This window comes from Mytilus trossulus, chromosome 9 (genome assembly GCF_036588685.1).
Source record: "Mytilus trossulus isolate FHL-02 chromosome 9, PNRI_Mtr1.1.1.hap1, whole genome shotgun sequence".
Taxonomy (NCBI): domain Eukaryota; kingdom Metazoa; phylum Mollusca; class Bivalvia; order Mytilida; family Mytilidae; genus Mytilus; species Mytilus trossulus.
This window is the reverse complement of record NC_086381.1, coordinates 50,545,440-50,689,618: the sequence shown is the minus strand read 5'-3', so window position 1 is coordinate 50,689,618 and position 144,179 is coordinate 50,545,440. Positions and strand designations below refer to the sequence as shown.

Sequence of the window (144,179 nt, the reverse complement as noted above, 5' to 3'; positions counted from 1 at the left end):
AAAGACAAGACCCACCCCGTACAAACAAAATGTTTTTATATCTGCGTGCTTTCATCTTTCAACAAACAATCTCAATTGCGGGCTAAAGGGCAAGTTTTCGTCTTAAATTTGAAGCACTTTTCCTTAGATGTTATATCAATATTTGTAAAATAGGATGTATCCAATGCAATTATCATGTGCACTACGAAAGATAAATGTGTATGTTGCTATGCAGGTTGCATGCATTTTGGTATTTCAGTTGAAAAACATTTGCTACATTTGTAAGTCTTTAGTTTTATGCGTAGTGACTGTTGTCTGTCCTTTATTCGTTTTTTTTAATTTTTTTGGGCCAAGATATATTATTTGTTTTTTCGACTTATTTTCTAAATTATGTATTGTTCCCTTGGTATTTTCTTTCTCAATCATACAAAAATCTAATGTCTTTCTAAAAAAAACAACGACAAAAATTTAGCACCATTATACATTTATCTTATAAGGAAAACAAAAAAAAGAAAACTGTGTTTGTTTGTTTGTTTTTCATTAGGGAGCTACCATTTGATTTTAAGGGGAGGCTAGAATGAAATTTGGAAAAAAGGGACAGGAGTTTATTTTTTGTTTTAAAAAGGCAAGATGAGCAACTTGGCAAATAAAGTCAGGATGACATTCATGTAAAACAAGTCAGGTTAAACTAATAAAAAAGACAGGACCGAATAGACTGCAAATTAAAATGGAAGGACAGAGATTACACCTAAAAATGCAGTACAAAATGTTTCATCCTACCCCCTCCCACATAAGAAGAAATTGGTAGCTCCCTTAGTTTTCTTTGTCGATTCATACCATATTGCTTGTAACGCGAGATAAAAAAAAAAAGTCATGTACGTTTATTTCGTTTGTCACGAAAGACAACAGAATTATCAATTTCATTTGCATCATAGATCAAAGAGAGCTAGTGCCTTCCGGTTGCTTTTGTAATCTTTAAAATCTGAACACGAGGCTTGTCATGTTATACAAAATGATGCACCTCATTTGTTGATTGTATCATTACGGTTCATATGGTATAAGGTATATATTAAGTTTATACTGAAAAAGACGTACCTAAGAAATCTATATGCATTTGTTCTTGAATTTTATGGTGGTTTTCTAAATTAGAAAAAAAATCTATATTTAAAAGGAAGAAAAATGCCATTTTGTTTTCACAGCAGAGATTTGCTCGGTGTCTTTTAACAAAAAACAGGTATCAATAGATAGTCTTACATTTACAAATGAAGTTCCATCACATACAAATGCACAAAAGATAAATAGGTGCAAAGTTTTATTAAACATGTAGAGAGAGATACAAATCCAGCTACATCGAAAAGAAATTACAGTACCAGAGACCGTATATATGAATATGTAAAGTATATATCAATTATTTGATTATTTGGTTGGTAACACCACACAAACACATTTTGCAGTCCAGGTTTTGTCACGGCGAGCCGACACAACATTTCAACAAAAAAGAAATTCCATGAATATTCAAGTCGAAAGACGAGGGGGAAAGGGACAAATTGAAGTACACACATAAAACTCGTATAAGATGTGGTATGATTACCAATGAGAAAACTCTTCACCATGGTACTAATGTGCCGCCATAATCTATATCATAAACTTAAGTCAAACGTTATGCCTTGATGGCAAAACTTGATACAAGAACAACTATGAACCAAATGAGCTGGCAGTAACTAACTACATATATATATATTATATAAACGAGTCTAAATTGAAAACTACGTTCAAACCTATATATATATATATATAACTCGTCTAAACATCAACCCAACAATGTTAGATCTGTAAATTTGCTTATATATACGTCTGAGTCAGAGACAACCCTACAACAGATGTATCCATCGGATCGCCATCAATGATGGTGATACATGGCTGTGTACATAATGTACTACCTAGTATATACAACTCGTCTAAACATCAACCCAACAATGTTAATTTACAGATCTAACATTGTTGGGTTGATGTTTAGACGAGTTGTATATATATATATATATATATATATACGAGTCTAAATTGAAAACTACGTTCAAACCTATGACTGCGTTGGATAAAAACCGCAGTTTTTATACGTGTGCATGTCAAACAAATTTCGTTGTAGAAGGGTCTAAAAACAGCACAAACAACATTTTCCAAAAGACCAAAAGAGTGAAAAAGTATATTTAAACAAAACGCATTTGACTAACAGGTCGAACAACTGATGTTCTTTAACCCTGCTGACTGCAATTGGCGATTGCCAAATAAAATTGATCACAAGATGTAACAAAATGGATCCTAATATAAATTTAATACGTCACAGAAAAAAAAAATTTGTTAACTTGTGGACAGGATGTTGTGCCACAAACATTCGGTGTCAATATTTCTTAAGTACACCATATCCGGATTTCGACAATAAATGTCTCTTCAGTGATGTTAAGGATCGAAACGGTATTTGGAAGGCCATATAAAAAGTACCCTAATTTTTAGAGAAAGTACCCTCATTTTTAGATTAACTCTTGAATTTTAGGAGTCAATATATAGGATGAACGGATCATATAAACCGGAGGGAAAATAAGATACATGCCCAAACAAAAAATATAAACGAGTCTAAATTGAAAACTACGTTCAAACCTATGACTGCGTTGGATAAAAACCGCAGTTTTTATACGTGTGCATGTCAAACAAATTTCGTTGTAGAAGGGTCTAAAAACAGCACAAACAACATTTTCCAAAAGACCAAAAGAGTGAAAAAGTATATTTAAACAAAACGCATTTGACTAACAGGTCGAACAACTGATGTTCTTTAACCCATATATAGCGCCTTTCAAAAAAGAGTAAAACCAATTCCGCACTCAACAAAGCATACTATAGTTACAAGTGAAGATACAGTGACTATCGGTTGGGAGATACCCTTGGTTAGTGGTAAACATGTATCGACCATATTTGCGATTGATTTATATTCAAACAGTCTCATTTTTGTGAAACAGGAACCCTAATGCTCAGTACTCGGAGTGCAAATCCAGTATTTTGATTGGCTGAACTCCGACGGCCTGGGTTCAATAATCGTACTCAAAACTTACATAAGCGCAAGGCCAATTCATTGTTTCTAAAAGGTCTTACTGGTAAGCCTTCTTCCGCCTTCATTTGGTTAAGAAAACCCTGATGAAGCATATTAGTTAAATGTTATATGCACTTTTGGATTATGTCATTATCCTTGTACTTTGGTTATGAAATTGAACTACAGTGCATTATAGGTAAATGTTCCCTCCAAGCAAAATTCCTAGATACACTCCCAATAGTTAAAGGCATGTGAATCTCGTCTTTGAACATCTTTTAACCATTTCATAAATCTTTTTTTTCAAACACACAACAAAATCAAAGTATATTATTCGGTCGAATGAAGTACAATTTGATTTATAAAAGCTTAATTGCTATGGGGTAATTTCTTGTTCTACAAACATACTCGCGACGCCAGTAGATGCACGCAGACGACAAAAAATGTTAATTTTTACATCTAAATGTGTATATTAATATTAAATAATATTTACGATTTATATCTAAAATGAGTGAAATTTAGAATATTCTTTTGAAATTGTAAAGAGACCGGAAAAAAATTAAAGCCTCGGGTGAATTGTTTCACTTCTCGTGTGGAAAATTACACAATGATACAACAAATAACCACATTAATAATCAAACACACTCACGGCCAATTGAAACTTCAAAAATATTTTACGCACAAAATTTTTATGTTAACAATTTCCTTTAAAAATAACTTGAAACGATATTTAATAATGACCGAATGCTTCAGAATGAATGAAATTTAGAGGAAAAAAATTATAAGCGTGCTAGCCTTGAATGTGATAGGTCGACCAGATAACAAAAATAGGCTTTTAGGAGTAAATACATAGGCCGGACGATTCGGAGTCAGAATAATATGTATTGATAGGTCTAATTTATCGTCCCGCAGACTGATACAAACTACATGTAGCACGTTAACAATCTGACCCCATGACTGTCAAGTACAAACTGTATGTTCTTATATCATTCTGACATATTCTTGTCCTGATATCGTGAAATATTGACCACTGGACAAACAATATCATCACCATAATTGCAAGTTGAATGCGTTTTTAAATTATCAAATATGTACCCTTACATGCTAATGTAAACGGATGTATACACGCGTCATTCTTATATGAACTTGCATATATATCTACCAATGAACTAGGCCACTTTCTCGATTTTTTTATGTGATCACTAAATATGCAGTATTTTAAAACAGGAATGCGAATAATGTCGCTTTTCAAAACAGATATAGGTTATAATTGCGATTAAAATGATAACGAGTTTTAAAGGTTTTAAAATATTTTAGTGATAAATTTCAAATTTGTGGTAATTTCCAAATTGTGCAATAAACAACGTTTTTAAATTTTATCTGATCTTTAGAATTATCTCGTTATGCGCATATTTATATACACAAGAAATGATTTAAATGAACATTATTTCAGTACTTATAAACGGATGGGTGAAATTATATAATTGTATATCGTTTCGAAATGGCTTTTGTTGTTTGTTCTATATACCCGGCACTGTGGCTTTAACGCCGCATGCTGAGTAAGAATTTGTATCTCCATCCTGCAACTAAAACAAGTAAATTTTTAATCCGCAACAAAATAGTACACAGAAACTTAAGATTGGGCAACACGAATCCATCACATCAGGTAAACAAGGGTATAATATTATGGAACTCTAATTCGTGATCAGTCTGGAAGATAGAAGTAAATATTCCAAGCAAAGTAGTTCCTATGCATATATACAGCTTCAAGTTTCAATTGTTTTTAAACTATGTGAGTAATCTAGGAACTAAATTGAAGCATTAGGACATGAGTTCACTTTTTTAACCATTTTACATGCTAGGTTTAAAAAGATAAATATTGGTTTTTACAATTCGAATAGCAGAAAGGCATAGTTTACCTAATTCTCAGGCCAGGAATTACCGGTTTTTGCAATATACCGAACTTCATAAAACCAGTACGCTCTTGTAAGTAGTTTTTTTAGTATTGGGGCTTTACTTTTCAGCATATGCCATTCTTTTAACTTTTATGCTGCTTAGTGACTATATATCTAACATTGCACATTGCCATCCACCCCCATTATATATATACATATCTGCAATATTACAGAGCAACGGATTAAACATTTGGCTGTATAGCAAAGTCAAGTAGAATATGAAGTTTATTTGACTTAACTCCACGAAAAAAACCTTAATTTTTGTATATTTGTTATGCCCCCGTCGTGTGCAACAGGGAGAAGAGTTCAGTTTTACCCTTGACTGTTTATTATTAACTAAGTCTGTAAATTTATGAATTTGTGACCACGCAGAGAGAGCAGTGTCTTTTTTGGTATTGCGGCAAGCGATATTTTTATAAAACAAAATTAGTACTCAATACTAAAATAGAAAATCATATATCATTATTTTGTTATTTGAGATATTAAATGTCCAACGCATCAATTTAATGCTTTAAGTCGGACGAAATTGGATATAAATACAGCATCATTTCAAGCATCGACATCGCAGTGGTTCTTTGTATGCATGCATGTGCATATTTTAATAAGTGGTCTTTGGATTGTTCTTTTTGATGCGTTTACAATTAAACAGAAAATGTATACTACTATGAGGAATTACTGGCTTTATCAAATTTATAATTTGGGAGTTAATCAGTTTTATTAAATTTTCTACATCGCTCGATACTTTCAGAGTTTTACACTAATATTTTAAATGTATCAATATTCTGAAGATCAAAGAGATTTCATGCATGTGAAATTCCATGTTAAAATGCTCGTGAATATAACGGTAATTATCTAACACGGATCTTTTGAATTTCCTTGGTTATTAATGTAAAAACGAGAAATAAAGGGAAAAAGATTTTGATCATGAAGTTGTAATGAATTAATTTTGTTTAATTGTTCATTGACCATCTGCCGGACATCTGAATAAAGCCATTTCAATGATTTTCAGAAACAATCAATATATTCAATCAACTTAAAATTTAAGAAACAAGCTGACATTTTTTTTTAATTCATTTTCAGTTTTGAATTTAAATTTTAGCCATTTTGTCATTGTTTATTGCAAGAAGTGTTTGAATATTAGTTTCTTATTTTTTTTAAACACAAATAAAATTGAGAATGGAAATGGGGAATGTGTCAAAGAGACAACAAGAGACCATAGAAAAAACAACAACAGAAGGTCACCAACAGGTCTTCAATGTAGCGAGGAAGCCCGAATGAAGTACTAGCATATGTTTGGTGGGCTGGTCTAATAAAAAAGAGCATGTTCATGTTGAAACTTAAAAAAATATATAGTTTTATAAATCTTTGCCGTATAAATAACTATCATATATACTTTAATTAAATATGCACATTTCAACTGAAGAAACGTTTATATCAATGATTTATATAATTTCTCTAAACTGTTATTGTGACAGAAAAAAGAGGCAAAATCAAACAAAATTTTCAAATTTTAGGGAGTTAATTTCCTATCAACAAAAACACTGAGGTTGTTAGTTCGAACCTCGCTCGTGCGGATTCACTCTTTCTCAATCTCAATTGAATAAGATTGCAAGTTTTACTATTATATATCGAAGGTTGATGGTTTTCTCCATGCAGGCGCTCCGGCCTCCTCCACCATTAAAGGCTGACTACCACGAAATCGCCCAAAAGTGGCGCTTAAAAGTGGCGTTAGATCAACAACCATAAACCATCCTATTAACAAAAAGTACAATATTACATTAGCAGAATACCAGCTGTGTGTGATCTATGAAGGATAAAACATTTCATAAATTATACAATAAGATCTATGCTCTAAATCTTTAAGATATCTAAATTCTAAGTTAATCTGTTAATATGTATCATTAACCTGGAACATAATAAAAAAAGTTATAATGTTGCGAAACCATTACTCTCCAGTTTGAATGTTATCGTAAATTTTAATCAAAATATCAACAAAAATTGCGAAGTCACTGAATTATTTTGAATACCAAATGATGGGCTTTAATTTACAAAGGTTGGCTATAAACTAATATCAGTATTGTCTAGTTTTTATATCGAATAAATAGAAGATTAAAGACCTTGCGAGCTTAGATACCCAACTAAATGGTTAGTTTTATGTATTTCGAACCAAAACTAGCAATTTTGAAGAATACAGGTGAAAGTTGAAAGAGTTTTTTATTGTACAAATTAGAAAACAGACAATGTGTGTGGTATAAAAGAATTAGTGGCGGGAGAGTTGTACTTATTCAAAACATCTAACTTCTTAAAAGAATGCTTTCAAAAATTGGGTAGGACACAACTTCTGTATTTAAAACACAGTTTGCACACATTTTTTGTCATGTAAGTATACTATTTTGCATGTAATGCCTTTTTTCTTTTCTTTCCCAAGCAGGCGTAGATTCAGACGGGGGCGCAACCGGTCCGCATCCCTCTCAATACAGAAAAAAATGTTATGTATAGGTAAATTTAAAGCCAATGTTTTGTCAAACCATAGTCCTGTATTCTCAATTTCTGAAAAGCGCACCCTAACATCAAATCCTGGATCCGCGCCTGTGGAAAATCTTTTACGGTTGCTTGATGGTTGTTTTAATGCTCTTTGGGTGTGTTTGGATTTGTGTATGGTTTTTGGTTGTTATTTCGATACAGGATAGTTGAAAGTTAAATGTTATTTTTGAAAAAATCTTCTTTAAACCAATTTCGACTTTGATAAATTCATTCTGAATTAAATAACAGAAGTAACCGGCCAATGATCTTGATTTATTCTCTTAGAATTCTCATGCATTCCAAAATTATTTAATAATAAGCAAACTTTGAGTCATTTTAAAAGATTTTCGAAAGTTTGAGTTTGTTTGCTATTCTGTTCGTTGATCACAAACTGTAAATTTATGCTACAAATATTTCCCACTGGACCGTTATGTAGCAATTTGTCAATCATTTGACGTCTATTAGGTTAAAAACTGTTAAAACTATAAATATATGATATCGTGTAATTTAAAAAGAAGACTTTTTCTATTGTAGTAAAAATGCCAACTTTTTTTTATACATTCGTCGTCTGCGATACGCTATATGTAAACATGGGCTTGCAAGTCCCGTCTTCTTCTAAAGTAGTCGGTTGGCTCCAACCTCCTGTGTTTATAAGGCGGCTTGGACAAGTTAGATAATCTTTGTTCTAATAAATCAAATAAAAGATGTCGTTTCCCAACATAAAGTTGCAGAATATTGTCGTGTCAGTGATGTAAAATGTGAGCAAACCTTTTTTGAGATATGTTTGCAGAACTGTATATTCATTCAAAATTATGATATATAGTAAGGCTATAGTTGCATTTGACGTTTTCAATCTCCATTCACATATTAATAAATCATGCCTTGGACCACTATATCTAGTGATAGTGTAAGAAGAAAAACAAAGTAGTTTAGAACCGATGGTCAAGTGGTCTTTGTAACTCATTTACAATTCAGTAGCTTGTCAACAACGAGGAACCGGCCGTGCGAGGGTTACAAGCCAGTCAAGTTCACTGGAAACATTAACACTAAAGTTGTGAGTTTGGACACAAATCGTGGTTTTTGTGATTGACACCGATCATAATGAATTATAAATGCCAGTTTATATGCCGAATTTCGTTGGTTTCAATCCGAGATTTCCTGTTTCTTCGTTAATAAATAATCCGTTTACTGTATGTTGGTGTTTATTTTTTCAAGTGTAGCAGTGCAGTGTTTCTGTTGTTCCGTTGTTTTCCTCGTAAAATTGGTGTTTTCACCCTTATTTTTATGTGCAGAAATTGGCATTAAACACCCCAATCAATCCATCAAATCGTGTCCGCGAAACTTCACAATCGGTATCAATGACGTTATCGATGTTTCGCTCAATTTTCCTATTCACTGTATCGTCTGCTTACAAAGGGACATTTGCATGCTAAAGCAATCACCGATTTTACAAAAAAAAAGGCACTTTAAAAAGTACAATAATTTGTTCTAAATGCACATTCAATTATTTTAATGATACATGTAATTAACCAAATAATAAATGTTTCTCCAATTTCTTTGAATTTCATAGGTTGCATATTTTTAATACTCTACCATTAATGTGTGCATTTGATCTTAAATACTTGGCATGCTGCTTTTAATTAAGCGCAATTATTCCAAAATATAACAAAAATAAAAACAGTCTTGTTTACCATTAGAAAATGGCAACAACTTGCGTACGTTAGAACAATAATTATTGATTGTTTATTTTTTTTTAGTATTTGTGGCTTTAGAAATTAAATGCTAATAATTTCGCTCTTTATGTACCAATCAAGCTGGCAAGCAGCTGAGAATCTCAAAACACGCATATTTCATTTTGAAAGCGCCTGGTTTTAATTATACCGCTATGCAAGATCTTTGAAAAATGTCTTAAAATCAAGACGCTTTTCGTAATTTGTTATAACTTATAATGTGTTTAGGTGAAATCTATAACTTTTTATCTATTTACAAAAAAATATGCAAGGCAGAGTATTATAACATACATATGTCATATATTCTAAACACTTTCCTCACCATCATTGTAAGTCAAAGGTTTACCATCGATCTTAAAAACAACTTACATAAGTAGTAATTGCATATTTTGATAATTGCACTTGCATATCACAAAGTTTTAGAATTATCTTCATTTTTTTTAATTTTCAAAGTAGTTAACAGTTGTAGAACGAGATACGAGATCAGAAAAAAGATATTGTTGTTGAATTGTATTTTTTTCACAGACCACCGTCAATGCATAAATCATCGATTGATTGACGATCAATCGATAAATCGATAGAGCGGCACGTTAATAAAATCTGGACCAATGTATGGTGCTTTAGTGAAAAAAAAAGAGAACTTTCTTCAACCCAAATTTAATCAAAAATATATATAGATTGTTTTAACAGTCATGGCTGAACCAAAGAAGATGTTGGGTACATATGTTGATGAGACAGCAATCCAACGTCAAACATAATCAAAAAGACTTTTAGACATAAGTTTTCAACAAACGACATCTGTCTTTACTTCACGACAAGATCTGAATCGCATTGAATCTGTTAAAAAAAACCCACATATTTAACAAAGACAGTCAAACATCTGATAATTCTATAAATAACAAAAAGCATTTAGCCAAACCGCCGAAACAACACTAAAGTAACCTTTAAAACTACTGCACGAAAAAGGTAGATGAATATCATGGATTTTAAAAACAAATGTAAGTAAAGTTAAATCTGTTCTGAATCATAGGATACCATACTATCCTATAATGAGTATCTTACTAGAAAACAGACAAAAAACCCACTAACCACAAGTTATAATTTTCCCAATGTTTAAATAACGAGTTCTTTCTTCGGTTTTAATCTAGCAGTCATGTTAAACTATATTCGTTTCACACATTTCACCTCAAACAACAAGTTGCTATAAGTCGCCAGTAAAACTGCATTTGCGACAGTAAAATCGCAAATTGACGGAGACAATGCAAGTCGTTAAATACAGTACTGTAATTTCTTAACTTTATTGTAATAGCAACAACAATAGAACATCAAAGGAAAAAGACAGTCGCTAAACACCTGATAATTGGCTCCTTATTACATGTAATGGTTTACCATTGGGTGTGTGTTGTGTTTATGCTTTACAATTATTGTCTTTCTGATCATGTAAAATATGCTTATTTCAACTCAAAGTCGAACCAGCTAAACCGTATTCCTTTTATAACATACCAATAACAACAAAGATATATGCTTACGTTTTAATCAGAAGTCTTGAATGTGAAGATAAAAGGATATGATACAGCTGCAAATACGATTCATTTGGAAACAAGGAACAAGATTAATGTGTTATGAATATCAAACTGGGTGTTTGTCAGAAACTGATACTGGGTCACTGCAATTGTTCTTTGTTGTTAGCATCTTATATGAAAACATCTGAGAATATCATAATAAACCAAGACAAGGCAAAAGTTATGTTTTTCTTGGGTTTTCGTCCGCTTGCTGATTAACCCGGATAATTCAGTCCCTCACGTGATCGATTCTCCCACTCGCGAGGGTTAATGCTCCTTTATCGACAGAAGGGAAAAAACGCCTGAGGCATTCGAGTCTTAGGTCAAAATCAAGCATGAAGATTTTTTCAGAAAATCTTTTGAAAATTCGAATTATAATCAATTTTTGGTCCTTTATATTTCAAAAAAAATTATATACTGGTATATACAATTTGCTGTATACAGGTTATAGAACAGTATTTTTTTGTTTGTTTGCCTGGTAAGTCGCAAACTAAATAGAAAACAACAATCATGGTTTGATCGTCCTTATTACTAATTTCTATCAAGATTTATAACCACTTTAATACGGTGGCAGAATGCGGCCATGAAAGAAAAAAAAATATGTCGTTCCCTCAAGGTACTATGTCGTTCCCTCAAGATGCTATGTCGTTCCCACAAGATAGCTATCTCGTTCCCTCAAGATGCTATGTCGTTCCCTCCAGATACAATGTCGTTCCCTCAAGATGCTATGTCGTTCCCACAAGATAGCTATCTCGTTCCCTCAAGATGCTATGTCGTTCCCACAAGATAGTTATCTCGTTCCCTCAAGATAATATGTCGTTCCCACAAGATGATTATCTCGTTCCCTCAAGATAGTTATCTCGTTCCCTCAAGATAATATGTCGTTCACTCAAGATACAATGTCGTTCAATCAAGATACTTTGTCGTTCCCACAAGATAGTTATCTCGTTCCCTCAAGATAGTTATCTCGTTCCCTCAAGATAGTTATCTCGTTCCCTCAAGATAGTTATATCGTTCCCTCAAGATAGTTATCTCGTTCCCTCAAGATAATATGTCGTTCCCTCAAGATGTTATGTTGTTCCCTCAAGATGATATGTCGTTCCCTCAAGATACTATGTTGTTCCCTCAAGATGTTATGTCGTTCCCTCAAGATACTTTGTGGATCCCTCAACATAGTTTCAAAATTGCATTGATATTGCTATGTTGAGGGAACAAGATAACTATCTTGAGGGAACAACATAGCATCTTGAGGGAACGACATATCATCTTGAGGGGGAAACATAGTATCTCGAGGGAACGACATAATATCTTGAGGGAACGACACAATATCTTGAGGAAACGACATATCATCTTGAGGGAACGAGATAGCTATCTTGTGGGAACGACATAGTATCTTGAGGGAACAACATACCATCTTGAGGGAACGACATAGTATTTTGAGGAAACGACATATCATCTTTGTATTGAAATTGGTCTGTTGAGGGAACGAGATAACTATCTTGTGGGAACGACATAGTATCTTGAGGGAACAAGATAGCTATCTTGTGGGAACGACATAGCATCTTGAGGGAACGACATAGTACCTTGAGGGAACGACATATTTTTTTTTCTTTCATGGCCGCATTCTGCCACCGTACTTTAAGGAGGTAATCATAAAATATGTATTACCCGTCAGTCTGAGTTAGTCTCGTTTTCGTTTTAAGTAGTACGTACGTTACGGAAACTTTGGTTTGCCTTTTGACTTTGTATTAACATAATTAACTTCTATCAAAATCATTTATAGATAGCAACTAAATATCATACGCTACTTATCATGGCGTGAAAAGGTGTTTTTGCCGTATAGGTTACATACATTTATTTGTTTTACCATTTTTCTTTCTAAAAGTTCTTTGGTGATATTTTACTAATAATCTTGCAGTCTCAGCACAATTCACAACCACATGCTTATGTATAAACAATCGGAGATTCGGGACATACTATAAAAAGGCAGCACACTTACAACAAAGTACAAACAAAATATCACGTGTCTGTTTCATATCTGAAATCTTGTCAGTGTCTCGTCAGGTTCTGCTGGATTTTTTACCAGTAATCGTTGGTCAGGTATTTGACCACGTCTGTTAAATTTCTATTACAAATGGTGTAAAGTTAAGGCGATTCAAAGTAAAAAGCTAGTTCGTAGTTTGGGCACATATTATATTTGCCTATATGTAGATGCAATTTTGGTACCAACATTTTTTTATTCTCATTTGAAGTTTCATAAACCCTAAGCATTGCTCGTTTTGATCATGAACAAAAGATGGACACGTGTATAGACAAGATGCACATTTATACATATAACAGTTAATATGCTCGGTCACATATAATAACTGTAATACGGAAATCCTGACATTTTCAATTGTTCTTTCATTTTTGGCATTGGCAACCATTTTGTCATGCGCAAGAACACGAGGAATAAAAAATGGTTCTTCGATTCATAATTATCAATTAAAACGGGGGAAAATAACGACCTGTTGTCATGATGATCCACAAATTGGTTTGCTAAATGTCTGTAATGTGTATTATAAATCAGTACCGGAAGATTTCCTGAATGGTGCATGTATCTAAACAACCGTGAAATGCATTTTGAAGAGAACTTTTCTTTGATGCGATAGTGATGCTCTGCATTTAAACGATTTGACAGACATTTACACTGCTAATGAGGCATATTTTGAGAAAAAAGGCTTTTAAAAAACGTGTCTCTGTTACTGTTAGTAATTTTCCTTCTTAAAATAAACAAATAATTCACCGTCTGTCTATCAATTAGAATATATGATGAGTTCAGAATTAAAAAAAAACCATTTAGTTTCTATTTTCGATTTTGGTTATGTAATAACAAGAATAAAGAAGAACATTTTGATGAAATATTTGATAATGTATAAAGTAGCATTGCCCGTATTATATTTTCTGGGCACTATTCCATATTGCAGACATGCATTCATTTATAGGCTTTGATTAAATACTCCAAAAATAAAAGCAATTTAACTTGGCAGAATTTGAAAAAAATGGAGATGAAATAGTTTTCTATTGTCATCGATTTATTATGATTTGTACACTTTTTATTTATCTACAACTATAGACTCTAGGGCCAGAGTGTTCAACGTCAGTGCTGGACTATATACAGCGCTTGACTATACATCTCCAGCGCTTGACTTTTAATTTACAGAGCTAAATTTCATATCTTCAGCGCTAGACCTCATATCTACAGTGCTTGACATTAAATCTATAGCGCTATACTTCATATCTCCACCGCTTGACTTTAAATCTCCATCGCTTGACTTTATATCTTCAGTGCTCGATCTTAAATCTACGTCGCTTGACTTCATGTCTTCAGCGCTTGATCTTAAATCTACATCGCTTGACTTTATATCTTCAGTGCTTAATCTTAAATCTACATCGCTTGACTTTATATCTTCAGCGCTTGATCTTAAATCTACATCGCTTGACTTTATATCTTCAGCGCTTGATCTTAAATCTACATCGCTTGACTTCATATCTTCAGTGCTTGATCTTATATCTACATCGCTTGACTTTATATCTTCAGTTCTTGATCTTATATCTACATCGCTTGACTTTATATCTTCAGCGCTTGATCTTAAATCTACATCGCTTGACGACTTTATATCTTCAGTGCTTGACTTTAAATCTCCATCGCAAGACTTTAAATCTCCATCGGTTGTCTTTTAATCTCCATATCTCGACTTTAAATCTTCATCGCTTGACTTTAAATCTCCATATCTCGACTTATATCTTCAGTGCTTGACTTTAAATCTCCATCGCATGACTTTAAATCTCCATCAATTGACTTTAAATCTCCTTCGCTTGACTTTATATTTTCAGTGCTTGACTTTAAATCTTCATCGCTCGACTTTATATCTTCAGTGCTTGAATTTAAATATTCATCGCATGACTCAAAATCTCCATCGGTAGACTTTAAATCTTCATCGCTTGGCTTAAATCTTCATCGCTTGGCTTAAATCTCCATCGCTTAACTTTATATCTCAGCGCTTGATTTTATATCTCCAGCGCTTAACTTTTTATCGTCAGCGCTTAACTTTTTACCGTCAGCGCTTGAATTTGAATCTACAGCGCTTGACTTTACATCTACAGCGCTAGACTTCAAATCTACAGTGCTAGACTTTATATCTACAGCGCTTGACTTTAAATCTACAGCGCTTGACTTAACATATACTGTGCTTGACTTCAAATCTAAGTGCTATATTTTATATCTACTGTGATTGACTTCAAATATACAGTTCTAGACTTTACATCTACAGCGCTATACTTTAAATCTACAGCGCTTGACTTTATATCTTTAGCGCGTGACTTTTTTTATTTTTAGAGCTTGACTTTATATCTGCAGCGCTAGACTCAATACTTTCAGAACCTGATTGTATATCTACAGTACTAGACTCTATATCTACAGCGCTAGACTTTATATCTGCAGCGCTATACTCAATATTTTCAGAACCTGATTGTATATCTACAGTACTAGACTCTATATCTACAGCGCTAGACTTTAAATCTACAGCACTAGACTTTATATATATCACCAGTGCTTGCCTTTACATACCACAACTCTTTATAGGTATATGTGATACCAATTTACAGTTCTCTTGTACTCACTTTTGATAGGGGATCTCTTTAGAGATTTTGATTTTATAAGTCTTATTCTACGCGTTATTCTCCCGGTCTTACATAAAACAAAATAATTATCACCTAAAATGAACCATTAAATGCCATTTAGTATAAATATGTCAATTACCATATTAATCATCCTTTCGACAACGCCTCTTAGAGTTTCCTTTCCTTAATTAGAAGATATCAATAAAAACTTAACAAGATCTAAGTATAAATAAGGTCACATTAATTTGTTAACCTGTTAACTAATGTCGGCCAGTTCAATAAAAGATTTCCGGTCCAATAAAATAAGATTTTTTTGTTTGTACAGAAATTAAGCAAATATTGAAAGTTGATAATGAATAAATGGTCACGGAAACTTGGATGTTTTATTCCAATCCTCTACGATTAGTCTCCTAAAGACTGAATTCTTCAGTCATCTTTGAAAATTCAAGCCTGATCATATACATTGAGATGCATCGATAGAGTCGACTATATATGCAAATGATTATCATTACATCCTTCAACTTATTTCGGTTTAAAAAATGTAAGAACGACTGTAACTGTTTGAAAATTGAGTTGATAAAAGAAATTTACAAAACAAACCAAAATTAATTTTGTATTTTGTACTTTTGTATCAGGACATGTATACATGCATTTGCGAAAGGTCGATTTCTATCCGACGGAGCTCAACTAATTTAAATGTTCCATGACGGAAACGTCCGTATGAAATTGTGACATGCCATTTATAAATTTCAAGAAACTGGAAATTACAATGTCTATCTTTGGCGTTTCCTTATTGATTTTTGGTCTGATGAATTTATTATAACATCTTTTAGTTTTCAAAACATTGCAGGTTATTATCATTTTCAGGTAAAGAAACAATATCCTTGACCTTAGGTATGCTTGAGAATAAATTTTCCCTTTAGTGATGCTTGAAAATACAGTTTTTGTTGAGCCTGCGACTTTTGTCGATGAAAGCTCGACATATGAATAATGGTCCGGCGCGGTGTTATCTAACTTCTCAAAAGCTTAATATTTTAATTAGAAGGTGGAAGACCTGGCTGCTTCATACTTTGTATATAGATGCCTCATGTTACGAAGTTTCTCAGTCACATGTCCAATGTCCTTGACCTCATTTTCATGGTTCAGTGACTACTTGAAAAAAAAAGTAAAGATTATTTTTAAATGTTTTAAATTTCTCTCTTATTATAAGTAATAGGATAACTATATTTTATATGTGCGTACCTTGCAAGGTCCTCATGTTTGTCAGACAGTTTTCACTTGACCTCGATCTCATTTCATGGATCAGTGAACAAGGTTAAGTTTTGGTGGTCAAGTCCATATCTCAGATACTATAAGCAATAGGTCTAGTATATTTGGTGTATGGAAGGACTGTAAGGTGTACATGTCCAACTGACAAGTGTCATCTGACCTTGACCTCATTTTCATGGTTCATTGGTTATAGTTGAACTTTTGTGTCTTGGTCTGTTTTTCTTATACTGTATGCAATAGGTGTACTATATTTGCTATATGGAATGATTGTAAGGAATACATGTCTAGCTGGCAGGTGCCATGTGACCTTGACCTTATTTTCATGGCTAAGTGGTCAAACTTTTTGAGTTTTCGTCTTTTTTTCTAAAACTATATGCAATAGTTCAACTATATTTGGTGTATGGAAATATTTTATGATCTATATGTCAGTTGCGCAGATTTTATTGGATCTTTATTTTCATGGTTCATTGCTCTGTTAGGTTTTTGTATTTTTGATCGTTTTTTTCTTAAACTATAAGCAATAGGTAAACTATATTTGTTGTATGAAGTAATTGTTAGCTGTACATGTCTGCCTGGCATGCTTCATCTGTCATTGACCCCATTGTCATGGTTCATTGGTCAATATTTAGATTTCTTGGTTAATGTTAAGTTTATGTGACAATTGTACTTAAGCTTTATATTTTGGACTATCAACATACTATCAATGAACAGTAAAGAAGGCGAGACATTTCAATGTGTGCACTCTTGTTACTTAAGCTATGCTTGAAAATGCAGCTTTTACGTTCGTTAAGCTTGAAAATACAATGTTTACTTTAGTTATTTTTGAAAAAAACAGTTTTTACATTAGTAATGCTTCAAAAATACAGTTTTTACCTTGGCTATGCTTGAAAATACAGTTTTTACTTTTACAATGCTTGAAAATACAGTTTTAATTTTATAGTCACGCTTTACAGTTTCCTTATTGAGTGTTTGTCAGATGCATTTCATGTAATATCAGTCTTTATATGAAATCTTGCATTTTTTAAAAACCTTTCAGGCTATTAATATTTTCAGGAAAAGAAACAATTTCCTTGACTCTGGGCATGCTTGAAAATAAAGTTTGTCCTTTAGTAATGCTTAAAAAGACATTATTTACTTTAGCAATGCTTGAAATTACATGTTTTACTTATATAGCAATGCTTGAAAAAACGGTTTTTACTTTACGCAAGTTTGAACATGTAGTTTTGCTAGAACAAGGTGGAAAAAGTTGGAACAGAGCTCTGTCGAAACCAGGTCTTAGTGACCCATATAAATTAGATTTTTAATGTTTATTTCATTAATCTGATAAGTACACTTGCCATGTTTGCTTTAAATTACAGCAGGAACAAAATCGTAAACTAACATATTTTCAGTCAACGGTTCCAATAATTGGCCTAATTTTCTGTTATATTGATATAGTAATTTTGTAAATTCTGTCAAGGATAATGACTCTGAAAGAAGTGGCGGTAAAATATATATAAATAACACGTTTTCCCAATCACATGAGTCAATATGAATTTATCAATAAATTTTGTGACCTTTCGAGAGCAGAAGCAATAAGAAATTCAGGCAAAAACTAAATAAGGTTTAACTTAATTGATTCGTGATACGTGATTAATTATGAAGAATAAATTGATATTTGGTTAGCAAACAATATAGTCATGTGCTTTTTTAGTTTTTCAATACAACTATATGTAGAGTGACTTTATGTATGATGTATATGGTATGTGTTACATGTATTGATTTATACTAATTTGCTTGTCTCGTCTTTTAAAACTTCATGTCCAAATCGTAGAGACAACACGATCGGATTATGTAGGTCAATATGAACTGAGACTCAGTGCAGACATACTAAGAGGCTTTTTATGCATTCTTAAAAAAAGTCTCGTTTACTGAAAAGATCATTTAAAAAAATGGAATATGCATATTGGAAATTTATGACAACTTCTTGAGCAGAAATGCTGACCATTCCCTTGAACCTGAGTTTACTTTCAGTTTGATGATGCTAGATTGCTTGTTAACGTCCAGCGGCATATTAGTTGCCTATTGAGATCGAGAACATGTTAGGCAACAACCATTTGATTTTTGGGTCGGGGTGGGGGTGGGGGGGCTATGATTTTATTTTGGAAAAAAAAAGTTTGTTTCCAGTTTTTGGAGAAAAAAAATTTGTTTTTGACACTGAGAGAAAAAATTTGTTTGTTTCACCCTCAGCTGTCACTATATGTAATGCTAAAATTAAAAGAAAAAAAATGTTTTCGACTTGTCGCCAAAAAAAAAGTTTGTCCGGGAAAAAAATCCATAGCCCCTCCCCACCCCCAGAAAATCAAGTGGTTGCTGCCTTAATCATTATAAATATTGACCTTGTTTTACACTAGACTGACTCGCTGAGCCAAATTTATAACTTGCAAGGTAATACTCAATAGACGAGTGTAAATCTACCAACATTATCCTGACTCCAAGTGTGATCAAACTAATATATGCCGCGTGTCTAATGGAGAAGCAGTAAATACCACTTGCATTTTTGTCTTTGGGTTGACCAGACTGGGTTCAAACCCACGACCTGCCGCACTAGATGCCGCGATTCAGTTTTATGTGTTCGTGTTGCTTAACCTTTTGATTTCTATATAATGATTCATTAACATATGTTTGTTTTTCTTTAACTTTTGGTTAAGGTATTGCCCGTCTTCTGTTGTTTTTTATAACTTTTTATTGTCTCCCATTAATAGTCTATTCTCCTAGCTGTTATATTAAATGTTCTTTAGTGTTGCAAACATATGCTGATTGTGCTATTTGTATAAAGTTATTAGCAATAAAGGCAAAGAAAGCAGACGTAGATCTTAGAAACATTTTTTGTTTTAATTCCTTTACGTCAAAATGCATGTCGATCTGTAAAATTAATGACGCAAGGTAACGAGTTATTTTGGTAAAACAGGCGTTTCCGGAATTTTCTCTTGATGTTCTGAATTTCTATAAAAATTGCATGTCTTTTTAAATGAAAATAGACGCTTACTGCTTATCGGAACTTGTTCTCCTTATTTTCGAATGTTTGGCTTTGATCAACTTAGATTAAAATAGAAATTGTGCATGAACAGAGTCACAGACGTTAAATTAGAATATTCATAATTAAATGTTTTCTTTATTTTCAGTTGTTTTACTTTGATCAATTTAAATCAAATAGAAACTGTTCATCAACAGAGTCAAAGACGCGAAATTATGAGGTCCATAATTGATCACTATAAGACCACCCATTTCATACATGTACGATACTCAGTCACTCCCGCCAGTTTTTTCTTCTTCAAATTTTAAAAAATCAATGTTCCTCGTTTATATTATGGATGTGTTCTTATCAAGAGGATGAAATTCTGAGAAGTTAAACTCTCTGTCATTTAAACATAAAGCATAAAATGCCTATAACTGCTCACATCCATGCACTTCATATCAATTTTGGTGGATATTTGTCTCATTAACAATCATACCACACATCCTTATTTTTGTATAGTCTGTAAATTGTGAGAACACGATTTATTTATAAATTTGTTATTAGGGAGCTACCATTTCATTTTTATGGGGGGCTAGGATGAAAAATTTTCTGCATTTTTATTTAGCTGTAATCTCTGTCCTGCCTATTTATTTTTCACTCTGTTCTGTCCTGCTTTTTTTTTTAGTTTATCCTGACTTTTTTTTACCTAAATTGTCGTCCTGACTTTTTTTTTTTGCAAATGTCTCATCCTGCCTTTTTTTTTTACTCAAAACTCCTGTCCTGCCTATTTTTTTCAAATTTCATCCTAGCCCCCCCTCCCCCCCAAAAAAATCAAATGGTAGCTCCCTTACTCTGGGCTTTAATTGCGAATGCTCTTAGTTTTGTCCTCATCGCAGCAACTCTTCAACGGGGTGGCCAGCTGCAATGCAAAATGAAAAATGTCGCTATCCAGTAAATCCTCGTTTTCAAATGGTAGTCCAAATTCCCCCGATCGACCTTCACTCTTCACGGTTTTTACTACAGGGACCCCCTTTTGTATGATTTTTGTTAAATTGTTCTAGTTTTGAACATGCGTTAAATACTTGACACTAGCAGCAAACAATCAATTGCAATACGCCTATATTACAAGTGACAGAAGGTATATATATATGTATATATGAACAAGAATATATGGGAAGGATGAAAATGGTCGAGAACTTCTAAAAAAACAAGACCCGATATAACGGTTTATGCAGTTACATGCACTTGATTTTAAGTATGTATTACTCAGTGTTTACGGTGGTTACTTTTTTAACTGATCTTTCAAAAAAGATAGTGAAAAGTACTGGAATTACTATAGAAAATAAGATGTATAAGTGCATAAGTGCATATAATAGATATATTATTTTTAGATTCTTATATATTTTAATAAACTAAAGGTAAACTTTGCTTTATGTAAACACTTTTGTATCTTTTCTTTCAGGAATAATAAAACAGGGTTGCAAGAGTTTAATACATTGTGATAACTAAGAACGAATATATAAACCACAGAATTTCACCTTTTATACAATTCTAGATTTAATTTCTATACCACGTTCTATAATATGATTGATAATATATAGTTATAATATTGTAATAAATAGTTCCCAGGAACTTTGTCATGAATTTTAAAGGTCGACGCCCCCGTCACGTGTACGCCTATTTCTCAAGTTGTTCAATTATTGGTATTTCCTATTTTATCAGTAAGGTATATTGACACAAGATGTGAAATTTCATACTGCGCTAATTGTGCATTAGGCGATCCATAATTGGATGTAATTTAAAACATCAAATGTTTAAGTTAGTTACACGTCATGATGCATATTACGTTTCTGTCAATTAAATGACGCCATGTTGATTATCAAATTGTTCTATTTTTGTCTAGTACCATTAGTGGACACTCACAATCTTTTAATCAATAAATCCAATTATATTTTTTTAGGACGATACCAGTAAACTAAACTAAGAGATCGATTGGTTTAGACATAATTTGACCTTCAAATTTTCAAGTTATTTAAGGTTAACTGTATATATCAGATATTTATTAAAGTAATACATAAACATATAAATGTTTTTTTCTTTGGATTCTAAATGCTCTTCAACTTCGTATTTTTTTTTTATTCGAGCGTCCCTCGTAAGTCTTTGATTTCGAATTTTAAGTTAGCGTGGCGAACACAACCTATGGTGAGTGTTTATACATGTGTGCCTATATAATTAATAATAGACAACTTTCCAGTTCGATGCATTTCCGTCAAAAACTTTTGTTTTAGTGAACGTCACTCGTGCGTTTAGGTGCGTCGTGACTTCCGTTTCAATGCTGAGCGGGTGGTTGAACAACTATAAAGCTATATTGCACGAATTATTTGGCAAATTTAATTTTCATTATCAACCAATCAATCAATCAATCTATCTATCTGCACCGCTGTCAATAGGGGATTGTGGTTAAGTAACTGAACAAACTTTATTCCTAGTTTATCCTGCAGAATGACAATCACTAAGACGCTTGATGAACGCTTATAGCGCAGGGACACAGGCGAGTCCCTCTGTCTGGTATATGACGTCACAAAGGCGCGTATAATTGACAAGTTTTTTTTCCGGTGACGGATGAACTCGAAAGTGGTCTATACTAACAAGATAGAGTCGGTGCTTTATTAGCAGAGATTGTATTGTATATGATCATAAGTACATTTTTTGCATTTCACGGAAAAGAACACAAGTGGTTGGAGTTTACTAACCCCATTGCAGCCATGTTATCAAAATTAATATAACTTTTGCAGAATCATTCTTAGTTTGTAATCTAATATTTTGTCTTTTAATTACATGATTTTGTAACAATGGCAGATATTTGGTAGTTACGGTCAAAGGAGTAGGTCCGGTAAGGATCGATTTTGGCCTCAATTTTCAAGTTCATCAAACGAAAGATTTATGAAACTTTTTAAACACTTAAGTGTCTATTTCAATTGATTCGACTAGTTTATGTGATAGATTTTAACTGATTTAGTCATTAAAAGTGCTTAGATTCAAGCTTAAATATGAAAAATCTATCAAATATGCCAAAAGATCATGTCACTTACAACTTACGTTTCAATATTACGAATGAACACGAATGCGGCCACAAAAATGCTAAAATTTTGAAGATTTCAGTAATTTCGCATGACTTAATGGTGCTAGTACCCGAAATCAGTGTATTGTATTGTCAAAAACAGCCCATATTTATGTAGCAGAAACATTCTACTTTCCAATAGATAGCTTAAAGATTACATATTCACAATTTTGTAAAACTGCCATGTTTTGGGCCCCAAAAAGGGTCTTACTGAACCTACTCCTTTATTCATGTCTAGACTCAGTGTGATTGTTTTTTTTGTCACTGCGCTTTAACGTTTCTGTTGTTCCGCTGTTTTCCTCGGTTTAAGTTTGTAATCCAGATTATTTTTCACTGAATCGATTTATGACTTTTGAACAGCAGTGTACTACTGTTGCCTTTATTTTTGGGCTTAAATATTAAGGTTACATTGACATGCTCTTGGTTTTTGTTTGAGACGTTATCTTGACCTTTTGTAATCTTTCTAGTACTATGATATTGTTGTTTTGCTCCATTATAGCCGTTTACCATGCAAACATCTCCTTTAATTCGTTTAAAGTAGAAGAAAGATATAGGAAATGTTACCCATTCACGAAAAGCAATGTCAAAGACACATCTGTTTAAAAATTTGAGAGACATTGTTTATGTTTGTTTGGGCAGCAACCCATGATTTGATTTTCTGGGGGGGGGGGGGGGGGGGGGGTATGGATTTTTTTTTTTGGGGGAAAAAAATTGTTTGTTTCACCCTCAGCTGCCACTATATGTAATGCTAAAATTGAAAGAAAAAAATTGTTTTCGACTTGTCGCTAAAAAATAAATTGTTTTGCCGAAGGCGAAAAAAAAGTTTGTCCGGAAAAAAATCCCCCCCCCCCCGAAAATCAATGGTTGCTGCCTTAAAAGAACAATCATTTTGATAGCGCCATGAATTGGAAGAATTTTCATTGTATAATTAGAGATATGAAGAGTTAACACATAACTAATGCAAAAGCCTGTAGCAATTTGGACTCCGGACCATAGCACTAAATACTTCAAGAATAATATCCTGTAATTTGAATATCAATATCTTCAATGCACTGACACATTGTACGTAAATGGGAAGTTGAACAGAATGCAATTTAGGATGATCAAAGTATCAGAAAATGCATTTATCTATCCTGAATTCCACAATTACACGACATGTATTCCGAGGAACCAGTCCGAGGACAGATATATCATTTTCATATTTTGTTTCATACTTATAATGTTATAATTGGACATATTTAAAGATTTTATCCAAAGTTAATGCACAAAAAATTAAAGCAAATTATTTGTAGCAGAATGAGTTTTAGAAATGGGTTTTACAAAATACATTGTGTACGTAAACAGACAATCCGGTACCGTTGAAGTGTAGATTTCATTTTAACAATTGTTAATCATTTATTACATATGTCAAAAAACTGTTTGAAATAGTATCACGTGTTACAACTAATCCGACTAATGATAGATAACTAGAAAATATTCACAAATAAGACATTTTACGTATATATCTATCAAAGATCAAACAATTTGAAAGAAAAAAATGTGAAATACTCTGGTTCGCTTTTTAACCCGTCTATCGCAAATCAACACTTTAAAGATGAAAATATGTTTTGTAACACGATACAAAATTTCAAGGATTTATTTTTGCATTCCTTTTTGTGTTTATGTCAACAAATAGTATTTCGTAGTGTCATTCTCCTCATTTACGAACTTTCGTCTGTGACGTCACTTGGAAATTTGTTTTTTTTTTTAAATACGAGAATCAAATGTAAATCAACCCCACTATTCTAGTTGTCACAGTGCTAACTGCGGTTCTGTGAATAAACTCATCATATATAGATACCAGGATTGAAATTTTATATTTGTGCCAGACGCGCGTTTCGTCTACAAAAGATTCATCAGTGACGCTCGAATCAAAAAGATTTAATAAGCTAAATAAAGTACGAAGTTGAAGAGCATTGAGGACCAAAAATTCCTAAACGTTTTGCCAAATACAGGTTCACAGACATCCTTGGCGATACAGTTAACATGTGTGTCTGCTTTTTTGCTCCGTCTTGATCTCCGAAACTCCTTGAGCTAAATAAAAGAAATAAAACATAACAGTGAATTATTTATAGAGTTAATTTTGAAAAACAAATATTTGAAAATTACTCCTCTCCTCCCCTCTAAATGTTTTTTCCTGTATATATCACCAATACGTATATTGCAGCTATAAATTTCCTTTTTTCTACTATAGATGTAATATTACGCATGATGTTTCTATACTAAGACCCGTTTGTAAATTGTCGATCAATAAGATTTATTACAATAATAACAATTTAAGGGCTGTATAATTTACAAATTAGGATTAGAAGCCAAATGTATACGAAATCAGCGGGAATAAATTGAAATGTTACAATAGGTAATTGATCCTATTTACCTTATATTGATATGTATCATTGACGCCATATCATCTGCAGGGCATGTAAGCGGTGTTACTTATCCGAATGTCACAATCTATGTATTCCATTAGACAGTACAAACGACAAAGGGATTCCAATCACACCTTCCGAAATATCCCGCGGGAATCTTCGTCACCCCTTTGACATCATCGGTATCTTCTTGCATAACAAATTTCACAACAATAGTTTGTCATCAATCAGATAAAAAGTAAAGGTCGAATAGGGTGAGTACGAACCTTCCATGGTGGTTTATAAGTGCGAATTCTATTTACAATCTACCAAGTTGAAGGTTCTTTCTTATCCATAACCTTCAGAAAAGTATTTGATGGACTATATGTCCCTATATTGCTGCGATATAGCCTTTTTGTATTAATACGGCGTAAATCAATCAATCAATCTATGTCCCTATGGAATCAACCACAGTTAAGATGGGTTTATACTTCGGTTGCGACGAGCGATGCGACGAATATTTCTGTCGCCAGGTAAAACGCAGCGACTGTCCGAGACAACGCGAATCTCGCGCAGCATCGCTTCTATTTCTCCGGTGTGTCCGTTTTTAGCATTTGTATACGATTGAAAGATGGCTTTTGTATCTGTTTGGTTGATTTGTGTTTAATTGTATATGTCTATTGCTTACAAAAACCATTAAACCAAGGTCAATCGCAAAGTTATTTCAACTTCATAGCGAGTATCGCAAGTTTTTATGTAAATTAAATAGGTGAAAAGGTTAGAGTAGCAAGTGTTACGACAGTTGGCATATATTAAATGCATGCTGCTGAATATATAGCACGGTTTGATATTTCGGATATTGCTCCCTAAAAAGTAAAACAAATACAAACTAAAATTGTGTAATAAGTTATGAATTACCATTAAATATAAATGACTAAATAATGAATCTCCTGTGCCCCCCCTTTTTTTTTTTTTTACATCTGGGCCTTGTAACGACCGCATGGTATGGTCAGTTGTAGACTCGTCAGTTTCTGGTTGTATCATGAAACTATTACGAGTAAATGGTGTTTTGTCCCTTTGACGATTAAACTCTGCACATATACATTTTCAACATATTCGATTTAGTTATAATTGTTCGCTGCTTCATGTACAATTAAACACAAATCAACCAAACAGATACAAAAGCCATCTTTCAATCGTATACAAATGCTAAAAACGGACACACCGGAGAAACTAGGAGAATGGACCGCTATTGCCAAATGGCATCAAGGCCCGATATCACAATTGGTTACGGATGGGAAATAACATATTGACTATAGTTGGTTTAAATAATATTTCAAGGGAAAGGCCTAAATATTTTGTCTAATATCAGGTCACTTTTAATGGGATACTTCTTGAGTTCTTACGAGGTATAAGGATTGTAAGACAAAACAAAAGGAAGTGTTGCTCTTCCTTTTATATCGTAAACATTGTGTCGCTTATTATACATGATATATATATATATATATAGACCTGTTTGTGATATCACAAGATAGAATTATAAATGTATAGCACCAAAGACGGCTTTCTCTGTAAGTATTAACACATACATTCGTTATGTTTTGTGCTAAAATTGTTTGATGGATATTAGATGTGATTTGAGTGCCAATGAAACAACTCTCCTACCAAATCACAAAGTACGGTCTTCCACGCGGAGTCTTGGCTCACACCGAACAGCAAGTTTTAAAAATTGTAAAACCATTCAAACGGGAAAGCCAATGGTCTAATCTTATGCCTCGTTCACACGGACATTTAATTCGAATTGAATTCGAATCGAATTTGCTTATCGCGTTCACACACTCTTCTTTTTTTATTCGAAATGATTCGAATTAACTAATTCGAATTAGTTAATTCGCATTAGAAATACGCTTTAGTTAATACGAATTAAAAATTAACGTCGTTTGGACAGTAAAGCGAAGTGACGCGCATTGTAATTCGAATTATAATTGACGTTAGGACATAAAACGTTTCGAATTCGAATTAAACTGAACTAATTCGAATTAGTTAATGCGATTCGAATTCGAATTACGTGTGAACTCAGCATGAATGAAAAATGAGAAAGGAGAAACACTGAATGGTTCTTTTTCTCCTTTGACAAGTAACACATTAAACTTTTAAATAACTACCAGTGGTCAGCTTACTTTATAAGTGTAATTTGTCTACTTAAGTGTCCTACTCAGATCACATTACACCTCGAGGGTGCTTTTCTTTAAATGACCAATGGGCGTATGTTTGCCGAAGATCAGAACAATAACTATCAACTAAACATTCACCGTAGCACTCCAAATGTCTATTAAAATTCCAGAATGCGCCATTCTTTCCAATCAAGCATCACCAAACAGAGCACAATCAACGATCAATCATTTACTGCGACATTAATTTAAGTTGATTGAAATTTAATTTGTGTATTAAAGCGAATTTAATTGACCAGAGCAAATAACGCGACTATAATCCTTCTGAGATAAATAAACTTTACTACAAATTAACAGCAGTATGTTAAATGAAACGAAAGCGATATTTACTTAAACTTTAAAGCGCGACAGTTTAAAAATATTTATTATTAATAATTTCAAAGAGAAATAAGCGATGATTTTAATTAAAGGGCATATAACTTAAAAAGACAAATTAAGCGTTGAAATCTATAGAAAAGATCTGAAAACCTGTCGAGTATTTATCTTGTATATGTCACGAACGAACCCAAATGACAGTTTCACAGAGTACATGTCATGAGGTAAAGACTAATCGGCAGGCTAATATACTAATACAATAATACGTTTCCTAATTTTTAAGATTTTATACGATCATCATTGAAAACTTTTGTTTTTTTCAGTTGGTTCAATATAATTTGTACACTTTAGTTTCGAATTATTACCATTGGAAATCAGCATGGTCGGTTTGGTATTTTCTTTGCTGCAATACCGGTACAGCGTGTAAGCCGTAAAAAACGTCAGTGTGGCACTTCCTCAATTCAATACACTGCGAATGCCGCCGTGAATGTCGGTGTCGTTTACAATTCTTCGCTACAATACAAGTTGTAAGCCTCACGATCAGAGTGCCACATTATTTGCTTTCATAAAATACGCATGCCTCAAGGTCAGTGTGGGATGTTCCTAATTTCATAACAAGTCGTTAGCCGCAAGATCAATGTGCCACATTATTCGCTAAATTACAAAGATTATCATTTAGTCTTAAGGTGTAATATCAGTAGGGTTTAATATATGTATCTCATTCATTTACTTTAGTCAATAATTTATATTCATTTATCGACACTTTAAAAAGTTGAATTTTAAAAATAGTTACAATAACTTTATTACTTATGTTTTCATTTTGATTCAAATTGAATAAATAAAACATAAAGGTCATTATTCTTGTAGTGTGACCTTGGAATTTTAATGCTGACCTATACATTTCTATGGGCTTCTATTAATAAGGTATCATACAAAAATAACAAAAGATTTTCTCTATAAATGTCACATTTTAGGCCAGTTGGTGACCATTGTGGAACGTATGAAAATATTTATTTCGATATCATTTCATCTTGCTTATCACGCGGGGATTTGAGGTGTATAATTATATTGTGAGTGTTCTTAAATCCTTTGTTAATGCGCATACCGGAAGGCGGAACAATACTAATCGCAGCAGGTGACAAGGCCATCCATGACCAAGCATAATTTATTGAACTGCATTTTTGTTCATTTCATTAACATTTGAATGCAGACTTCATATGGACAGTAATTTTTCAATCATATAAAATGTACCAAAACAAATTAACGGTTCATTTAAGAAAATTAATATGCCAAATCATTTATTTATTCTAAATGCATATTTGACAAATCGATTGATATATATTTAACGTCCAGAACAGCCACACATATGATCTGCAATCTGATGAGTTTTGAAAGATAACAAACAGCGTTGCACATGAAACAAAAGTATCATCGATAAATAATGAAACTTAAGTGCCATGCAGCAAAAATTTCTTGTTTTAGTTTGTTAAATTGTCTGCACGTTAATATAACCGAATCTTCCATTTTAACTACAGTATTTTAGTGTTGTAGCTCAGTTGCGGAATAAGGGAGAGAAAGAGAGGACACATGCCTCTGATAGCAAAATATATATTTAAGCATAAATCGACCAAATGTTGTTCGCCACTTCATGGTCGTTGGTATTCCTTCAGTTTTATGGATTTAGCCCCTTTTAAAATTTATGGATCAGCCCCTGTATCTCTATGTATAATTGGTCTTTCTGATATTGTGCTAAAGCATTTGAAAGCGGGCATGAAATCATACCGTTTCACGTATTCATGAGATCATCACTATGGACCTAATTTTTCTGTCATTAAAGCAAATCAAACAAGAATGCTAGATGTATAAATAAGAAGATGTGGTATGATTGCCAAGGAGACAACATTCCACAAGAACCGAAAATGACACAGACGTTAACAAGGTTACCTTAGAAGTTGGTATTTTTGTTCACACCCTAAACTTGATACCAAGATACTGAATGCGCCGGGTATTGTAGAGAACTTTTGTATTTTTTTTTATTTCAGGTGTAGGTTTGTCCTTCTTAACGATGTCAAAAAGTCTGACCAACGACCAACGCAACTCAGACTATCCATAACATCGTAGCAACATACCTTAAATTCAATTGTGAAACTCAACACTGAATAAGATACAAAATATAAAGGACGACAAAGAGATATTAGGTATTAAAGGTGTGAGAACGAAGTTCAAAAGTTCATTTAAATTTATTTACTGAATTGAATGACCATTTATTTCTGTGTAAACTGGGTGTAAGATTTCATGGGGTGCTCAAAGGGACCTACCATGATTATTCATTAGAAATCGTAAGCACATTTACTGTGTCGTAAAATTTAGTTTAAAGTGAAAAAAGTTGCGATTTCTTTCATCATCATGTGGCAGATAAAATTGCCAGAATGGTTCGGTAATTTCTACCATTTCCCATTTTTGCCTTGTTCTAAAGATGTCTCGACGGTGTAATACCTTACTAATTTTATAGAATTTATCAAAATGACAAGTTTAAAAGACATTTGTATCTTAATGGAGTATTCATACACTAACTACGTTTAAGTATAGCAAATTTGATAAATTTTCTTTCACATTTTGAATAAAGTATTGAATAAGCAATGATAAAAGAGACTGAAGAATGTCCAGTTTTAATTATGTAGACAGTTCTCTTATGACACCACAGAGATCAAATTAATTGTGGTACATATATCACCGTCCTTGAATTTCACAGATAGTTGAATATATTCATATATATCTGTTATATTTTGTAAGTAATTGTTTTATAGATCAAAGCTGACCGACCGTTAAATATAAAAATGGTGTGATAATACTAAGCAATCCAATTAGGGTTATATATGTTGAGAACGTGCAGCCTGTATTGCTGTGGAGGTCTGTCACGTTTCTTTGGTCCTGTTTATATTGCTTTGAAAAAATGTAAAAAAGTCAATGAAATGACAAACAATTATTATAATATTATTATAAACTGTTTAAAGAAATCAATGTTTAATAGAACATACTTTGTGGTCAATAAAAGAGGGACAACAGATACCAAAGGGACAGTCAAACTCATTAATCTAAAACAAACTGACAACGCCATGGCTAAAAATGAAAAAGACAAAAACACGAACTATAGTACACATGACACAACGTAGAAAATTAAAGAATAAACAACACGAACCCCACCAAAAACTAGGGGTGATCTCAGGTGCTCCGGAAGGGTAAGCAGATCCTGCTCCACATGTGGTACCCGTCGTGTTGCTTATGTGATAACAAATCCGGTAAATAGTCTAATTCGGTAGGTCACACTCATGAAAGGGAAGGGGATTGTTGTTACGACGTAAGGAACATATCCAATATCATTTGTGAAACGGTTATTCCATAACGGTCAACCAACTCGTGATGGCGTCCGTAAAATTTACAAAGGGATGATTTCAACTTCACCATTTAGAACTCTTGGTTAAATAGCTTCCTTGTGAGCAGCAACCCTCTATCAAGAAAATCATGATAGGAAATACTAGCACGGGAATATCGTATCAATTGGGAGATATATACCCGTATGCAGGTGCTGCTGGAATGTTTGTACAAGTAAATGTTTGTAAAAGTACAGTGCATGAATGAGTTTAACTACTTCTACATTTATATGCGGTGAAAAAACTAAGGTTGAAATGAACAATATAATGGTTTTGGCGAAATCTGAAAAAGCATCAGTCATCATAATCAACACTACTCTGAAAATGGAAAGATTACGTAGCATGAATGTCACTTAAAACTGCACTATGAATACAATTTATAAGTACATACAATGTACCATATACATTAATGCTGTTTGCTTCATGGTCAAAACCTATATTACTTGTTTACACAACCTCCGTCCTCGACATTTTCAATTCCCACCCACCCAATTGCTTTTGTTTTCTTCAAAACGCTGTTTGTACGACAAATTACTAGATAAAGAGCATTAAAACCCCAACAACTTTAAACACTGTTGTATTTTTATTGTTTTTCAAGGACTTGTAACATTCTAATTGAATACCTCAATAGTCTAGAGGTCATAAATCGGGCAGAGGACCATAAAACATCGTATGAAGATGTAATAGTATAAACGGACGGGGAAATATAATACCAATAATTGTTCTATTAGCAGAATAATCAAGGCACCTTTTCCTTTGATCTCTGGTTTACAAGACAATGTACGCACACCTTTAAATCAGTGTAAAAATCAGGATGGTAAATAGTCAACGTCATCTTTCCTGAGTTATTTAGTACAACATTGGTATTTGTTTATGATATAAACCTTTATAATAGTAGATCATAGTAAATAGTGGTGAGGGTGTCTATGAGAGAACAACATAGAAGAACGACAGAACATGATCAACTAAATGTACAAAAATGATTATGCCTTTCCTATACAATGTTATATACATGGATCTTGAAAACGACAATAAAATCATTAACGTATATTGCAGTTAAGCAAGTGTATAGATTCAACAATTTCATTTTGTTATTTTGCAAAATTTTTACAAATCTATAAAAGGAAAGCCCGGAGCATGTGCACCGATGATGAGGCTTTCGTTAAGTACAATGTACATCAATGAAACGTTCGCCTATCACATTTGCAATTCTAACGCGCATGGAATATAATATCGTATATTAGCTCAAAACACTTTGCCTGTTTCAAATCATTTTCCTTCTATTGACATGTTAAGGGTTCCTCAATTGGGGTCTCATTGGGGGAAAAGGGGGGGGGGCTGATCCCGGATCTCGCTTATTGTTTTGTCAGATTCCCGTATCCCGCTTACACTATGTACGTAAGCAATTCTATTTGATTGTAATTTCCCGTGTCCCGCTAGACTTCATTTCCCGTTTTCACGGCACAATAATTTGACTTTCACGTGTCACGCTTACAAAAAATCGGCAATCCCGCGTCAAGTTTACACCCCGATGATACCAACCTCAATCCTATAAGTGGAAATTATAGGGCTTCGATTTTTCCTGCTTCTTCAAAGTATTTTGATAAAATCATCATGTGTCCTAGCTTAAAACTGTGTATGCCTGACGCAAAAGACTCATCAGTGACGCTCGAATATAGAAAAAAGGAAAGTCTTAATAATATTAAGTCCAAGAGCAAATATACAGTACATATGCACGCATGTTTTAATCTTATTATACAAAGGAAAATAAAATTTTGTGTTTACAAAAACACGCAAATTAAAGTTTCTTGACAGACAATTAATCGTCTCTAATAATCAAATCAAAATTAAATCAATTTTCTACTCCGGTGTTCAAAAAAGATGGAAGACAAAAGTGCAAATGTTTTCAAAAAGAGCAGTTGAAACTAGAACATCAATTTGTATGTAACAAGATAACTGAAACATTTTTAAAGATTAACTGCAATAACCACTGTTTATTATGTAAGTTATATCATTTAAACTTAATATATAAATTGAAATTACTTAACTGCCGCGGTGTTCCATAGATAGGAGACAAAAGAACAAATATATCTAATAGAAAAAACAGTGAAAACTGGAAGTCATGCACGTATATATATATAAACATCAAATTGTTAGCTAAAATAGCACATAAAAGACTTATAAAGATCAAGTGCAACAACCACTGTTTCTATAGTATTTACCTACAATAATGTTCCACAAATAATAAATTGAAACAAACGGTTCTCACAGACAACTCCTATTTTATATCCACCTATAAAAATGGACTCAGCTTGATTTCAGTGCTAACCTATACCAATGTAAGTACACCATAACCTAAATATTTGTTTTAATAATAATTCCTCACTAGAAATAAAAGATTATTTTACTTAATACTCCGTATAATTGTCTTTACTGAGGATGAAAAAACAGCAAGCGCTCTTTGCAAAAAAGATGAAAGTGTTAATCTTTCTAAATATATGTCTAGTCGCGTTTTCCATTTCTTGTTGCTTCGAACCTCATGATATAGACTTACTTGACTTTTCAACATTATCTTAGCTTAACAAAATGTCAAAATGCTTCATTATAAATAATGACTTTACTTCACATCTATTGTGATTTGAATAGTGCATTCTTCGTGCAAAATTCAGCAAGTCAGTCAGTCCCTAAAAAGAGATACACTGAACTTCTTGTTTTCTCATTACACCGGGAAAAAATGTGATAGATTAGTGTTCACCTCTAGTAGGAAATGTACAGAAAAAAGGAAGCTTATATACAGTTGTTGGTAGCCTGGGCTTATCCAACCCAGTAGGTTGTTCTTACGGGATGTTTGAATACACTGCCACGTTTAATGTTATATCTGGAGGCTAATGTGATATATGTCCTGTGTTAGGAGGGTCTTCAGTATTTGTAAGAATCCTCTCAACTTCTTTTCTATTTGGTAAATTGAGAGACGTATTTTTGCGGTCTTACTTTTAAAATTTAGTAAAAGGAATCGATGTCTAATCTTTTAATATCCCAATTGCATGTGCCCTATATTAATGATATCCTAACTTGTGACATTTTGTCTGGAGATGTCACAGTCTTACGATTCAGTGCCAACAAGATAACAAAAATATGGAGTTACTCACCATACGACCTTCAACTAATGCCTTAAAGTAAGTTATAACATTTTTCTCGTGTCATTCATAATATGCATGTAATATTTGCCACTGTATGGGCGTTAAAACCAATCTAGCATCTTCATTTTTCATACAAACTAGTGTTTCTATTTGTTTTTCTCCAGATTCTGGTATTCTTGGCCTCCATGTGAAGTTGACCAAAGATGGAATTGGCTAGTTGCGTTTAGGTCATTGTGGTTATATAGCTCTTTGGTTGCGTCGGCTCCTATACAACATTAGCATTCAAGTATTCCCTACAGAACGTTTCTGATGAAGAGAAACCCAGAAAGCGCTTCGGGCGCATTAAATGTATCAAGTGTTGTTTTCACTTTTTTTTGTTAAGTGCGCACATGTTGAAATAATAAAAGATTGCACTTAATACCAACAACAAAGCGAACAAAAACGAACGCAATCAAGAGTAAGTTAGGTGTTGATTACCTAATCATTATATAACTTACACGGTGCAGTCTTCAGGTACTTTATCAAAGCCTATATACCTACAGGTACAACTTTGATCACCTGTGTTAAGCGATCTGGAAATCCAAATATAAAGGTTATATACATCATTAAGGAATATTTCTCTTTCATCCTTAACTTAAGATGAAAGTAGCATGTTTTTTTTCACAAAATCTATCTGCAAAAACTTTTCACCATGTAAAATTTTCTGTTGGAAATTGTTTTCTAATATGTTTAAATTTATTTCCGTATTTTAATTATACTTTAAAAAATTAATTTCAATTGATATGTGAATAATTCAATTAAAATAACAGGTGATAGCATGTCGAACAGTCTTCCTGGTAACATTTATTTATATAGAAAATTACATATTTGAAGAAAACCTGTAAGAAGTTTAGAAACACGAAATTATTTCTTTTTATTATTTGATTAAAAAAGAAACAATATCGTGTTTCTATATATACATACCTGTTAAAACTTTAGTTATGCAATGAAGCTCAGAATGGAAAATTGAAAGTGCATTATGTAAAAGAAATAAATGAGTTTTAGCAAGTCGAAATCAAAATATCATAATCGTTAAATTTCAAGATATTAAAATTCAAAATTGTTGGAAATAAAATTTGTTTCAAAATTGAAAAATTCTTCATGTAGAAATTTGTATTTAAGAAAAGATAAAAATCAAATATGCTATACCTTTTTTCTAGGTCCCAAACAGGCTTCCGTATGTGCAAGTAATGGAGCAAGATTTCTTTTGTTGGTTTCGTGCTGCTCACTCCTATTTTTTTAGTTAAACAATTCGTGGACAATTGTTGGGTTGTCGATATTTTTCTATTTGGTTATTCGCTGTCCTTGCTTTTTATTTCAAAATCTATTAGATTTCTCATTTTATACTTGTAAGAGAGGGACGAAAGATACCAGAGTGACAGTCAAAGTCATAAATCGAAAATAAACTGACAACGCCTGGCTAAAAATGAAAAAGACAAACAGACAAACAATAGAACACATGACACAACATAAAAAACTAAAAAATAAAAAACACGAACCCAAACAAAAAATAAAGGTGTTCTTCGGTGCTTCGGAAGGGAAAGCAGATCCTGATCCACGCGTGGCACCCGTCGTGGTGATTATGTTAGAACAAAAACAAATCCGGTTAATAGTCTAATTCGGTAGGTCAAATTCATGAAAAGGAAGAGGATTGTAAATTGTAATTGTTCCAGTTGATACAATATTCCAAACCTATATTTGGTTAGAGGATTGTTGAGTACGAGGAGGCTTAGGGTTCTAAGTTGTAAAGTTGTATTATACAATTTATATTTCTAAGAGGAACCTTTGCCGAAAAAAAAAGAATGACAAACAACAGTGTACAAAAATCAACATAGAAAACTTAAGACTATAAGCAATACGAACAACATATAAAATCTCCGTCATGATGAGAGTGGCGAAAGATGACCACGGATATGTTACAAAAGTCGTCGCAACAATCACGGCCTCGTTTCAGCGATTATGACTTCACTGATTTAACCTTATGACATAATTTGTATTGATTCCCATGAGCAACACGACGGGTGCCACACATGTGGAGCAAGATGTGGTCACCTTTGCTAAAGACTTATATCACTCTCTGTTTTGGTTGGGTTCATGTTGCTTAGAATTAAGCTTTTTCAGCAGTGTTTTATGGACTAATGTTTGTCTTTTCAACTTTTTTTCTTTTTGTGCCAGTAATTTGTCGGTTTTTGATCGATTTTTCATTTTAGTAGTTCTATTAACATCTCTTTCAAACTTGGCTAGACGAAGTAAATAGGCCAATATGATAAAGCATATTTCAATACCGTTTAGATTTAAGAAAAATCTTTAAATATTCGTAGTTTGAAAGTACAAAACTGTTAGAGAAAAATTCATTGCATATTCAAAAAATAAAAATAAAAACAAGTTTTCATTTCTTTTTAGCACAGATATCAACCAATAGAGTAGCTGGTTCCCAAATAATAAACTTGGCAGTAAAACGAAAAGTTATAAAGCCTTTTAACATACAAAAGAAGTGTAGAAAATTTAAGATTCTCATTGATTTTTAATCCTATATCTTTTGCAAGAGAACATTGTGCAAACACTGCAGATACCGATGCATTAGTCTTGGTGATTCAGTATATTTATATGCTATATAAACAACATACTCGACGCCCTTTTCAGTAACATGATTTAGTATAATTTTTGTCACAATATTCCATTATTTAAAATTTTATAGTCTTTAAGAAATATCTCTTGAAATGAATAACGTTATTTTATCATATCCCCATGACACTTTCAATCTCTTGTCGCCTGGTTTAACAGGAATAAAGAAACAAAATTCAAACATATTAGCAATATTCTGACAAAATGATTCAAATTCAAAAACTAGACAGATTAAAAATTTTGTCTAATCTTATTTATTATAAAATATTTAAATTTTAACCTTTAATGAATGCGGAAAATTTTAACACTACACTACTGTGACCAGAATAAAACATGGAGAGCCATTTTGTTCGATAATTTGCACGGTATAATCGTACTTTGGAGTTTCGTGCATTAATATTCTGTCTTTCATGCTCCGTTACAGAAGAACGATAGCCCGGATGAGCCTCTTGCCTGCTAAATAGACATATCATTTACGTATAGTTATCTAGGTGGTCTGAATGTTTGATTGATGCAGATTAAATTCAATAGATTCAAGCTATCAACGAAAAACTTAGAATATTATGAGTTTTATATGGCCAAACAGCTGGAAATATTGTGTTTTCTGTACAACATACTAAATTTACGCGGACTAGTTCTTTACATAAGTAAATATACTATAACGGTTTTAAATGGACAATCGTCGTGGCCGGAAATAAAATGGAGAATGGAAATGGAGAATGTGTAAAGGAGAGTACAACACCGACCAAAGAGCGGAAAACAGCCGAAGGCCACCAACAGGTCTTCAATACAGCGAGAAAATGCCGCATCCGGAGGAGTGCTTCAGCTGACCCCTGAACAAAAATTTGTATTACTAATGCCTCGTTCACACGGACATTTAATTCGAATCGAATGCGAGTCGAATTCGCTAATCGCGTTTACACACTCTTCTTTTTTAATTCGAATTGCATAAGTAGTTCAGTGATAATGGACGTCATACTAAACTCCCAAATGTATAAAAGAAACTAAAACTAAAAATCATAAGACTAACAAAGGCCAGGAAGGCTAGCAAAGAATGTAAATTAACCCATCATAGATATCAGGATTGACATTTTATATTTTTATAAGCTATGCATCATGTCAGCACTGAAGCATCGACTATTCGGCTGATGATGCCCTATTAGGTGTGGGTTTGGGTGGGGGGGACCCACCTGACGTGGTATCAAATTCTTTATACATGTCACGATATGGTGTACAATTTTTCCATACATGTACATGTATGCCTGGAAATTTGAGACAACTTTTTTTTGGACCACCGGAACCCTCCCCCCTCTGGACCCGCCAATGGTGTAGTCAATTATTACACATCAACGATAAACAATGAAAAATATTCACAAATTATTTTTACTAAAAAGGGGAAAACCTAAATATAGAACAAAGAATAGTTACCCCGAAACGAAATGCATCGCGTTTTCTTTATCTTTAGTATATTTTTTTTTTTTTAAGAGTCCATGATTAAATACTGATTACGCAGCACAAACATGACAAATAAGCTCTACTTAGTGACACGGGGCAATACATATTAATAAATAAAAAACAAATTTGAATTGGGGACTTATATAAACAAATTTAACGCTTGTTAATGTATTATATGATGAGCAAATAAGATAGTTAAGGTTTTAACTATATCCCTATTTGGGATATAGGATTGTGATGATTTCAATGCAAAATAATTTACAATTTAAATACATCTTGATATTTGAATTTCTGTGTATTGATAGTGAGACCAAAGCGATGATTTCTTTTTCATTAGGGGATACTTGGGTAAACACACGTTAGATAATCTGCATATATTTTGAGAAGAATTAAAATCCTACTTTTAGTTCTTGGAGATGTGGTTATTTTCTCCTTCTCCGAACGAACACCCAGTTCGAGTTTAGATTTATTGGTATGTTTGAAAATGTCCACCTTAATTTTTTACACGTATTTTGAACATTAATATTGTTTACATGTTAAGACATTAAAAGTCAAAAGTTCTGAAAGAAATGAAAGTATATAAATTAATGAACTCGTTATTATAGTAAATCGAAATGCACTTTACAGGATGAATTATACATCGAAATAATTGTAAATCTAAAGCTGATAATTTGATATGCAGTAAACGTCACAGTAACCACATACATTACAGTAATAGTGTAGCCGAAAGATGTGCAGTACGAAATTTAGTACGACTTGTATGTTTGGCAATATAAAAACCTCAGTAACCACAACACGTGTAAATCTAGTACGTTCAGTTAACAGTTGTAATGTGAGATAATTTGAATGTACTATAAGACAAGTCAATTTCAAATTCCTATTGTCAATTAAGAAATTACATTTTGTAATTACTTTTCAGTGTAAAAAAAAGTAAGTTAACATTTTCCGTCAGGTCCAATCGCTTTATTTTGATGTCATGAACCAATTGCACTATTCTTATCCCATACGGAACGTTGTGGTGCGTTGTTGTTTGACAATTTTATACAGTTGGATTTAATAGTGTTTAGGACCATTTCGATTTTATAAAGGCTCATTGTGTTGCATGGTTTGTTTGGGTATGTTGTTGGTTTAAGCAAGGAGGTTATATTAGTAACCTCCTTGGTTTAAGTTAAAACTCTCCTGACCACGTGCTTTAATAGGCAACGTTAATATTGTATAATTCAGAATCCGGCGATGACGGGACGGGAATGAATTCACCACGAAGGTGACTTAACAGGTTTGTAATAAAATGAGAAACACGACAGGTCCCACACTAGTGTGGAGCAGGATCTGCTTACCGGCCCTTCCGGAACACCTGAGATCAGCCGCAGCTTTGGTGTAACATGTGTTACGTAAAAACAGAAAAAAATTACCAGAATTTAAACCCAAATCAAACATAAGCATACATAACTTTATTGAGAAAGTGGTTGGACAGTATTCTAACAAGCAAGTCACAGTATACAACGTTATTCAACAAAAATAGAATAGGCACATATCATAGAAAATAATAAGAACATATATTCCATTCTCAATTTGATTACATATGCAGTTGGTGGCCTTCGGTTGTTGTCTGCTTTTTGGTCTGGTTGTTGTCGCTTTGACATATTCCCTATTTCCATTCTCAGTTCTATTTACCGTGATTGTTACGTTCAAAATACTAGGAAAGTTTGAAAATAAAACTAAAGTTTACGTCATATCATTGACCTCTTTTAAAGAAGAATGTGTGCCAGTTTATTTCCCTTCAGATGCTTATTATGAAAGAAAGGCATGTAGGAACGTATCTCTTTAAATATGTTAATTCATGCTCTATAATTTGACTAAAATTCTTTCTCTGAGGGTATATACTCTTCCCATTGTACAGGGACAATAATTAAAACTATCCATGTTTTCTATAAAGATGTCTAAATAACAAGAAAAACATCGGAGAACGTTGTAAAGCATTTAATATAACCGAAGTGGAGGCGTACCTATAACTGAATGGTTCACTGGGTCATAATCACACAAAATGTACCATGATATTGTTTGTAACTCTGTGATACCGTAGATAAGAAAAAGGTGTGAAAATTATCATTTTTCGTTGAGGATAGAGTAACGGGAGGTCTAACATTTGATACCCCTTGTCTTTTATTCAAAGAATGACTAAAGTGATTCCATATTGTATCCCAGATGACTTTCAATTAATTTGCGATCGCCAGAAATGCTAAGGTAACGTATTTAGTTTCTTTTTATTGCTATTAAAGGTTAGAGACTGAAGTCTTATGTTTCGCTTAATGTTTTAAAGTCAAAGCATTAAATCACTTCTGCTATTTTTATCATAGTGTCGCCGAGAAAACAGTAACGGAATGTCTCCTCAAAAGATCAAATATAAAACTGCAACAATGCGCATGAGCATGATCAAAGACCAAGTTCATTTCTACGCTTTATTGAATTTGATTCAATTAGTACAGGAAAACATTTAGTAACAGTGTTTTTGCAATCTTGAAGTGATAATGTATTCGTGAAAAAGACTAAATTATTAATTATCAACGAACTGTTAATTTCTGCCATGATAAAAACCTCATCAAAGATACCAGACTAATAATACTCAGGGACACTTAGTCCGGTGTCAGGTCGCATCAGTAATGGTCAATTAGATTAATGTACAAAAAATATATACCGTGAGTCTGTCTGATTTGAGCTTATAGATTTGCGCGGTATCAACTTAAAATCAGCCAATGAAGAAGTTTGGTACTTACAATGATTCATAATATATATTTTGTAAAACTTTACAAATAGTGGTTCCTATATGTATCTTGTTCATACATTTAAGGTTTTTCTTACCTTGTTCTCAGGCCGTTTCTGATATTGGGTAAGAGGCACTAAAAACAAAGAAGAATTTGCATTCCTAAATTTTAATTTACATGTGATATTATACATGTAGGCAAATTATGGTAGGTACATAGCCATGAACATGAACATATATTTAGATGACCGTGATTTTCAAAACGTGCAAATCTTGTCACTCACTGAATTGAACAAATCCATGGAACGGTGTCTACTGGCTATTCAATGAATAAATTAATACCAATACAGAAAGACAATTGCGAAGGCCTTACGTTGGCCTATACTTGGGTATCTCCACTTTGTTTGAACTCTGACCTCTGATGGATAATTATCTTATAGGCAGTCTTACATCACCTCCTTAATATCAACCACTACAAATATAAAATTAAAACCCAAAGGATGTATTGCCCAGGAGATACCCAAGAGCGAAAATGTAGTACTTACTACAATCTGTATGTGGCTATAAATAGTAAAACAGAAAATATCAAATAAAACATAGTGAAAAAAAACCATTCACATATTTCGTGATATAGGGCCAAATATGGCCTTGAATTTCAACTTTATCATTAAATTTCAAAACTGCTATAACTTGGTTCTTAAAAAGATCTATTTCAAAATCTTTACTTCTTTTTTTTTAAATTATTTATAAAACTCTTTATAAGATTTCATTATCTGTAAAAAAAAAATGTAACAAAATTTCAGATATCCTTATGATATAGTTTCTGAGAAAGATGTGACGAAAAATATTTTAGAGACGGATGGACGGACAGACAGACAGAGGTAATACAGTATACCCCGTTTTTTTTAAAGCGGAGTTATAGAAATATAATCTCCAATAAAACTTGTTTAATAATCATACAGTTACACATTACCAAAGCAACAATCGAAGTTGGAAAACATACTTAATTTCATTTTTTTTATATATAAATTAGGCCGTTAGTTTTCTCGTTTGAATTGTTATAGGTTACAATACACCATTAGATTTATGAGCGCGTGGTATTCAGAATTAAGAGTATGGCGAATCCTGATTGGTCGATATGTGCGCCCGTTATTTTTTATTATTAGAGACTTCGTGCACTCTGCTTTATACAAAAGGCAAAATAAAAATTATTCCGTAGCCCTAAAGGCACTGAGATGACTTTTCAACGCTAGGACAAGACACGTATTTTTAAGGGCAAAATTGATAGGCATGGGAGATAAGTACAAAATACGCTAGGAACAGCAACGCGAACCTATATTTTTTGGACCAAAACATACTGTCCTAATAACTTTTCTTTGATTCTAGCAAGGTTTCGTTAAGAAAATCAACTTTCTAAAGTCTGTATCTCGAAAAAGGCTACCATTGACGCCTATGGGGAAATTAATTGTTTATTTCAATCTTTACATTGTCTTATCGGGGCCATTTATAGCTGACTATGCGGTATGGGCTTTGCTCATTGTTAAAGGCCGTACGGTGACCTATAGTTGTTAATGTCTGTGTCATTTTTGATCCACTGTGGGCAATTGTCTCATTGGCAATCATACCACATCTTCTTTTTTTTTTATATTAAGGAATATTGTACTATAGGCTCAATTTCAAATTCCTCAAATGGTACGGTGTTCTATTTATAAGCAAACAAAGCACAATAACTTATACTTTTAAAACCACTTGTACCTGAAGGGCTTCTTGTAGTGCATATTTCATTTAAAACTTGGGCATTCCAGTCTTGTCGATCTGGTTTGTTTTGATCTTAAGAATGTACCGTTTTTGTGTGTTTGATTGACACATTAAAAGGGTGAAATTCACATGCAACGTGGTTGTATTTGAGTAACATAGATAAATGATAAAGATTTTATCACACATATTTTCTATCTTTCTTTTAAAACGCACAGGAGACAAACAAAAGCGGCTTTCAATTCAAACAATAAGCAGCCGACATCGAACTTTTTAAATTCAAAGGACAAAATGGGTGGTAGCTGTTTAATCTCATATTTCATAAACAGTTAAGTAAACTTCGTTTAAAATACAATACCTTGAGTATGATCCTTGTCAAGTTTTAAATAAATTTATTTTAAAATGTTGTCATATATAAGTAAAAAAACCGCAAATACGCTGAAGTTACTTTCACCGGAAATCAGAACACAAAGACCGGGCGTCGACTTTGCGAAAGATTACCAAATCCCCTGACCATATTTACTTAATTTTGAAAGTGGGCCAATTAAGTTTGATAATTAACATTTAGCCGGTATGTCACCATACACAATAATACAACTGTGTACTAAGAAAAGAAGTACCTTGGTTTTTTTCAGTCTAAACCTATCACTGTACACTTTTACTGCGACGAGAATATAGCAATAACTGTAAATCACATAGTGCGTTCATATATATATATATACACTTGATATATATGTGGTCAATTCATACCTTCTGCTTTCAAATTTATTTTAAACGTTTATGCTTACAAAAATACACCACAAACCAAAAGGGAATAGATGAAGAAAGGTCAAATAGCAAATCATGTACCTATAGGTAACCTGATCTCAATGTCTTTTACAATAACTAAATATTATTCTCCTTGCTCTTTTGGAATAAGTTAACTTTAAATTTAAATAAATGAATTTCAAATTATTTCTATTTTTGTTTTCATTGGAATGTGCAAAGGTGACCCATATCTACCAATTCCAAATGTGTACTGCTTCGAAACGGATACATGTACTTACACCACGTAGTGTTGTCGCGCATCTTTTTTTCATCTCGAGGCTGTTTTTCAAATTTATTTGAATTAGCCTAACTACGCAATTTTTACGTATTGTTTTCTTACGTTAAAATCCGTTCCTATTATATCTGAATGAAATAAAAGTATAAGGTGGACCTCGCTGTCAGCAGGGGAAAATAATGCCCCAATTTGTCAAATTTATTTGATTCTCTTCACCGCGGTTGAAATAGAATATACCTTAATTTATACTTATTTACGACAAAAATATAACCCTTCCCTAAAATTTTATGCATTTTAATATGTAATTTGAAACAATGAAAGAAGTATGAAAGAACTCCCTACCATAAAAGAGTCGGTGACACGTAATTGTTATGTGAACCACACACAAAAGATTCAAAGCAAACGTAAGGCAGGGGTCATATACAATTTTACACCTTACTCCTAAGTTGATAAATCTAAAGTTCGTTAGATTAATGTATAATGCACACTACATTAGGTGTAAAATGCATAAGACGCCTCGAGATAATGTTAAATGATAAAGAAGTATTTCAAGGCCGGATAGGTTTCAAATGATGCAGAAAATCTGTTGGTCGTATCCGCTTGCACAAATGCAAGCATTGTACCAAACTATATCACCATATTTCATCATTAGTATTTGAAATGTAACATGAGGGGATTCGTGTATAAGCTCGCGATCTTTATTTGTTTAATTATATATAGACCATATGGATGTTCTCCTTTGAAGGAGGATACAAAGGATGACACATAATACAAATAATCTACCAGTGATAGTTTCAATCTTAGACTCTAGATGGAATTACTATAAATGAAGTATGAAAAATCTAAAAAACAATCAATTTAAACTTTTTGGTTCTAGCTTTTTGCGTGATATACATTGTAAGAGAATGCAGACTTAACAGACTCAAACTAGCGACTATTTTTTTAAAGTTTTGAGCATAAAGCAAGTTTGTGGTTTTCAGACATACCGCCATGTTGTTTTCTAGCCTGCTGATTCCTATTGTTTTCGTTTTAATGGTCGCTACTTTTAGTTTTGGTAGCAGATTCTACACGCAGTGTTGGTGAGAAAAAAAATGTTAAACTTTGAAAATAAATGTATACTACTCTTCTCTGCATTAGATTGAATATACATGGATTAATAATGGTTGCATAAACGAAACAATGACAATAAACTATCCCTTTTTATAGTTGTACCATTTATAAATTCTGACATTTTACATTTGCAGAATAACTATTTAGAGTTCTATCTCAGAGTTCTATATGGTCTCTTATAGGAGACACTTCAAAACGTTTCGTCTTAAAATCTGCACACGATTCTGCATGCCCATGTATTTTATTTTTTGCAGATATCTATGATAGAAATGAAATTTTCCTAGTTTAAAATTTCAGCATCTAGATATATAATCCCGGTATGCACTTTAATCGAACTATAATACAAAAATTAAATAAAACCTACTATTTTAACAAAGAAATGTTTGACAACCGAGTTGTCTCATTGGCACTCACACCACATCTTCCTATATCTATATAGAATATTTTTCAATATCTATCATAACTTTTTAACTAAAACCACGCAAAGAATATATATGAATGAGATTGACCTCTATCGACTGTAATAAAGGCTAATACACTTTTCACCTGTCCCGAGGACCATATTAGGTTTGTATGTGGCTAAGGCACATCAAACAGTTGTCCTCTTCATGATTAGATATATCACTTTTCATTTCTTAAATAGAGGTGATTGTCCATGAAAATTATGTGTATTTTATCTGTCGCGTTATTTTTTTGACATTAAAAATAATAAATAAAAATATTTCTTTTTAATTTTATTTTAAGTTAAAAAAATTATTTTAGAAACCATAGTTTCGTCTATTCTTTAAATATTTTGTATATTTATTTTTTTAATTATAAGCATGCACACATGTTTATATCAAGCTTCATAAATTTATAGGTCTTTCAGGGCGGTCCTAACCCAGGACAAAGGAGGGGGGGGGTCCAATTACATGTCCCCATTCAAATGCATTGATCGTCCAAAAAAGGGGGGTTCCAACCCCCGGACCCCCCCCCCCCTCTGGATCCGCGCCTGTATTTAATCTCACTGTAAATGGTAGTTCCTGATTTACTCATCAAGCGCATGACTCATTACATGTCGCTTGCCGATTGTGAACTTTCGCTTTATATGTGGTTTGAGGAAAAAGCATTGGGGCTTGCCATTAATGAGGCAATTGGCAAATACAAAACTTTTAAAAGTTAACTGTTAGTTATTACAACATCGTATAACGTATTGACCAGATATTCGAAGAAAAAACACAAAAAAAACCCCAAAAAGGCTTCAAATTATGCATATACTTTCATGTATTTTATAGGATTGATTATATATAAACTGCTCAAGCCAAAAAATGGGTCTTATGTCATATTTTCCTTTCAATATAAAAACGATAAATAATATGTGAACTTGAATCTTTCTTTCGCTGATAGAATATGTAAGTAGTAGTTGGTTGTCACTCTATAGTAAACTTACTTTTTAGCCTTTAAAACTGAAGAACTCGGTGTCTTTTCAAATATATATATTCATGTTCTTTTCAAATTATATAAAAAGAAGAAAATCTTATTACGAATATTTTATGTATACACGATGCATATAAGTACAAAAGGTCTCAAAGTATAACAGTATTTATCGAGTGTGTCTAGAATTAATATCTATATTTGTTTATTAGAAAACCTTTTATTAGCTGTTTGAAAGAGAAAAACATAATAAATTTGGGTTTTTACAACCATCGTTTTTACAATAAATACTCAAAATTAGCATTTCAATGGTGTATTCACGATCCACCATGACTATGCAATGTCAACAAATTAGTATGTTCTTTCGGTTAAATGAAATTTATATATATGTAAATGAAAAATGATAAACCCCAAATTTTGGGAAGTATTGTCAGCGATGTGGACAAAAATCGGTTCATTTTTATTACTGAATGCATTTTATAGGATTACGCAAGCTACTTTGACTTCTGTTTCACTTAGACTGAAACCTTTCAATTCAGTCGACCACAAAGGGAGTATTGACATTATAACGAGGCTTGTTTTCTATCAGAGACATAAAATACTTCTCTATCTCTATGTTTGGGTTTTCTAAACTTTGTTTTAATGCGTGTGTCGGATGAGGAGAAAACAAGAAGAGAATGCAACGCTGTATCTATTTTATATTTCGATACGGTTAATTCATTTTTCTTGTATAGCTATAAGCTGATGTCTTTAAGCAGGAACATAAATATTGTTAGATAAACTGTTCCCAGCTTTAAATGGGTCTCACCGGGGTCTAAGTGTGATGCGGGATTGCCGATTTTTTGTAAGGCGTGACACGTGAAAGTCAAATTACTGTGTCGTGAAAACGAGAAAGACGGGAAATGTAGTCTAGCGTGACACTGGAAATTCAAGACAAAAAAATGAGAATTGCTTACCAAGTCTTATTTGTGTAAGCGGGATACGGGAATCTGACAAAACAGTAAGCAGGATCCGGGATCAGAACCCCAAAAGAGACCCCCTTTTAAGGTAAAAAGTATGTAAAAAATACACAGTCAATGTCCAAACCAGATAAATTCTTTCCTATTAAAAGGTGACGAGTTTGAGAGTAGTGATTTGTAAATTTCATTTTGTAGCAAATCTTCATACAAATAGTCCAGTGTTTACTGTTCAAATATGTATATAGTTTCAAATTTACAAGGTTAGACACAAATGAGAAAAAGTAAATAGGAATTTAATTGCATTCGGAATTCGAGAGTATTGAACCGCCGAACGAAGGAATTTGGCACAAAACGACTAAAAACCTGATAAATAAACATGCAAGGAACGTAAATCAAAATTTTTACATATATTTCCTATATCTTGTTGTCAGATAAGTACATCAAAATGTAAACCTTACTAATGGATAATTATTTATCACATTTAAAATGACAGCAAATAGCGAAAATGTAAATATTGTAGATTAAATTGAATTTATATGTATGGATTTTTATTGGAACGATGATGTTTCTCACACTTTAACAGACTGTTTACCGTAAATTGGCTTTACAGTAAGTGGGATTTATGATATAAACATGCTTTCGTCTGATATATGGTAGGCATGTTTATAAATTCTGTTTTTGTGGAATAGTATTTGTTATTTTGAAGTTAAAAGGTGATTTATAACCTAAATTAAAAAAAATCTACACTCATGATGATTTTAATTCGGGTTTTACATATATATAGTAGTAACGGCGTTGTTGCCAAAATTCCCTGTATTCCAAAATCGATTTCGGTAATTAATAAGAGCAGACACACAAGGACGAAACAGTTCGACATAATAAAAGGACAACAAAATAACAAACAATTGTATAATAAAACATGCATATTACATTCAAAATGTCATACTGTAACGAGTAACATGGACATGTGTGGGTGCACTCAAAAGATCACTTAAGAAGGCAGGTATCGTTTGTCGTTTCGTCGTAAATACTATACGTTGTATTAGTTTGTTACATGTTATTGCAAATGCTATTGAAATTTTTATCGGATAATAGTGAGACAGATTCATGCTTTGAACTTGCTGTTTATTGGCAGTTACTACAGTTGAAGAAATTTTGATTATTGTTCGATTCACACTTTGCTAACTGTGTTGATAATCACACCGAAGGAAAAACAAAAGACATAAAAAAAAATGGGAGACCTTTAGTTATTATATTGATATTAAGATTTAACAGAGATTGAATCTTATATCATGATTACTTTGTGAGCCCGAGGTTGCTACGAGGAATCCGCTGAACAAAAAAATGTTTATTTTTTCATATTCAAAATATCAGATTTCATTATTTCACTTATATTCCTCAAAAACTGCATGTATTGACACATTCAAAAATTTGAGACAATACATTTTGTTTTCAAAAGCGTGTATTTAAGAAATTATTGCACTCATCTCTCTAATGTTGATATATAATTTATTGTCTCTCGAAAAAGGCTTTGCTCATTGTTGAAGGCCGTACGGTGACGTATGGTTGTTAATTTTTGTGTCATTTAAACTCTTGTGGAGAGTTGTTTCATTGGCAAACATACCACATCTTTTTATTTTTATATTCAATTTAAGAAAAGCTGATTACACATTATTTGTATTTTGAATTGCAGTTACGAACTTTCACAATATTAAAACTATTTCCAGCAAGGTATAAATTGTCAGATTTGGGAAGGCTACAGCTGTAAATCGACCACACTTTGACATATAAAGTAATACATTTGACCATTTAATGCACGTTTGAATAAATATAAATTCTTTCGGTTTCCATATTTGAATAATGGATTGTCCACGTGTTACTTCAAATGTATAAATAACATAGAGATCGTAAACAAATTTCATGGTCCAGCTTAAACATGAATTTTGTCAAATATTAAAGGAAATAAAATCAACATATTTGAATTGATGTGGTTAATAGTTAGAAATCAAAGGTCTGAGGGAGGGGTTCGTGTATGGACACTACTGTAATCAAAATCAACAACAACAAATGTTTTCGTACTTAGTAACCTTCCGGAACAACTGAGTTCATCCATCTTGTTTTTGTGTTTTTCGTGGTGCTCAGGCTTTTTATTGTTTTATTTTGATTTGTTTAGTCAGTGTTGTTTGTCTATTCATCGTTTTCGGTGTTCTCCCATGATTTTGTCGATTAAATTCGAGTTTTGTTTCTCCTTTTTTTCCCCTGATTCTTAAAAGCATGACATGTTATTTTGGTATAGTCTCATCAAATACTGATTATTTGACTCCATTGGAAAAATGCATGTAGAAATGTATAAAGATAGAGTTGGCTTTCATGCTGTACGTACGGTGAACAGCAATATTAAATTTAAAATGAAAAAAACTTTGTGAATTAAAAAATTATTCCGGGTACAAAAAACCCAAAGCTTTGTAGAATTCGTTTGAGCGGTTCTTTTTTCAATTTGCATAATTTGTTAAGACAAAAAAGATAAAAAGCAATCGATGATTTCGGTCAGATTTCGGAAAATAGACGAAAGGTTAGACTTCACCTGTCCATTTAGACCTTAAAGGGGATGTAGAATGAAAACGCACCAAAGGGCATGTCCGGACATTCATCTTTGGAAACCATACATTTACCTCTAGATGTCGGATTGTATTTACTTTTGTTTGTCGGAATGTAAGATTTGTAATTTTCCGTTTATTATATAGCAAGTATTGTAATATGAATAGCAAGAGATGTTAAGAATTCGACAATGAGTCAGCACTTTTGTTGAAGATTTTATGTTTAAATTTTGTATATGCACTCAGACTCTCATGTTGTTTGATTTTGAAAATGATTATTTCTCAGTAAACATTTACACATTTGCTTTTTTTTTTTTAACATAAAATGACCTTTGAATATATTGAAATTATATTAAGGGTGTGTGAACATTGTCGGTTAATTCTTTCTGACATTTTCAAAACGATAGGATTTTAAATGCGGACCACCTAAAACTTACTATTTATATCAGGTTTAACAAAACACGTATAGTAGGGCACAATATGTCAAAAATGTGGGGTAAACTGTTGTTTATGTTATGTTGTACATTATAGATCTCCAGAAAGAAGTTCAGAATACTAGATCATAGCGTGCCTGGTGGCCATTTTGTTTAATTGTGAATCAAGATATACAAAAACTTCTGAAAATTTACATATGTTCAGTAATAATTAATTGGATAAAATATAATAAAAATACCATGTTTTACATCTTTTTAGTTGTTGTTTACAACTCTTTTTATGTCAAATGAAAAATTCCTTAAGGAAATAATGCGAAATGGTAATTTGTCTTTTTTGTCTTGTGGTGTTTAATTAATTCTTTTTCGTCTCTGTCTGTTTCAAAATTTGTTCACGGAAATTTGCATTTCTGTTTGGGGCCATGCTCTTGGCATTTTTGCCGAAAAATTCCACATAAATGTCACTTGAATAAGTCAATGAAAGTCTTCATACCTTTTTACTTAACTTAAAAGTCAGGGCACTTTGACCCAAATGAAAAGAACAAGTTTCTTGTCTTTTCTTTAAAAAATGGTTCGTCAAAATTTAGAAAAAAACATGATACATTGGTTTCTGCACCAACCATGTATTATTATTATAAAACCTTTTGTAAAAAAATGGACAAAAGGTAAATTTACAAATTCATAAACAAGATATATCATGGATGTAACTACTATTTAAAGACTTTGTAAGAACAATATACATGCGACGAGCATCAAAACTGTCAGCTTTAATTAAGTCGTTAAATCCGATGTCTCGTGTAAAAAGACTGCCACGCTCTTTGGACATTGAAGAACACTTGCTTGTTTCACTCTTTGAATGACCCGTAACTGGCCAGTTGTACTAGGCAAAATGGCTGTCCGTGTCATTTACACACTAAAGAACCCTTGCAACAACTCTTCGACGAGTCTGTTACTGGCATGATGTATTAGCAAAGTCTCTGTCCGTATCATTATGCCATTCGTTATAAAACAGAATGTCGACCTGATTAAGATATCCAAGGCAGATCCAGCCATTTTTAAAAGGTGTTCCTAACACATGTCTCTATTCAAATGTATTGTTCGTAAAATTCAAAATGTATTGTTCGTTAAAAAAAAAAAGGGTTGCGGCACTCTAATTTACCCTTCATCCCCGACCTTCTGATATTCCACGTCGTCGAGTTGTTTTTGCGTTGACGTGTTCCTATATATAGTCCCTTTTTTTAAAACTTGTATTGCATAGGTTTTTTTTTATGTTGAATATCTTGAATTATTCAAAATACTGCAAAGAATATACAACTTGCAGAACTACCATTATGATTTTTTATTTTTGTCTAGGGATATTCTTTCTTTTTCTTTTTTGTCAAGCAAGCAACACATTACTATTATTTTACCATTTTTCTTTAACTTTAAACATTTAATTGCAATAAAAATCTACCATGAAAATTTTCTTCAGTATCGCGGATCAAATATTATTTTTCTTTGAGTTTAGGACTTATGATAGTGTTTATAGAGAAAGATCACAACCTCCGGTCGTTCCATTAATTGTTTTGAGACAAACACTCCCCCACACAGACTTCTTTACTATTTTTCTTCTTAAGTTCGAAATAAAATTCCCACAAAGCACGTTTAATCACTAAGATTAAAGTTTGGACAAATACTTTGGCCTCACAAGTGTTGATTTTCTAATCCATTGCATTTTCAAATTGTGAAATTCAAACATCTTTAAATTGTCATTAGAGTAAACCCTGTATACATACGAAAACTAAAATTAATTTTCTGTTTGATCCCTAATTTAACAGATAAAAATTCATAATATGAGAGAAGCATGTTTAAAGTACAATATAAGAGCTTATGTTCACAAGTTCTAAAAAAAAGGCCAATAAAAATCGGGCATAAAATTGAACTTTCAATGATGTACCTTTTGTACATAAAATAAGCAGCCGAAGATCAAAGAAAATCTGTCCTTTTATAGTTTAAAATGAAATTTTTGACATTTTACAAGTTAAAGATGGAAACCAGAGCAAAAGCTAAACATCTGTATACTTTCATCCTTAATGTGTATATTTTTGTCAACCTACCAATTATCGATTTTGACTCGTGGTTTTTATTAGCTTCTATCCCAGTATTTACATAATTTGTGGTTGGACCCCATAACCTATCAACTCAGATTTCTCCCTCAGTATGTATGATTTGAGGTTTGTATAAATACCAAATTGCTTGTCTTATTTTTGCCAAAAAAATGGTTTAAACTATACATTCGTTTTCCAAAATAAAAGGGAAAGGAACGGAAAGTTTTGGTTTGGATCTCGAAATAAAGTCAACATTTTTTTGGCAACTATACTTATGAATTTATGTGGTGTCAATTTAAGAACGATCGGTAATTCACAATTGATTCGAATCAAGGAAAAGTAACAATTCTGGTCCGAGGTTCTTTTACGTAGATCATGTAATCATAATGGCTACTAGCTATCGAAGCATCAAAGCAACAAAGCAACAAATGATTGTGACGAAATTGAATTTGTAGTCACGTTAAAATACTGAAAGCATTTTTGCGGTCATTGCAGTACAAAATGACCTTGCACGGTACCCATGCTTTCCCTGCCCTAATTACGTTCTCTCAAACGTTGTATATATTGCTTTTCAAGCTTACATGATGATTTTTCGCCGCAAAAAAAAAAAACCTCGTGCGAGAATCAAAATCATACAATTATATCCCAAAATTTGAATAAAAAACCCTTTCAAGGAATATATACAGGCCCGTAACATGATGTCTCTGAAAAGAGGGGGAGTGTACTTTGGGTCATAAAACTCTTACATTTACACGGCCAAACTTCAATCGGAATCTCGTTGTAGTATTCTCTCGAGTGGGAACTCCTCCCCTGATCTCGTTATGACATAATAAACATTTCACCAAAGTCGTACTTGTAGAATTTGGTAAGGGATCATAAATTCCTACCAATCTGGATTTTTCAGTTCTACCCTCGTTGTCATTTCGCCACAGGTGTTTCTAGTTACGCCATTTTACAGATTGCCCTTTAAAATGACAAAAACTGTACCATGAGATAAATAACACTCTAATCCGACTGTTTAAAATATGGACCGTTAACCAATGTTCGCAGTCGACTCCCACGCCACATTTTCACTATACTTCAAAGTGATGTAATCGCCCTGAAAAATTATTCATGTAGTAAGTTGTTCCCTATTTCCATAAGACCAACGCATACTGGAAAATGACAGCCGAATTATAAATTGTTATATATAGAAGTTTTATATTGTTACCGATGACAATTTCAGTATTGTGTATTCAAATGTAGTTGAAATCTTTTGAAGAAAAAAATTCAAACAAAAAAATAAAAGAAAAAGGAATTGAAATTAATAATTGTACATACCGTTGTTATTCTAAGACGAAAAACTTCGTTTCTATATATACAAATTATTACTACTTTTTACCATAATATATGTCTGTATAGCTTAAATAGATACCTGACAAACTCATTACATATATATGTCGAGTGCACCTTGTTTATACATGACAACAACGACCTGAGAAAGGTTGGAACATCTATACCATAATGTAAATATACCAAACTTTGTGATCTCTTCATATAAATTATGTACTCGCGTAGACCATCCTGTCACCGCGGGCTCTACACTTGTGATATACTGAAAAAAATGATGACCGCAATACCAAATGCTAAAGATATTAAAAAAAGATTTTGACAATTTACTCTATGTATTGGTGCATGGAGATTGTTCTTGTTCTGTTTGTGCAGTATTGAAAACATTTTCATATATGTTCCATGTCGCGTAACTTTACAGTGCCTCAATTTTGATTTCCCATGCCGTATTCATGAATCTGTGAAAAGATATCAGTTTGTGCAATTCGATATACTGTGTGCTTTTTCAAAAATTCATTTCTACATTTGCGCAGTAAGGAGAAGGACTATTTCAAAATGTATATATATCTTCTGATCACGCTGTTTGTAAGTCGATAAATTGTTTTAGAAAAAGAAGTAAAAATCGCATCATATTACTTATTAACATGACAGAAACATTAGTCTCGATAACCCAGACGCATATTTAAATATAGCGTCTGGGGTGATTAACCGGACTGGTCAGATATTTATAGGGGGCGTTACAAATAATTAAATATAGAATATATCTATAAATAGCACTTCTGTTATCCTATTATGTTTAAAAACAATTAATACAAACGTAAGTTAACGTTACATGTATAAAAATTATGTGATTATTAAAACTGACATTTTGTTTGACCCTTTTTTGCCCAACTTGCAGATGGGCAATTTGAAAAGAACGATCAAAAACTGTAACAGGTCTTTTTTCCTGATTTTTTTGACACATGTAAACAAAAAAAAATAAAGAATTAAGACAGGATTTTTTTCGTGGGAAAAACTTGGTTGATTAAATAGGGAAACAATGTAACATGACTGTAGAGCGCCCTTCTTATAACAAGGTCTGGATCAGCCACTGTTTGTGTATAGGGATCTATAGGGGATACCACTCTCCGCTGTGCGCTAAGAGAGCCCAGGGATCCGTATAGGTGGACCGTTGTACATAAAGCCATACAATATACCCTAATTTTCTGGTGAGTTATAGTTTCTTCGACATGTATCCCGAACGGCCTATAATCTTGGACCTCATCTTTACATTTATTGTTATTTTTTTCGGTCCTGAATATTACCATTATTTACCACAAGACGATAACCAAGCAACCCAAAATCAATCTATTTGTATAGTATAACCAAGGATTTGTAAAGTTAGAAAACTATACAAATCCTTGTTATAACACACCACGTGTAATAGTCTATTATCTTCATACTATAAAATGCCATTTTTTTATATTTTTGTATTAAAGCATAGGTATACATGGTACACTCTCTATTCTATGAAATATTTGCCACTTCAGGTTTAGCAACCAACAGTCGGTATATTGATCTATTTTGTATCCACATTAGTCTGTATTCTTTATTTTTCCCTTTTTTCTTAGTTTTGTCTCGTTTTTCTTATTTCTATAAATTCTTGTAATAATTTATGCTTTCCTTTTTATATAATCTTTCAGATATCTGACGCACTTATCTTACTCGAAGAGCACACATCAAGTTATGTTTATGGAAAGAAAAAAACAAATCATACAAATACTAAGATTTCAATGTAGAAAAACCTCCATAACAACTTATTACTGGCAGATCAATGAGATCATACAATGAGCCAACTCAATTTTTATTTACAAAATTAACTGATCTTAAAATTGCAAACGACAGAATAGTCTGAATGTTTCACAATAATCTATATCTGCTTAACCTTTTGGGAAGAAAACATTTAGGGACCAATCTTCACACAATACCACTTTGCCAGTCTCCGTGTCAATGAAGAAATACATATTAAGTTAACCAGTTATTTGTGAAACCCAATACTCTTTGAATCAATCACATCGAACAGATGGAATGGGATTTATCCCATACTGCATGATAACTTGTAAAAAAAATTAACTGAAAAGTGTATTCTACTACTACAAACTATTATGCTGAGTTCACACGTAATACGAATTCGATTCCAATCTCCGGATTCTTCATTTATTAAAGGGCAGCTTCACAAAGATTATCCTGTACATGTGAACCTTTATATAAAATAAGGAGATTGGTATGATTGCTGATGAGGCAACAACCTAGCAGAGTTCAAATGACATGACTTACTTGACTTAATCCACTTCGTCCCAAGGGAGACATAGGGCGACTCAAATGACATGGATGTTCGCAAATATAATCACTGCTCGGCCTTCAATATTAAGAAAACTCCATACCAAATAAATAACTGAGAAGGGCCAGACATGTAAATGAGATACAATTCAAACGTGAAAACTGTTAAATTTCTTATTTGATTTTTAATTTGTTTAATTCTCTGACATATCTGACAACAATGTGATTCTTGATTTTTTTTTATTAATTTACTTAATAAATGTCTGTGTACCTTTTTTCGCTTCATGGTTACTGTCAGATAATGTTTGTACTGTGATTATAATGATTGCTGGCTGCTGCAGTAATTAAAAACAAATCTATGAATCTTTTTTTCTAATAAAATTGGAGCTGTTTATGATACAATGAAAATTCAAGTATTATAGATTTTTTTTAATTCTTCACATTTTACACATAATATCTATGCCCAGAAATCTTCATTGGTTTGTCTACAAAAGAAAGTAAATGTTAAAATCATATTAATTTTTGGTCACCAGCATAGCATATATAAAAAACAAAATGTTTGGAAAAAACATCAAATATATAAATATACATTTTAAAATGTCTTGGTGCAAGCTGAATCCTGCTACGGCATGCGAGATTATCTCGCTGTGTTGATGACACAACCCATTGGTGCCATGGCATTGGGTTGTTTCCTGTTCTTTTGTCGGGTTGATGTCTCTTTGACACATTCCCTGTTTGTATTCTCCATCAAAATCATGCATGAATTTTTATCATTATTGAAGGCCATACAGTTGCCTATAATTGCTCACATCCACCTCGTTTGAACTTGGGGTGGATAACTGTCTCATTGGAATTCATACCGCATCTTTGTATTTGTATAATGTTGACCTTTTGGTACTTTTATTCTCAATTTTTGTTTTAGTCTTCAGTTTGTCCTCTTAATCATGTTGATGTCTACTTTTGGTAATGTATATCACTGGGATCACCGGTTGTTGCCTCATTGACACCTCCTTTCATTGATGCTGGATCTATTGTTTTACATAAAATCGAATTTTCAGTGTTTTCCTCATGCCATGGTTTTATTTCAAGGTTTAGAAAGCCAATTGGTATATATTCACCGACAACATTGCATGTATTCTTTTATGATTTTTTTCAGTGTGGAAAAAATGCCTTTTAAAAGTGCAAAAAAAGTATTGTCCAGTTGACCTGTCCAGACTGTGTTTACTAACAGTATATTTTAATTACTTTTTATAACAAAGTGTCCCAATTCTTATATGTTTGTATAAGCTAAATGCATTTGTTTTAACAAAAAATCGAGCATAAATCGTTTTGACCGTTTGGTGTATGTTAAAATTGGCATCTTCTAGATATACTTTGTTTGGTTTTCTTCTGCTAATGGATTTGGATTGCGTTCCCTCCTTTAAATGTGTACAAAATTGCCACAGGCACATTAGCGTACACACGACTGTTCGAGTGGTCCCAATCAATACAAAAATTGCCATACATTGTATATAATTATTAACTTGCTTGCGTAGCACGGACATGCATGAAATAATATAACTGCTCGAAGTTTCAGGTTGTATTAAAATGTATGTAACAGTTTGTGTTGTTATATCATCTTACCAAAGTTTGATGTGCTGTTATTTTTCTTCGCGGTGATGGAAACCATGCTGTCTGGTGTTTTCCACCAGTTGTATGTCGTCACAAAAAAATATAAATAGCTTTAAACAACAATCGGTACACTCGGGCTTTTCAATAGTATTATCGTAATACAATTTCTTCCGAAGTCAATAACCAACTTCTTGGTTATTCGTCTTGGATGTTATCTTTAAATACAAGCTAAAAAATCCGATACTATTCCGAATGTCATAAATTACCATTTTTATATCACTTGTCATCCAGACGCTCTACTTTGAAAAATAAAGCGGCTGGATGATCGAGACTACAGAAACATTGGCTTGTTAATAACAAGAATAAGTGCCATCTTGTTTGTCATGTGACCACACGTATCTGAAGTATAAATGTGTACGAACACACCGAATTTGAATTTATCAACTACTAAGTATATAAAGACGAAAAGTGACAATGCGTTATCAGTGCGCATATTTTAACTTAAATATCTAAAATGCATTGTGTCAAAAACTGAGAAAGAGTTCTTATGGAAGTGAGACAACGCAGAAATCAATGATTAGACATAGGCGAATTTAACCGACTATATATAGGTGGTCCCGTTGTTCTATTTGATTGCGACCTGTCGTCGAATCGATTCTGGTCAGGTTAAAATCGAGATCTTCATGCGATAGGTGCTAAAATCCCTGAAGATTTGTAGACCCATATGTGCGCGACTGTATTCTGCTCTTTGGTTGGGTTGTTGTCTCTTTTGACACATTCACCATTTGCATTCTCAATTGTAAAGGCGATTACTAAGAAAACACCCAAATAGCGCTTATTCAAAGTTATGTTGCAACTCTCACTTTCTTTCACCATGATACCCTTTTACGTTCCTTTTTATAATATATGTCCCATGGTTTTTTTTTAATCATCTTTGAATCTCACTATACTATACTCAATATTTCTGCTTACAGTGACTTGTTGAAGCTACCAAACACGGGAATAATAAGTCATTTTCTTTGTTTTACAAATTTAGTGTCATATCAGTAACATCAATAATCAAAAATTTTGCAACATACAACCAAAATTATACAGGCTAATATATTTAATTTCCTTTTCACACATATGAAACTTCCACACTCCTTAATAATCATGCCACAGAATAAAAACAAATATTGTTGCGTTGCTGTGTTGGCGTTTTTGAGAATTTCATCTTAATTATGCCTTGTCACTTTATGCACTAGTATTCAACGATGTTAACTACCTCGATCAATTTTTCATGCAATGACTAAAATGTAAAGTTTCAATGTATCTGAGTAAAATTAAATTATATTTAATAAAATATTGAAAGTTGTATTGACTATGTGCTTGTTTCGAGAAACATAACATATATAATCCACTCCCACAAATTGGACCTAAGTTCGATTTACCACCCATTCCTTTCAGAATCTGTAAATTAAAATTAATTATAGCTACATAGTTAATCCAAAATTGATTTGCTGATGTGTATTTCCTTTGTGATGATTCTGCATGAAATCAATTTCAGTTCTGTTTTATACGGATGACAGAAAATGTATTTTTGGTATCAAAATTTGATTTAACCTTGAAATTTAATATGAACAGGTGTAACCTGCGAAAAAGTACAAAGCCAGATTGCAGTGTTAAGTACAGGGCCATTAATAGAAATTTATTGATGTTGTATTTTGTTGTTAAAATGGGGGCCTATGTTATTTTCCTTTTTTGCAGGACACTTGTAGCTTTGGTTACTATGATAAACATAGACACATAGACATTACAGGATGTGCAAAATGCACACGAATTGCTTTAGGGAGCTACCATTTGATTTTTATAGGAGGGGGGGGGGGCTAGGATGAAAAAAATCTGTGCTGCATATCATGACTTTTATTTACCTAAATTGTCGTCCTGACTTTTTTTTTTTGCAAGTGTCTCATCCTGCCTTTTTTTCCCTCAAAACTCCTGTCCTGCCTTTTTTTTAAATTTCATCCTAGCCCCCCCCCCCCCCCCCCCCCTAAAAATCAAATGGTAGATCCCTTAGTAGGAGGCTTTTACATTCTTGGTTCCTCATTGATTGATATATTTAGCATCTATTTTTCTTACGACGATTATCTGAATAGAGAATACCTTTGAATTTCTATTTTATGTTGTATGTATGTTTGCTATAGATCCTTGCACAATAATTTAATTTTGGATGTAACGCGTCGTCTGATTGGCTGACGTTATTTTGTTATGAGTCCATAGACATAATTTAGTCATGTGACCGTCACGTCATCAACGTATTTTCGTGGTTTTCTATGATTTAAAAAGGAATCTAGAATTAAATTATAATTTAAGAAATGACTAATATTTTTTCTGTCTATTCGAAATTACATAAAAAAAAATGGTGCACACTGTTAAATAACCCGCTACGCGCGTTATTCAGTGTGCACCAAATTTTTTATGTTATTTCTTCATAGACAGAAAAAATACTACAGCCATTGCTTAATTGTACATCGTCTAGATAGGGAATCAGGTATACACATTTTGGAGAAAAAATGCATCGAAAAACTGAGATACATTTGCTAAAGGACAAACTATAGTTCTGGTCATAAAACTGAAAATGAAATGCTGTAGAAAACATAAGACCTGTTTGACTGGCGAACATATGGATATGGCTGATTATGCGGTGTGGGTTTGTGCATGGCCGTATGGGGATCTATAGTTGCTAAATTTTGCATTTGGTCCCTGTTGGAGATTTATTCTCATTGGCAATATCATATCTTCTTATTTGTATATGATACATGATAGCCATGGAATATAGGGATCATATTCCATTTCACGTTCTCATATGCCCTTCGTCGTATATATTTTCGCCGAACTAGTATACATTTTTGTTTAGAAGACAGATGAAGGCTGCCTGCGGGTTTGGGATTTTCTTCCTGTGTTGAAGAATAGTTGGTGCAAAGATGGAACAAAATCGTTATACAAATAAGTGTCATTCGTTTCCCGACAAAATACAGTCCTTTTTATACTTCAGTCGATCTAAATCTGAATTACTATTTATTTGGAAACACATTTTTTTTTTCATGAACTTTCAAAAAGATCCATGCAAAACCATTTATCTCGATAACTATTCGCTCTTAAAACTACCGTTCCACGTCGAGCATTTTGATCATCTACATGAAGTATATTAAAGTATATGTTAATGTTCCCTTCACGGAAGAAAGGTTCTGTCTTGTTGTCACAAAAGAGCAGTATATTTTTATCGTAAATCATGGATGTAAATTACTATCATTGGCCAAATTTGACCCAAATAAACGCCACCATGAAAATGTTACATTTTATTTATTTCAAGTTTCTTGTAAAAGTTCGACCTTTTTATATACAAATACACAAATGTACCTAACAAAACGGATGTCAGTCACCCTTGTTAATTCTGTTTATTTATCATTTTGACTTACATCTTTTTAAAATTAAAACTGCATGTGTATTATAATATAATTTGTTGGTTGTATATTGCTTCGTTATTACAATCCTTGCTATGCTTGATAGTATGAAACTCCACAGTAGTATAAATTTTAAACTAAATATGATTTTGATCTATATAAAAAAGAAGATGTGGTATGTTGCCAATGAGACAACTCTCAACAAGAGACCAAAATGACACAGAAATTAACAACTATTATAGGTCACCGTACGGTCTTCAACAATGAGAAAACCCATTCCGCATAGTCAGCTATAAAAGACCCCGAAATGACTATGTAAAACAATTTAAACGAGAAAACTAACGGCCTTACTTTTATGTACAAAAAAAGGGCGAAAAACAAATATGTAACACTTAAACAAACGACAACCACTGAATTACAGGCTCCTCACTTTGGACAGGCAAATACATAACATGTCTGTTTTGGAAAAGAGAGGCGAATGATACCAACGGACATTCAAACACAAAAGTTGAGAATAACACGACGGGTGCCGTGTGTGGAATAGGAGCTTACTATCCGTCAGGATCACCTGACATTACCCCAATGTTTTGAAGGGTTTGTGTTCTTCACTTCCGTGTTATATATTGTGTTTTGTTTACTGTTCTTTGTCTTAGCTTTTTGCGTTTTTGCCATGCGCTATTACTAGTAATTTGTTTTCGACTTACGAGTTGCAATGTACATTTGGTATATGTTGCCTGTCTTTTCCTGCTTTATCCCTAATAGAAATGTAATTATGTCAAAAAGAAGAAATTTGTATAAACCTGTTAACGTGGATGCAGTGACACTGGTTGTAATTGTATTTTTATCAATGCACTTAATTCGTTTTCGTTTATAACCTTGAATGGTTATTCATATAACAAAAACAAAATGTCATTTTAATGAATGAACGTAACCACCTTGAAGCAATGACAACTGCCAATTAAGGATAATTATTTTTCCAACGCCTCGCCCGTTTTAGTTATCTATAATATATACATACATATAGTGCACTGATAAAATGCTGCACACATGTGAATTAAAAGAGTACTGACAGTTTCTCTAGTTGACCAGGAAAAGACGCGTTATATAACTATCACTTACGGTAAACGTGCTTGTTTCATGGTAGAAATAGCTAAGGCAGCTAGAGGTCTTGGTCATAAAACTTTGTTTAGTACTCGAACAAAATTTGTGCTGGAAACACCACATCTTTTTGTTTGATTGGTTGATTTCTGAATCTTGAGTACAATAATCGTGCTCGAAATTTTTATGACCGCAAAATTTATAACATATAGATATAGGAAGATGTTGTGTGAGTGCCAATGAGACAACTCTCCATCCAAATAACAATTTAAAAAGTAAACCTGATTGATTGTTATTTGCGTAACGTCCATACAGTGGCAAATATTTTATGTATGTTCGATTCAGGACGACAAGTTACCAATCCGGAAAACAAAAAGGAAATCTGATATACCACTGAAAAAAAGGAATATATTGGATAGGGACAGAAAATTAGTCTTGCAACATACACCTTTGGACACATCAGACAGTTGTTGTGTGTTACGGTTCCGGAAAGCTTGATCGTATTTCAATATTAAGATTTATCCATACCTTAATTATATGTTTATTAAAGAGGTATATAATTTACTAATACGTAGGAATGATAGACATAGAAATTTCAAGCTCTTTCAAATTTCTTAAGCACGTTTGGTCCCTCTTATAATACAAGGTGAATCGTTCAAACAATTTGTTGCATCAACGTCTCTTCTTTTCACCTTCATGTGTTCTTACAACAACAAAACATTCAGTAATGACATTTATCATAATTAAAGTAACATACGATAGTGTCATTAAGCGTAAATACCACATAATAACCAATTATTATTTAATCGACATAACACTTCGCGTGCCAGTCTGCTAATTAGCAATTTGGCGGGAAATTGTGTCGTTTGTCGACTTATTTCAGTAGCGGAAACAACCGCACTGATTTGTGGTCTGCATTTCATTAGTGTCGTGTGCCATGTTAACAAACATGATTTGTCAATCTTTAAGGAAACTTGTCGTCATACTGTCCTTAATATGGAATATTTTGATATCTTATGGAGTATTTATTCAGTAAATATGTCTGATGACATTGCAAATTGAACACAAATGACACTTGGTACAGACTGGTCATTATCTAACTTGAATAATCCAGACATAAAATTTATGTCACGTTATCAAATGCTTTATTTAATTCGATAGCCCAAGACCATAAGTACATACAGGTTACTAAAATGTTTCCTTTAACTTGACCTGATCGGGTATTTAAATGGCTTACACAGAATTTATGGGTTTTTAAATAAAACAGCAAAAACAGTACCGATTTCTCAGATTATTTATTTTAAATTTTACCATACGATCGCTCGATCACTACTTTTAATAACCATAGTTTTACGATGGCCCGATCACTTCTATTTATCATACAATCATCCAACCTGTCACCACAATTCACCACACCATCGCCCGATCACTTCTTTTTACCACACGATCACACATTGCTACTTTTTTACGACACCATCACCCGATCACTTTTTTTTACCATGCGATCACTCCATCACTACGTTTTACCACACTACCGCCCGATCACTTCTTTTTACCACACGATCACCCATCACTACTTTTTACCACACGATCACCCATCACTACTTTTTACCACACGATCACCCATCACTACTTTTTACCACAACATCACCCGAATACTTCTTTTTACCATGCGATAGCCGGTTCATACTGGTCCAAATTATAGTCTAGAATTTTACTTAGCCGAATATGTAAATAATCTTGCTAGGAAAAACAAGAACTATATATTTAGATAAATAATTTGAAGATGTTGTGTAAAGCTATTTATCGATTTAATTCTGTATCCACTGCAATTAAAATAAATATGACATTTATCATGCATATATAAGTATTATAGCTTAATAGCATATTAATCATTTAAGATTAAATTACCGCCATTGCCGTCTTTAGTTTGGTACTTCCGGTATGGGGAATTTATCTTTTACTACGTTCAATAATTCCCTTTAATATTCGTGACAAAACTTAAATGTACAACTGGACATATTAATCAATTACATAAAACATGAACATAAAGTATAATGATATTTTCGTGAAGACTATTTTTCATGTAAGTCAAAGATCAAACATTGTATACATATTTATTCTCTTTCTCATAAATTTTACAGTTACATATTATTATTTCATCACAATAACTTCTGTGCGTAAAAGAAGTATTTCAAACAATCAAAGGGTTGTATGTATCGGCTTGTTCCTACTGGGCAGGAGCCTGTATTTCAGTGGTTGTCGTTTGTGGCTGTGTTACATTTTTTCGTTATTTTTTTTGTGTACATAAATTAGGCTCTTAGTTTTATCGTTTGAATTGTTTTGCATTTGTGATTTCAGGATCTTTTATAGCTGACTATTCGTCTTTGCTCACTTTGATGGTGACCTGCAGTTTTTAATTTTTATACCATTTTGGTCTCTTGTGAAAAGTTGCCTGATTGGCAATCATACCGCAACTTCTTATTTTCCATAATAAGGTTCTCAGAAGGAATTATTATAGTTTATAAACAGGCTGAGAACATCTATAGTTAAACTGGTCCGCCAGTCCATCTCTATCTCTGTACCGAAGGTTAGTGATAAATGAACACAACAGGGGTCCAGCTAGTCTGTAGAAGGAAAGGATAGGTAACCCGAATAATTCAGGCCCTCCCCGTAATCGATCTCTCCTACTCACATATTCGAGTTAAACGATAGCTGGTTATTAGACCATTCTATCGCCTCTAGGCCATCTTGTCATATTTGAAGATGTTTATAAAACCATAGTCATTATTACGAGTACATGTTATAAATTTGAAGGGCAAATCATATTTCATTTGACGTCTTCATTATACGATTTAAAAAGCAATGAAAAAGTTACCATCTTTTCAAAATCATATCGATTTAATTAATTTATGAGAGTCTCCGTGTATAAATAAATCGTATTTATGTGAATTAATGAACCTTGGTAATATAAGAAGGATGAGAAAACACTACTGTTAATGCAAAAAATGTCAACTGATTGGAGTGCATTCAACCAACTATAGTTTGGACTTATTTTGTATTGGACTTTAGAACTTCCCAGATGTCTACACTTAATAACCCTTAAGTTTATTTGATTTTATTTTTTAAACACTGTACTTCGCATAGACCTACGGAGGTAGAGTATGGGAGTTTAACTCTTAAAACATGGGTTAAATAAACATTCTTTGAAATACACTGTTTTAGATACCCTTGTTTGGAGATATACAAAGCAATGTTTTACATTGGTCCATTGACATACTTTAAAACTGTACAAATAAAAGGTCAAAAGTCTGTAACTCCCACTTTAACCTTTGATTGACAGAAACATCGAAAATCTTTGAGTAAGTTTGACCTTTACAATACGAGGGTATTTGTTAATGCTCCCGTTCTCAGTGGGGTTTGGTGTTTTAAATTCTATTTGCAAATTTGGCCTCTTATGAAATTTAAATAATTCAAGCTATTTCAACAGCGATTAGTTAGGTCAAACAAATATTGATTTTTGAATTTCACAAAATATATTATGACGTAAACGTGCAAAGGTCCACATCACTCTAGCGTTTGTAAGACATATAAAAGTGCTTTATCATTACAACTCTGATTGGAACGGTAGAAGATTGTCACTTACGCATGAACGATGCATACTCTTATAGAAATATGTATGTAATAAAGTGCGTGAGACTATTTGCATTTGATATATGGATGCACTAAATTAATCTTGTTCAATTTTGCATTGTTCGAATATCATTTGTGGTATGTACAATCATAACGATCAAGCATATACAAGTTGACCTTGTTATTCAACTTTTTCACAATCGTGGATGATACATTCCTTCTGTGGAAACACCCTGGCACAAACACTGGCGATATTATACTATAGAGGCTCTCAGGCTGAAGAGCCTGCGTGGCTCACTTAAATCTAAGGACATCTTCAACAATAGACGGTTCTAAAGAGCATGTGTCAGCCCTAGGTATATGCGATTCTTAGCAATAGACACTCAAATATTGAAGACTAGAATATCTTAAATCATCTCTTAAATCGTTGTCGCCCAATTACATTATAATATATAAATTTCTGATTTGCGTCATGCATGCACATATCGAAATTTATCTCCTTCTAGCAATTGTTCTTAAATTCTCTATTTTGTTTTAAAATACCGTAAATCACAATAAGAAGAAGATAAGACGTCAAAATAAGTTCATTTTCAATATTGTTAACAGAAATGGTTTAAAGCACTCAAGAGGTTCTTATGTTTAGGTATTACGATAAACTATTACATAATTGATTTGTATGTAGGTATGACTTACTTTTCATAAAGCTATCATTTCTCACCTCGCCACGTGCTGAAATTCACTTGTCTCGCCATTAAATACACCGCGACGTATGCATAGACGTTTAACGATTACCCGACTTACGGTGGTTCGATAACGTTTAATTGCTTTAGCAAAGACAATAATCTGCAAAACGAAATTTAAATCTCATTTTAATAGAATAGAATCCGGAAGGGAGGGTATCACATAAAACCAAAATATAATGGAAGAAAAGCTTCACCTGTACCACTTTCATTGTCTGAAAAATAAGAAAACAGAAACATTTTCTACCACAAACGTTAGAAAATCTGGTAGATCGTGATTTGTCTGACAGATACAAGAAGTAACGAGAATAACCTTGAAACCTACAAGATATTTGTTTCAAAACTAATTCCATCGTAAAAGCTTGTCATTAACTGCAACAGGAAACCTTAACTACGCGCAATAGAACAATAATTCTTACATAAAAAGCACCACACTGTCTCATTATTCAAAATAAATATATAGTGTTTTATGTTCTTGTGACGTCAGAGTTGTGTTTGAAAACGTTAAAACAATTAGAATGATTTCTGAAATATAATTCGTGCTGATTTCATAACTAGCATTGGCAATTGGTAAAGACAATCATGGAAGCCTGACTTGGATAATGTATAAGCAAAATAATTTAATTAAGCATAGTTTAATACACTAAAGCATGAACAGTTATGGCTAATACTATTAAGTCCAAGAACAATATCTCAGTAAACTTCTAAAGTATTATTTTTATTCTTGTTTGTATTTATTTTTATAGATTTACCTAAATGCAATTAAAGTAAGTCTACTGGTCCAGAGGAAAAGACGGGGGTGGGGTGGGAAGGTTGAGATCTTAAAAATAAAAACACCAAGTCAGGAAAAGGGCAAGTGGTTTTGTCATTTGGTTTATTAGTGTTTATGGCATAGCTTTGATAGTCTGTATTTTATCTATTCACAACCGCCAAGTTTGACAAGTGGCGATTCAGAGCTTTTTATATTGTATGGACATGCACCTACCTATCTTTATTTTAGACAATTTGTTGTTCACTAGCTTTCGTTTGTGTGTTGGTGTATTTTTGGATTGTCTCTTGAAATATACTCCATAGTGACAATTGACAGCCATGTGCATCGTCAAACTGAAGAAAAAAAAAGATTAAAAATAACAACATACAGAGATTCGATTTCGCTGTTATACCAAAACTTTTATGTGATATTTAAACTGAAAGTGACTCAGGGGCAGATCCTGATATTTTTCAAGGGGAGGTCACCTCACGAACTGTTATAAAAATAAGATTTTGTATTATAATTTTTAATTGGTATTAATGTCAATAAGACATGCTAATGAGTATGTTATATTTTTTTCAATGACAACCAGGATGCTATTGTAAAATTTTGTGTCACATACATGCAGATATTCAATTTGTATAACGAAGCTATTTGTACACATTAATTCTTTGCTTATAATTTGTACTGTATGTATATATATTTTTTAAATACGTGTTTTCTTGACATAAGACCGATGTGGAGGAGTATACTAGCCTACAAACATTATATTTGTTTTAGATTTAACAGTGTTAATAATTTTTAAAATTTTGTTATGTATTTTGCTTGTACTTCTTTCTTCAAATAAGGCTGTGTTTGATATTTACTTTGAGTTAAAGGTTTGATAATGTCAAAATGTACTGAGAATTGCTTTGTTCAATTTGAAATTTAAATCACTTTCAAATATTTGATTCGATTGATATCGAAATATTTTTCGCCTAGTTAGTATTTATCAATGCAAATATTTATGAAAAATAAACAAAAAAGATTTTAAATTGTGCATATTTTACTATGCGGAGCGAAACGAACACGCCTTTTATTGGATTGAACTTAAAAAGTACTTGAACTGATAGAATTGTTTTAACATAGTAAACTATTAATAAAATATGACTTTTTGTTTGGAAAGGTAAAAATAACTCACCTTTTATTTTGACTTAAAATAGACTTTTAAGTACGTTTTTAAAATAAATCATAGAGGTTTGATTTATTTCAATTTGTTTCATTTAAGGGAGATATAAAACTATCTTTTTGTACGTTGTTAAGAAGGCAACATATAATTATCTTTCTGTTATTTTTGAAATGTCAATAGTTCGTTTAGTGAAATAACATTGCGTTTTTTAAAGGTGAAAGTGTTGGCACGAGCTTGTTCCCTTGATATACACACGGGTACCGAAAACAGTTGAATTATAATTTGTCAATCAACCAAGTCAATTATATATATTCAACTTCATTTTCATATTCACTGCTCTTGAAATATTATTTTCTTAAGTTACACTTCTTGAAACCCTTGTTTGCACATGCATCACCTTTCATCACATCAATTGTCACCCGATGTTCAAAGTCTTGTAGTGACTCGTGATCTGGTATTCTAAAAATCTTCATTAGTTCAAATTATGATTGACATACAAATGTACACGCGGTAGCCCGCTATCAGGTCGACCACGTACCTTGTCAGCCGCGGGTAGCCCGCTAAATTTTTTTTCCACCACGCGGTAGCCCGGTATCAGGTCGACCACGTACCTATATTTTATTTATTCACATTTATAATTTTTCTTATAACAAAATCCAATTATCTTTTGCCATTCTCGAAAAGAATAGAAAATGCTTCTCTATTGCGGATAAATAACTGTTAAGAATTTGGCGTAATCTTCACAAGACAGGTGCTATTGTGAAATGACAAGTACTTTTAGGGATCTCAGTGGGGTCTTATCGCCTCCTATTATTACCCACTTAAGTGGTCAAGGTGCATTATTAAAAAAGACGGTCAGACAAATGAATGTGTTTTTGTCTGATTGCAATTACCTTGATCACTGGATACAGAAAGTAGCATGGAATTATCATGTAAAAAGAATAAAATAGACTGAACAGATAAAAATGGACACCCCCGGGTTAATACATTGTGTGACAGATGGACACCACTATCAAACCAGTTATCTTGAAATAGTTGATAATCACTTTCAATTGACCACCGTAAATAATAGAATTATTTGTATACATAATTTATAAGGTCTGTACTATATAATTTTAAGCATCATCTAAGCAGATCAACTATAATTATCCCACCGAAAATATATACCATGGAACCGACCTATAGCTACTATCGATGAAATTCATGTACCATTTATACATAAGAACGCTATATTTATGCAAGGAATTGTATATTTAAATATACAATTCCTTGATTTATGCATCTATTTTGTGTTTTCTTTTCATGTTAGAACATTAGCCATTTACATTGAATTTATTAAAAATAGTACGGATCAATAAGTACCTGCCAATTTTTTTTTACCGTTAGCCAGAAATGCATTATAGTATTATAATTGAGCTGCGTAGGGAAAATAATCGACCTAATACCAATGCCTATCGATACATCGATGAACTTTGAAATCATCGATATAAAAGATCTGTTCATGTAACTGTCTGGAAATTGTTGTTTTATGAACCCTATAAAACAGACAACATTCATCTTTTATTTCGTATTTGAAAGTTTCAAAATCAAAGTCATTTACATGCATGAAAACTTTCACTTGCATTTGGTCGATTTCTATCCGGTGCAGCTCATATAAAACAAGTAGAAAAACCTTAAAATAGAATAGTATTTTGTTTCAAGAAGGGGAAAGAAACTTAACAACAGTGGTTAGTCATTTTGCGTTTTTTACAAGCCAGAAAACAAGAAGATCAAATACAATACGAACAGATACAACATCTGAAAGCATTGTAGAATTGGTTTGTTCAAACATATGTTATTATTTTGTAACATTACAGAAAAGAACAAAATAGCTTATTTTGAAAGGGAACTGTATTAGCAAAGAAAATTTGAATACTTTGAAGTTGTGATTCTTAATAGACACTTTATGATGTTCATCTATAAAAATTATTCAAGTTTACTAATAAATCTTTACATAAAAAAAAAAATATTAATAGATACAGATATAATATATATGCATAGTCTTTGTGTCTGTTAAGTGTATGTAAAAATAGTATACAGTCAAGGAAATGCACAAATGTGTGTTGTTAAGTGCATGATAAGAGAAGGAATTAAGTTGGTATAGTACTTCGGCAAAACATCTAAGACCAAAGTTGGTTGCAGCTTTGGAAAGTTGAACAAATATGAGAAAAGTTAAAAACATTTCTTATTAGTACGTATATTTTTGGGAGCTAAATTGATTTTTCAAGGTCGTGATATCGTAAGAGATACCGTTAATGCATTTAATATTATCAAAACGAGAGAAGAATAAATTAAGATCTCCAAGTACGATAGAAAGAGGGTGTATTACAATTTGTGTCTCCTCTTGTTCCATGGGACAATCAAGATGATGCAGATACATAACTTAGGCTCATCACACAGTATTCATTCTGAAAACATGTAATAATACATTCTTCAGATAAAATCTGTCAAAATACTTTTAAAACAGATATTTTGTTTATTGTTCTAAAAAAAAAAGGAATAAAAAGAAAAAGAAAAACGTCATTACAACATTTTCTGTTGTTTTAATTTTACACTAAACAATCTCAACATTTTTCAAATTATTTTTGGAGGCAATATCTTCAAAGAAGTACTTCAAATTTTATTTATCTTTCAGCCATGAAAGTAAATTTCTACATCGATTTCAATGGATCATATTTACAAAATACGTAAATTTTATCTTCTTATTAGTTAACTGTGTATTTGATCTGAAGTGGTAGGTCAACTACTTCGACGTTAAAAATTAAGATTGTATACCATGCTATTGACATTCTGTTTTTATATGTGCCGTACCTTACACATTATTGCTCTAAATTTTGGATAATTATTATGGATAAGATAATAAAAAAAAAAAAGTCGCAATATTTTAGCTAATTGTATATAAAATTTATCATAAAGATTAGTCGCGAAACTAATTATGAGTATTCATAGCAATTGGTATCATTTGCAATATAAAAACTTTACGATGCGGGAATTAGCAGTAAAAAAGATTGACTTTGTTACTAAAGGCTGTAGAAACCAAGTTAAGTCTTTTCCTTTTTCTATAACAATAAAAAAAAATCTACCTCAAATGAAATACCTCAAACAACTCGCTCCATTTTATTAACACTTTGGTCTCGCTTCAACCTTTTTTTACTATAAAAACTCATGATTAGCATAGAGGGTGCTACATGTGCAACAGAATATGCTTCTACTGGGAAAAAAAAGAACATTGTAAATGCTGGAATGGATGATTGATTAATTGATTTCTTTTTGTTTACTATAACCTTATGTTTTTCATCATCTTATCAAAGGGACACAAATAAATGCAATTGTATTCCATTAGACGGAAGACCGGTATGGACATTTTTTTTCCTCATTTCAAACTTGACATTATTCACTTCCAACTGGATATTTCCCCTTTTCAATTTGGAATTGAGAAATGTTCATGGGTTTCAGAAATGTCAATTAGGTTCGAAAAGTCAAATAGGGAATAGAACATGAAAAAATGGAAATAAGAAATTTGAGAAAATAAAATGTGACTTGCGGTCTTTCGTTATCTGTATTGCCTCTTGGGTTTTTAAGTCTATCAACATGCACGTATCTGTGGTAATCATGTAAAGTTAGCAATTAAAAGTAACTAGAAATAATAGCACAGCTGTAAAAATTAATAACAAGATTATTAAACAGCTACGGTTTGTGTTGTATCAATACATTTGATTAATCATAATTTGCTCACGTTTGAAGTTTCTTCAATAAAGTATATTTTTGCACATTTTATTTTCTATTTATATGTTACTTATTTTCTCTTTGTGAATTCTTATTATTTATTTGCTTTCTTATACTGAAATTATGCAATCAAAATTAAGCCAGAGGGTGTGCCTAGAAGTAATACACCAAGTTGAAAAATACCCTTTAAAATTTAATCTGTATGCATATAAATAATACAGGAATCGCTAAAACACTGCTCGGTAAAATATAATATATCAATCACCAACGCACTGTTCTTCCGAAATTAACATTCTCAAACCATTGATTGTACATGTGTATCGCTTGCTGGTCCTAACCGTCCGTAATTGGTTTACAGATTTTCTTTCGGACATAATGTATAAGGGGGTCTATCTTCCCTTGCTATTCATTCATGCAAAATAAGTAGACAAAATTACCCTCTAAAAAAATCAATTCTTACAATATCAGATAGTGAATTTTCTTACAATATCAGATGGTTGTTCAATGCCACTTTCCGGACTATTGTGATATTTCGTGGCGTCCATTTTTTTTTATTGTTTGATGAAGTCGGAAAGAACTTTCGACCTTCGGTAGAATATCGGCCAATCCTTGTCATTAAAGATTGGAGTCTAGAGCACCTGCGACGTGCAGAGATTGAACTCAAATCTTCAGTGTGTAATTTTCAATCCGCAGTATATATAAGTGGAAACATTTAGAAACACATTTTGTATGTGTATTTGAACATGTATGTGTGTCTTTTTCACTTATTAAGAAAACAATGTCAATTATAACGTTGTGTAGAAGACACATGAACTTACTCGTGATGCACAAACTGCTGCAGTTAGTTAATGCAATTAAACCTAAAGTTAATACGAAGAAAACGAATTTGGTCAATTTAACATGCGATCATGGTAACTTCATATTTTTAAGTCAAAACATTGTTGCATGCGCAAAACTTCCCAAAGACTAGGTGTGTACGAATTTGAACAAGAGTCCCAGGCATGTTAAATGTGGAAAGTACATGACCCTCTTATGATTCACTGTCAGGAAATCTATTGCTTTAAAGAATGAAAATAATTACTGACAAATTGAATTATTTTAAGTTGTTGCACATTGTGTTCTAAGTGCAATAAAATCATTCATAAGATTGTATTTAAGATTCTGCATTTTTTGTGCAGCATTGTTAGATATGCTGATAAAAGGAACTTTCATTTTGATTTGCATTTTTATACTGTTATATCATTGTTGAAAACACTGATAAATAATGCATGGAGATTATTACTGCGAGATTTTGGAATTATGTTGAGAAAGTCAATCTGCTTGAACGACTTCGACAATTCGATTTGATCGTTAGACGAATCCTAAATGTTAGCTTCATATATGCACCTTACAAAAAATTACTTCATTCTAATGAATAAGAGTTCACTAGAAATAATTATTTATTCTAGATCCTTCTTTTTAAATTTGCTTCACAACTTTTATAATTTCGAACGATTTTATTTGGTCTCACTGTGGTTTTCACACCAGCCCCTTTAATTCTTATAAATATGCAATGGAGCTGTCGAGATCCCTTATGTAATCAGCGTCTAAAACAACAAGGACAGTCAACTTTAAAGAAAAACAAAATTCTGGATTGTTTTACGAACGAACACAAATTTTCTTTGTAAAGCCCTTTCGAAGCAACAACTGCAGACGTAGTAGTGAGTAGGATGGGAAAATTGTACGACAGATGTTTATTCATTTTGAAAAACAGTAAACATCTGAATAATAAAACGTAGTATCTTTTATGGGCATGCGTACGTGGAACGGAAAATGATCATCGTGCTTCTAGTCAAACGTCATATTAAATTTTTCAAAAAATGTTTTTTTCTCTCCAATTATTTATTCATGTTTTGAAATTCTTCTTAAAAATTTGATGCCAATTTTGACCTTTGTACGTTAAATATGTTAATAATTGGGAACCATAAAACTATTTACAATGAGTTTGCACTGTTATTCTGCATTTTATAGATACACATAAACATCTTTGAAAATAGTACTACTTTAATCTCATTTAAGTTACTTTTATTCACACGGGGACTTGTTTTCTTTACTCGAAGTACGTAAATCATCGTGGAATTTATTACAGTAAATGTATTATATTACAAGATCTATACTTTTTATTTTTCATTTACATTTTATAACCCAACAATTATATAAAATATTATATAATGCCTCAGAAAATCATCGTTTATAGTCTAAGCAATAATGGCGACATCCTATTTAAGACTACCTAATAAAAAGTTTCAAAAGTGTTTAGTCCCATTTAGTAAAGTACGCAATTGTGGTGAAGTATATTTAAACACTTGTCTCCATAATTGTCAATTTACAGACAATTGTAAATAAACATACCATTTTTGAGTGTTTTCTCAAAATAAGTGCAAGTTTTATCCTTCAGAACTGAAATGACGTCGATTTGAATATTATCAGTTTTTGATTCACGATATGGGAAAGTTTAAATATATGTCTTAGTCATTTTCAACATCATAATTGGAGGGTCTAGTGTACAATTTCGAGAAATATCAAACTTGATCAAAGAGTGAACTGCCTTAGAAGAGCAAACATAGTTTCTTGAGCAGACAAGAGCAAAGCAAAAACATGCATTTTGAAAACGAGTTGCTCGTGTTCTGTTAAATATTAACTCATTTAGCACCTTGTAAATTTAATGGTTACAAGAAAAAGCTGCAATGAATCGAAGCTAGACAAATCAATTTTGCGGCATGCACTTGAATCACTTCTTTATTATAGGAATCTGTTTATTGAAGTAAATTAGTTCCCATCCTAAATATGTTAGGCATGTCAAACTTCTGTTGTTTCTAGTATTAATTCTGGTGTTTCATGTTCATAATAATAATACTTGTCATGTGACATGAGTCATCTAATCAGTCACGTGATATCAGGAGGTAGATTCCAGACAAAGTCAATTGGATGTATATAGCTATAATATATATTTTATTTATTTTCTGCTTTATCCAAACAACCCACAAACAAAATTAATGTCTTTATCAACGAGAGGGCATTTAAAGTGTATGTACCTTATAGCCAAATCGAAATAAACGTGCGTATTATAAATGAAATGGGTGTGAGATTAGTTCTTAAGGTCATTGACCTATCTAGGAAAGGAAAACATATGTTTCTATATTCTAACTGTAGGCAACACTTACAACCAAACATTTCACAAAACTAAAATTAGTATATCTATATACTCGTATATTCACCATTAAATATTTTTTTTAGTTTTAACAGTCATTTTGGTCTCAATAATACGCAAACAATTATTTTGACGATATATACTTTCTGATGTCATTTTTGCAGTATATTCAATTTTGTTCAGACTTTTTGCTTGCAGTCAATTCAATCTTGTTCATACTGTTTTTTCCAGACTTTTCAGTATTTAAATAACACAGATACGTATACAAAATTTAAAGCTACCTAACTGTGAAAATAACCAACACAGATATTAATTTATTACATGCAATGTTTCTTACACCCAGACTAATTTCCGAAAAAGACCCTAATGTCTGAAAACACCGCAGTCAATGTGTTTGAAAATACCGTAGGACATGTAAGATACCACAACGAATATGTCTTATACTGTTGGATAGACTGCACATGACGTACATATATTCAAGATATATTCAAATCCATATGTCTTTCCATTTCAAAACTGAATGATAAGGGGCGGTTAAGAATAAAATGTTTTGGTAAAATCGCCTTTTGCTATAGCGATCGATCGTAATAACATGAACAAACGATGACAATGTCTCTAAATACACACATAGCAACATACCTATATACATATACTATTGATGAGATGTGTTATGGTTGCCTTTCTTGATAACCAGAGACCAATCGACGAAGATGTAAGCAACTAAAGGTCGACCTACAGCCTTGAACAATGAGCAAATTCAACATTCCTAGTAAAAAATGTGTAAATATATATATGTTAAAAAAGACCCTTCTATTCTTGAATGACATTTCTTTTTACGTCTGGAAAAAAGAGAAACCTTTAAGAATGTAATTACTGAGTAATTGATTGGATTGATTGTATTTTATATGTGCCAGACCACCGACACTTGTCGTATCTATTATCTCACTGATTTTATAATTTTCGATAATACAATGTCAATTAAACCTATGTTATAATTACAGATAGTCTTATTCACACGTAATTGTCGCATTTATCCAATTATATTACTTTTGTTTGACTAGATGTATTAGTACCTATTTACCTAGCTGGATCTATAATTGAGATATTCCCACTCTCACACTCACAAATATAATATACAAAGTTATCAAATAGTTGAGACATCTGATAAATTATATGTTACGAAATTATTACTTTTAATTTTATAATTGGTTAATTCAAACTTCAACAATATCTTGATTCAAGTTATAACAAATGTTTCTATATATACATATACACACAGGCAGGTAAAAAGATTTAAAGGCTGCATTCTTTATATTTTTATCAACAGTTGTCATTGGGATTCCTACTTTATTGATTTTTTTTTTTTATTTGAACTTCCAAAATTTATCTAGAACTTTAAAAAGTGCGTCACCATGCATTCCACATCACAATTCAGTGTTTACCCATTGTGACGTCCGTTCTCCTGTATGACTCCGGATATGACAAATAACTGCATGCTAATTAATGTTTTCCGGAGAAGTTGTCAATTAACTTAGTTCGTCTTATTTTTGTGATAAAAATAAAATATTATAGCTCAGATAATACGAAACTTGATATGGGTGAATATAATCATTAAGTTTAGAATTCAACGCCTAATTATTATGATATCTTAATTTGGTGTTTGTTTTTTGTTTTCGATTGTTAAGTGTCTTTCTTACCGTTTTTTATATGATATTTTGTAGTTGTTATCATTTTATATACATATTTGTCAAAATCTATTAATTAAAAGTCGTATCGCAACTTGCCATTTAGAAATCAGTTAAGCGAAATAACCAAATCTAAATGTTCATCCTTTTCTGGTGCTGTTAGATACTTGTCCCGTCTTCCCAGCCTTGAATCTGGGAAAGGTTTTACGCAATTTTAATTTAATTCTCCCGGTTTTTAATGGGGCCATGCGCCCAAAGTCTTTAATTGTCTATGTAGTGTTTTATAGACTTTTGCTTACATTATTGTATTTCGTTTGTATGCCACAATTTTGTTTAACCTCGCGTCGATTTTCAATTTTCTCTTTTAAATGTTCCGCCTTTTTAAGATTTTATATTATTTTTATATGCCTAGAGAATAGAGTGACCATCAATTATATTCTACAATATATTACACAATTGTATGCTTTCTACAAATTCGTTGTATGTGTTCATTTATTAAAGGTTAGTGTCATTAATCAAAGCAATAAAGGCAGATGTGTACTACTGTTGGAAACTCAAATTCAAAACAGCTTCGATTTATTATCATGAAATGATTGTTTCTAATTTGAATATTGTATAATAATAAGGGTTTTGTGAACATTGTGTCTTCTTCTTTCAAGTAGCACTGCCTAATTCGAATTCTTATTGGGTTGCTTCTTCAACGACAATGACTTGGCATTTTGGCAATGATATGATGAAACATTTTATGGATATGGGCGCTTCTTTATGTATGCAAACATTTCTTAGGTTTTATCACCTGCATCATGACGTCACAAGTCATCACCAATTCCATTTAAAGGCGACTGTAGCGTAAGCACATCTAAAACAAAACATTAAAATGACTCAGACGCCCTTTCGGGTGGTATGTCAATGTGATTCGGGTGTTTTACCATAAATAGTTAGCTAATTACGAATTGGTTACACCACGATGTTTCATGTCAAAATGAGTGTTTTAAAAGATTTAAAAATAGCCGATACCAAACGCAAATACTCTTATTGTAAAACATCATACGATCGGGCGTTAATTGAATGAATATTTTTAGAATTCAAAGTTTAAAAAACCAATACTATGTTTGAATACGGATTGTTTGCTCATTTTTTGTTTTGACGTATTTGGAGTGTTTGAATTCAGTTAGTATTTTATTCTGGCCATAGAAACCTCTTATGTTGACAATATCACAATACATTTGGAACGTTATACCCGAATATAGATTAATCTGTCATCCTTTTAACGTTTCGCTGATAATTTATGTTCAATCGAGTGATATAGAATTTAAGAATAAGAACCCTCTCAAATCCTCTCAAATGTGAAATTAATTGATTTTATTAATTTTATCAACAAGCAAAGATTAAATTCAAAATATATCAAAGAAGAATAATTTGCATTTGTAAAACTCTCGATTGATCCAGATGTGGTAAATGTATAATGATAATCAAAAAACCAATCTTGGTATAACCATGTGACCTTCTATCCACAAAGGAATTAAAAAAAAAATCTAACTTGATGAAACTATGTGACATTTGAACCCTTATGAGGTATTTGTGGGAAAATGGTTTTGATTATTGTGTTTACAATTCAAGGTCGGTACAAAAAGTTTACAACATTTACATAAAATATCTCTGTAATGAAATGGTTGCAATACTTATCAATTGCTACGTTTTGTATAATCGAGCTTCACAAAAAAGTTTTGGATGCCGATTAAATTGAGGTTTAAAAATATCATAATCGTACATAGAGCACAAGAGGTCAAAAAAGTATAATTTTCAACATTTAGATCTCGTGATTTCTAAAAATAAACCATATATCAATCCATAATTGTACGATCTGGTTAGTTGGTTTGGATTATTATTTCAGGTTAAGGATAAGAAAATACCAATTTTGACATTTAATCCTGTTAACTTCATAAACAAAATGTTTCAAACAGAATGACTTATCATTTCCTATACCTAATTTTCCATTTCTTAAAAGTGACATTTCGCTAAAAATTATTTTTGAATTTGTAAAAAAATCTTTTTGTTATATCTATAGACATATGTTGTTTAGTACATGTGCATGAAGGTATTGAAATAAGTATATATTTTGAAACACTAAGTCCTTTGCTTGCACTTCAAAAAGTATATAACGCATTATAACATTTTAATATTTGTCTTTTTTGAATGGTTCAGTAAGTATATACCACAAGTAACAGTTGGGGTTTTAGAGCTGTCAACTGGAAAAAGTAAAATCACAAATACTGAACTCCGAGGAAAATTCAAAACGGAAAGTCCATAATTAAATGGCAAAATCAAAAGCTCAAACACATCAAACGAAAGAATAACAACTGTCATATTCTTGACTTGGTACAGGCATTTTCTTATGTAGAAAATGGTGGATGGAACCTAGTTTTATAGCTATCTAAATCTCTTACTTAAATGACAGTCGCATCAAATTCCACCATACCGACAACGATGCGCGAATCTACCCTAACCCATATTTTGTTTCTGTATTAAATTCATGATATTCTTGCACAATTTCAAATTTAAAATACATCTGCAAAAAGTTAAATAACCAAAATACAGAACTCCAAGGAAAGTACAAAACGCACAACTTCATACAAATGTTATGTACTTCAAATCAAAATTCTTCATTAAAATGCTTAACACTAACGCATAAAAAATAATAAAACAAATACACGTCACAAACTAGTTTTACAATCCTTTATCTGGTTGTTCAAAATGAAAATTACCTAATGTTCATACTGCACAATCATATTACAAACCTTGAGGTGGTTGAGTATCACAGATACCCAAACAGTTTGATAATACCATTCTACTTATCAAGTCAAATATTCCTTTGAAGGGAAGTTGCTGTGCTGTTGTGTTAATTATTTAATCAAAGGGTTGTCTTACAATATAAGATCTTTACTAAGCAATAGTGCATTCAACAAATATTAAACATAAGGGTACCAAAGGGGTATCCTTATCAAAATATTATAGTAGACTCGTGGTGTATCGATAAACGTTGTCAAAGATTGAGCACATAGTCAATATAAAGATAAAAGCGCATGTAAGTTCTTAAACATAAAAAGATAAATGTTTTATTGCCTCTTTCGTTAAAAAACTCAAGTAAAAGGAATAAAGTTATTATATTTTATACTACATACTTTCTGCATATCTTTAGGGGACAGACATGTGCTGTGAAATAGTAGACTTTTTGATATGGATTAACGCCTAATTTCGATTCTAGCTATGATAGTGTTCAAAATTATACAACGGCTAATCTTTTGATGTTGACTGCAATATTTCTATCATTGAGTTGTAGTTATTTAACTTGTAGAGAAATAAATTTTCAAGTGTGTCATTTTCTGAAGCATTCTACTTGAAAGTTCACAATATGACCCCTTTCGGTGTCAGTTTTCTTTAAATGCTTCAATGGAGAGCAAATCCTGATAAAAAGAATATATATCCACTGCTAGTTTAAGTCATATTTGGTTCATAAACATTTCCTTACTACTAATGCAATAATTAGTAGTCGATATTATCTCGTTATCATATATTTATATCGTTGATTGCTGCTTGTCTTATTTCTTTGTTGAGTATCGTTTTTTAATACGACCGGCTGGTTTGGACGTATTCACATTTTGGCCATATCAGAGTATTTTGTAGCTTACTATACTGTGTGTTGTTGTTCATTGTCGAAGGCCGCACATTAACCTATATAAGCTAATATCTGCTTCATTTAATATCTGGTGGAGAGGTGTTTGATTGTAAAACATATCTAGTCTTCATATTTTTATAGTGATCGAGCTGAAAGTGCATATATCTGAGATATGTAGCGCCAGCCTGTTTTTATATTATATCTAGATCTATTTGACGATACATTAAACAAAAACCAATATAGATATGAATGCAATGAAGATTAAAATACATGGACATGCATTAAATCCGGTTATGTTCTGGTTTTGTATTGCATTTACCAGTTTGTCTTATGATCGGTAATGCATTTTTGGGGGCAGAATTCTCATTCTCTCTTGTTACACGATGAAGACTGCTGTACACATATTTTGACTATTTTATCTATTGTGTCTATTTAGTTAAACATCATTGTAAATATAACGGAATATGATGAGACTGTCATCAAAGTGAGAGGGTTAGAGCTATATAACCGGGTTTAATGCACCATTTTCTACATTTGAAAATGTCTGTACCAAGTCAGGAATATGGCAGTTGTTGTCCATTCGTTTTTGATGTGTTTTGTTATTTGATTCTGCCATGTGATTATGGACTTTCCGAATGATTTTTCTCTAAGTTCAGTATTTTTGTGATTTCAATTTTTTCTCATTAATTTCCGAATTTTACTCGATTAAAACTGATTAACGACAGTGCCTACGAAAGGCGCTATCAAATAATCAAAAAATAGAATTAAGATATATAGTGAAAAAATGAATAACATATCTCCGAATGTCTACTCAAAAAGGTATGAAAGACACGTTCATTATAATTTGCCATGTTTAAAATACATGTAGTATTATGAAGAGCGCAATACAATTATCACTGTTTCGTACCTAACTTTTTATAATACATAAATACTATAAATCTTCCGAACTATGAAAATCTGGTAAGGACAATTATGATTACATATGTAATATGCACTTATTTCAGTACAGAATGTTTCTCTTTATTTATCATTTTACCATGTTATGTAATTTTCAAAACTGATATAAAAATCATTTTTTGCGAAAGTCGAGTAAGTGTAAGTACACATGTATGACTTTTATGTTAATGTCGAATCTATACTCAGTAGCCAAACGATAACAGTAACGGTTTTTATTTTGAAACCGATATTGTTAAGATCCCTTTTCCGGTGTCCTTGCAAATAGATAGCATTGAAAACATCGACATCACGAAATGATCATCAGCATGAAGTAAATACCCGTTTCGGAAGAAAAAAACACATGTTACCGATCAATCATGACCAACTGATTAAATACCTAGACCATACATGAATAAAACGGTTAATTTATGTTATAATTCAGTATTCAAACTTTTCACTCTTAAAAGATGAAATAATTAAACAATAAACCGATAAGATATGATAAAACAGATCTCACAAGCTCGTCCTACAATGATACAGCCTTCGTGGATCTCGTACTGATTCTTCATGGTATAAATCATATCAAAAGTGATATCATATATATAATAAATCATAAAAATGAATTAATATTTAGTACTTATGCATGTTTATAAGATTATTATCTTAGTAGTTATATTTATAGGCGTGAAGAGAAAACTTATAAAAGATAGTGATATCACGCTACAAGACTCACCGTCGCGTTGTCTTCATAAATTTTACACTCGTTATCAAAATTTGATCGTTTTATATCTAAAGCGACTGCAGACACAGTATTTTCTGTTGTTGCGTTAAAATAACTGAATAAAACCATTTATGTATTTTGTGAGTATTTAAACAATGCACTCTTTAAAATTGAAAATATTCAATAATAAACTGGTAAATTAACTATAAAATATAACATTATTTTGTTCAACAACAGAACAGCGCAATTTTATCACCAGGTCAGTAGTCACCTAAATATCGTTTAGGCAGCAAACATTTGATTTCCGGGGGGAAGGGGGGTCACCAAAACCTGAAAACAAATTTTTTTTCTCCAAAAAAAAAAACAAAGCCCCCCCCCCCAGGAAATCAAATGGTTGCTGCCTTAGGAAATATCTTTTGTAAAATTAATATTCATAAAAAGCAATGACATATCGCAACTGTCAGGGTTTTCTTATCTTAAGGCTTAAATAGTCATATCCATATGAACTGAAACTGCTGGCAAATGTGATTTAAAATACTTTTTCAACCTTGTCAATAATGTGGTTATCGAACTGGTTTGTTTTCAGCATCACTTGTTATACAGACGTAACTGCTTCTTCAAAGAGTTTTCGTGAACAAAAGCTATGTTTCTATAGAGAGCGATAATCTTAAAGTCAGCGGTAATACGTCCGATGTAAATTTCTTTCAGAAAGAATCTCAAAGATGTGAAAAAAGTTTTAAAGAAGAAAAGGACATTGTTTTATTTTTTGGAACGAACAATTTAGTTGTTAGGGAATATATTTAGATTTGACATATGTTTAACCAGGTTTTCTTTACCTATTAAGTTATATATTATATTCATAGCAGTTGCAATTTAAAATCTACATTAGAAATGCCTGTTCCAAGTCACGAATATGACAGTTGTTATCCATTCGTTTGATGTGTTTGGACTTTTGATTTTGCCTTTTGATTTTGGATTTTCCTTTTTGAATTATCCTCGGAGTTCAGTATTTTTGTGTTTTTACTTCTTAACTAATTACAACCGCGTCTTCATAGATATCAATGTCAATCATGACATATATCCTAAATTTAAGTAGTTTAAAAAAATGTTTGTATAGTTGAATAAATATCATACACCTTTAATACACTTATATTTATAATATTTATCCAAATAATTTTAACACTTGCTCATATAAACAATGTCGTAACAGCTAGATAACGACATATGCCTGAAAGCGGGAAGTAGAGTTACACCTTACCAAATTTCACAGATCAAACAGATTTTAATACTTTGTGTAACACTGATATAATGAAGTTAATATCTTGTGTAAACATATGTATAGGATGACCAGAAGATTTACATTGTTGACAATATATATCACTGATTTAGATAACATTTGACAAATTAGACCTGCTAACGACTACCGGAAAAGGCCCTGGAATGACCAGTGTTTCTCTCCGGAAACATGATGGCTATAATGTTTATTAATAACGATCGTAATCTGTTTGACATTTTCGCTTAATATATCGTGTTTGGAGAATGAAATATTTGTCTTTTGAAGTCGTTAACTTTTAAATTCCTAAATGTGACTTATTTGAATTTTTCATCCCCGAATTAATGCGAACTCAAATATAATAAAACTGTCAGCATTGTTAATCAGGCAAACAAAAAATGTCAACATGATAGGGATTTTTGTTTGAATTTTTTTTACAACTTGCTGCGCGCATGCGGATTGTAATAAAATGTTTTCTTTAGTTTACCGAGGAAAAATTGAATGTTTTCGGAGCTGTTACTGTTTGAAGACAGCTGTTCTTCCAATCAGTTAAGCGATAGGCGACAGTGATATTACTCAAAGTTGACATACAATATGCGTTTAGATGAATCCTTCACAGCTCTGTACTGTTATTTGTTTTTGTGTTAATCGTGCATTCTCAAAATTTACTGATTAAATCATCAAATAATACGATTGAAAAAAGTGTTCATTTGCTTTGTAATTCTACCATTATATTATATATTGAATAAGACTATAAATAGTAAATATAAAAAAAGTGCACATAACTTACCAAAAAATGGCATTGTTAGTTAATAGCCTTTATTTTTTGGAAGTAATTGAAAATCATCATTAAAAATAAACATTTATAAATTCACACGAAAGATCAGCGAGAAAATGACAAAACATGTTATTTCAAAGCCATCACTTTTAAGAATATAATGCACATTTAAACATTAAAGAAAAACAACATAAATGTTCCAATATGCATTTTAATTTACGACAAATATTTATAATGTTTGTAAACTATTTTGCAAATGTTAATTATAATTTTTTTTTAAACCTACTATTATTCAAAATTGACATAAAGCAGCTTATTTTATAGTAATTACTCATTAATGCTTCAAAACATTTCACTCTTTCACATTATCAGCTATGATAACCCTGTCGACCTCCTCTGAGTTCGCCTCTTTTGGAGTTCATGCGATCCCTCAGTTATTTGTGTGGTTCCTTGATTTGTTAACTAAATGGGTTTGATAGATTTTAACATCGATAAACCACTTTTGCCTCTAATAACCCATTCAAAATCTGCTAACAGAAAATAAGCAGCTACTATGCATTTAAACTTGCTTAAACCTAAATTGTTACTTTTTTTTTACCTGTTTCAGCTGAAGTTTAGTCTTTAATTTCGAAATCAATGCATGTCTTGGTGTTCATCATCCACATTTCGTCCAATATTCAGCCTTCTTATTGAAGGAGATTTCTGCAGAAATAAAACAGTATCTACAACTTGTACATTGAAGGTGTGACTATTGAATGGTGAACAACCCGTATGATATTAAAACTTTGGTAATCTGAATGAATACTCACGTATAAATTGTCGGGGGGTGGGGGGTTGGAAGGGGGGGGGGGGGGTGCTGCATAATAATATCGTAAAATTTGAAGTGTTTCTGTTGAGGTAGCGTAGTGGAAAAGACAAAAAGTTTCACATAGTGTGAAGCGATTATATTTTTAAGTATATCTATACACAGGAAAATCCAATAATCACTTATTAGTACTTATTCTGATAACTGTTTATCTTCCTTAGACGTTTTGTTATACTGTCTTTCTAAAAAGGAAATACACCTTAGAGAAAAATGTAATTTGTCAGAATTCATTATAAATTTTTCAAGAAAAAGAACCCACGTTGCTCAGTTTCGTAAAATTAGTGCGTTATAAACATAACAATAGTGTTCCAGATCTCGATTGTTTAAATGTAAATATTAAAATTAGATATACATGTAAGGGTACTCAATTCCTTCAACGCAAACAGAGCGGTTCACGCAATTTTTTGTTTCATTGCATGTTGAGATACAGCGAATACAAAACGTTGCACAAGAGTTTCCCACCATAAAACTTCTGTAAGCTTACAAAACAATGTGTGTCCTTTTTTATATAATGCAATTAGAAAAGTTGAAAGTCATTTAAATCTACATAAAAAAACTGCAACAGAATCACAAAACAAACTAAATAAAAGTGATCACAAATAAAAGAATTGAACATTTAAACATGAAAGATAAACAACATCGTATATATTATTACTTTTCTAATGCATTTCAAAATAAATTTTATCTAGCTTGAAAAAAACTGGTTAATCAAATAACGCAATAATATCATAATATAACATGATGTTATATGTATTAAAGCATTCCCATGTTACTTGTAATTACAAGCACGACCATTATCGAAAACGTTTCGGTTGACGTTTTCAACATAAATTGTGCAAGATATTTCCCCTTTTTATATTCATAAAAGGGGTTATTTGTATTTTGGATAATGCCTCTTTTTGCTATCGTGGTTGACTTTCTTGAGTTTCGATTATTAACATTTATTTCATGAAAACTCCGAGTACGACGTTAAGCATCAAACAATTAAGAAGAATAACATTACAATTCTGATCGAAAAATATGTTAGCATCTAAATTTACTACTAATGACTGCGGTAAAAGCAAAGTCTCGCGAAATTTCTGCAGTATTCTGTGGAAATATATTTGTTGATATTGACAGTAAGATATTCAGTTGATGATGGATTACAATAAGAAAATCGTCGAAATGGAAATGAAAAAAAAAAAACCCACACAAAATAAAATCCTATCTTTTGCCTCTTTAAATCTTAATTGACTATGATTGTTGGTTTTCCTGCTGATGGTCTGTGGGTTTCTTCTTACGCTTCGCATTCTGCTGTCAATAAAAACGAATCGCATAAACAAATGCTGATACTGGCGTTAAAACAATAACCAACCAATCAATGAGTAGGCTCCTTAGACAATCCTGTTTGTAATGACTGTTTTTTTTCTTTATGTTTGACGATGAGAATATCGAGACTTTTAACGCGCAAAATAATTTATGGAGTCGATCAGGAAATCTTATGCTAGATATATAAATGCAGGAAGTTAATTGCTTAGTTTTGGTATGACAGTCACATTACCTCTGACGCCAATTGTAAACCATATACTGCTATCACTGCTATGATTCTCATTAATTAATTCGACCTTAAGCTTTAATGCGGATCTTTAATTGATGCTGGTCTTATACATCCTTGGCTTTCCAACATTCAACATTCCTAATAAGAGTAAAAACATTCTCCCAAGGCATGCAATTTTATAACGTGATGTTTAAAATTATATTTATTTTGTTTATCTTTTATAGTAAACACTGTTTTTTTAACAGAATGTTTTGGAATTTTTGGTCCTCAATGCAAGTCAACTTGTATTTTCTTATGCATTCTTACTATTGTGATCTGTAGACGAAACGCTCGTCTGGTGTATAACATTATAAGCCTGGTACCTTTGATAACAATTTTTTCCTACTATACTTGGTTTTTTAATCTGTTACTTTCTGCCTGGATGGTAGGGTACATAATACCTATATAAGTACTCTATAAAGTATCTTATATTACCATTTAATAAATGCAAATCATGTGATATTCTGAATTATTGAGGATAGGCTTTCAAGGTCATTGTTTATGCTGTAATTGTAACCATTGACACCTGTAACTTGTGGTAAACAGGAAATGGTGTTTAGGTGTGAAATGATTTTTAAGACCATATGAATGTGTATTACTAGAACTTGGTCAATACTTCTGGTGTTGGATTGTTAATATCGTCAGCTCAGTACTCAGTTCTTCTTCTGGTACTGACATGATTTACAACTGACTGTATTACAATTCATCGTTCATGAATTGAGGAATGAAAGATTAGAAAAGTAATGGTCAACTTAGTACTTGTTTTGCTTTCTTATTATTTTGATCTGAGCGACACTGATGCGTCTTATGTTTACGCGGGTCGATGCCACTGCTGGTGTAGATGTATTTCCCCGAGGGTGCTGACATGAATTGTCATTGATATGGTTATATTTATAAATTAACTGTTTACAAATGTTTGAATTTTTTTATATACCAAGGCTTTTCTACCTCAGGCATAAATTAAGTTAGCTGTATTTGGCAAAATTTTTAGGAATTTTGGTTCTCAATGCTCTTCAACTTCGTACTTTATTTGGCATTTTTAACTGTGTTGGATTCGAGTGTCACTGATGAGTCTTTTGTAGAAGAAACGCGCGTCTGGCGTATATACTAAATTTAGTCCTGGTATCTATGATGAGTTTATTTTCAAATCATAATCCCGATACGTTCGAAAACATTTACTCCCTCAGTCAGAGTCGACCTTCGATAAATATGGTAAATATTTTATATGCTCCTTTTGGTCATGCTGCTCCTAAGTTTCCACGTTTTGTTTTACACATTCCTGGCTTTCAAATATCTAGATTCAAGCGTTTCCGAAGAAGCAAACGAATGCATGCAAAAAATTAAAAAAAAAGTAAAATACCAAATATACCGAACTCCGATGAAAGTTCCTAATCAAATAGGAAAATCAAAAGCTGAAACACATACAACGAATGGATAATAACTGTTATCCTGACTTAGTAAAGACTGATGTATGAATGGCGGTTTATTCCTGATGTGGTTGCTAGCTACACCTCTCATCTGTATGATAGTACAGTCGCATAAAATTCCAATATATTGACAAAAAAATGTTCTTGACAATCAATTATTACTTTTACAGTCTTAAAATTTACTCTTTTCTGTATTCTAAATATTTTTTTCTCTTGTTATTGAAATGTTTTAATAGATGCAATTCCATCTTTAACAACTACGCCCTATAGTGTTTGAAGGCTTATTTGAATATGTTTAATTTTGTCTCCTCGTGGTTTTAAAACTATTTGGAAATTGTTCAAATATTGATACGTTTAAGAATATTTCGGACTGCATTCTGATAACAAATCGTTACCACACCTCTTGTCGGTGTCATTAAACACAAGGTTTTAGTAGAAACCATATTAATATGGAAAGAAATATTGCCTTTGACATTCGTCTTGCTTTTGTTCTTGAATTAATTTAGAGGCGTAAGTCGAAATTATCTCATATTTCGATAAAATATTGCTTTTAAAAAGCATATATTGGAAATATTAGCAGGTCTTCCCTCACTCCGCCAATAAAAAAACTCATTAAGCAATATCAATGACCAGACAAAAGACTTCATTCATCGTATCTGCTTTTAATATGGAGGTCATATTCAAGTAATAAAGAACTGAAGAAAACATTTAAGCCTTTAATGTGTATTGTTTGTATCATTTTTCAAAAGTAGACCAAGTACATATCACGAGAATTAACTGTTTATGTCTTAATCTGGTGTAGTATTTGCACATTAAATGCATCGGTATATTTTACATGCTGTTTTAGTGCAGCATTTTCTTACATTAAGCAGTGGGCGCATTTCCGGTCATTATCAACCCTTAGTATTCTAACTAATACACCACATGAACGGAGACATTTTTCAATCCGAAGAGGTAAGTATTTGGTTACATTTCATTTTTTTTTTTTTTTATTTCAAACCTGTTTCAAAATAGCAAGCTTTTTCAAAAGACTGTTATAAATTGATAGTATGTTAATAACGGAACTTAAAAAAAAGCAGAAAAACACGAAGGATCTATGTGCTTGGGGTTTTTTTTGGTTTTTATTTTAGATATGAGCCATTGAAAATTAGGCGGAAAACGATTATGTCTAGATTGTTCATATTATTAGTAATAATACATTTTTCCTTTAAAAACTATGAAAAAATATCAAGAATTATGAAATATTTTGAAATGTGGCTTTTTAAAATAAATGTTATAAAATTATGAAAAGAAAAGCAGGGCTTAGAAGGCAAATATTTTAATGCACTACATGGATGAAACCAGAGGATTCCGAATATATGTCAAACAACAAAAGCAAGAGGAGTGAACATCCAAAAGAGATTCCATCGTAACCGTGTTTACTTACGGGACCCCTTAATCAAAGACCAAGGTATCAATAAAATACCTGGAATTAAGTGGACAAACGTTAATTAACGCTGAATTTCGTTGCACCTATACATTAATCTGTCGTATTCTATAATGATTACGACAGCATCTAAATATACTAGTATGCATCAATTTGAACGGATACTTTTACTTCAGCACTTCACTTAAAAACCCGTTTTGTATGTCAATCATGACTTAACAAATTAATGTAGTACTAAAAGAAAGATTATTTTTTAAGAAAAAGAAGATATTTTATGAAATGCTGATTATTTAATATTGAGAGAATTGCACTTTAAATTGTGTAGTGTTGTCCAATTTTATTAGATAGTTTAAAATAGAAAGTGAAAAAGCATGAAACTACATGTCAACAGCAAACTCTAATATTACATTTCCACGTCGTTATCGTAAAACGGAGCGATATCAACAAATCAGTTATAAGTACTTCCATTGTTCTTCAATAATCAGATATGAGTACCGCTTATAAAGGGTTAATGATACTTGGAAAGCATGTAAGTGCAAATGAACCCTACGTCCGGACCTTTACATTTGTTTACATAATTCTGACTAGATACTCATTATGAATACAGGAAATGCTGTTTTTTGTTGTTATTTTGTTTCATATAATACTGCGTGGTTTGTAATTTCAGCTTCAAAAGTGCATCCCCCTCCTTTATTTCATACGTGTAGGAAAACAAGTTGCATCAAGTAGTCCGCCTACAAATATCCTCTTAATAGATTTTAATGACCTTGTCCTGTATTTTGACAGATTTCTGTCAACAACTTTATTTTCAAATCTTGTCTCATTTTGAATTTAGTATATTAACAAGACACATAGATTATTACAACTACTTTATAGGAAAGTCTGCTACCGACAACAAAAATATTCTCCTACTCCCTCATGAAATCATTTATCAGTTAGACATTTACGGCATCCCTGTATTCGATAGAAGTCTTAAAGTAAAAATTGCCAAAACAAAAGAATCAATGTACCAACAAAAGACCAAAATATGTTTGTTCATTCACTACATTTGGGCATAGTTGACATTTAGTTTTTTTCATTTGCAATCAAATCACATCTTGATATAAAAAAATAGTATGCTCGTTTTGAAAGTCATTCACTTGTTATTGTTATACTGATTCGTGTGAATATTGAGGCCCGAAAAATGAGGATTTATTTCTATCATCTCTGTGAAGTACTGACTATTTGAACCGTTTTGTTGATAGATATAGGAAGATGTGGTATGAGTGCCAATGAGACAACTCTCCATCCAAATAACAATTTAAAAAGTAAACCATTATAGGTTGTTAATAGTTTTCTTATGGGAATTACACTTTTTCACATAACTCGGCGTTGACCGGAAGAATAAAAGTCATTTGAATCAAACTCAAAAGACAACTTTTCAGCATTAAACACATCCAATCACTATTGACAATGTGTGTTTATGTTTAACACAGCAAAACGGCTTAGTAACAGAACAATGTTGTCTCCATATTTTCGTGTCTTGATGTAAAACTACTAGGCATTTCAGAGGGTTTGGAAAGGTATCAAAATAAAATAAAATATATGTAAGCAACAAGGTTTCTTTCCACTTCTGACAGTAATACCTTTGTCATCTTAATACCTACTTGTTACCAAGTGTTATGTGAACAACTAACCAGGTTATATGCCATACTTAAATGCCTTGATTTGCTTTGAAGTCGAAGGAATGTGCAGATTGTTGTTAACTACCAGGCGTTTGATAAGGAGAAACACTGTTGTTGATAAAATGTTTAAAAAATTGTGAATTTTCATACATTTGAAGTTAAATTTAAGGCTAGATTTATTACTTTTGATAGTATAATTTCAAGTTTAAAAATCCAAATTAATCAGAATATAGTTATTTCTACGTGTTATTTCTTCGCGCTTTTGATGTTGTCATTTGATTCGGGACTTTTCGTTTGGAATTTTCTTCGGAGTTCAGTATTTTCGTGATTTTATTATTTCTTCTACTTCAGCTTTATATGTGTTGTATTTCTATGTTAATAACAATAGTAGGTAGATGTACACGAGGTAGGAAATAGCAAGAATTAAATTGTATAAAAAATTACTGCCCCTCACCGTGAAAATTTTTAAAACTTTTCGACATTTATGACGTTGGACATTAAGCAGCCATTAATCAATACAGACACAAAACGTCTTGTTTTCTCGCTTTTTTTCACAAATTCTACGTGTTCTAAATACGAGTGTACCATTGGCGGTACCAACTTTATTTCGACAATAAATTTCTCAACAGTAATGCTCTAAGCCAAATTAGTTGAAAAATAAAACTTGTACAAACGTAGACGATCTGATCAGGCCAAGGAATGACCCCAAAAAATAGCCAAATCCAGAAATGAACCAGAGCTATATTCCTTACTCTAAAATGATTTCCAAAATTTCCATAGCAGCAAATTTTATTCAAACTGCCAATACATTGCTTGTACCAAAGAACTGGTTTATGGGCTGGTGATACACTTTGGTCAGCAGAGGTATCAACACATTGGTAGTTATAACATAAACGCTACAAATTATACCGCGCCAGATTTGCATTTAGACAAAGAAATTGTTTTCAGTGATGCACAAGGGCAAATGATATATCTAACAGGGATTTTTATAAATAAAGGCAACAATAGTATACCTGTGTTAAAAATTCATAACATATTGATTTGATTGACACAGGACAGCATATTTATAAATTTCTTTATCAAAGATTCGAAACATTTTGACTATTATTTAAGATCTTCGATAAAAAGTTATACTAGTCACATTGTTGCACGTTTTCAAGTCATCTGATTAAAAAAAGTCGTCAAAATATATGTTTCTTTAAAAAACTTACATTAAATCTCGATCTGTGACAATGTAACAAAATATCTAAAGGTATCATATCCACATCCCAAACTTTTACAAATTGAAGTACTAAAGGCGTTGTTATATCAATTTCTGAAGTGATTGAAACGTAATCGAATATTTTTTTTCTTCTAATTTGTCAATGATTAACTAGCAACTGATCTGAAATATACGAAACATGCAGGAAGTTCTTATAGTAGTTTTCTTATTTCCTCTGTTGACGCACGTGGCTCGTTTCAGGTGGTTTTTTTTTTATATTAATATGTATTTTCGGATGCAAATATTGTTATAACGTGTGGTCAATCCCTTTTGCTACTTTTGCATATAAAATACGTTAAACAAACGTTGAATCTTATAAAATGTATGTTTCACATTATCAAAGCCGTACTCTAGGACGTGTCCCATTATAATATCACTTTTAAAACAAACTAAGCAATATCATAGACATTTTCAAAGTGCAAATCGTGCATGACATTAAGCACGAAATTTACTTGTTTTAATGTGCAAATTAATATATAAATATATATTATTATAATTTGTTTTTCCGTTATTGCTGATAAGAACTCAATATTTTCAAATTATGTAAAATAAAATAAGTTCTAGAAAAAGTTTATAGAGGATCGAATGAGACACGCACGAACATTGTGCATACATGTTTAAAGCGGGGGGAAAAAAGAATAGGATCAATATACTTACTCTGACATATGATAGTTGCTATCCATTCATTTGATGTGCTTTTGAATTTGCCATTTGATTATGGACTTTCCTTTTTAATTTCTCCTCGGAGTTCAGTATTTTTGTGATTTTTCCTTTTTTAGAAGTATTTTAATTCAATTCAATGCAAAATTAAATCGCAATTGCCAAAAAAACAAACTACATAAGTATAGTATGTGACACAATATAAGTAAATGAAAATAATATAATAAATAAATAACAACCAGATCATCAATATTTAATGATATTCGAAAAACGTACATGACTTTCTTGAATGCAAAATGTATTTTATGTGTGCTGTTACTGCAAATGAAGCGTGAGTACAACTGAATGCTAGCCAATAAATATAACTCTTCAATAAAACATCAACACTACTTTCTTGAAACATCTCCATGGCCTCTTGTCAATTATTAAACCTCTCGAAAAAGCTGAGGTCAAGTCCTTACAACAACTTCAAAGATGACGTTAAACTCTTTAACAAGAAAATACAGTAAATTAGGGTAATTGCAGATATTATTACTTTACATTTGTTTGTGACAATATTGAAACAAGGTGGTTATATGTTTACGTTTAAAGGAACACCTACTGGATCCCACATGTTGCTATTGATTTAAAGCACAGCCACGTCTTGTCATTCAAACCATTTCTGATTGTGATCGTATAGCATAACTTATGTATTTTCAAGTTAAGAGAATTCTGTTTGAGCATTTTATAAAACAGAATGGCAACCATTCATACCCCTTACATATTATCTCACTGGGCCTTGCATTTTACAATTGACTTAATCTTTTTTTAATATACAAATATCTAGGGTTTTAAATATATATATATGGAAATAGTGACGCGATGAATATATATTTGCTACTTTGATTTGATATATAACTATTTATATAACAGTCTTGTTTTCAAAAGGACGACTTAAGTGATCCTACATATTGTTCCTTACATTAAGCTCTCACCTCAGTGTATATCCAACATATTATATCTTGCTTTATTTTGATGTTCATAATAATGATTTGCAATTCACGTAGTGAATACATGCATGGTTAATGGTGCCAAACATATGTACGTATACAATAATGTCCTTGAATGTAATTTAATTTTCAAACATGCGTTTTATTTATCCTGAAATATAAAAGATAAATTCCTGAAATATTCCCCATTTAAATTATTGGAAGCTATCATTTTGTATTAACCTTATACTCGTGGTGTAAATTAAATATACCCTATCGGGCTAACGCCCTCATGGATATACTAATATGTAATACATGCAACTACTCCATTTCTGCCGTAGGAATTTGCACTTGAATTTGCATTTAATTAAATTCTAAACTTTTTGAATCTAAATCATATTACTTGTTTAAACTTTCAATACAAAATAACAATCAAGTATCAACATTTCGTCAACTCATGCGTTGCTTAAGCAACAACTTATCTTGTAGGACCTAACAAACTATCATGTGCTGCTTAAGCAACAACTTATATTGTAGAACCCAACAAACTATCTGTTTATACAACTGAACCAGTTGTAATTAGGTAACGTGTTGTGATATCTCCAATAGAATTGTAGTAGTAAAAGTGTAGGAGTCCTTAAATATGTAATCAAAACATCTAATGTATGACTAAAGTTTAGGTTTTTCTGCTTTCTTGTCATTCTTGTATTTATTTTGGCGACATCGTATTATCCTTACAGTAATACACCTTTGATGGAGTGCAAACAAATTTGGTTTTTGATTAATTGATTGGATTAAATTCCAGTCTCAAGTTTGCATTATGTGCAATTGGTCTACTTCACGTGACCAACTGCATTATATATTATATAATCTAAATATCAAATAGATATAACATTGCAAGATTAGGATAAGTAGTAGTAGCTGGTATTATCGGTTGATGTCGTTTTCATTTGCTATCAAAGAGTATTAGCAGAAGATTTTCAAAATCCTAGTCTGAAATTTGGACACGGAAAACATTCAAATCTACGTTAGTTGATATCTGGTGCATGGATAGTTGTGTCATTTGCAATCATATCATATCTCCTTATTTTACACGAAAAGCGACAAATCTAATACATTATTTTTATAGTTCCATGAACTCTTCCGATTAATAAACCATGATACATCGGGAAAATGAACCCTGATCTGAACAATATCTGACACATGTGCTGAAATCGAGAAGCCTTGTGTTGTCGCTTTTGGAAACACGTCTGTTAAGCGCAAGAGTAGTAAATCTATTTAAATATTTGAAAATTTAGTAATTTTTCTCATTAATATGTTGGAATACTCTTAGGAATATTCTATCCTTTTGTTTTGGTAAAAAACGAGGTAATCCTAAGATGAGATACTAAAAATCGTCAACAATGTCTTCACCACTATTACAATACCTAGATGATGCATTACATATAAAAATACTTAATGAAGTACAAGACAAGTAGTGTAACAAAAATATTCTTCACCTTTGTTTCATTTGTTTTACTGAGGTAGATTGGTTTAAGTAGTATGTTGTAGGAGAAAACATAAAACTGTGAACAAACGACACTTCACGCTTTTCAAATTGAACATATGTAAACGTTTACGAGACTTTGATTTATGTCAGTGTCACTGATATGTTTATGTTTTATAAGAAAAGTACAGAATCTGGACACATATGGAAATCAAACAAATTACCTTTTTTTCTTTATGATTTGTAATTTGTACGTCAAACGCAAATTATTCAACTGTATTTTTGTAAAAGGCCTTGTTTTTTTAAGCTTTGTCTGTTTGTTTCATTCTATTTTTAGAACAATTCAAAAGAAGTATTTGAATTCTTCTCATTTTGAAAATTGTTTATCATGTCGAACAAAAAAAAACAACGTTTGACAAAAAAATAAAGTAACAAGAAGTCATAATTTAGGTTGATACAATTTAAAAGGACTCAATTCAATATATGTATTATAGTCTTACCTTTATGTTATATGAAGCAAACAAAAAATAATTCAGAACATGTTTATTGAAATATTACTATTAAACGAAAGATATAGTATTTCAATCCTTGAACGTCACATAGATAACGTACGAAAGACAAGTTTATTTTCACCAAAACACTTAAATCTAGCTTCTTTTTTGAAATATTGTCTATCAAAAACTAAACACGGATTTGTGTAATTTTGAAATGTTATGTTCAACCTTATGTAATATGTCAGCTATGTATTTAACTTACTCAATCTATAACAATGATTTCAAGTCTCTGAAATCTCAATTCAATTTAAAAAAAAATATGTGTATATATCCAATTGTTGACCGCAGTTAAATCGGAGATGACAATATGGTTTACACTTTCATCACGTATTGAAAGATCTAAAATCTACACAAGGATACACTGTTCATTCGTGATTTGTATTCTAATCATTGTTTAAGAATGGAATTTAACCGATCAAGATTCTATTTATTTACATTAAAGAAAAGAAACTCAGATGATTTCTTGTCAAGGTGGGGAGGAGGAATATTTCAAAATATAAAAAAAAATGTGCGATTCATTGTTTCCTCCGTGAGTCAATCCTGTGCAAGGGTCTACTCATTCTTATTGTTTGTTGGCAAGGTTTGGAGTTTGTGATATGGGGTTTGTGAGCAATATGTAGAGTTTGTGAGTAATATATGGAAGTCAATGACAAGCACAATAAGAACGTGTTTCACATGGAAAAGTAAAATAACAAAAAAATATACCGAACTCCAAGGAAAAATCAAAACAGAAAGTCCCTTAACACATGGAAAAAATAAAAGTTCAAACACATCAAACGAATGGAAGTTAATGTCAACATCTTCGATTATTTCGGCATCAAATTCAAAAGCTGAATGTAAACAGACAGGTAGGCAGGAATCTTAACTCAGATCTTACATAGAATTCGAGACAAATCAAACCATCAAATTAACTATTTTTTTATTTCTAGTTGAATAAAAGACGCTATCGTTCAACATTATCCTACGATTACTATGATTAAAATAGCATACTTGGCATTATTACCTGGAAACAAACAAATAAACTTTCTATGTTATGCAACATTTATCAAGATTGCATACTTTATTGAAAAAATCAAACCAAAGTTTTACATTTTATTCTATAAATTTTTGTGTTAGATTAAAGGCGTGAACGTTTTCTATATAAATAAGCTGTTTATAAACGAAGAATGACTTGTGTTAATTGAATATGACTTAAATTTTTTATGTAATCAGTGATTTAACAATTTCAAAAATCCTTGATATTTCTTTACGTTTTGAAATTCCATTTCTTCTATTTAGATCCATAGTTTTTCACATAAATAAACATTTGATATTATTATATTAGAATGTTTAAATATTGACAGTTGTAAGGGATGTATCGCCACGCTGGATAGAGACCTGAGAAGTATAGGTATACACATCACACGATTCATATAGTCCCCGCCTATTTTACATTGTATTCAAGCTTAAAGATGCGAAGATAAATAATTTAAAATATTTCCACCATTTATAGGTACGTCACTCTGTACAGGTAAATCTAAAATGACATGAGGTTTCGTCCGTTCACTTGCATAATTAAATGCTAGTGATACTAAACTATTTGAAGTTAGTTTACCTGTGCTTGCCAAACCGCGTGGACGAAAATATTCTCCGATAGCGATTTTTTTTTACCCAACCACAGAGCGCTTCGTTCTGAATAGAATTTACAGTTGTGATTTACTTTAAAATTGCGTTGACGGTTTACGCTAGTAAAGAAACATAATTTTTATTGAGGATATTATTACGATTACTTGAAAACTTGACAAAAGCAACAAACATATATATTAATAGGAATATAAAGAATATATTGTGTAACAATTGGATATACTATTAACAATTAATAAACAAAATATTATAAACAAATTAGGATTTTTGTGAACACATAAGCTTACATATTACATGTGATAAGAAAAAAAATACATTCGCAAAAATAAAATGTGAACATACTGAATTGGATTTATATTAAAAAGGAAATTAATATCAGTGATTTCGTGTTTATTAATTTTGTGAATTATTAAATGTGCTGACGAATTTGTGATTTTTGTCAATTTCAGAAACTATCCATCATGTTAGCAAGGTTATACATATATCTTTTAGCTTTTTTGAGTATTGGATATACTTATGCGAGTGGTGAGTATATTAATTTATTAATATTTTGTACTGTATTCTTATTGTAAAATTATAAATTCTAAGTTTTCGTTTATCTAGAAGTTAGTAAGAAAAAATATAATCCAGTTTGATTTCTTTTTTTTAATATACATATTTTTGAACTTTTCTGTTACTTTAGTTAATGAATTATAATTGTTGAAAGAGGAGCGTAAGATACCAGAGGGACATTCAAACTCACAGATTGAAACCAAACTGACAACGCCAAGAAGAAAAACAGACAAATAATAGTACACACACAAGACACAAACGGACAAAATGATATTAAGTTTTATTTTACAACATGTATTAAAAACCTGCAGTCACTTAGTCAGAGTTTATCAAAAGATTTGTTTGAAGTGGTTTATTTTTGTCGTGTAAGCACATCCTCTTTATCTACTTAATAAAATTTCGTGTTATTGAAATGTAATTTTAGTTCTTTACTATTTTCCCGCAATTTTGATGTGTGCAAAAAATTTATAAACTTGAAAAATCAGCAATAATAGACAAAATACTACCCATGTGGTTTGTTTTTAAAAAGTCACAAGATATACCATGATACGTGATCTTTTAAAGGGCCCTAACTGACAATAGTCTTTCCTTGTCTTAAGTCTCAAAATAAAAAAAAATAAGAAAGCGATGATCTTTTTATCCTATAAAATCTTTAACCTTGAAGGTAGACGGGTTTTACATCGTGACTTCGCTTCTTTTTTATAAGATAGAAACGGCTAGTTGACTTCAAATTATTTTATCACAAATGCAGTTCTTTCCTGTCAAAATAACTATACTCAGGTAAAATATGAGATAGAAAATAACGTGATTAAAGGGTATTAGCAACTTTTGATATTTAGTCTGAACTCATAGATAGTTATCATTGCAATATATTGCAGTCAGATATGAAAAAGAAACATTTATCAAATGAAATTGGAAATAAAGTAGATTTTACGTGACACAAGGCCCACAATTTAAAACATGTCTATTAGGCGACAAGATTACTAAATAAAATAGTAATGCTTGTTGTACAGTTTGAACAAACATCGGAATTTCGCTTGTTAATACTGATAGGAGATTTTGATATGGACGGAGTATTTTTTAATCGATTCATTATTGACTATTGGAAATGTAATTATATGGTAAGTTTCCTTTGATCAGTCTACATGTATATGTAGGGTCATCCTTAAATAAAGATAACAAGTAATTAGAGGGTAAAAGTATTGCCCAATGTTACAGATAGTCCATCAATGTTCAATTTAGATTTAAATTGATTTCAACATCCATTTAAAATGTCATTTTAATTTTTAGCCTCATTTTAGGGCTATGCAATCGCTGTCTAGTAAGGAGAATATTTAATTATCCCGGAGAAAAGTTTATTTTCCGTTTATTTGAACACATGAAAGCTGTTTCCCTGAAAAAAATGTTGAAATGGCAAATGCAGCGAAATAACTAAAGCCGTTACGCAGAAAAATAATTCTAAGGGGTATAATTATGAAAAATTTGCAAAATATCAACAAGAAAAAAAAAGGGGGAAACATCCCAGATTTTTAACGAAGCAAGAATATAACTGAGCAGAATGACTTAGGCTAACAATAATAGGCATTCATTTACTATAGATTAGGGGAAAAGTCATTTATCAATCTATCGCCCTACATAATTAAACAACATTGTTTAGAAAAACATAAAAATGATTGATCAAGCAACAAAAACAACATCAATGGGGCAATTACTGTGTTAATTTGTGAGGTTAAAAATAACAGATCATCCTTTTCGTTGGTTAACTTATTAATTTTTTTAACAACAAAGAAATGATTCAAAAACGTAAGATTTTTTGGCAACAGAATATGAACATAAAATTCTACGGTAATTCCTCTCTTACAAATTTCACTGTCATTTTCTATCTGAATTGCAATTTAGCACATTCTCTTTTAATCAGCTGTCTAAGATAGGTAGCTATAAGTATTGCATAAAGACAGTAATTCTCTTTCTTATATTTTGTTAATATTCATTAAGATTGATGGGTACTTATGAGTACACTTATTGTTATAGACACAGTTGCTATTAACTGGGTTGATTGCAAGAGGTGAGAAAGGAGGGTCTAATTGGATAGTTTCACTATTTTAAAAGTGCAACTTGTTTTTATTATGTAGTGAGCAATTGCGACATTCATGATGGAAAATGTCCTCGGACATTGATTTAGAACTTAAACGTACATGTATATGAGGGTATGGATGGGGGGTCTGTTATTCTGTAAACATTTAATTTTCACCCCATTTTTCTCTAATCTTTAAAAAATTAACCCCTTTTTTCTCTAATCTTCCAAAAATTAACCCTTTTATTCTCTAATCTTCTATTTTTTGGCTCATTATTCTCTAATCTTCATTTTTTAAGGGCATTATTCTTTAATCATTTAACCCCATCCAAACCCTCGTATATGATAGTTAAGTATCCTTCGAACGAGGGTCTAAGTAAGTTCCCAGACCTTGGTCCTGTATGCAACTACAACCATACCCGGAATCACACTTGAAAAATATTCAGATGAAATATGGAACCGAAATGTTTTCCTTTTAAATTGGTTGAAATTAATAAATGTATCAAATATTTGCCAATGGACACATTTAATGAAAAGTAAATCGCAGAAAGCAAATTAAACAAACGTACGTAGAAGGATAAAAGTTAAATATTTAAATATATAACTCGATTCCTTAAGCATTGACTCACTTAAAGCTATTTTTTTGGTTACAATCTGAAAGGCGAGAGGGGCTATAACGAGAAAGTTTAAAAGTCCTCGAACTCAGCAGCTGAGTTAGAGGACTTTTAAACTTTCTCGTTATGCAAGAAAATTTCAAGGTCAATATAAAAAGTTATAAATAGAACATTCGATTGGTAAGGTTTACTGGGATGAAGCGAACATAAATTCGGTGGAATAATATACAGATATACAAAAGCAATCAACTTTTCTATTTTTAAAAGAAATTTTAGTTTCTTTTTGTGAATTCTCTTTTTAAGTTCAGCTTGTCGTAAGAAGCATGGCACATGCCAGTTTTAAAGAATCATCTACCTAAATCATTGTGGTCAAAAGTAAAGGGTGCTTCAATATATGTAATTGCAACGATTTGGCAACTAACAAATGTGCCAAACAAAAATCAGTCAACATAGAATATAATTGAAACTATTCCAAAACATTTTCTCATTAAAACTTAACTACAAAAATAAAAACAAGTAGTCTTTGATAATCATTTGTTTGTTTTCGAACAAAATATTAATCTGAAGTGGTAACAAAAGTAAAATCGAGATAGTGTCGGAATTTGTTTGTGTTTTCAATGAATACTTTGAAATTCTATTTGTATATCAAAGCTAAGAGTAGGTTCTAATAACAACGAACAAAAAGTTCAACAACTTTCTCGCAAATGAGAATGTTGAAAGTGAAAAGCGTTTGAAAATAAGTCTATAGCAACTGTCGTCTGCTTCTTCAAATGTCTTCACGTGCGCAAGTAAAGATTGCAGACTGAACAGATAAATAACGCTACTGGTATGAGATAAAAGGGAAAACAATCAAAAATATAAACAAAAATAAAAGTTGGTAAAATAAAACAAAAAAATACAAAAGTTCAAATTAACCCAAAGTTCGACTTTTCATGTATCGATATCACACCATTAGGCATACACTGTGTGTATATATATATGAGAAGATGTGGTATGAGTGCCAATGAGACAACTCTTATCCATCCATCCAGTTTGTATAAGTAAACCATGGTTACTTGATGACAAACTTTTGAAATAAACTGTATACATACTTTTTTACTCATTTTAACAACATATCAAAAAATGTATCTCCTATTTAAATTTTGGACGTTTAAGTTAATTTTAATTGTGGTTCACAAACATTTTCGTCAGAAAAAAACAAGACAAAATTGTAAACACTAATTTTTCCGTATACAACTTCTACGCACTAAGGTTACAATTTTATCATTATCATGTGCAACTAAAACATCTGACCCTTACTTGTACCTTAAATAGTACATCCAACATATCCGTATAGTACGTTACTTAATAGATAAAATAAAATTCCTCAACTAAATTTATATCAAATAAAACTTAATCAAATCTTTTCATAGTATAACAATGGCCATGGTTTGAAGACGGTTTTTTTCTCACAGTGACAAAATATATCAAACTCTCATCTTTAATAAACTCATAGTATACCAAAGTTCGATTTTCTCTGTATTGTCCCTGTTATTCAACGCTTTCATAAAAGCTGAACAGATTTATAATTAACCATACGACACTCTGAAACTTACACCGATCTTAATATTAGTAGTCGGAGCACGAATCCGTGGTTTCTTTGCCAAATTCATTCGGATGTAAAATTTAGATATATCAGTATATATATATTTTTTTGCTCCATGGAAATGAGTGAAGTAGAAGTTTTTTTCAAATTCGAACTTGAAAAATATATGAATATTTGAGTTTGATAGAACTTGTGATTTATATTTAAACCATGAAATAAATTCATATAAAATTCGTATTGCATATTTGAATAGAATAAAAAAAAAAAATTGTGTGTAGTAGTTTACTTATTCGGTGAAGTGTTAAAACAAGAAGATCCTGTTCAATTCGCTTTCATTACTGTAATTACTATTATTAGATAAGGAGATGCCCTTTGATTGCTAATGAGACAACTTTTAAAAAGAAACAAAAAAGGAGCGGATTTAAGCACTTTAGAGGTTATCGTACGACCTTCATAAATGAGCAAAACCAATACCTTATAGTCAGCAATAAAAAGCCCGATATGACAGACTATATATACGAAACAATTTAAACGAAAAACCAACGTATATCACCACAAAACGAAAAAAAAATCGAGAGAAGAAAAAGAAGACATTGGAATATACCGCAACAAAACAGAAACCGAGCTTGTAAGGTTTCTAGCCTTTTCTGATATATCCAGCTGTTGTACACTGTACAGTAATAAAACAGCAGAATTTTCACAAAAAAAGAAACACACACTGAATTTCACTTTTCAAAGATCTAAGTTATGTAAGCATTTGATATGAAATTAATTTGATAATTAGAGGGTTTTGGCGGGATATTGAACGTCTCTGCAAACGTTCTCGATGTATTATGGATTTTTTTTACTAATTGAGAACACACACAGACGCTGATGAGAGTTATGAAGAATTATTTTACATGTTAGTTTTTCTTGCAAAAATAACTTCTTACATAATAATGGTTTATGGGACATAAACGTTATCTTTAACGCTGTTGTAAAGTTAAAACTTTATTGTTTCATTAAAAAGCGATAATAATTCGACTATTTTTGGTGGGAACGATAACCCCTGCATACAGATCATAAGTGCGATTGATAGCAAGCCGAAGAAACATGTGATCATGAACTGACAAAGTAAATACCAACTTGTTTTAAGATGTTCGTCTTTACGTGTGGCACTTAGGCCAAATCAAGTTAAAACTTCAATGATATTTTGTTCTTCTTTATGATCAACTTCGGTAGCTTCTCAAAGGCTAAAAATGAAACTTTAGAAAGGCTATTAGGAAATTATTTTCAGAAAGGCTAAATGCAACTTTTAAAGTACGTAAAGTGAAAGTTCAGATAGGCTAAAATTAAAGCTTCAGAAGGACCACAAAAATTTTTTTTTAAGAAAAGATAAAATAAAACGTCTGAAAGACTTAAATAAAACTTCTGGAAGTTTTAAACGAAACTTCAGAAAGATTAATATGAAATTTCTGAAATTAGGTTTACGAAATAAAACCACAGAATGGCTAAAATAAAACTTCCGAAAGACTAAAATAAAACACCTTAAAGGCCTACATGTTGACGTCAGAAAAGCTAAAATGGAACTTCTGAAAAGTTTAAAACAAAACACCAGAAAGCCCAAAATATAACAATTGTAAGGGGAAGTAAAAATATCTCAAATCATTTTTCATAAAGGTTATGCAGTTAGACAAATCCTGGATCATAAAAAGAAAGGATGACGACGGGATTAAAAATCATTCAAAAATGAAATTTTGACGTAAAAAAAACCCTTAATAATTTGCAGAGTCGATGAACTACAACAGTTAATATTGCATGGTATACCCAACAAACACTTAAATCAAGCAAGTTGATTTGTTAGAAATCATGAATGTGTTTTCGCTCGTTAATTGAAGAAAATTAATAGTCAAAACAGTTTTCCTGCCAAATTATAACCATGTGTTAAAAACATTGCTGTACTTAGTATGTAATTAAATTTGGATAATAAGAAATTACTTTAGCACAGTTTTCTCGACTAAAATATATATCGTCGACAATATGAATTAACGAAGCGCCGTGTTTAAGTAACAGTTTTACTATTTTGATACACTAAAAATCTCTATTCGTATATTTAAAGAATAATTATGTCAAAACTGTGCCAAAAAGTAAAAATACATCAGTTGTTTTTCAATCACCGGATTAGATCCTTAGTCATTAATTTTTGTGCGAGGTTTAACTACTTCCGTTTCATCTTGAGATCGTTGCCCGACTACGACGAACATTTGTCACCATTTTTACTTTCTTTCCGCAAGACATATACGTACAAGTGTTAAACACGTTTAGAATGTTATTCTATTGAAAAGAAACGAAGAAACAAGTGCAATAATGCAATTCTAATCAACAAGCAAAAAATGCAAAAACGACTGAAAAGGGCTCAAAATGCCGACCCCTTTTCAATATCGATACTGAGTAAAAATTACGATACAGTAAAGGCAAATGGTTCCGTTAAATCCAAAAGATTTTTTTCTTAAAATGGCAAGCAATTTTTCAGAATTTCAGATTTATAAATGTAGGCTAAGAATTTACGACGTAAAAAAAAAGTATTTATAAAACAAACAAGAATTGCGGTTGTTTTAAAGTATATGGACTGCAATATACGATAAATTTAAATCTAGAGGACGTTGGTATTTTATTTTTAATGAACAACATAAATTTCATTTTACATAATTTATCATGTACAAGACTTTTCTTGTCTTTTAGTAATCTCATATCGTAGCGTTAAAATTAGCATATAAAATTTAGTTGACAATTATGTGCACATTTTGTACTGATACACCTAATCTTTTCCTTTGGGTGTGGTCGAAAGTCAACTTAAATTGTTATAAAACCCTACAAAACGTTAACCATGTGTCCGTGTCAATGCATATGATAGTATGGCTTGTGACATTAAAGAGCTCGTAGTACTATAACGTGTGTATCAAGTTCACCTGTACGCTTTCTTGGAGAGTTTAAAATCCAAACCAAGATACGATACGACGTGAAATTGTTCCGTTGTTGTAGGAATTTCTTTTCAATCAATTCGAGTTAATAACTGTGATTGTTTTCCTGTAATGTTTGCACAGTTAGCGATCGTTAGTTTAAAATGCCATAAATGTTGCAGTTTGATCACCTTTGCACTAGGCTATCACGAGATTTCAATATTACCAAACTTGGAATTTGAAACATTTCTTTACAAGTTTAAAACATTACTTGTTGGCCTAACATTAAAGCTATAAATCAGACATTTTAAGCCATAAATTGAAAAAGTTTGTTTGGTTTTTTTAATGTTTTATTCAATACACGAAGTCAATCATATCGTACTGATTTGGAACATTTGAAAGTAAGAAACAACGAATTTGCCGTTCTAATCTTAACATTCCACTGGAACGAACATGATATACAAATGTTCCTCTTTTGATAAACAACTTCAAGTCTTACATTCCATTAGTGTAAAATCGGAAATTTTATCTACATTGTGTTACAAACGTGACAAACGGGAGATAACTTGCATAGAACGTGTTAAATGTAAACATGAGCTTAATTTCCATTGTTATACCCAGTCAGCAAACTTATTTCTTTCAATTTTTTTATTTTTTTAAATACTTTTTTTTATACTTTAGCTCAGAGGATTCGAAAACTTAAACAGATCCTAAAAAAACATACCCTACTCGGCTACATTTTGTACACAGATAACCATATTCATTTCAAATTTGTAGCTCGTTGTCAAAAAAGACGAAATACATTTCATTAACAATAATAACAAAAACATCACGTAATTTTAATTTAAAAATATATTTTACGTTGCCTGTTAATGAATGTAAATCTGCAATACTCCCATGCCATAGAACACATGACATGTCAACTTCGTTCTACGGTGAACTTAAAGGGCACTAAATGCAATTTATATTCCGGTTTTACATGTTAGGTCAAATTACATATTTGACATGCACCTGATTTTAATTTCAAATAAAATTAAGAAACTTGTCAAACGTTTATAAACGACAATTAAACTGGCCCCATTAAATGTCAAAACAAAATTGAAATACACATTTAGCTTCAATTATAGTAGTTTAGATAATGAATTAGGTGAATACTTGAAAGCATAACTTTAGTGTGGTTTAATGCAAAAGAAACAAAAAATATGTAATTTATTGCAAAAGCATGAAAAATCTTCATATTTGATTAAATCAGTAAGCATGCTAAATTATTTCATTACAAAACGTCTTGAGGCAATCCACAAATCTTTCAAAGTACTGTCTTCTCTCTCAAGTTGCGCTCTGATAAACTTCAGAATCCTTTCATGTCGTGCAAATTTACTGTTTGTTTTGTAAATATATATTCGTACGACTATTAATCACGCAAGCGTACACTTTGTATAATTTCCGTGTCTTCAGCTTCGTTGACCAATAAGTAAATACGATTATGGCTCTTGGGATAAAAAAAACCTGTTGAATATTAAATGAAAATTTAGTATAGTGCTGTCAATAACGGGATGACAAAAAAACAATCCATATTTTACCCGTGAGACAAAAATGCGCCTTGTACATGTAAATACAAAAATCTGAAAGTCTATAGATAAGAAAGTGACCGAATACAGGCGCTTGTATTGTATCCCTATACATATATAGATACATTCACGAAAGAACCAACATTTAAAAATATTTTTTTTGTACTTCCAGTTTGCGTGACGAATGGCCCCTTGGGCATGATAACGGGTGCAATTCAGAACTGGCAGATAACAGCATCGTCCACGTATCCTAAAGAATGGGATAAGAAATGCAGTGAAAAATATGCACGTGTCTATCTTCCAAACAAATATGGCTGGTGTTCTAAATATAAATCGTCGTCTGAATGGCTGAAGATTGACCTTGGAGTTGCGGCAAGGGTAAGGAATCATACGTATAACGTTTATTTTTCTCATAGTTTTCACCTTCTCACATATTTATGTGTACATTCATAATATTCCTATTCATATAATAATCATTATACAAAAGTTATGTTTTCATATTAGTATAAATATTTTTATTGGCAATTGTCTTGTCCTCTTTGATATAAAACCTCACTATACTGTCAAAATAAGGGCTAATACACTAAACCCGTATGTCAATTGTGAATTCGCCAACCAAGAGAAAAAACACGAGGCCAGAATTGCAAAAACTCGAATGTAGCGAAAGGTCAGAGTCACCGACAGAGAAAGTTGCAGGATGTCATGAATTCAGCAGACTCTATAAAATGGGACTAAACATTAGATACAGTCAGCTAACGATATTTCAGCATCGCAAAAATATCAAGACTCTCGGCCATTAATTAAAGAAATTGCAACGACAAACTGGCTTGGTTCAGGGTAAAGCCTGATTTTATTAGAGGACAACGGATGAATTAAAGATTAAATGAATTAGAGCAAAACTTACTCACAAAATTAACGATTTATCCCAAAATTAATGATATCTCCCTTAAAGTATTTACTTGTTTCCTATCTCATAGATATTGTTCTACGGTATTTGGTTTCTGATTTTCCTTTCAATTCAACTTGTAGTCATTAGCATGTGGTCTATTCTGATAGATGACAGATGGTTTTTAAAATATTTTATCTCTTCGAATACGAAACCAGGTTTTGAAAATTATTGACCAAAGTTTATTTTGATTCTTCCCGTTTACAAAAGAAATGAGAGTCAACATCTTCTTTCATTGAGACCCCTTCAGTAAGTTGATTTATAACGTACTACCCTAGTCATGCACGACAAACTATATATCTCTTAAGAGAGCATATTTCGTGATTTTCTTTTGATGAACATCATAGATAAGCAATTATATAATAAACATTCTTTTCAATGAAAATGAATTGTTGAATTTAATGTCTATGTTTTGAGGTCGTGTTGTATTTCATCATATTTTTTTGAAATGGAACAAATTTACATTTTTAAGGGTGACATGGCAAAAAAAATATATTCAAATTTGAAAGCGTGAAGTGTGGTTACCAAATAATATAATCTCTAACTAGTGAATATTTTTACTATTCTTTAAAGTACTCGTTAATACATTTCACCTCTTCGTCTAACAAAAGATCGTTAATCTCGTGAAAGGACGGTATTTACATTTTATACGTTTTTTTTCAAAATTGCTTCATCATTGGAATATAATACGACACAGCTCCCGGCAATAAACAAAAATTCAAGTTATCGCATACACGTCAGAATTTACTGTATACTAATGTGACACGTACGAATCAGAAAAAAAAAAGTTTTCTTTGTAATTTAAATCTTAAATCAACATGAAATACGTTCTTTTTTGCGATAAGTTATGTCTTAAGATGTATCTAGTAGGCCAGAACTATTGGGTTGAATTTCACAGTTAACCTCATATTTATTTGCTTCGAAGTATCTTGCTCTCGATTTGAGGGTAAACAACAATATAATTAGTGCACCTATATTCTCAGACAGTTAACTTTAACGGGTGACCGCCTTCCTAAGCTTCTGAGTACTGTGTATTCCTTCCAAGCAGGAGAGTGCTTTATATGTATCCCAAGGGAGACTAATCTTAAGTTGTTTAGATAAATATCTCTTTATTCCAACAGCAGACAAGATAAGTGTTTGCCTTATAGTTAAAAACCTTGTCATATCAACAAAGTATTTTATTAACACTTTTGATTGAATATACTTATGTAATATTCAATAACTACCTGAACGAAATAACTTTAAAAAATGGTTTATTATACGATTTTACCTTTAATTCCTATGATATTAAAGTAAATCCGAAGGCAGAGATTTTTATCAGTAGACACTTCGGCGAAACTTTGTTTAACAAGTTATCAGAAATAAAATACAAATATTCTTTATGTATATTGACAATCTTATTGAGAAGGTAAATAAATAGGACTTAAACTATCTTATTATTGTTGAAATCTCCAATTAATTTAAAGAAATCTTCAATAAAAAGTGCATTTTATTTGTAACAAAGGAATTTTGCCAAAGGAGGTATGTCATATGGTGAATTACACATGCATTGCTCCTAAGAGGTCTTCAAGTAAATCCTTGCTTCATACCTTAATAATTGAAAGTAATAATCATAGTTCTATTTTTTACAATAATGTTATAGATTACACTATTTAGAATTATCTTTCTTTTGCATTGCAATTTCTACAAATGTAACTGAATATTTTACGTTAGAAAGAGTTGTCTTTCATAAGCACGCGTTAATTAGAAATATTTTTAGTACACCGTATACGGATTGTCAAATCATATACTACCTCTAATGTGGTCCTTTACGTGTTTCTACAAATAACCATACGAAAGCTTTATGCCTCATTTGATAAGGCTATAGCTTAATTTAATTTAAGAGCTTTTTTTTAATTTTTAAATTCCTCAAGGCGAAATTCAAATTACATGCTTGTTGAGAAAATTGCATATTTCACGGTTGTATTTAGTCTGAATTACATTTCATACATCTTGATTAACACGGTGGAAAATTTGTAGATTCGAAAATCCGATCAAGCACCTACGTCACTAATCTAGATCAAGTAAACGTTTGACAGCATAGAAGTATTGTTGTCTTGTTCAATGAAGTTAACTTTTTGGTGCTATGCATTTTGTATTTAGCATTGTACTTCTGGCATTTAAAATTTTGACATGATTTTATCAAAAGTAATCATAAAGTTTACATCTTAAAAAACTAAAACGTGACAGGAACGTATCTGTATTTGAAAAAGTTGACAGAAAAAGTAAATGAAAAGTCAAACAAAAATTTTATCGAACATTTTTGAGAGTTTATCAAATTACTTGAAGAACATTGGTCATGTGATCTTTTTGTATAACGTTTCGTAAGTAGATCAGTAGTACAGTCGGTCTACAGTGTATGCACCAATATGACATCAATATTTTCATGTGACCGAAAATAAAACTTTTAATTGTTTTGGAGACACACCTATCATTTACAGATTAGACAACGCCAATGTTTTATTTGCGAATGGCTACACAAAAAGGATAACTCGCCAATTATTTTTGTTTGACCTTCAAGTACCTATTTGTCAAAGTATAAAGATATAACAAAATTGTACTTCATATTTGCTTTTTTTATCATTATAGTTTTTCCTAAAAACCATTATACATTTTCCAAAAAAGTAATTAGTGATGTTGTACATTACGTAAAATAGATGTATATCAACGACATCAAAATATATGTACTTTGCAACTGTCACCGTTTAAATATGTTTCTAACTGATTTATATAAAAGATGTCTGATATTTTCCAACAGTCATGAATGACCAGGCGGAATTAGGGGGTGGCCAGGTACCAATGAAAGTATGAGTGTTTATTTAGGAAATCTTTGAAGCATGACTCAGACAGAGACCCTCTGTTAGGCAGTCAGTTGGACCCACACGACCGATGTTGATTGTTATTTATGTTCATTTTTCATTATTTAGTATTGACTAGCGGATAAAAAGAAAAGGATTTCCGAATGTTTTTCCAATGCCAAGGTTAAAATTTACTACATATATATAGATTGGGATCAGGGCTCAACTATGCCCGACAATAGAAAATAAAATCACACATAAACACGTGCATTGAATATTTATAGGATGATGCATTTTAGGATAGTGTCCATTTCTGAATTATGACGGGAAATATTGAGTTTGTCGCACAGTTACATTGGCTAATTGCTTTTATTCGTATTCCTCAGGTGACTGGTGTGATGACACAGGGTAGAGGTGACGGCAAGGAATGGGTGACGTCTTTTAAAGTTTCGTATAGTATGGACGATTACAACGAGGCGTACGTCACAGACCAGTATGAAAATCACAAGGTGAGTAGTATCTATTGATCAACGTATTAAGAGTTCATAAATGAAAAAAAAAAATGATTTAATACAGGCCAATAAAAAATTAAAAATTAAGACGTCAGGTGAACAACTTCCTATTACTAATATGTTTTGACGTCATTATCAACTCTTGTGCAGAATGGTTTTTGGATCGTCCATGTAATGATCTATGACGTTTTATTTGATTGAAAATTGTTATCAAAATCATAAAGACCGTTATAGAACAGATATAGCAAACGTGATTATGTTTCAAAACAAGTCATGTTAAAAAAGTTTGAAACAGTGTTATTTTAAGCGGAGGTTCATTGACGAAAGTGAAGCGTCTTGCAAAAATAATCGACAAAGTCATTTACTCCATTGTACTCATCAGATCTATTATATTTTAGATATGTGAAGTAGAGGTGAAAGGTTATTCAAGATGTGACTAAAAGTAACACAAGGATAACATTTCACCACAACAATAAGAGCTGACATCCATAAACTATAGAAAAAACTCATTAAAGAATTAGTAAAATAAGTTCACATTTGCATTAACATTCAACTAAGAGTGTCAAAGATATCTGATTGAAATTGGAAGATATCTATGAAATACAATTAAAAAAGGGAATAAACTAAAATGTCACAATAAATGGCGCCCCACTTTTTCTTAAAGTACAGGTAAATTATATGGTCACATACATTGTCTAAATTGTAAATGCAACGTGGATAATTTAACAAGAAACTAAATTTAAATGTACAAATTAAAGTATCTACCAGCGATGGTTCTACGTAAAATTTAGATTGAAAGCTAGAATAGTTTTATTTCCTTTAATGCCATAGGTATATTAAGTGTGTAAAATGTTTACTTTTAAAACACTATATACTACCCTGCATATTGTCTGAAACGAAGTCGATAGTAAACTGGTTTCGTTGAAAGGCTACCCATATTAAAATTTTGTTTAATTTCAACAAAGTTAGACATCCTATCATTTTCTAATATGATTTATTTTGCTTTTTCTTCTTTCTTCGTAATATAAAATGAAGCGTACTTCTAAAACCAATGGTAATGATATCAACAAATGGGTACCTGGTATCCTCCTAATCTGTTACCACACGGTTAAGTCATCAGTCTAGTTTTTTTTCACAAATCGTAATAAGCAATATGCGCTAAATATCATTAGATATTAGGCTTTAATTATTTACACCGAATGTGGTTTCATCAATTAAAAAAAATCACTAGTGGCGCTCACATAAGGATTGTTCTAGCATTTTGAAAATGTTGAATAGCAAAAACGTTCCTTATGGTTTTCTGATGGAGAGGGGTTTGAGGGTAAAGGATTTTAGAAATAATTATCCTTGGTGGAATGCTTAGAATTGATAATACCAGGAAGAATAAGCCAGCATATAAAAGGAATATTTCGTCGCAAAAAAAAACTGTCATTCACCCGAATTCTATAATCCAATTTACGTCCTCTAATACTAATGCATACATTTAGACTCTTTGCAAACGTTAACAAATTAGGGGTCAGAACCTCGTTCTAATCAGTATTATCTTCCCGCGCTTTTTTGTTACAATAAACGTATAAATCTCCCATAGCATTCTTTTTACCCCTGCACAGGTTGACATGTCTGCGGTTGGTGGCTTTTTGAATTACTGTAATAAAGATCAATAAATTGATTATAATGAAATATGATGATTAATGATGTGCTTAATTGGTTTATCAATTATCTATTAATTATAAATGTATATACTGTCATAGTTTGACAATAGGTATTGTTAACTGTCAATCACGGAAAAATGTATTGATCTATGAAGCAGTTAGTGGCTTTTTCATTATTATACTATTATAGAATATAAATTTAGTGATTTTTTTTTGTCAAAGAAGATACTAGTAATTCATAATATCTTCAGCAGATTAAGTTAAGTCAAAATGCCAGTTTTGAATATAGGTTTTTAAAGACTATAAAGGTTGTCATATGCTATAACAGAAATATGACAGGTGTTATCTATTCGCTAAGATGTGTTTGAGTTTTTGTTTTTGTCATTTAATTAGGGACTTTTCGTTTTGAATTTACCTCGGAGTTCAGTATTTTTGTGAATTTGATTTTTATAATACTTATATATTGATATTGCAAAACTAGGATGATGATTTAGTTTTTTTGAATATGCATTTCTGTTTTTTGTTTTGTTTTTATATACTGATAAATTAAGAGTGTTTTATTGAACTTGAGGATGTCATTGTGACATTGGAACACTCATTTCGACGATTAAACAACTATCTCATAAAACTGTTTTATTATTATAATGTTACTGTTATGGATAATTGTCCTACATTTTAAACTCATTTTCAAATGTAAGCAAATAAGGTAAAAACATAGAACTACGTGATATCACAATATTGATATATGATGTTGAACGTTAACTATGTATAGGCATACATTTAAAGGCGTATCATGTATCTATTTTCCCTAAAAACTGTACTGACAATTAACCATAAAAAATTACAACTGAAAGCATGAATGTAAATTTCATGTGCACAGGTGGTACAAATCGTTTTAATAAATACCGAATCACGTTCCTGTGTAATTCATAATTATTGCACGCCGCGTAAGACATTCAATTTGTCTTCATTTTGTTTATGTTTATCTAAATATGATGTAATAGGATTAATCTTTGTTTTGTATTGGTAGAATTAGTTTCAAAGCTTCATTTATTCTGAATAAAATCACAAACATGTCAACAACTCAAAGATTTGTCATGCTACAAGTTTTGTAATTTCAAAATGGTAAAAATTGTAAACGTTTGTAAGCACTTAAATACTTGAGTAATCATTCTTGAAGTTAGTTTTGTAATTTGCTCGGATATAAGCTCAACGGGACGAAATAAGACCTAATAGGAATGATAGAACATGTATAATCTATATGTGCCAAGTCAGGAATATGAAAGTTGTTATCTATTTGTTTGATGTGTTTTCAGCTTTGATTTTTTAATTCGATTATGAAATTTCAACCTAATTTTCTTCCATTGTCAGGTTTTTGAGGGTAATACTGATGCATTCTCAATTAAACATACGTACTTAGACAAACCAGTAATAGCACGTTACATCAAATTCCATACAGTCCACTGGCACCGGCATCCGAGTATGAGAGTTGAAGTCCTTGGGTGTCAGCGTAAGTAGTATTTATCATCAAATCATACAAGTGAGATGATTAGCTAGCTATAAAACCTGGTTTAGTCCACCATTTTCTACATAAGAAAATGCTTGTACCAATTCAGAAATATGAAAGTTGTTATCCATTCGTTTGATGTGTTTGAGCTTTTGATTTTGCCATTTGAATGGTCCAGGAACCCCGTTTTGAATTCTCCTCGGAGTTCAGTACTTTTGTAATTTCATTTTTAATACACATCAAAGGCACAAATAAAATATTTTTTAGAGGTAGACATGCAGATGGTTTACTTGTTACATCACTGTTGTTTACTAAAAATCATGAACACTTATTGTGTAAAAGTTTAAATTCGTTTTAGAAAAGTGCAACTTAAAAAATGAGTAAGTGAAATTGAAATTTCTGCATAACGGATAAATAATACTCGAGTTAAACATATCTTAATTCTTAAACCCAGCAAGAATATATGATGACTCCGGGTAAATTTGAACGAATTCCAAAAAATAAAGAAAGATTCAAGCATGATAAGGCAAGTGATTAAGTGGTTGCGGTTTGTGCACATTTTCTATTTCATAAAATATATGTATTTAATAAGTAAACTTGATGTATACGTGAAAGAAGTTTTATCCGGTATAAAATGATATAGCATTTTTTTATGGCATATATTTGCACATCTGTTTTTTGTTTTCGATCAAGTACGGATCTGCCAGAAAGTAAACTTAATTAAAAGATCCCTTTGGTAACCATTTCCACGTAAATGAAATAGATATATAAATATTTTCTCAGTTTGTAAAGAACAAATAGGACTGCCCCCTTATGGCAAAATCCGAGCTTCAACGTGGGCTAAAAGTAGAAAGAAGAGTTCTTGCCAGCCTGAAGATGGGAATATCCTCAGCAACAAAGCATGGTGCGCAAAGAAACAAAACGGTAGGTTATGGATATTATTCGATAACAGCTAGTTGATTAAAACAATATTTATTTATCATAATAAAAATTCGATTGTAAAGGACATAAGAACTAATCTTCAAAACCAACGGCAACACTTTTAAAAAACCTTAAGGTTGTTTCAATCTTTTAAATGTTTAAGGGCCATAGGGATTCACTGACTTGTATATTCAGGCCAATGAACGTATGTGTTGTTTTAGAATGCATGTCGTCCCTTCTTTGTGCAAACATATGCCTTATGTATTGCTTTGTCATAAAAGACTCTTTTGATATTGAAAGAACCTTATTTTATCACACATGTGCCCAAAAAGTCTAAGTTCAAAACTATTTTTAGATGTTTTCCAAATAAGTGGGTGATTTATTACTTTTTACAATCCTGTGCATTCATGTCGATTTTATCAGATCGTGGTTGCAATTTAATTTTAAAATATGCCGCATTTCTGCATATATTTGAATTGTAAAGTAATATGATCAAAATATGTGTTTGATAGTTTATGAAGCGTGAAACACTTTCTTTTATGGATAAGAAATCCTTTAAAAATCTTTGAAATTCTAACAGGGTTGTGAAAAAGTTAAAACAGATGCACAAAAGAATTTTTATCAAGTTTTAATTGGTACCAAGGAGAAATATGGAAAATAATTATTGATCTAGATGACTAAAATTTTAAGTACTTGCTTAACTATTGCCTAAGATGGTATAAAGTCCTTGATACGTTAATCGTATATAGACATTATTGTGACACGACCTGTTGAATCTAGCGTTATACATTAGTGATTTTATCTATGATTGTGTATTTTTTCCTCGGAGATATCATACCTACCAATTCAAGCTCAATTTCGATACACCGTCCGATATGAAATGAAATATTCCAGGACGTGCGTGTGGTATAATATAAAATAATTAAAAATCCTGTAACAAAATCAGGGTCATATTATACTTACATTCCTTGAAAGGGTATGACCTAGTGGTCAATATTTCGTGTATAGCATTAGGATTTGATTTAGCCACGACCAAATTACATACCTAGACCTATTTTACAATGTTTACCTTCTAATTTTCAAACAACTTTTACAAACAAGTAAATTAAATCACCACTGACTGCAACAAATAATGTAACAAAAGTCACAATAAAGGAATGCTTTGAAAGGTTTCCGAAAGACCCATTTTAAACAATTTTAAAACTAGTTTTATAAATCAACATTAGTATGTAAATTTGCATCTAAATGTTTTTACAGACATTGTCAATAATTCTATGTTTAAATCACATACAAATGTGCTCAAATTTAAATAATTATCTGCTTTGTATTTACTTAACATAAGCCTAAAGTATGAAGGTAATAGATGTTGTAAAACTGCAAGTGCTCTCAAATCCACACACAGGCAAATGATGTTTAAATTTCAAGTTTACAATACAAGTCTTTAAAATAATATTTAGTTAAGATTACTATTATAAAATAATATAAATAAATAGTTATGACATTACACCTTTTTATAGCTGTACTAAATATTCTATTCAATTCAATATAGTTGGTACCTGTATATGCATATTTAAAAAAAAATAAAAAATTGGTGGTTCCTTGCTTGTCAGTTTTCAGCTGTATTTGGGGTTACTCTTATTAAAAAAAAACACACAGAAAAACAAGATAACCTGTATGACAATAAGTTAAAAGAAAATAATTCATGTTATTTTAATTTTCCTTGTCATATTCACCAGAAATGTTTTTACAAACTAAAAGAAATTGAAAGGAGTTCCATTATATGAACTAGTGGGTTCAATAAAAGAGGTAATAATGATCCTTCTTACAGACTAAGCAATTGTCTTACTGAATCATGATTCGGCCTTTGATAAACATGATTTCAAAATCAAAAATAATCTAATGTATAAAAATTCATAGTATGTATTTACAACATGTAGAACACCAGTGGATAGAAATAGATGTCGGACCGCCCACCCTTATAACAGGGATTTTAACTAAAGGCAGAGCAGATAGTAAAAAACAACACTGGGTTACCAGATTTAAAATAACTTACAGCAACGACTCCCAAGTCTGGTACCAGTATAAAGATGCCCATAATGCGGAACCCAGGGTAAGTGTGTGTGTTTATCTAACTCATGTAATCAGGCCTAATGCATACTAATATACAACAATCAAAACACGAGTAGCAAGACATAAAGGTTGAATTTTGCAATAAGTCAATCTCTTATTCATCACGTTTAGATGCAATAAAAAAAAAGTGACATACTAAAACATGAACATATTTCAAAAATATATGAATATTTGAGATATGTGAAGTTTTTGTGTTATTATTGTAAATATAAATTTTGTTCAATCTTTGTGTGTTTGTTTTGTCGTAAACTCTCGCGGTAGTACACAGTTGAAACAAATAGAAGTAGCGTCACAGTGGATCTGCAAATAGCAGTAGCAGTACTCACAGTTATGTAGGCGGCTGCAATTGACGATGTTTATAGAAAGAGATCATTTCAGTAACAGTAACTCTTCATCACAGTTATTGATGATTAATTGTTGATCTGAGCGTCACTGATGAGTCTTATGTAGACGAAACGCGCGTCTGGCGTATTAAATTATAATCCTGGTACCTTTGATAACTATTATTATAATACAGTAATAAGTATCCAATGCATCTTTGTGTAGATAATTGTTTTTAATATTTACCACAATGAAAACAAAATGTTTATGCTTTAGTTGTGTTAATACTTTACAATTTATCATTATTAAAACAATAAATATTTGTTGTGTGCTTAAAAGATTACTCCACTAAACCTATGTATTTGCTGAGGTTTATTTCCCGGGAATGTATCCCTTATGTAATTCAATTAACCCTTTGTATTATCCAACTTAAACTAAGAGGAATGGGAAAGGTTAACCCTTATCCATAGTTTTAGAGAAACCAATTTGCTGTTTGAAAGGGGTTTGCAAACATGATAGTTGTATATTTAAAGCACTATACGTCTAACCAACCCTTATATACGAGTGATTATCATAGGAACTACTTTAGATAGAACACCAATGAGATGTGGAGTAGGAATAGAAAATTACCAAGAATTCCACCTCAAAGTCCTAATTGATATCATATTAAATGTGTCACAGCTTTGAAAAATAACATGCCGAGTAACACATTACATGCTTACACCATTTGTCATATAACCAACTTAAAAACTAATAAGCCTTTAATCGCTTATTAATTGTATACAAACAAAACTACATGCGCTTTGATGGTTATAACTTACAATAAATAATTCAGCTTATTGAAGGAAATTCACAGAAGTACTCAACGACAATATGTATATACTCTCACAGATAAATACAGCGTGCTTATGCTTCGTTTCACCAGTGGCAGCAGTGTTAGTCATTTCCGCTTCCGGTAGAAGAAGACTTAGCAGGGATTCAAAATTCATCAGCAGGCCTCATTTCTAAAGCTGTATTGCGTAATAACAAAATAACTGAACTTAACAATTGTATGAATTCTTTCAATGTTGTATATACTTAATACTGGGATTTTATCAATGGAGGATGGAAGAAGGTCGCATACGTGCTCACAAAATTTCACTTCTATTAATAAAAAAACAACTTTAGTTGTAGACAGAAGTTGACGTAGTTATCACAGCACTTCACCTAGTTCTAAGTTTGATGTAAAGCAATTCTTCGTCCGAATCCAGCGATAAAGTCTCAGTTTCTTTTTCTCTCTTCTTATTGACTATTGGTTTTTGGAGTTGATTTTTCTGACAAATCTTCGTTTTTTAGCCTCTGAATACATGGTTATGGACCCGATATAACTCGTCCTCTGCGCAATTAATTCCTGACATTTACACGGATGACGGCCTGGTAAGAACTAACTACGGTGGCGTTGAACCTTTTCTTTTACTGTAAAGTAGAAATTTTCCAGTATTTTCTGTTTTTGAATTCAGAGCGAAAATCCGATTGCCATTTGCTGCTTACAAATTTGAGTCCTCTAACTAATGTCTTGTTTCACAATGTATCATTTTAAACTTATACCATGAAAATGATTTTGGTTTTCAATTTAAGCAATAGCAGCGCAACTAAATTCAAATACAGGCTTAAATGGAAGTTTAAGTTTTAAGATAGTTTCTATTGTAGACGGAACGCGCATCAGGCGTAAATACAAAATTTCAATCCTGGTATCTATGATGATTTTATTTAACTTTTAACAGAAATTAGTGATTTTTTTGTTTCGAACTAAACATAGTAAGACATTACTGAGGAATCAAATTCGTAAATGATTATTGCACGTATATATGTTATTACTTTCTATTTATTTGATGAAGTATATTCTAAATAATTTATCATCTTTAGCAACAAAGATAACGCTTTTTAAACTTTTCTAATTGAAATGTATAATTGGACAAAATTTTTCTTTTTAACTTAAGTAAAGATGTCTATTTCTAATATATTATGTTTAAGACTTTGCTACGTCATTGACGAGTAAATTGAGCATGCGACTATTATATATATATATCCTTTGCACCAGCACCGACACCCTACTAACATGTCTCACCACTAACATTACAAGGGGAGCTAACAAATAATAAGATAACACAGCATGTGATCATGAATTATTTAACGCTTAATACAAGTCATGTTTTAAAATTGCATGAGTGTGTTGCATGGTTGTTAACTGAAAAAAACTAACTATAGGACGGAATGCTGCACAACACACGGGCTGTTTTTATAGAATGGTTGTTATATTATGTCCACATTGGGGCATTGTTCACTTGGAACTGCATGGCAAACACAAGAAATAGCCTACACACCAGTCACGAGCACATTATTACATGACATCACAACACAATTTGCACTTGTTACGGTGGCATCATTTTTGCATTTGTTTCAGAGACTGATTTTTGTAATTAATATTTATTTCAGCTTTTCGGAGGAAATAATGATAAAAATACAGATCGTACACATTACATTAATTCACCTTTCGTAGCAAGATATGTACGTTTCCATCCTTTAGAATGGCATGGGAAAATATCAATGAGAGTTGGACTTCTAGGCTGTCCACATACAGGTAACATATATTTCTCTCTTTCAGCATATTGAATGAAAGATACAAGAATATTCTTGTATCTAAACTTTGTGAAAAATGAACTGGTAATCTGAATCGTATTTGAAATTAATATAAGGCCTTTCTCAAAGTTAATTAATATAAGGCATTTCTCAAAGTAAATTAATATAAGGCCTTTCTCAAAGTAAATGAATATAAGTCATTTCTCAACGTGAAGGGTCTGCGTCTGTTGGAAGTGTACAGTTATAATTAAAAGTATGCTATTGGGCAAAGGCTGTAACTCACAAGAATTATAAAATGTTTGAAAGTTCTTTGAACTTGGACTCCAGCTCTGTCTTTTGAAATAAGAAAAATGAACATATGGTTAAATTAAAAACCACTGTATCTCAATTTTTCATATTAATACCATGTCGCGTAAAATATGTTCGTTCGAATTTCTTATCCTGGATTTCAAAATAAACTCATGTTGCACTCTGATATGCCATTTGTTGTCAAACAAACAGTAAGAACCAAATAAGATAACTTGTTTTTGAATTTTTACAGTTCTACTTTTCAACTTTGTAACCTGCTGTATTATTTTACTGACATGTTAAAACGATTATATACATATATTTAAGATTAATTTAAATTTAAACAAATTTATATTGAAATTAATGCAAATTTACAGCATATCGATTTCTTAAGTGCAGACAATGTTGATATAATTCCTTTTTTTCGAAATTCAAGACATAAAATTTCTCTACAAGTAGTACCCTAGTTCCGATACATTAAATTACTTCTTCGTTTAAATCTGGTCACGCATGTAGGCATATATATTGTCACTACTGCTTTAACAAGACATTAACATTTTGAACATCTTTCACGTTACTTTTGTATGTTTTACGCCCTTGTAAACATTAATTTTAACATCTTAAAAAGATTCTTCTTTTATCTTTGCCTCTAATATCTACCAGCTGTTTACAATTAAATTAATTAATGAGAAACGATGCATCAGTGAGACATGTTGGTACCATTTGGAAGACCTACTAGAATAAAACAAACAATTTTCAAGTTATTATGTTCTTTGTAATTATATTAAGTAGGAAGCATGCAAAAAATAAAAACCACACTTTACTAATTTCATGCAATAAAGGCAAACTACTTCCAAATTGTATTTGACTTAAATGTTCCTTAAAAGAAAATCAACTTTCACTGTAAACAATATATAACTGTCACAATCACGCTCCACAAAATTCACAGTTAAATAAATACATAACACTGATTTAGAGTGTGATACATGCGTGTTTTCATGTTGTGAATTAACGTACCTTTTCTGTGTGCTTCTCCTGAAGGATTGGACCATGCGTCTATCAATCGGTAACTATCTATTTCACAGAGAAGGGGAAATTGATAAATATTGCTTGGTACCAGACCAAAAACTTGAGATGTGGTCTATCATTGAAAACAAAAAAATAATGTTGAGGATCGAAGAATGGTCAGATTTTAAATGTACAAACTACCATTTTTCTGCATGAGATGAAATACACATTCATTTTATCCTTTTTTAAATACATTCGAAACTATTGAGGTTTCATAATTTTTCGATGGGCACCAGTTTTCATGGATTTCGTTGGTACAGGTGAACCACAAATGTGCCATATACTTGTTCATGTTCTATGCAGACTTTAGCAAAACCGCGAAATTAAATATCCACTGAAGTGAAAGTTTTCCTCTATCCACGAAAATTTGTACCCACGAAAATTAATAAAATCACAGTTTTTAATTTTCTATTATATTATGTTTAATATGGCACTGATGTCATTAATATAAAACTGTGCACGTTTTTGTTTACTAGGTTCTTGTGGCGATCAGTTCATGCGTGTAAACGAAGACACCCCTTGTGGTAAGTAAATATGTTTATACAGTTTTCATATCATTAATTTTCCATTTTTAAGTGTTTTAATCACAACAATGTAATGATGATATTTTTTAAGTTCAATGAAAAACCCTTTTGGCATTAGACAAAACTTTAAAGACCATTACCTTTGGTAAATAGTTTTGTTTGTGCAAGCATCATTCTGGTATATTGCTACACGCACCAGGATACACCATTAGGGGAGGGGAACTATAATTCATTCAACTCCCTATAGATATTTTTACATAAAATTATAATTTGTCTTCCGTATTTAAATTAAAATATGGATATATCTTAAGAAAACGATGTCTCATATTTCAAATTTACTTGTTCCATATGAATAGACGATTGATTCTATTTATACCTTATAAAAGGTTACCCAATAACGGTTTAAACTAGATATGATTAATGTCTTGCGCAATGAATTAATTTTTTGAGAAGATGATTCAATAAAGGCAAAGCATACCTTGATTTGTTGATATTTTATTGAACACTAATGATTGAAGCACATAAGTATAAACCGACTTTGATTTTTAAGAATTATGAAAGCAAAATCATTTATGTTTTTTTTTCAGTTGAAAATTTAGCATTTAAAAAGGAGGCTTGGATAAACAGCAAGCGTCATTATAAAAGACACATCCGTAACAGAATCACTCAAGGACATGCATCAAGGGCAGTAGACGGATTCATCGACCAGGATGTTCACCGGTGCACCATCTTAGATAATATTTATGGAGATAATCCAGTTTGGACGGTTGATTTAGGACATAATGTTGACGTTTCGGGTGTTGTTATTTATACCTGGCAAGGATTTGATGAGAAAAGTATGTAGAAACTATGAACATGTAATTAAATAACATTACATTGATCGGTATTGTCGATCACTTGGGTTTGGCTAGTTTAATGAAATTCCACTTTTAAATGTACCGTGGGTTCGTTATTTATGTTAATACCTTTAATACACAAACGTACAATGTAGCTATGTAGAGCATAAAAGCATATATTTTAAAATACTGTTTTTAAAACCAAAAACAGAAATCATCTTGGGAATAGATAACTTCAATTATGATATGAAAGATACCAAATTAAAATCTCTTAAAATTGAAGCATCAATGTAAAAATGTCTGAGTATAACACAAAACCCTTTTTAAGGAACAAACACCATTTTAATGTGTACAACCTTACTATACGACTTACACATAACTTGCAACTGGAAATTGAAAGGAAAAAACGACATACAACAATTAGTCATGACTTACCTTCACCATCAAATCTTTGATACAACTTGTACTAATTAGAAGAAAGTCAGATGTTTGAAACATGATACCACCTCAATCAATGTGGTTGCTCTAAGAATAGTCCTGTTAAAATCAATTTAAGTAAAGATATATCCGAAACAAAGGGTAAAATAACATCGAACTCCGAGAAAAATTCAAAACGGAAAGTCCTTAACCAAAAGGCAAAATCAAAAGCTCAAACACATTAAACGATTTGATAACAAATGTCATATTACAGACGTGGTAAAGGTATTTTCTCATTGAGAAAATGGTGGAGTAAACCTGGTTTTATAACTAGCTAAATAAATGCAGCAGTAATATACCGCTGTTCAAAACTCGTATATCAATGGATACAAAACAAATCGGGGTAACAAACTAAAAAAAAAAAACGAATTAAATATAAGACAAGAACAACGAAACAACATTAAAATGTAACACAAACAGCAACGGACTAAACATTAGACAAAATCCGATGAGAATAACAAACATAACATCAAAACCATATATATGAATTTGGGATAAAAGAAAAAAAAGTACCTTGACACGTCTTAGGGTAATGTGACACTCGCGCTTGTATGACCGTTTCATAAAATTCCATTATATTGAAGAACATTTGAATGTTCATATTAGTCCCTTTTCCTAACTTAATTTACTTATTTTAATCTGATCATTCTTTTTGTTTTCAGAAGATACAGCAACATCAGAACATTTAAATAATTTAGATAGACTAGTAATATATGTCGACGATAAGTCGAAAGGAGACGATGATTCGAGTGTGACTGGAAATATGTGTGGTTACATAACAAAAATAAATGGTGCTTTATCTTCAGACAAAATACACATGCAATGTGTACGACCGCAAAAGGGACGATTTGTATTGATAGAGGCGTGGGGTGCGTCTAATAGTTATAGTAGACTTTTTAGTGCGGTCCTGTGCGAGGTGATGGTATATGCATGATAAATACTCATAAATCCAAATGTATGACGTAACAATCATATATTTTTCATGACAGAGAATGTGATATTTTTTTATCGATATGACGATTTTTTTTACTTTTATACATTAGTGGCAAATATATCCATTTTAATATGGAATATATCTACAAACGTGAGGGAGTTTGAAAACATATATAATAAAGCACCATGTGACATATGATGTCAGACAGATTTCGATTTTCGTGTAGACACGTGACATACAAGGTTGACTGGACCAATCTTACATATAAAACGCCTAGTACTTCGTAAATACCTCATATGAGATAATTATATTGTATCAAATATACGACATTTAAGTTATCCCTCACTGTGCCAACACGATAGCAGAATGGATAGTTTCGTAGAAAGCTTCAAGTACATAAAAAAACTGGTACGAGTTGTACGCCAAATACAGCTAGAGAACCAGTAGAAGTTTACAAATACATTACAAATGTTAAAGACACATTTTATAGTGTATAAGAGATGAATTGTGTTCATTAAACATTACTTAAGTATATACATTATAAAATTATAGTTCATCTGGTGAGAGTCGGTTTGATGAAACTTGTTAGTATGAAATAATCATGATGACAAACAAATATTATTATATAATAAATTTCATTATTATAAATATGATAATAATATCATCCAGGTAAAGATATGTAGTTTGTTATATGTCTTTGAGAACCTAAGTGCTGGACACGTGGATAATCACATGACATATTACAAAAGCATGTGATATCCTCATGGAAAGAAACTATGTTATGTTCCATAATATTGTATATTGAAAACATCCCATGTTCTACAATAATTAATAATTTATACAAAACGAATTTTAGATTTCGCGCCGCTCTCAAGCATTTCTTCAAAGCTCTGTTTAATATCCTTACAATGTGTACTTCATTAAAAGTCATATTTATCAATATTATGAAATTGAAGCAAATTGCATATAATTACTTTGATATTTATCGTGATGATTTACAGTTTGTAGTGTGAATAAACAAAAACAAATAATTTAAAAATATAAATATTCCTTGTAGTAATATGGGACATGAATCTCATTTGAAATCTTTTCAACTTATCTACTTTAAATTTTAAATTTCAAAATAAAGCAAACAAACATGTTTCAATTGAATAATATTTATTTTTATTTAAAGACAATAACATTTAAAGTTTCTTCAAATTACATGGACGGACTATTCTATATAACAGGGTATATGTATCCGCACTGCCTAAGTTGTAAAACTGTTTACGAGAATTTAAGGGTAATAGTTTTCAGATAAAGTAAGAATGCACTTAGTGATGTTCAGGTTCATACATTCATTTGATTCAAGTGTTAGACCTTTTTGACGCACCACGTATATAAAGGTGATAATTTCAAACTATGTTCAACCTTGAACAATCTTTTATTGAGGGTTTCTTTTTAGTGTTAAAATTTATCTGTGGTGTGACACAAACAAATGCAAATTGCATGACTCTTTGTATAGATGTAATTTAGACAACCTTAAGTGGTTTCAAATTTTATGTACTTTTTGACGATTCAACTTTTTTAAAGAACCAATATAAGCGTTTGAAGTGAAGAATAAATTGACTTGCTTGTAATATATACAAGGTATTTTTTGTTTTTTTGTTTAAACGTATTTAGGTCAACAGTTTTCCTTTTTTCGGTCTTTTTCTGTCATTTAAAGTCTGTTTAAAGTTTAGGTTCTGTATTTCAGTATTTGTAGTTGTAAATTTTGTCTTTGGAAATGTAGATCTACGATTGTGTGATAAGAAATAATTGAAAGAAGAAATAACATTTTTGATCTGATCTTTGTACACATATTAGTTTATGAACTTAATGCTTGTTTTCAACTTCCAGAATATCTTGCTTTACTAGCAAACTGTGCGCTAGTGATAATATGCGTATACGTTAAACTATTTCTTACATATCCATCTGTTGTCATTAAGTCCTATAGTCCTAAGACTTAATGATATAAGTAAGAAACACATTACCTTCTTGGTGTCTTCAAGGACCATGATTCATCAACAAAACATAATAAGTTCATAAAAGTATTTCATATTTTGAATAGAATCTCAGAGATGCCTATAGGAACAAGACATGGTGTATATATTTCGTTTAAAATATCGTTTGTGATGATATTACTATATTTATTGAGTGTGTTTGCATCAACTTATTCTTGTAACTTGGTGTACATTTCACTTATCATTTGATGTCTGATATATATCATTCAAGAACTGTATAAATGTACGTTAAAGTAGCTCCAAACCGAGGTTATCGGTAATGCACATACATAGCATTGTTGACGTATAGAAAATCAAGATGAATAAAGAATTTAAAAGATCCAGACAATTCAACCTGTAAACTTTGTTGTTTAATCAACATGTGTTACAAACAACAGAAACAATGAAAACGTTTGCAGTTCACATCTTTTATGTGATACATGTAATACTGTGCCAGTAAAATATTTCATATGGATATAACAACATATTCTTATAATAAGAAGTTGTGGTTGGATTTCATATCATTTTGTGAAATATTCTTTTCATTTATATAAGTACTAACTTGAAGAAAAATAATGAAATATTTTAACAATTTGTTGGATAAATGAATTCAGTTTGTTGGCTATTTATGAATTTGTGATACATGTTTTTGTTGTTGTTTAGGTTGACTAAAAAGTATTTCAACGTGAAATCCATTTTCATAATATTCTTATTTTCTATGTTTCTGCAAGTCAATACCAGCGATGAGCCTTCTTAACAAATTCTATTTGATCCACACTTAATGCAGTTTTAGTTTTAACAGATATATCCCTAAAATGGTATTGTTTTCAAAGACACGATAAATTGTTTATTTAGGCATTGAAAACTTGCAGAATTATGTTTGTTACTATAGAAACAGTCAATATTATTGTTTTTTTTCTTCTGGTTACTAGATACTGTATAAGTTATGTTAAAAATCGTTTTTGTTGTTACGTATAAATAAAATTACAAAAAACAGATTTACTTGTTTACTCCATGTGCCAGTTCAAAGTCAGAAACATCTTCCATTGTTGGTCAAGTGGTCAAGAATTGGTGTGAAAACTCGTCAAAGATACAAGACTGACAATTTTGTACGCCAGACGCAACACAAAACTCATCACTGGTTCTTGAATTGGATCTTCACAAACCAAAACCGTTGAAAACCGTCAACTGTAATTAAAAAAACAATGGAATAAAAGAAACACTGAAATGCTACAGAATCAAAGAAACCATAGAAACGGACTATTTGATCACAACTGTTGTATTCCTGTCTTAGTACATGACGTTTTAAGAAATTTTTTTGGGGTTGAACCTGTTTTATGGTTACCAGACCTCTCGCTTGTATAGTAATGTAAAAAAATACCCTTAAAATGAAAACATTACGCGACAGGAATTCAAAACAAATAAACGAAAACAACGAGACACTGTTATCTCAAAGATTGTATATTGTTTGTCCTCTGTGCATCTTTTTAGTGCATTGCGATTTTGGCTTTCGCAATTTCCTTTACACCATGCCTCCCTTTTCTCTTATCTATATACTTAGATGGAACTATCTAACAAAACGATAAAAAAAAAAAGTATTTCAACATTAAGATAACAGATTGTTTTCTTCCTGTGGTAACAGACTATTTTCTTCCTGTGTATACAGTTATGTTCTGCTCCCTTTTTAGAGTAGCATTTGTTATATTAAACTATATTTGTGCCGCTGATGCAATAAAACGTCTCATGAGATATTCTCAACTTAATGCAATGAAAACGAACTAAAAAAGAGAAAGATGTAATCTGAATTTGCATTTGCATACTTATATCTAGACCAAGATAGAATTTATCACAAGAAAAATTGGATTTATTTGAAGTGTAAATACATGAAGATATAAACCATACCCTCGTCGACACTAGGATTGGTTTTGTTTTTGTAAATTGAAACATAAAGTGAACTTTGTCATGACGGAATAGTTTTTTTTTTATATTTCATTGATAAATTTGCATCTGAATGTTAGGATGGAAGGGGGGTTGGTTAAATGTATTTGTCTTCGGCAAATTCACGCCTGTTCTCTCGTCGATAACAATGTTCGCCATTGTGGTTTACATTCTGACTATACTACGCACTTTGCCATGGCGAAATAAAGTTTTTATATTTCAGCGATCGATTGGCATCGGAATGTTGGAAGGTCAAAATGTGTTTGTCTTTGACAAGTTTATTACTTTTCTTTCGTGGGTAGCATTGTCCGTTATTGCGGTTTGGTATTAAATGAATCTAACGATACTGTGCACTATTTCATGACGAAATAAGTTTTTTTTTTATATTTCATCGCTTGATTGGCGTTGAAATGTTGGAAGATTAAAATGTACTTTTCTTCGACGAGCTCGCGTCTTTTCCTTTGTGGATAGCATTATCCTTGTATCTGACGTATTGATTTGTTTTAAATGGATTATCGTCTTCACTTTTGATGATTAGTGTCTCCTTGTGTTGGTTCACTGTATTGACTCCCTTTAAAGCATCGTAATATTCATATCTCCGTTAGATGGTTTATAGTCTTTTCCTATAGCTACTAACAAAATTATATCTCAATCAGATGGTGTACTGTCTTTTCTTACACTATCTGACAAGCTGTTATTTCCTTCAGATGGTTTACTGTCATTTCGTTAAGTATCTGACGAACTGTTATTCATTTTAACTGTGTTCTTTTTTTTCATATAGTATCTAAAGTATTAGTTTCTCTTTAAGATGTTTTTGTTTTTGTTTTTTTTATTTTAGAATCTTGCGAATTGCTATTTCCTTACGTTTGTTTACTCTATATTCTAATACTGTTATCTGATGTATTTCGTCCTGCTTGGGATGGATTACCCTTTATCCAGATAATATATAACGAATATGTATTTCCTTTAAATAAATGTTCTTCCCTTGGTAGTTTCTAACAAAATGGCATCGTCTTTAGATGGTTTATTGTCTGAAAGAAAAAGATGAACTAGTAACACCTTCAGTTGGATAAGTGTCTCTTATATATTCTGCCAAATGGGGATGACTTCTTAACTAGTATCTAATGCACTTATAGTTCCAAACGGTTTGATTACACTAAAACGAAGGTAATATCACTTTATTGTCGAATTGACGTCATATGGTATATACTCGATATAGGAAGATGTGGTGCAAATGAGACAACTCTCCATCCAAATAACAATTGAGTAAAGTAAACCGTTAAAGGTCAAGGTACAACCTTCAACACAGAGTATGTTTCGCTTTTTATGGCACTTGTATGTTGATTTTTTGACGATTTTGAAAGATTTAGCTTATTGCACTTTGTATCGCAATCACATTATAAAACAATTGATTTGATATCTACGTCATTTGTTTACTGGCTGTTGGATTGCTCTCATTTGTAATCCTACCATATCTCCTTATATTGTATTGAGTAATTTGCAAATTTCAGTCCTTATTCTTAATTTTGATCAGCAAAATCTTGATAATGATATGTTGTGATTTAATGTCGGGCGTTTTGCGTGTTGGTATTTAAGTTATATAACGTAATAGTATTAAACTGTTGTAACCTTTTAAAGGTTAAATAAGTACTAGTAAATATTTTTTCTCTACAAATGGTGAAAATGATGTATGTTAGCATTTTTTTCTTGTACATCTGTTTACTAGCTATAGACAGCAGATCTTAACATCTGCATTTTTCAAAACAAAACATCGTTTGTTTTATTGAGTACATGTACATCTATATCGTTGACACCTGAAATAATAAAAATTTGACATTACCACGCAAGCAGCGTATCGTTTGCATATTGGATAGGCAAATATTCAAGTTATTGACCAACAAACATTAATATAAAATACGCCTTGTTACTTCGTTTTCATCTACACCTGGCTTTTCTTGCAACATCTATCAAAATACTGACCTACTTTCAAATATGCAATGTTTCTACGTGTTCTTTTTTAACTATTGATACTCCTAGAATAAAATTAACGGTACCAATTTTCTTGCACCATATGCGCATTTTGACAATACATGTCTCTTCAGTGATGCTTGTGGCAATACAAAATAAATAGTAGTGTATGGGAGCCAAGACAACAAAACATATCCAAGTCTCATGGACTTTCGTGCTATTAAGAAAATATAGTGTGACGTCATAATTTCCTTCGAAAAAGCAGGCATAGTACGAACTCGTATGACGTACAAAAGCATATGATCTGACCATGCATGGCTCATATCGAGTTGATAAAAAGCATGCAGACACTCGCCTTTGTTAATTATTGAATTAATTTTTAAGACCATTTGAATTTTTGTTGGGTGGTTGTCTCACGGGCGTTTATCAAACAAATAGGCATATATTTGTTCTTTAGTTATTCCATTCGTTGTGTTTCTGTATCGTGATCGTTTAACCGTTCCACTATTCGAAAAAATATTTAAGAGGATTACATAATACTCTACCATTGAAGGAACAAAATTACAATGACAGAAATGGAAACGTTAAACTTACGGTTGATTATTGATAATGAGTGTCGGTTGAAAAGAAAACTTTACGACAAAAGAGATGATTTCAGCTTTCCAATTGTGAACTTTCCATTTCTAAGAAGCAAAATTCCAGCAGCATCTGCATACGGGGTAAATATCTCCCAATTGATACGATACTCCCGTGCTTGTATTTCCTATCATGATTTTCTTGATAGAGGGTTGCTGCTTACAAGGAAGCTATTATACTAAGAATTCCAAATGGTGAAGTTGAAATCATCCCTTCGTAAATTTTACGGACGCCATCATGAGTTGGTTGACCGTTATGGAATAACCGTTTCACAGATTATATCATCTTCGCTAGCCAAGGGTTACGATCCACTCCCGCTCTCTTTACCCTTGGCGGATTTAGCCAACATTTGTGATAACAATGTTGCGCCATCTACCGGAAGATAAAAATCACGCCAATTCCGAATACATTAGTCTTGACCAATGATAGCACTTGAACTCTTCAATTTGGAGGTAAAAACACGGTAGCGTCTAGATTCTACACACTTGGTAAAGCCGCAAATGAAAGCATACGTCAACGGTCATGCATTTGTGCATGCAACATACACGGGAACTTCTATTTGTTGATTAAAAACATTCAAGTTTTCACTAAATATAGTCGTATGTTTAGGGATGTAAAGGCTTGTTGCACAAAAAACACGTGGAAATTGTTTACAAACACTTTATACATTTACACGTGATCATGTTACAGGCGCATTTTGATTGGATGCAGCGAGTTTTGACTGCAACCAATAAAAATCCTTAGCTTGTTTCTCCGAAATTTTATCTCAATCCGCCAAGGGTGAAGAGAGCGGGAGTGGATCGTAACCCTTGGCTAGCGAAGATGAGATTATATCGGATATGTTCCTGACGTCATAACTACAATCCCCTTCCCTTTCATGATTGTGACCTACCGAATAAAACTATTTACCGGATTTGTTATAACATGAGCAACACGACGGGTGCCACATGTGGAACAGGATCTGCTTATTCCTTAGTTGTATATGCTGTGTCATGAGTACTATTGTTTTTCTGTTTGTCTTTTTCATTTTAAGCCAATGCGTTGACAGTTTATTTTCAATTTATGAGTTTGACTGTCCCTCTGGTATCTTTCGTCCCTCTTTTATTGTGTGTCCGTTTGAGGAATGAATGTAATATTTTGTCTGTATATATGACCTGCATAGCGGGTTCTTTTTTAAGTGTGCACCACATTTTTTATGCTATTTCGCATTGACAGGGAAAATATTATAGTCATCCCTTCTAACTAAATTCATGAAAAATATTGATGACGTCACGGTCACAAGACAAATTTATGTCTTTGAGCTGATAGGCAAAACACTATAAACCAATCAGAAGACGTCTTACATATAACATTTAACATTAAATTATTATTAAATGTACCTCCGACCGGGTGTCATATATTGATTGGGTAGTTAGACCGTCTGTTGGTTAGTTCATCCGTTTGTACCGCTGTTTTCATGGGGCCTGTTTATCGAAGCTCTCTTAGGATTAGGAGGTGTCCTAAGAACAACTTAGGACACATCTTAGTCCTAAATGGGTTTATCAAACATGTCGCAACTTAGGAAAATCCTAGGAATTGTCCTAACTTTAGGATACCAATTTACGTGTCTTAAGATGGTCTTATTCCCCATTTCCATTCTCAATTTTATTATGATGGTCCTAACTTTAGAATACATTCGAATTTCGTCTTTTGTTCATTTTCACGCGTATTATTTTTAAAACATTAGTAAAAATAGTTGGAATTCTCCGTAATGATATGAATAATGCACGAGATTTGCATTTGCACTGTTAAAGAATGAAAATGTGAAACTTCGAATTTAACTTACTCAAAAATATGTTGTGATTTTTACGTATTATATATCTTGTTTACAGTTAGTTTATTAATTTTTTTTAATTTTTGTGTCATGTTTTGTTTCATACAGTTTAAATGTACTATTATTTTACAAAAAAATATTTATTACCTTTAATTTAAAACTACATATTAGTTATTAGATTCTAATTAACCATATTTGAAATAAAATTATTGATAAAATATTATATCATAACTATTTTTTTTTCATATTCGATTTGTATTTTCTTTTCCGCTAATACTTAGGACATCAGTTAGGACGTCCTAGCTAAGATATTCCTAAGATAGCTTCGATGTGCATGCTGAGACGTGTCGTAAGTCGGTCCTAACTTTATCCTAACTTCTGTCCTAAGAAATTCTTAGGACCGATCTTAGGACAGTTTCGATAAACAGGCCTCTGGTCCTCTTATCAGACATGCGTGAAATGTCATAGAATCTTTCTAATATGGTGTATTTTTATACTTCTTATTTCCTTTCTCAATTTGAAGGATTTGCTTTTTAGTGAAATTGATTCCTTCATATCTACACATAACATGGAATTACTACAAATGAGACAACTTTACCAGAGGTAAAATGACGAGTATTTAAATAAATATGGGTCTTGTTCAAACTTCAACCATGAGCAAGACTCATATCGTACAAATGTGTATCTGGGACGTCTCCTCCTAAATCACTTATCATAACTATTGAATATGTTCTAAAAATCTTTACCATACATAGCCTAAAAAAAAACGGACTTTGCAAAAGGATTGCTATTATTATTATTTTTTAAACTTTGCTCGTAGTACCTCTAGTTTAGATTGTGATCATCTATTTATAGAATTCTGTACACACCAAATAGCATATCAAAGGTCTTTAAAAGTACAGGCTCCTTTAACGTCTATGAGCTTGAGGAATAGACAACATATTTCACATTGGATCAAAGAAAAACATTTTTATCGTTAATGATAAAAATAAACATAACAGTCACATGCCTTACATGTCAAAAGTGACAGCAAAAACCAATACACTTATTTTCTTTTATAATAAGACGATCCTAAATATTTAAAGATATGCAAATTTAATTATTATTAATGCTTCAGAAAGATGTTGCTCATTTATTAAAGATAAACAATTATTCCCGATGGCTATCCCGAATGATGAAATGTCAAAATCGGTCACTTTTTTATAGATAGACGTCTGTTGGGTTTAAAGCGTTCGTGTAAGATTAAAAGTATATAATACATATACTTAATGACACCATATAGCTGTAAGCTACGTTAGGGTCATTTGATTGGCGTATTAAATAACATAGCCAGGTATCTTTTATGCGTTCTTTTTAAACGCAAATGTAACTTATTCTTACTAGGGTACATAATTGGATTTTTGTATGACTATTTCAAAAAGTAAATATTACGAAAACATTTAAAAATTAAATGAAATGCTACTTTTTGTCATCAATAAATAAAAGTACCAACACCTATTGTGTATATGCTGCAGAGATCAATTGGAGCGGTTTTTAAACTCATATACATGGTCCCTGAGGTCGCAGTTATCTTCGTTTAGAGTTCCTTGTGTGGACAGTGTATACCTTCCAAATCTATTTATAATTGATATTTTGTGCAAAAAATTTATAAGAAGGCGGATGAAATTGATTTTAAAATTAAATTGGGGCACAGGAGTTGATTTCACAGAAACAAAATTACTACTAAGATTGATCGTAAGTATACTAATTTGTGAATGACTAAAGACCAATCTTAGTCGTAAGTTGTTTTGTGAAACCGACTCCTGATTTCAAAGTTATGTAAAGTAGTGTGTTTGTACATTTTGAAAAGGTAAAAAAAAAAGAAGGTCTGACACTGTCAAAAAAAAACCAGTTCCCTTTTAAAACATTACAATAACCCAAATTTTGAGTTAGAGCTGATAGACTTTTTTTTATAATTTATATGATTTGTTTCAAAAGCAGTACACTACACTGTACAAAAAAAATGAAATAAAGCAGGTGCGATTTTTTTGGAATTTGCGTTTTTTGTCTTAAAAAGAAATGCACAACGAAATAACTGTGGCCCCATGAGAAAATTAACCATGTATACGTGTTTACAGCTCATCTGAATCTATTTTAAATGAAAGTATATAGAAAAGTAACCCGGTCAATGGACTCACAAGTACCAAGTGTTGTTTATTAAAGGACATAAAATTCAAAATATTTAGGTTTTAATGTACGATCATTCAGTAATTACCATAACAGTGATTTAACCTTGGGACATAAGTCGCCATAAAAATCACAAAATGTGCTCCATTATAACGCAATATCATCTATAATTATACCATTTCAACGAAAATTTTAAAAATACACTAGTTCACAATCACGAACAAAAACGTCATACATCAAATTTGACAACGGGATATTTTTTCCTTCAAAATTAAATTAACAAACCCAGGGACCTATGAATAAAATACCAGTTATCCGTAAAATGAATCTTATTAAAATGAAATAAATTTTAAAACGATACTAGATGCTGATTTAGGACATGATGCACAAAGGTTTGACTGTTATGGTTTTGTCTCTTTCAAGGTAAATGGGTATACACCCATCGTAAGTAAAAATTGTTATGAAATATTTGGTCAAGGACATACAGTATAAACAGTCTAATATGATAATCTTACATTGAAGGACGAAAAAGTAAACCACTCATTGCCTTAGTCGTATTGTACGGTGGCCGGTTAAGGCCATTTCGCGTTTTCGCATTTCATATTTTATAGGGCGAAAACGCGAAATGGCGAAGTCAAAAACGCGAAAACGCGAAATCGGAAAGAAAAGAAAAACGTGAAATGGCCTTAACCGGCCACCATAGTATTGCGTAATTTCTGGGTTTTTTTTCGTGCTATTATCTGCAAAAGCCATACTGTATATTAAATTTATTTTCAAATCATGATTTATTTCATAATTGTTTACTTTATAACTACTAGTATTGCTCGCCATAGGTCATCGTGATTTTTTTTATTAAAAAATAACTAAATTAATAAGAAGAAGATCATTTTCAACCGTTTGGAAAAGGATGATGATTTCTTGCTATGAATATTTATATTTTTTATCAATAGCTTATTTTAGCATTGAATTTTCTATATATATATTTGAAAGCTTTATGATTGTAATTTTAAAGTAAAATCACAATAATACCGAGCTCCGAGAAAAATTCAAAATGGAAAGTACCTAATCAAAGATCATCAAAACTAATGGCAAAATCTAATTTAAAAGCTTAAACAATCCGTTCAATAGAACTAGGGATTCTTTTTTTATATGAAAAAAAACAAACATAAATCCTTTTTTTAAATACTTGCTCTATAAATTTAAAGCATTTGATAGTTGTTAAGGAATGTTCAAATCTCATTTCATAATAAAAACATATGAATCAAAGGTAAAAAAAAAACCAGTGTGAATTTTAACAAATGTCATGCTTAACCGGTGCGACAATGGCTGAATGGAGTGTCATGCCGGATTTTTCGACAGTGAAAAACAGAATAATAAGAAGTCCTGAACTAAAGGAATCTACAACAGTAAATTACTATTGCCTCTCAACTCTTACAACCAGATTCTCTTACTTCGTATGCATTCAGGCTTTCAAAGGTTCTTTTTGAGACTGTTGTGGAAAACAAATTCATTAGTTGTTACAGTTCATTCTTTACTGTATGTGTTCTTATAAACCTGTTCCATGTAAAAGGAGGATTGAAAGCGCACCTAACATTCTTTATGTTCAAATCCAGGATTTTCGATCAAGTTGTTATTTGTTTCTTTCTGACAAATGTTTTTTCGGTTTTTGATTTAGTATAAACCAGGATTATCGTTTGGAATTTTGAATTATTTCTCTTCTCATCCCGGTCCAATCATTGCTTATTATATGGTGTATGTTTGGCTCATTGCAGAAGGTCGTATTTTTTCAGGTAGGTAATCAAAAAACATTTCCCTATCAAATCAAGTATGTTCGATTCGCACTTCTGGCATTCCGTGTCTGAAGGAAGTACAAGAACAAAAGTATCCATAATGTTTTGGTTTACATGTTTCACTCAAGGTTAAAAATATTAACCTAATTAAGATGCAAAAAAAAAATCGATGAATAAGTATAGTAGGTGTATCTTAAATGTTATATCATTCACTAAAATCAGAGATTATTATTTTCTGGATTGGGAATTTTTGGTTTGTTCAAGTTATTCAAAATCTGCCAGTTCATCAGACTGTCCTTTTCCCGACTTATGAAATTCGTCTGATTTCCTATCTCAACATAAATGTTTAAGTATTTATTCCGAAAATTTAAATGACTCGTCAGTTCCAAAAAAATAGTCAGAGAGAATCTAGAACCCCGTTTTGCTTTGCCTATATCGAGATTGAAAGTCAATCGCGTCAACCATCACGTCACATGTAACATCGGATGAAATGAAACCAATTAAATTCCTGGAAGACGTATTCGCAAAATGTTAAAAAGAAATTGAATATCAAAATGTAAGGCATGATGGCATTTGTAGCTAAATTACTTAAAGACAATTGCATTAGAATGTACATTGTATATTATAATCAGTTAATAACACTTGCAGTAAAACGTTCATTTATAGCTATTACTTTAAAATCACACTTGCAGTAGAACGTACATTTTATGCTATGACTTTAAAATGGCACTTTCAATAAAACATACATTTATGGATACAAAAATGTATTACTTATTGAAGACACCAGTCTTGTTTGATGAATTTGAGCTTTTGATTTTGCAATTTGATTACGGACTTTCCTTTTTAAATTTTCCTTGGAGTAAAACATACAGGAATAGCTATTTTTTCATGATTCTTGCAGTAAAACGTACATTTGTAGCTATACAAATTTTAGACCCTTGAAGTAAACCATACATTTATATAGATTAGACCGTTGGTTTTCCCGTTTGAATGGTTTTACACTAGTAATTTTGGGGCCCTTTATAGCTTGTTGTTCGGTGTGAGCCAAGGCTCCGTGTTGAAGGCCGTACTTTAACCTATAATGGTTTAATTTTTAAATTTTTATTTGGATGGAGAGTTGTCTCATTGGCACTCACACCACATCTTCCTATATCTATTTTACATATTTATATATTTAATGATACTTGCAGTGAAACGTTCTTTTACCGAATAAAAAAACCTATAGAGTAATGAACTCATTTGTCAAAAAACGTTTAACTTAACAAAAATAAACAAATAATAAAATTTCACAAATGTAATATAATCATACTTTATAGGATATTACTCTACACATATAGGTTCTTATGTTAAATGGGGTAAATTGTTCTCTTTAACATTTAAAACTAGATAATAAGTGTAATAGCGTAATATAAGAAGTGACAATCAGCCCATTTTCGTCTTTACAGCTGTTGTGAAATATATTTTGCAAAATTTGAAATGTCGTCCAGGCACAAAGCATTATGAGATTTAAAAAAACCCGACCTCTATTAACATTTCTAAAATTGTTATGAAAATTTGGCAGCATGTCATGTATTGTTACCAAATTTCACATTTATATTCCAAAAAGGTAATATAAATAATCATAAATTGCAAAAAACAAGCATACACGTGAACTACCACCTAATTATAGCCCAACAAATCAAGATTATGATCTAAATAATATACAACGATACAACGACTTCATGAAAAAACTCCAAATTTAGTTTATGAATATCAATTTTAAGCCTATCATCTTCCAAATTAAAGCGTATTCATCTTTCTGTTAAATGTGATCGGCATTCTCACGTGACCTCCTAAATGTACACTTTGAGTGATAAATGGCTGGGCGTGATGACCTTTTCTGATGGTTCTCGTGGATCATGTGACACAAAGCCTCTGTTCAGTTTTCATGATGGCGGGAGACGGAGCCAGGAGTACGAAATAAAAATGTCCTACAGAGGAAATGACGTATTAATGCCTTCAAACAGTATCAGATGTTTTAAAACATAATATATGATAGATGCTTAAAATTGCATAGCTTTATATCAATTAAAATACTGTAGTAATGAAGTCATCTGCTTCGTATGTCAGTTCTCTATGGCCATCGATGATTTCAAGACTCTCAAGTCAAAATATTACATATTACCCAGAGTTCACCACGAATAAAAAATCAAGCGTGCAGGAGAGTTGTCAACATTCTACAGAGGATGTGTCGCGTTCATTTTCTTCTTCTTCATGTATGACAGTATAAGACTCGAACAACTGATTATAATTTAAATAAAGTAGTCGTAGTAATGACAAAAACAAACCCTGCAATTTCTTAACTCAAATACACGAAGAATACTAAAATTAAGAATTACGGTTCAAATTAAATTGAGAATGAAAATGAGGAATATGTCAAATTTTAAGAGACAACAATCTGACCAAAGTGTAGATAACAGTCGAAGGCCACCAATAGGCCTTCAACGCAGCGAGAAAATACCGCACCCGGATATGGTGATCAGATGGCTCCTAAATAAAATAGTGTATTCACACCTACACTTGATGCAAATTGTGTATGATTACCAGGTAGCCAAACGACAAAACAATATAAGATAAACAATTTCATATGATATTTTATAATATCAATGAATGTGACGTATTACCTTATATTTAGTTGTCATGATCAAAAAGCCTAAATGTCAGTAGTGGAACAGGCATAGCAGACAAATTTCGAAGCTTCCAGATTCACCATGCCAAGAAATTGCCTCCGTTGAAAGTCTGCAAATATCCCATAGAGCAAATTACATGGATGATTAATATTGACCATTTGGTATATGGTCGTGTTCTTAGCGAGACAAACATAAAGTTCATAAATTAATTTGTTGAATGAAATTAAATCTGTATCTACTAATGGGTGCCGTAGGAGGTCCACCAGAAATTTTAGCTAGGATTTCTTGGCATGCTCAATATGTATACTGTATGATCGACTGCTTTATGTTTCTCTTTTTCTCTTTCTTTTGACTATCTTGGTCCGTCTTTCTTTGATTTGTAGTTGCTATTTTTCCTTTAGTATCTATTTCTCCATTTCTAACTAGAAAAACATTTTTCTTTTCTACTAAATTTTTGTGGTCACTTGATAGTATTATGTATCACATCAGTCTTCAAATGGGAATACCCGGTAGAAGTGAGAATATGAAAAAATGTTTGTGTTTTGTTAAATTTATGTCATTATGGTGATCAAATTTCATCATAATTCTAGAAATATAAGTTTTATGACTCTCTTTACACCATAAATCCAACTTATTTTACAAGTTCAAAAAATGAAATTGAAGTTTTTACAGATTACCAAAACTTGTTGGATTTCACAAACCAAGGTACGAATTCTCTTTGAAGAAAGAACCTTTGAGATGATTCCCAATTAATTAATAAGGGCGCTTCCTTCCTCTATTTAAATGGTCTTATAAAATTTATCTGCATATAATGAACGACGGAATTTGTTCAAACGTGTAATTTTATAGACTATCTCGTGTGAGTATCTTCTCTTTTTATCAAATACGTAATAAATTTTCAATTTTAAGGTTGAGTAAGTTATCTTTTATACTTAATGCACGTCAGGAATTTAAGATGGACGATTTTGAACATAAAAATATATCTAATATTTCATTATAAATATTTCTTTAAAGTTTTCAGCATCTTATTTGCATAACTTGAAATACAAGCTCATATCAGTCTGCATGTATTGTTTAGGGAATGAAAACAATAAACGGGTATACTAATACATTTAGACAACTTAGTCATATAGACATTTAAAAATGTGGTTCTGTTTAAAAATCCAGTAAACATTTTGTGTTATACTTAACTTAAAATTCCAAAAACATAATTTGTGAATATCAAGGATAGTTACCTTTAGTTTAGACAGAGACATGCACATTATTCAAGACCTTCACAATTCTAATACATTTTAAGTAATGGCCAATCGAATATATCGGCCACCAGAAACCGATTATTACCGATTGGTTTATCGTTTTGATAAATTCTCAGACATGCATTTGATTAAACAGGTCTTTAATAGATTGTTTTGGGGGTGTTATTCTTATGTTCGTGTAATGATTTGTCTCATTATAGACTATTTTGATTATCTTCTTTGGCCATCATCCAAAGAGTCATTAGCAAGAAAGACATCATTTATAATTACCAAAAAGATAAAAATTAATTGCTTTCAATGATACAGAAAAGACAACACTTGTGGAATATAATGTAAATGTTTAACCTTTTCGGTGTTTCATGAACCATATGCTTAAATGCGTTTCGTTAATGGTGCAAGTGGCAATTTCAATTTGTATGATAACCTAGTTTTCCCGAGCAAAAGATCGCCATTAAATAAGGTTAATTTTGTTACCAAAACGTTGACAAATTTTGCAGACGATACCTTGTTGTATTAACAGTTCACGTGTACTTGTTCTCAGAATTCGTGAAATATTTACCCCTGGACGTGAAGCAATCCCACATTAATCAATCGTAACATTATTTCGTGCATTCACTCACGCTAAAGCAAAAAACAATACTTCTAGTACTTGGTTGACTCTACCTACACAATGAATAACAGTTGTGTACATAAAAAAACAACCCCAAAACAAAATACACCTAACCATTTGGAGATATTCTGCTTATTTAGTATCATTCCTAATATTTGTGGCAATAAAACATGGGATATACGTCAATTCATTCTCTTCAACGTCATTTTCTGGACAAGACCGCACGCCACAAAAACTTAAAAATTACCAGAACATATGTTTTAAGACATTTATCAATGACATACATGTTTAACATAACAAGGTCGTATAACAAAACGTCCCGTTGTAAAATGACAGGAGGTGTGAAAATTATAATTTATTGGGGTAAAAGGTGCATTTTAGGTAAGGAAATACTAAAGGCGCCAATGTGATACGTTTTCTGGACACGAAAGGCTAAACTATAAATTATAATTGGTCACATTTTGCATAAAATATAGGACAACAAGTCATTTTTCTCATGGAAATTGTGAATTTGTACATGCCTCGAGTGAAGATTACTTTTTGGGAAAGTATTTATTAATTATTAGATTTATGTTAAATGCAATAACTCTGACACACACTACTATTTATATCAATAATAACCTAATACATGTAGTTATTATCCATACTTGATTGATTGATAACCTATGGCTTCATATTTTGTTAGTAAAACATAAGAAAAACAACCGGATACATTGTCAAATAGATTAGTCCGTTAACATGTACAGTTACAATTTAGTTTAAACCATACCAAAGACAATCTGAACCAACGTGCACTAATAGACAGTGCGAATGGTAAACAGAATATTTTTTTTCGTATTATGCACAGTTTAAAGCCATGAAGTTGAAAATTATTGTATTAATCTTGAAATGATTACAAAAAAAAAAAAAAAAAAAAATGTTTTTTCATATTTTTTTGTAATTTTAAAATATATGTTCTTATAAATCTAAGCCGAATTCGATGTCTTTTAACACATACTGTAATAGTAATTATACGTAGTATCTTAACGACAAGGATGCCGTAAATGTTCTATTTAACTAGTCAATGTATTTAAATATTGGAAATGGATTAGGGCTATTTTAGGCGCCGTTAGTTGAAATGTATTATAATTATCTAACATAAAATCAGCCTGCTCGTTACCGAGATGAGTTTGATGAATTAACTAAGACAGTATTTTGACACATAGGTATGAAATTTTTCTCGAGGTCAGTACTGACCATAAACGTTACATATTTAAACTTTTTTTCATGGTAATTGTACCATAAACAGATATACAATGTACATTTGTCATCGTGAACTAGCGAAAGATAAAATATAATTAATGACACATATCGTAAGAGATTAGAAATGAATACGTATATCACTTTCTTAAAATCTAAAATGGTTCTAAAATACCCATATATATAACTTTAATACTTGTCTTGACGATTCTAACTGAACACATAGATGTTTATCAATGTTAATATGTGCTAACATTGTCGCGAACATTAGATAACATATAAAAAAATACAACATATTAAATTAGCACTTTACAAATTAAAAAAGGACGTCGAGCATTGAGTTTTGTTTAATATCCCTAAGACCATGCATGTCCTGGACATCAACTGATACAAATTTGAATAAAAGTTATTGAAAATAATGCTTCAATAAGATATAAATAATAACGCGTTAAAGCATTAAATTGGTTAAAATAAAACAACATATTAGCTCCTTTAAACTTTTTCACACAATTAAGAAACATATGATGGCTTATTAAATCAAGAATAGAATGGAATTTTAAAAAGTCACAATGACCTCAAATCTAAATGAAATTGTAAAAGAATATTTACTGAAACTTGAATTCTAGAAATATTTTACATATTTTAATCTAAGAAAACTTAACATCCAACACCCCGACACAAGTAATATTTGAGTTGGCTGTAGTGTACTGATCTTGTCACGATACATTTTTTGTGCTGTATGCACCGATCTTACAGTGTTACATTTGTTGGGCTGTATGAACTGATCTTACAGTTCTTAGAGTGTTACATTCGTTGTGCTGTATTCCGATCTTACAGTCCTACATTTGTTGTGCTGTATTCCGATCTTTCAGTGCTACATTTGTTGT

At 31.7% G+C, this 144,179-nt stretch overlaps 1 protein-coding gene across 3 annotated transcripts; it reads left to right on the top strand.

Annotated features, from left to right (window-relative positions):
• Positions 1–40,577: 40,577 nt before the first annotated feature.
• Positions 40,578–128,205, top strand: LOC134683070 (lactadherin-like). 3 transcript variants are annotated; one of them, XM_063542121.1, is made up of 12 exons: positions 40,578–40,745; positions 98,732–98,807; positions 107,787–107,992; positions 111,784–111,906; positions 114,933–115,071; positions 115,852–115,992; positions 117,927–118,099; positions 119,776–119,856; positions 120,916–121,060; positions 122,892–122,939; positions 123,527–123,775; positions 124,915–128,205. In XM_063542121.1, the coding sequence occupies exons 2-12, from the start codon at positions 98,744–98,746 to the stop codon at positions 125,184–125,186; spliced, it is 1,641 nt and encodes a 546-aa protein (XP_063398191.1). In that variant the 5' UTR covers positions 40,578–40,745; positions 98,732–98,743; the 3' UTR covers positions 125,187–128,205. The 3 variants fall into 3 exon arrangements, with proteins under 3 accessions (XP_063398191.1, XP_063398190.1, XP_063398193.1); XM_063542120.1 differs by lacking the exon at positions 40,578–40,745 and having other exon boundaries at positions 98,160–98,807; XM_063542123.1 differs by lacking the exons at positions 40,578–40,745; positions 119,776–119,856 and having other exon boundaries at positions 98,161–98,807.
• Positions 128,206–144,179: the final 15,974 nt, after the last annotated feature.

What these genes read in the sequence shown, in the direction of transcription:
- LOC134683070 (XM_063542121.1), top strand. Translation starts at nt 98,744, where the DNA reads ATGTTAGCAAGGTTATACATATATCTTTTAGCTTTTTTGAGTATTGGA. An exon ending in TGGATATACTTATGCGAGTG is followed by an intron (nt 98,808 to 107,786) that starts GTGAGTATATTA and finishes TTGTACTTCCAG; the next exon opens with TTTGCGTGACGAATGGCCCC. An exon ending in TTTACACGGATGACGGCCTG is followed by an intron (nt 119,857 to 120,915) that starts GTAAGAACTAAC and finishes TATTTATTTCAG; the next exon opens with CTTTTCGGAGGAAATAATGA.